This window comes from Heterocephalus glaber, unplaced genomic scaffold (assembly GCF_053883595.1).
Source record: "Heterocephalus glaber isolate CG9 unplaced genomic scaffold, H.glaber_assembly_v1.0 deba00001673, whole genome shotgun sequence".
NCBI lineage: Eukaryota > Metazoa > Chordata > Mammalia > Rodentia > Bathyergidae > Heterocephalus > Heterocephalus glaber.
Window position 1 is genome coordinate 18,445,363 of NW_028258410.1, and position 140,970 is coordinate 18,586,332.

The 140,970-nt window shown below is 54.9% G+C and overlaps 2 long non-coding RNA genes and 2 pseudogenes across 7 annotated transcripts; 1 reads left to right on the forward strand and 3 right to left on the reverse strand.

Annotated features, from left to right (window-relative positions):
- Window positions 1-16,270: 16,270 nt before the first annotated feature.
- Window positions 16,271-24,739, reverse strand: LOC101697038 (uncharacterized). Its single transcript, XR_001184280.3, has 4 exons — window positions 24,498-24,739; window positions 23,589-23,697; window positions 20,723-23,202; window positions 16,271-18,035 (listed from the first exon to the last, which is right to left on the reverse strand). It is a non-coding gene; the product is annotated as an uncharacterized LOC101697038 (long non-coding RNA).
- LOC101697302 (uncharacterized) lies at window positions 22,262-49,755 on the forward strand. 4 transcript variants are annotated; one of them, XR_002387237.2, is made up of 6 exons: window positions 22,262-22,359; window positions 29,598-29,723; window positions 31,734-38,496; window positions 38,871-38,915; window positions 39,559-39,749; window positions 40,356-49,755. It is a non-coding gene; the product is annotated as an uncharacterized LOC101697302 (long non-coding RNA). The 4 variants fall into 4 exon arrangements; XR_015446028.1 differs by having other exon boundaries at window positions 31,734-37,260; window positions 38,357-38,496; window positions 39,559-49,755; XR_015446027.1 differs by having other exon boundaries at window positions 39,559-49,755.
- A 32,591-nt stretch (window positions 49,756-82,346) lies between these two features.
- On the reverse strand, window positions 82,347-96,884 carry LOC147822184 (uncharacterized; annotated as a pseudogene). The gene is made up of 7 exons (XR_015446065.1): window positions 96,873-96,884; window positions 91,474-91,788; window positions 89,738-89,894; window positions 89,295-89,356; window positions 89,107-89,203; window positions 88,727-88,897; window positions 82,347-88,151 (listed from the first exon to the last, which is right to left on the reverse strand). The product of XR_015446065.1 is annotated as an uncharacterized LOC147822184 (transcript).
- LOC147822185 (uncharacterized) lies at window positions 88,954-112,131 on the reverse strand (annotated as a pseudogene). Its single transcript, XR_015446066.1, has 9 exons — window positions 112,057-112,131; window positions 111,738-111,890; window positions 110,960-111,209; window positions 109,878-110,071; window positions 108,851-108,920; window positions 106,518-108,785; window positions 89,904-90,038; window positions 89,295-89,382; window positions 88,954-89,203 (listed from the first exon to the last, which is right to left on the reverse strand). The product of XR_015446066.1 is annotated as an uncharacterized LOC147822185 (transcript).
- Between the last annotated feature and the right edge of the window lie 28,839 nt (window positions 112,132-140,970).

Here is a 140,970-nt window from a genome sequence, read left to right on the forward strand (position 1 = left end):
GATAAGGGGGAGACAGTGAGACACTGGAATAGAAGATGAGATGATGGCATTGTACAGTGGCCACTGAAGCACTGCTTGATTGTCCTGCTTTCTGTACTCCAGCACCTTCGTTGGGCATGATCAGTGATCAATGGTTGTCAAATGAATAAGTGATAGCTAGGGAAGAGAGTGATCTCAGGGATGATCTCAGAGGGGGAGCTAGGCAGCTCTGCTTGCTCATGTCCTGCCCATGTAGCTTGGCAGAGTTTGGCACAGTGGCCCCGCCCTCCGCAGGCCCAGGCAGGTGGGGAGGATCAAGAGGAGCCGCGCACTGCATGGAAAATGCACGGGAGGCTCCAGCTCAGGGAGACGAGCCGGGGCTGACGAAGGCAGGTGTCACTGTCTCTTCCTCCTTGCGAGCCGGCTCTGTGGACCACTCTTTCTCAGGAACTTCAGCGAATCCTCTTCCTGCCTAAGTCACCTACACATGCCTCAGGGCTGGGGCGGATACCAGGGGAGGCTGGCCAGGCGCTGGGGTGCTCTGCACGCGGGGTCAAGGGGGGCATGGCACAGGCTGCAGCTCCTGGGCCTCCTGGAAAATGGGGGCTTCATAGCCAGAGCTTCTGGATCTTTAAGAACATTAACTTATATTTTAGGGCAGTTTTATGTCCACAGGAAAACGGAGACAAGCACGATGTAGCACCGCACACTTGTAATCCCAGCTACTCAGGAGGCTGAGACAGGAGGACCTCATGTTTGAGGCAAGTCTGGAGAACCTGACAAGACTGTCTCAAAATAAAAAGATAAAAAGGGCTGGAGATGTGGCTTAATGGTAGAGTTCCTGCCAAGCACGTGCGAGGCCCTAGATTTGATCCTCAGCACTGCCAAAAATTGAGAGGAAGGTAGAGTTCCACATACTCCCTTGTCCTGCTCTAGCCTCCATTACCAGACCCCACGAAAGCGGTCCCCAGCCACACTGTGGCCTATACTGATGCACCACTCTCCCCTGAGGCCACGGTGACATCGGGGTTTGCTCTCGGTGGTGCCCGTCCTAGGGGTCTGGACAAACAGAGTGTCCTGTACCCACCAGTGCGGGGTTTTGTGGGTGACCCCATCAGCCCAGAAATCCTCTGTGCTCGGCTCCTCCTGCACCCCCGGCAAATATGGGCTTTTTACTGTCTCTGTAGTTCAGTCTTTCCTGGACCTTCTGGTTTTTTATCACTGTTTCTTGCATTGTCCTGAATGGTCTGGTTGCCTATTTTGAACATTGTTCTTGGAAATACAGCCCCCCCCACTCCGTACATGCAGATAAATTTTAATTTTACACAAACACTGGGGAGGCTGAATGAATCAGTCTGCAGGCTACATTTGACCCCAGGCGATCAGATGGTGCAGATTAAGAATGAGGTGGGAAATCTGGAAGACCTAGTCCAGCTCTGCCACTTCCTGGGTGTGTGACCTTGGACTGGTCAGGTTGCCTCTCTGAACCATCTGCCTGGTGGAGGCCTGGATCAGAGCAGCCCACTCAGGGTCAATCTCTGAGGCTGGACGTCCTGGGATGTTCAGAGTTCCCTGGGACCACAGTAGGCACAACACATCAAAACACACAAGCATTCTTCTTATAAAATTAAGAGACAGCAGAAGTATCAAAAATCCCTAGAACCTTCAGGTTCTTAGAGTAGGGAAACCTGAGCTCAGATCACTGAGATGGGATGCCTGCTTGCCCAGACAAAGGGAAGACCAATTTCTCTCCCTCCCAGACACCACCCCAACAAGGGCTCATGTCGGCCCAGGTTTGGAGCTGGGTTCAGGAGCCACGCTGCCTTGGGTTAATCCTGGTTCTGCCATGTACTCACTGTGTGACCTCAGGTTGGTGACTTAACCTCTCTGTGTGTCACAGCTTCGGGGCTGTTGTTCCTGTCATGGTCTGTGTCCCTGGCACCCTCTTGAGGCTGGGCTGTGCATGGCTACCTGGGGTCCTCTGGGGTCCTCTGGGGTCCTTATCTAGAACATGGGGTGTGGTATTTATGGGAGTTAAATGAACATGTACAATGTGCTCGAAGCAGTGCCTGGCACAAGGCAATGCCATCTGCCATGTGTCATGAGCTCTTCCTACATCTTGCACTGCTATACCGCAACCACCCCATTTTAAAGAAGAATTGGGGCTCAAAAGAGAAAACTGAGGCTCAGAACAGGTTGGTGACTCTGTCAGGGTCACACAGCTAGCAAGTGACAGGTGACAACAGCCTCAAGGGCAAACGGAACTCCACACCGAGACCAGGAACACCTAACACTGATGGGCACCAGTAGCCGCCCTGCGCCGGCTGCACTGTGGAGGTGCTGATCTCAGAGCCCGGGTGGGTCCCCCAAACTCCACTCAGAAGCCAGGAGAAGGTCAGCTCCAGCAGGCTGCAAGCATGAGCATGAGTCTAGTTCTTGGGGTTCACAAACTGGTTCCTGGTGGGGTGCTCCAGCTCTGTGACCTGAGCTTCACCCTGGGTCCCCTTTTATCCCTGGATTTCAAAGGCCCGCACACTCACGGGCTAATTAGAGAAGACACCATGGGCTCCGGAGGGCAGAGCTATCTCTAATTAACTGCCTCTGCCAGGCCACAGGGCAGCACTGGGCTCAGCCGAGAACACTGCTGATTTCAGGACGTCCACTCCCAGGATGTGGTCCAGGTGGCTGTGACTGTGACCGTGCCTCCTGGGGACCCCTCTCTCCTGCAGCTGTGCTGTTCCTGCCTACCTATGTATTTATTGGCATACAAGCAGCCGCTACACTTATAGAACAGCCTTCCCTGTGCTTGTGTTATCTTCCCAGGGCACAGAGAGGTTAAGTACGTTCTTCAAGGTCACACAACAAGGGCAGAGCTGTAGTTAATTTCTTATTTGTTCATTCATTTGTGTGTTTAGTGTCTGTCTCCCCGGTGACAACATCTGTCTTGTCCACCTCTGGGTCCCAGCACCAAGGACACGGCCTGCCTACAGTCGGCACTCAGCAAATACACACTGAATGGATTCGGATCCTGGGGAGAGAGGAATGGCAGCACCTTACCTCTCTGAGCCTTTCCCCACTCCGTGCCTTTGCTGCATGGCTCCGGCCGGCTGCCTCTCCCCTGTCCATCTTTTAGTTAGCATTTGGCTCAGGGCTCAGGGAACTACGGTGGCTGTGGTGGCATGGACCCAATTCTGGCCCATCACTTGAGTTTACAAATAAAGTTTTATTGGAACACAGCCATGTCTATTGAGGTTTCATTTGTGGCTGCTGTAGATCTTCACCTGCAGAAATAAGCATTGCAACAGGGATCTGTGAAACCTACATATGTCTGATCTGCCCTTTACAGGCGAGGTGTGCTCACCTGACCTAATTGACTTGGAATGATTGAAAAGCATCATCTTCCAGGAAGCACTCCGTGATTCTGACTGGGTTCCCATAGCCCTGAACTCCCTCAACCAAGGCTCTCTGACACTTCTTGTCTATAGGAGCCTTTTTAGACATTTCCTCCAATCACCAGCCCCATGAGTTTTCTTTTAATTGACAAATAAAATTGTATGTGTTTATGGTATACATGATAATTTGAAATACACAAACTTGTAGAATGAAGCAGTGCCAGAATCTTTTTTTTTTCTTTTGGTACCAGGGAATCGAACTGGGGAACCTTCGCTTGCACAGCAGGTACCAGAACCACTGAGCTAAATCCCAAGCCCTCTTTTTTAAAAAAATTTTTTATTTAAAAATAACTTTATTACCAAACACACACACATATAGAAATTAAAACCATTCAAAGAAGAACAATGCAAAGGGCAAAAAACCCTACAATAATATTCAAATATGGTAGAACTCAACCAAAACAAAACTGAAAAGCACTTAAACATTTTTCCATATACCTTAAAAAAAATCTCAAGTACCAACAAGGCACCAGAGGATGTGATTTGTTTCAGAAAGATCCCCAAAACCAACATTGAACAAATAGTGGTCTGGAAAAAAAACTCCAGTTAGCTAGCAGACTCCACATAAGCCAAACTTCTCCCTAATTTAAATTTGATACAGTCATATGACATGTGATGGAAACACAATCTGAGAAATACGTTATTAGGCAATTTCATCTGTGTTTATCCTTAATTACAATTTCAGTTTCTCACACTAGAGAAACTACTCGGTATTTACATGTGTGTCCTATTTATTTCACTTAAGAGGATGGCCTCAATATGCATCCATTTAGCTATAAATATCTCTAGTTTCTGGTTCTTTGTGGCTGAGTAGTACTCCATTTTTTAAAAAAGGCCCACATCTTCTTTATCCAGTCTCCAGTTGATGGGCACTTGGGCTGTTTCCAAGCTTTAGCTATTACAAACTGTGCCACTATACACATGGGTGCACATATATCACTGTGGTATGATACTTTTAATTCTTTTGAGAAGATACCCAGCAGGGGAATAGCTGGGTCGAATGGGACCTCTAAGTCTAGTTCTTTGAGGTATCTCTATACTGATTTCCACAGTGGTTGGACCAGTCTGCACTCCCACCAACAATGGAGAAGGGTTCCTTTCTCCCCACACCCCCTCCAGCATTTGTTATTGGTTGATTTCTTGATAGCAGCTATTCTTTGTGGGGTGAGGTGGAATCTCAGTGTTGTTTTCATTTGCATCTCTTGAATGACCAGTGATGTTGAACATTTTTCATATATTTATTTGCTGCTTTTACTTCTTTGTCTGAGAAATATCTGTTCATTTCAGATGCCCATTTTTGAATTGGGTCTTTGAATTTGGGGGGTCTGATTTTTTTCAGCTCTTTATATATTCTAGATAGTAGTTCTTTGTCTAAGGTACAGTTGCTGAAAATGTTTTCCCACATTGTAGGTTGTCTGTTAGCTCTGTTGCTGGTTTCTCTTGCAGTGCAGAAGCTTTTTAATAAGATGAGATCCCAGTTGTTGATTCTTTGTGCAAGTTCCCGTGCCACTAAGGTTTGGTTTATAAAGTCTTCTCCTATACCAATGTCTTCAAGAGTTCTACCCAACTTATCTTCCAGCAAATTTAGTGTTTCTCTCTTGATACTTAAATCTTTAATCCACTTTGATCTTAGTTTAGTGCATGGTGATAGGTGTGGGCCTAGTTTTAATCTTTGGCAGGGTGAAATCCAATTTTTCCAACACCATTTATTAAATAGGCTATCTTTCCTCCAATGATGGTGGTTGGCTCCTTTGCCAAAGATGAGGTGGCTGAGCATATCTGTAGTTGTTTCTGCATCTTCTAATCTATTCCACTGATCCTCGGGTCTGTTTCTTTGCCAGTACCATGCTGTTTTTAACACAGTAGCTTTGTAGTATAGTTTCAAGTTGCAGATTGTAATACACCCAGCCATATCTCTGTTGCCTAAAATTTCTTTTGCTATTCTAGGTCTCTTCTGGTTCCAAATGAATTTTTGGATTGTTTTCTCTAGTTCTATGAAATATATTGTTGGAATTTCAATTGGCATTGCACTAAACCTATATAATACTTTTGGAAGTATGCCCATTTTCACTATATTGGTTCTTCCTATCCAGGAACAAGGGATGTCTTTCCATTTTCTTATATCCTGCTCAATCTCCTTTTGCAGAGTGCTATAGTTTTCAGTGTAGAGGTCTTTTGCTTCCTTTGTTAGATTGACTCCTAGATATTTCATTTTTTTGGATGTTATTGTAAAAGGAATTGTTTCCCTAATTTCTCTCTCAGTGAGTCTATTATTTGTATATAAAAAGGCTATTGTTTTTTGAGTGTTGACCTTATATCCAGCTACTCTACTGAATCTGTCAATTAAGTCTAGAAGTCTTTTGGCAGAGTATTTTGGGTCTTCTATGTAAAGTATTATATCATCAGCAAATAATGACAGTTTAACTTCTTCCTTTCCTATTTTTATTTCTTTTATTTCTTGTGACCATGAAAAGAACTATGAAAACAGAGATTTCTTTAAAATAGTAAGGGACTATGAGAAATCAATCCAGCAGCTGCTAGATGATGCAAGAAAGAATAAGATAAGACTGATAGGAGTCCACAAAAAAACAGGAGAAAATACAATTGACATAAAAAAATTGTTCACAGAAGTAATAGTAGAAAACTCCCCAGACAGAGGTGGAGAATTGGACATACAGATAAGTGAGGCATAAGAACTCCAATTAGCCATGATCAAAAAAAATCTACACCTAGACACATGATAATCAAGATCCCAGAAACCCAACAGAAGAACAAAATCCTACGGGCAGTTAGAGAAAAGAAACAAATCACCTATAAAGGAAAGCCCATCAGAATCACGGCAGATTTTTCAACACAAACCCTCAAATCAAGGAAAGCCTGGAGTCAAGTATTTCAAGCCCTAAAAGAAAATAACTTCCAACCTAGACTGTTGTATCCTGCAAAATTATCTTTCAAAATCGATGGGGAAATTAAGATACTTTCACCACAAAGAACACCTCAGAAATTTCATGAACACCAAACCAGCACTCCAAACAATCCTAAGCAATATCCTAGAAAAAGACAATGAAGATCACAACTCCATGAGGCCCAACAGAGGGAAGCCACCAGGCAAGGTAAGAAACTAAAAGGAAAGGAAAAAAACCAAGAAATAAAAGAGCCAACAATAGTAAAACATCATGGCAGGGATGAGTCAATATCTCTCAATTATAACTATCAATGTTAATAGTCTCAATTCACCAATCAAAAGAAATAGACTGACAGAATGGATTAAGAAGCAAAATCTAACAATATGCTGTATATAAGAAACACACCTAACTCAAAAGGAAATCCATAGACTGCAAGTAAAAGGACGGAAAACAGTTCTCCACGCCACAGGAACCCAGAAGAAAGCAGGGGTAGCAATTTTATTTGCAGACAAAGTAGATTTCAAACCAAAACTAATTGAGAGACAAAGATGATCACTACATCCTTGTGAGGGGAACAGTCCAAGAGGAAGAGATGACAATCCTAAATATATATGCACCTCTTTTTTTTTTAAACAGAGTCTCACTATGTAATTCAGGCTGGCCTTAAATTCCCATTGATTCTCCTGCCTCAGCCTCCTGCAAAGCCCAGCAGAATTTTCATACCACAGATATACATCCATGGTTTATGTGTCAACTTGCTGCCCCGTTGAGAATGATGGTAATATAATACTTCCTGCACTGTGTGTGCCTGGTAAGCATTGAGCACCTACTATGTGCCAAGTCGTAGTCTAGGGACAGGGGATACATGGGGGACACAGCAGGCACAATCCCCACACCTACTGTCTATTTGGGGGCCTTGCAAGCAGGAGCCTGGCTACCTCAACTCTGAAAGCGAATTGTTTCCCAGAGGCCAGCGCGTAGTAGGAGAGTTTAGCCAGCTGTAAATATGAGTAGCCTCGGAGGTGGGAGCCATAGGGAAAAATAAAATTGGTTTGGAACAGAGACTGGGATTGTTGGTTTGAGACTGGTGTTTTGGAGATTTTCAGTGTGCCTGGTGCCAGCTATTTGGTCAACAAATACTTATTTGTGATCTGGACCTTCAGGCCAGAGTTGGTCACCATCATTCACAGGACTCTCGGATGTGAACGCCTGAGCTAGAAGTCCCAGCCATGGACCTACGTTTGGGTTGGTCTTTATGATGTGAAAAGCTTTTAAACTGATCACCAACATTTAGAATCAGAATTTTTCTGGTTTTGGTGGTCCTAGGGATTGAGGCCAGGGCTTGTGCATGCTAGGCAAGCGCTGTACTACTGAACTATACTTCCAGACACTTTTATTTTTTACCTGGAGACAGGATCTTACTACATTGACCAGGTGGGCCTCAAACTTGTGATCCTCCTGCCTCAGCCTCTGAGTAGCTGGGATTAATGGGCCACCATGCCCAATCAGAACCTGAACTCCAGTCACCCTAGAGGGAATGGGAGAACTTTGGCTGGCCTAGGCCTGCCTCTCTCAAGAACCATTCACAGCTGAGCACCAGCTGCCCTCAGAGGGGACGAGCACCAGCCAGGCTCACCCCTCCCTACTGTGTCCATGCTGCTCAGCCCCTGGTTCCCTGACACTTGACCCCCTTCACTCCTTTGCATTTTCTACCAGGCTCCTGAGAGCTTTTGAGTTTTTGCCCCCAGGATATCCTAGCAGTCAGATTCCAGTTAGAGACCCAAAGGGCACATCATCGCCATTGACAGCCCCCTTGCCCTGTTCTGTCCAGCCCCTCCCTGGTCCTAGCTTCCCTGTCAGCTGCTGTGTCCCTCCAGCCCCAGGAACTGTAGGCAGATGCCTTGTAGGAAGGCTCAGGTCCTCTCCCTCCATGCAAAGGCCCTGGGCATGTGGGGAAGACAACTGGTTTCTCCCCAGTGGACAAAGAGGACTTTAGGGCTCTGTGGCCTCAAAGTCCTCTGGTCGCTGCCTCAGCACTGAGCTTGATCTCTGTGGCCTCTGCTGGTCGCCACTCAGGGGCTCTAAGGAGGCCTTTGGGGAAGGAAGAGGGGCACCTCCCAGAGGTGCAGTGATAGACATTGATGAGATGGGCCCAGTGGGACCGACTGTGGGGCCATGCTGAGCAGCAGAGGGCTGGGCAGCCAGCTGGGTCCTTGTTCTGACTGCCAGGGGTGAGGCAGGGCTCAGGCTCTGACCCAGGAGGTGATAAGAGCCAGCTGCTCCCCAGCACTGTACACACAGCCCACTGGCACCAGTTCAGGGTGGCGCTTAGGGAGCCCTGGTAACATCAAGGGCACAGGCTGGTCACCCTTCCTCATACTTGGGACCTGCAACTCTCTGTTCACCTTGGGAGCAGTGAGTCACACCACCAAGAATGGACAATTCAGGAAACTCCTTGCTTGCTGTGTGTGTGTGTGTGTGTGTGTGTGTGTGTATGACACACACCATGTGTGCTTCTATGCAGCATCCAGCTGGGGTATTTTGGAAAATAGCATTGACAGTGTGAATGACAGGAGGGAGCTGACATCCACCCCTCTCTTCAGTTGGCATCTGTCCTCAGCTTCAGCCTGGCAGCCACAGGGGACAACAAGCTGCCAGGTTTGCCCCTCGTACCTGTGAGCCCAAAGCACATTGGGCTCAGAAATATTCAGGTGACTCATTCCCCTGCACTGTTCTGGTGCCTCTCAGGAATCCCCTGGACATGTGCATGTGCTGTTCCCTTGGTCTGGGTAACTCTTCCTGTCCCTTGGCTCAGTTAATATCCCATCTACATTATCCCCACCAAAGGGCAAGGACATTGTAGTTTTGACCCACCAGCTCCATCAGTCAGGGACATTCCCTCTGCTGACAGGGACATGAGCTCTCAGGTACTTCCGGCTTGTCCTGAGTGGTCCGGTGGGCTGCAGTGGCCAGAGAAAGCCTGGTGTGGGCCACATTTAAGTAGTTGAATGACCACTCACAAACAGAACAACCAGAGCAAAATGGGTGCCATCTCCTCTTGAAGTTTTGCAAGTTCCCAAAGTTCCTCAGTGGGTTAGCTTTGCCCCTGACTCTTGGTTTTTGGGTGGCTGGGATGGAAAGTTCTGGAAGCTTGCCCTGCCATCCCAAGAAGCTGGGGCTCCCCACATCCTAGGAATTTGGGGAGGAGAAATACAGTTTTCTCTAGGAAGCATCTGGAAGAATCAGCAATCCTTTATCAGAGGCCAGCCCCTTTCTGAAGGCTAGGCAGCCCTGCTGAGTGGGCCCTGTTCTCCTCCCGGCTGGGGAAGCAGGATTCCTGCAGATGGCTCCAGCCTGGACATTGGCCTTGCTGACTTTGGAGCACATCTTCTACCCCACTGGGTAGAGGGGGCTTCAGAGGGGAACTGCAGGCTCCCCTTGATGACTGCCGTGGCCTGAGAGTGGGTCTGTGCAGATGGAGAGGCAGACGGACGTGTGGCAGACAAATGCCAGCCGGCGGAGGAGGCTGACACATCTGCTCACTCCAGGGAAGCACACCACTGTCCCTGGGCACCCGGCACCTGGTGGCATGGTGAGTGCTTAGCAACATCACTGGCCTCCAGCATGTGTAGCATCACTTACCAGCATCACTGGCCTCCAGCACGCTTCTTCAGGACAGGACAGCCAGGCATGCCTCCCACACTGCCAACTGGAGTGCAGTGTTGCCCTGGTTAGGAGGCACCACACTAGACTCACGTAGACTGAGGGACATGTCCAGGCTGGGTTTGAGCTGGCCCGCTGAGTGCTGGCATGGGGCAGCAGGACCACGGGCCCCCACGCCTCACTCCTGTTCCCAGCCATTGCTCTCTTTGCCCCTCCCCCAGGTGGACAGATCTGGTTCTGCTGTTCCCCATCTGGACACTTGGCCAGGAATTTAGCTTCATGAACCTCAGTCTTCTCATCCAAAAAAGGGGCTTGTGATTTCTTCCTGCAGAGGCTCATTTGGAGACGTGAATAGGGATAGTTGCAATCATAACATTGATAATAATAACATAATAGCTCATGACCTCAGAATGCTAACTCTGTCCCAAGCCCCGTGTTAAGCAATTTACATGTCTTAACACATTGGGTTTCACAACAAACTAAGGCTAGGGCTGATGGGCAGGCAGCTCTGTATCACCAGTGATCAGGTCGTGGACCTGTTCCTGCCCCTCCCTGAGATGTTGCCCTGTCTCAAGGTGCAAGATGCCTCGGCCTCACATCCTTATCCAGCCAGTGTGAAAAGGAAAGGCAGAAGGCATATTTCTTCCCTCTAAGATATGATTGGTCACATAGTTTAGGGTGGCATCCCATGGACCATAACTTGATCACGTAGCAGCATCTAACTGCAAGGAAAGCTGGGAAATGTAGTTTTTAACCAGATATCCCTGTGTTCAGCTGCAAGTCCATAGTACTGTCCAGAGGAAGTAGTGGAAGATACAGAGGGACAATTAGCAGTTTTGGCCACCTCCCACTTCACAGATGGGGAAACTGAGGCACAGAATGGTCAAGTGGTTTCTGCAAGGAGAATAAGTAAATAAAACAAGGCAATGTGTGTCCAGTGCCAGGCATCTCGTAAATGCTCAAAGCCACTGGCCCTGCTCCCTGTGTGTCCTTTTAGTATCATCCATAGTGATGTATCATTTAGAGGAGAATGCCGGAATGTCTGCATCTTCAGGGCTGATGAATTTCCTTCAGTCCCTAAAACACACCCAGCTGAGAGCCACAAAATAACCCAAAAATTTTTGGGATAATTTATCAGGAAGAGCAAAGGACCCTGTGGTTCCCCAGGTTCCTCCATGCCCAGGTGGAAGATAACAAGTTCCTGGCCAGAAAGCATCTCCTGCACTTCAAGGAAACTGGTCAGGAGAGAGGAGGAGACTTTGCCAGAGCCACGAAGCCAGCTCCTGGCTGAGCCAAAACTAGAAGCCCAGATGAGCAGCCCTCACATTTCCCCTGAGGGCTCTGCAGGGCTCCAGCCCGCCTCTGTCTCCCCCTCCCCTCTCTGTAAGCTCCGGCTGTCCTTCCTCTGGGTGCTCAGAGGGGGTCCCAACCCCTCAGCCTCCAGCCTTTAATCCTGGCACAGGGCTCCTCTCTGGCTTCCAGTTGCCTATTCTCTGTCCTGCATCTGTGCCCAGCCTGTGTTAATCCCTCACCACCCTGCCAGTAGACCTGGACGGGGATGCTTCTACTTCCTGGCTACCCAGTAGCTGGACCCTGGAGTCCTTGATTGGAGGTGGGCGGTGATAGGCCAGCCCCAGGGGAGGGACTGAGACGGAGGTAGAACAGCCAAACTCCCACTCATCTTGGCGTAACTGCTTTCTCCGCCTCCTCTACCATGTGGAGCAGACAAATGACCGGTCCTGGGCAATGAGAGGTGAAAGGGTGTCTTTCCAGGGAGATGGGAAAAAGATCTTCTTCCTAGATTAAAAGAGCTCAAGGAGATTTTTTAAAACCCACACGCAATACTTTCTTTGTGAACTTCATTAATAAAGTGATCCTTGGGACTATGGCAATGTCTTGTGACTGTGAGGCAATAAGGCTAATAACAGAAAGCAAACCCACAAAGGGGAAGGTTGAAAGTGGCTGGATACAGGATGACATGGTTGAGTCCCTTCCTTGATCCCGAAGCCTCGCTCCTCCAGTTATTTTGACTGTGAGATGCTGAAATGGCTGAGCGTTAAACCCTCTCGGTGGGGGTCTGAAGCTCGTACTGGAGCATTTCCCAACAAGACCCTGTGCTCCATACCCTTCACTCTGGTCCTCAAGTTTCCCCTCCCAAATTCCAAACAGCAGGACCACCCCTGTTTCTAGGAGTGGCTGATACCCTGCCTCCCTCCCTTGGGGGATGTGACTGTCCTCGTACCCTACACAGGAGGAAGGAGATGGAAAGAAACAAACTTCTGGGGGAAACTTGGGCATGACACAACTTCAACAGGCGCAATATTGGCTTCTGATTGGAGGCTTGGACCCCTCCGTGGACTCAGAGCTTGGGGTGGTCACAGAAAACTACCAAGATCGAGTTCCATGGTGAGTGTAACTCACCAGGTTCTGTGACAAGCACTTCCCTTATGCCAACTCATTTCATCTTTACAGCAGCCCTATGAAGCAGAATGTATCATTCAATCCACTCTCCAGGAAGAGAAAGTGAGGTACAGAGCTAGTCGGTGGCTTAAGTAGGATGCGACACCAGGTACCTGACTCCAGAGTCCATGTGCTGTGCTGACACACCGTAGAGCCAATGAGCAGCAGCTTCAGTCATAAGCTCGCCTGTCATTTACTTTGAGAGGAGTTTGTGCGGTGCTAAGGTTTAAATCTAAAATGTCCTCCTAAAGTCTCATGCATGTGGAAGGCGGCTGGAGCCTGGGGGCGCTGTCATCACCAGCGGGTTCCTCCACTGATGAGCTCAGTAGCTGCAGGTGCTGCCGGAGGAGGGGCCCTGCTGGAGGTGGGTCACTGGGTACGACTGGGAGGCTGTGTTCTTGTCCCTGGCTCCCCCCGCTCTCCGTTTCTGGCTGCCATGGGTTGAGTATCCTTTCCTGCTTTCCCACCGCTGTTACTGCCTTGGGGCCAGCTGACCATGGACTAAAACCATGAACCAAAAGACTGTAAATCTCTTCCCTTTTAAGTTGCAAGTGTCAGGTATTTAGTCCCAGTGACAGAAAAGTGACTAATAGACTTAGCCCTGCAGTCCTCCAATCTTGACCTTTGACATGCTCAGCATGCTGGGTCTTTGTTACCTCTTTCTTATGAGAGTGGCCGGGGTTGGGTATCCCTTTTACTGCAGATGTGGTCTAGGGAAGAGAAGGAATGGGGTCAGCACTGTCAACTCCTTACGGGGAGCTGTCTCTCTGGTCCACTCATCCCTGCTGATTTCCAGTTGTGTCTTATTGGCTAGAGCCAGGTCACATGCTTGCCTTAGGCCAATCCTAGGCAGACTGGAATAGGTGTGTCTTGATTGGCTACCCCAATCCATGCATGCTCTGGGGCTGGGCTCCAGGTGGCACAAATCAGAGTTTAGTGGGCAAAGAAGGAGGGGACAATGAGGGGCAGGTTGCTGGTGGCATCTGTGCCCCCAGCCAATGTTTTCTGAGCAACTGCAGTGCACCAGGCTTAGTCCTAAGCTCTTCACACATTACCTCAAATCAGTACCGTTGTTGTCTGGCTGTTGTCATTACTAGGGCTACACTCTGAAACCCAGAGAGCTCAGTGACTTGCCCACCTCGCCAGGGGTGGGGACCTGGCCGCTTAGAGTCATGCTGTAGACTCCCAGGCAGGGCTGCCAGGTAAAAGACAGGACGGCCATTCAATTCGAATTCCACAGAAACAAAAACAATGTTTCAGGACACACCTAGCCCCCCAAAGTCATTAGTTGTTGATCTGAAATTCAAATCAAACCAGGCATCCTGTATTCTTGTCTGTTAAACGTGCTGATCCTCTTTGTCATCAAGCAGGAGGCGTAAGCCACAGTGTGGGCCTCAGGTACAATTTGTCTCCAAGATAAGAAGTAAGGAATATCCCTCAGCTCTGTGAAACCTGACCCCTCGGGGATTGGCCTGTGCTTTCCTCCTTTTGATAGAGAGATCGGTACGGGGAAATGTGTCATGAAAACACCTGAGTGCGCATTGTGGTGAACGGCACCTTCCGTCTGGCCCTGGGTCCAAGTAGGCAGCGGGGAGTTTGGGGACAGGAGAATTCCCTCCGCCCCACCAGTCAGCCTGTGGGGGTTGGGATTACAGACCCAGCGCAGTCAGATCTTACAGCCTCCAAGGGTGGTAGAAGTAGGAGTTTTTACATAACATCTCTTAATACGGGAATGTGGTATAAATTTAATGAAAATGCCCTGGGGGTCAGAGGAATCCCCATTGCAGGGCAGCAGCTGGGGAAGAAGCTCTGCTGCTCAGCTGTGGAAGAGGAAGCTGCACCTGGCACTAGGTGGGCTGCAGGGAGAGGCCTTGGCTTCAGGGATTGGAGCCTGCTTGGCTCCAATAAGACCTTGGTTCAAATCCCCTCTGCTGTGCGATGGTAGCTGGGTTGCATAGCCTCACTGTTTCCAAACCATTGAGCAGTGCAAGGCCTCCGTCTGACTGTAGGATTCCAGGGAATGCCGAACAGAGAAGGCACCTGGCACAGAGCAGGGTGGGAGGATGGGGCGCTGGGGGTGGGAGGTGTTGGGTGGGAGTGTTCCACAAATACCAGTTCCCTCTCCTCCCCTACGAAGAGCTCTGGCTTAGATCTTGTTGATTTGAGTATTGTTTTTCCAGCTCTATCCCTTCCCTGCTTTCTCTCCTTCCTCCCTCTTCTTCCTTTTTTCCTTGTTTTTCTTCTGTAATTAAACAGCATAAAGACTTAGGACTCGAAGTCAGGCGGCCCTGGCTCCACTCCAGCTGGCGGGGGAGACCTGGGGAAGGTTCTCATCCCAGGATGAGGAGCAGAGCTGCCCAGAGACCTGGATCTCCTGCGCCAGGGGCTTGGGATTCTGTAGCCTTGGATGGGAGAAGAGGGTGGGACAGGCGGCCTTGGCAGCAGGGCCCCGGCGGCTGCTGAGTCAGAGTGCAGTCCTGGGCTGAAGGCACGAACACCCTGCACAGAGCTGCCCACGGGGACTTGCAAGCCACGGAAGGCAGAAGCCTGGCGTCACCACCAACTATAAACAGCCGGGGAGGGGAGCTGGGTCCCTGCTTATCTCGGATCTGCTGCTGGCCCCTCCTAGGGATTTGGGGTCAAAGCTCTGAGTAAATCATCCTCCCCCTGAACCTGGGATTGCTGGTCCCTCCTCCAGGCCCTTGGCTTGCTCTCCAGGGACATCTGCGGATACCACCTCACCCTGTCCTCGGCCGTCCTCCTCCCGCCTGCTGACTCCGCATGCGCTGTTCCCTCTTCTCAGACCTCACAAGGCCAGGCTTCCTTGTCCTTCACATTTCAGCTCAAATGTCACCCCGGTGGGAAGCTCCTCAGCTCCCTGGTGGTGCTGTGTGTCCCGTCAGCCCTTTACCTGCCCTTAGTCACTCAGGGCACTGTGAGCTGTGCCATGGGTCTCTGGGTTGCTTGACTGCCTCCCTTTTCCTGACTGCAGAGACCATGTCTGCTGCTACAACCCAGCGTGGCTACTGAGCCCATGAGCAGCCTAAGTGGTCAAGGAGGCCGACCTCTTTGGCCCTTTTCCTACCACCTGGGGCCCATTCCCTCCCAGCTGCAGCCACACTGGCCTCCTTCCTGTTTCTCCTCCACTCCAGGCTTGGTCCTGCTTCTGGGCAGCACATGCCTGGAATCCATGTCCCAAGCCATCTCCTCAGTCACGCCTCAGCCATGTCACCTTCCCCATCCCACTTTGTTCCTTCACAGGATGTATCACTGTCTGAAGTCATCTTGTTTATTTATAGATATTTGACTGCCTTTTAGGTGAGTTCACGACTGTGTCAGAGAAACCACAGCTTTTCCCAGCTTCCCTTGCAGCTAGGTGCAGCCACATGCTTGAGTGCTGGCCCGTAGGTCGAAACTGGGAGTTGTGTGGTAGATCCTAGAATCCTTCCAGAAGATTTAGTTGGTGCCTGCCCTTTACATATCATCCTTTCTTTTCCATTCTGCTACCTGGAAGACAGATGGGAAGGCTGGTGCAGTGACCTCCATCTTGGGTCAGAAGCAGGAGGGTCATGCACTAGGAATGGCAGAGTGTCTTCAGGAAGGAGCCTGAGACACTGAGGGATTTGTAGAGTTGCCACTTGCCTCCTTCCCTATCTACATCTGGACTTTATTCATACAAGAGAAAAACAAACCTCTTTTTGATAATTGTTGATTTTTTAAAATTAAGTTTATTATATTTTGACTACATTTCTATACCTCAAGCATTCCAATCTGATATAAATGTCAGCTAGCGTAGAGGCTGGGTCTTTGTATTTTTTTTTTTTTTTTTGATACTGGGGATCGAACTCAGGTCCTTGCACTTGCGCAGCAGGTGGTGAAACCACTGAGCTAAATCCCTGGCCCCTAGGTCTTTGTATTTTAAGATATAGTCTATAGGACTTTATTTACTCTGGGCAGAATTTTAGTTGGAATAATCAGAAGAGCCCCAGGCCAGAAAGGGAAAGACACTTTCTTGCGGCTAGCCAGCAGGGAGGGACCAAGATCCTAACCCCTAACCCACATTTCTCAAAACTCTGCTTGAGATGCTACTCGGCCTAGTCCAGGCTCAGTCAGGACTCTGGGCAGTGAGATCTCCGCCCACTCTGCCCTCAGGCTCAGAGCATGCTGGGAACACAAGAGAAGAGCCTACTGCAGGATCTGCCTGGGCAGAATCCCAGCCGGCTGTGCAGCTGGAGGAAGACCTCACCTCTCTGGGCCTCAGTTTCCCCATGGAGCAACAGTCCCTGTCACTGGTGCTGTGGGTTCCCTAAGTCGCTATGTCTCAACTCCCTGACCCCCCTGGGGGACACAGCTCTGTCCCCACAGAGCAAAGGCTTCTGTGTCACTGCTGTGTCATCAGTGTTGGGAGGTGGCTACTTGGTGTGAACTTCCAGATCAGTTCTGGGTTCAAATCCAGGACCCACAGTGGCCACCATGTGGCCCTGAGCTAGTCACTGTCATCGTGTCTCCTCTAGTCACTGTCCTGCCTGCACATTGTCAAGGCACATGCCTGAGCAGCCATGGGTGCTGGGGGCTCACGATGACAGCGTGGATGAGGGCCTTCCTCTCCTGCAGCCAGCAACAGAAAGACACGTGGACACACTGTCCGCCCTGCCTGGAACTTGTCACTCATGTCCCCTGCCAGGGCTGTCTCTCTGGATCCTGAAATCTGAGCCTGTCAGAGCCATCCCCTGCTGCCCTCTCCAGAAGTTGAATTAAGTTCATCCCAGGAGGAAAAAATCTCCATGCCTTTGCATTCTTGTCCATTGTCCCCTTTCACCTCTGGACCAAGAGGCCCAGTACATAGTAGGTGCTCAGAAAATACTTGCTCCTTGAGTTCATGTAGCTGATTTCAAATGTCCCTCATCACATTATGGATTAATGTAATGGTGTCCCTGCTCCCACGGTGGCTTGGCTTGAACGTTTTCTGTGGCCCATGTGACATGTAAATCAGACTCATTCAGAAGGACCTGCTGTGGAGGCGATGGTCTTGCTGAAAGGACTGGGAGAGGGACTTATGGTGCAGACTGGCAAGTGCCACCCTCCTGTGCCTCTGTTGCCACATCTGTGAAATGGGCCTCACAACCCATTTTACCTCCTAACAGGCTGCTCAACCTCGGCGCATGGACAGGGGCCAGATCCTTCTCTGCAGTGGAGCATTCTGTGCATTGTGGGGTGTGGAGCTGCGTCCTTGGCCTCCACTCACTGAAAGCCAGAGCGTCTCCCAGTTGTGACAACATAGAATGTCCCCAGACAGAGCCAATGTTTCCTGGAGGACAAAATCATCCCCAGAGGAGAAACATGGCCTTGTAGGGCAATCCTGGGGGTTGAGTAGGTGTTTCGAGACACATTCCTGGGCACAGGCTGGCACTGGGCCTGCCCAGGAGATGGTGGCTGCCGTCTGGCCACTGCGAGGCTGTGCCTTGGCTGCTGCTCCTTGTTCCTGGGCCTCGGCATCTTCTCTGGCCAGATGGGGTGGGCACAGCCCTGGGGTTCCTGGGAATTGCCGTACAGTGCTCAGGACACCACAAGAGCTCTACAACCAGAATTCTGAGGTTAGGGACAGTGGGAGTGTGGGGGAGGGGCTGGGTGTCCTCACCTTTGGCAGTGGCCCCAGGGGGCCTGGACCCTGCCCGCACCCAAGGGGACCCACAAGCACAGGCGCCCCCACCCGAGAGGGAGCTGGATCGGTCCCTCGGCCCCACTGGGCCATTTAATAATTAAGCCAGAGTAGGGGTGACAAGGGCTGAAAGGCCAGCAGCGACCAGGCCTGGCCTTGCTTGGCTCTGGTGACGCGATGGCCCTGGGATCATGGCCTTCTCGAGCCTATAAACAAGGGGTTGGGCCCCAAGACAGGCAAGGGAAGGCTAGGCCAAGGTCTGTGCTGCTGGCCTCCTGCTACGGTCACGCAGGGGTGGGATGCTCCCTGCTGGAGGGGGTGCTGTGGAGTGAGAGAGGAGTGAGGAGGAAAGCTCCTGCCTCCACCAAAACTGGGGGCATCCGGGCTTCTTCCTTCCCTCTCCCACCCGCTCTGAAGTCCCCCCTGGTTTACTGGGCATTTACTACACACAGGCTCTGCAGAGCACAACAGATCCCCTCCATCATGGGAGAGGCTCCGTCCTCCCCTGCGAGCCAGGCCCTGTCACCGTGATGCCCGAAGCCCAGGTGAGGAGCCGGAAGCTCCTAAAGTTGAGTCCCCAGGCCCTGGGCTCAGGCAGAGGCTCTGAGCTCTGGCTCTTGACTCCCAGGCCCCTCTCCTGTTGTTCCTCCTCCTCCCCATCTCTGTCTCTGTCTCTCTCTGTCTCTATTTTTAACTCATTTCCATTCTCTCTCCTTGCTCTCCAGGGTGCTCTCTCCCTGGCTCTCTCAGGCCATCTTCCTATTTGCTTTTTCTGTTTCTCTTTCTGTCTCTCCACCCCCTTCCCTCCTCCCTCTCTGTTTACGTCTCCCTCCATCTGTTCCTGCATTTCCTTTTCTACCCCCTGCCCCCATCTCCCTGGACTGCCCCACCTCTGTCTCTCTGCAGCCAGCCCTGTCCCCACGCCAGCACATTATGTCCCTGGTCAGACCCTGACGTCAGGCGGGGCCTGGCAGGCGGCCATGGGACTCTGCCGGGCAGGCAGGCGGACGGAGCGCACACTTCCCAGTCCCCGTGGCAGTGTGGCCACCTGCCCAGCCTGGGCACAGTGTGAGCTGCAGGTCTCCTGCCCTTGCCTTCGCTGGCCTCCTAGGAACTGGGGCTGCAGGCTGCCTGCCTTTTGCCTCCTCTTCCGCTAACTCACGGCCACAAGAGAGAGCCCCTGCCTCTGCTTGTCCCCAAGAGTGTGTGGGACAGTGCGGAGCCCTGCCCCTGTGGCCCTGACCAAGTCAGCCAGCCTCCCTGTAAAATGCACCACCCAGGCACCTGCCTCTCAGGTCTTCAGGGTGAGCCAACCCACCAAGCCCAGTGTCACCCAGCATCAAAGGCAGCGCCGCTCAAGGAGGGGCAGCAGAGCTGGGCACGCTGGGGTGTCACAGTGACGGGAACGTGGCTGGGGATTAGCGGGCAGGGACATGTGTGCCTCTGGGGATGCCAGGCAGAAAGAAGGCCCCACCCCCAACCCAAACAGGCCCCTGCTGAGAAACCCTTCCCAAGCTCATGGTCCCAGGGCTATCTGAGCTTAGATAAGTGGTTTTTAAAAAATGTAATATTTCTTGTTTGGTTTGTTTGGGATTTTACCCCTTGAATTTCAAAGCAAGGCAGTTTCCCTGAAGGACACCTCCCTGAACTTCCTGATTTTTTTTTTGGTACCAGGGATCGAACTTGGGTCCTTGCGCTTGCGCAGCAGGTGGTGAAACCACTGAGCTAAATCCCCAGCCCCTGAACTTCCTGATTTAAAAATAGGATCAGACACATCTGGGTCAAACCAGCTGTGGGACTTTGGGCCATAGCTTTACTCCCTGAGCGTCAGTTTCCTCATCTGTCAAGTGGGCTCATAAATGAGAGCGTTCTGTGGGAAGAGAGCGAAGCCTGGTCCATAAAGCACAGGCAGGGCCTTACCTTGGAAAGTGGTCTCTGTGCAGTGGACTTTTCTTTTCCATCTTTCTTTTCTTTTTTTTTTTTTTTGGTACTGGGAATTGAACTCAGGACCTTGCATTTGTGAGGCAGGCAGCGGAACCACTGAGCTAAATCCCCAGCCCATGCAGTGGACTTTTCTTCTTGTTTGTTTTGGTCTCATTTTAAGAGATTCAATCAAAGGACAAAAAAGAAGACAAGAAAAGTCACCCAGAGAACATTCTGGTTTTCATGGAAATCCAGCTCAGCTAACATAATCATATTGAGATCCTACTGTTGCCTGCTTTTTTGTGAAAAAAAAAAAAAAAAAGAAGCCTGACTTGTATTTGTATTTACAGTACCTTTGCTTATTATTATATGTGTTATGTACATGCACATTGGGAAGGCCCAGGGCATCCCTCCTGCCCTGCATCTGCTTCCCCTTCTTGCAAGCCAAGGGTTATTCATCATTTGTTCCTCCTCTCTTTGGACACATGATTTCCAGCATCCTGTCCTGCCTCTCTTCATCTGTCATTGTTTTTCAGTCACTCAGTTATGTAGAGTGACCGAGTGAAAACTTAGAACCCACAACCAAGAGGAAGGAGAATGTAAGAATGCAGAATCAACAGGATCTCGCTCCCCGTGACCGATTTGGAGTGCATCTCGTGGCTCTCAGCACCGCTGCTCACCCTTGCAGCTCCGGGAGTCCTCCTTGGTGCTGATGGCAGCCTGTGATAGCGTCTGTGTCTGGTGCCATCTTCACCCGCCTTCCCCAGTGTGCAGCGAGTTCCCGGGGGCAGAGATGGCCACATCTGTCCCCACTCCCAGCAGCCCGCATGCACACAGTAGGTCCACACTGAATGAATGAATGAATGAATGAATGAACGGTGGGTTTTCACAGGAACTATCCGATACACCATAGTATCCTCTGGCCTATTTTTTCACTCAATGTACCGGGTACATCTGTCCACTTCTCGACACAGGCAGCAAGCCCTGGCCTCTGATTCTCATGTCTGCACGGAGGCTTCGCAGTAAACATCTTTCTGATGTTGACCAGAAGCTGCTCCTGCCCCCAACTGGGAAGCTCCTTTTCAGATGCAGATCTGTTAATAAATGCCATGTGGTCCCCTGCACAGAGCCCTCTGGCCGTTTACAATTAGCCTGACACTTCACTGGTTACACGAGCCCATTGTTTTCCGAGACAAGTCAAGATTTACTGTCTGTCCTTGACATCATGTTTTTCCAGAGTAGTTTAAAACTGAAGAACTCAGCCCTCCCTGCCCATTTCCACCAGTTAAAGGGCTGTAGATTCCCTGCAGTTGGGAAGCTCAGTGTAACCCTTATCTCCCTGGCTGTGTCACCACGGATGGCTCCAGTCCTTTCTACCCCAGGCCCTTTGCACTGGCTGCCTGGAATAGCTGCCCTTGGAGACTTGCTGCCTTGCTTCCTCACCTACTTTAGGGCCCTGCTCAAATGCCACCTCTCAACCATTTTTCCTAACGAACATCTCTGATCACTCACCCAGTTTTCATTTCTTCATAAGACATTGAGTCAGATCTTGATATGTGATGCTATTATATATAAGATTTTGGGAGCTGTCTTTATCGTCCATCTCCCCCACTGTGAGGGCAGGGACCTATTTTCTTTTCCGCAGTGGCCCAGCACCTCAGATAGGGCGGGGAGCTGCACAGGAGCCCAGGTGTTGGGTGGAATCAACATCTCCTTCACAGCCTAGAGCCTGATGCCATCATAGGCTCACCCAAGATTCATTACTGCATGGCCTGACCTGCTGGGCACTAAGGCAGGCGTGTCTCTTCCCCGGGTCAGGGAGGCACAGCCACCGCGAGTCACCACTCCATGTTGGCCCCTGGCCTTGGAGAGGCAGCAAGAAGGGACCATGGGGCCTGCGGACAGAGTCTGACCTCACCCTTGCCGAGCTGGGTGAACCTAAAGGGACACTTGAGGGAGTGTGACTGTTGTCATCATTACTGCTCCTCTCTGTCCTCTTCCCTGTGTGGAGGTGGCAGAGCAGAGTGGAAGCCTTTCTGCTTCCTTGTGGTCCCAGCTGGACCTTTGCTGGGGAGCTGGCCTCTGACCTTCTCTCCGGCTGCCTGGCACCTCTCCCACAGCCTAAGGGACTCTCCTGCCTTTCTGGCCTTGGCACCCCAAGGGAGCCACCTGGAACTCGCTTTCCCAGCCTCCCTGCAGCTTGAGTGCAGGCATGTGACCTAGGCTTGGCTAAACAGATGTCCCTGCTCCGGGCCTCCAACTGGAAGAGCACAACAGGACAGCAGAGGTGTGGAGAGGACCCAGTTTTGGAATCCAGGTATAGAGAAGCCCTAGGTATGGGGCCCAGGTATAAGACTTGCTCCCAGAGAGTGCCATGGAGGGGTCACTGGGTCAAAGGTGGACCCATCTTGCTGATCAGGTTGGCTCTCATCAGGATTAGGGTTAGGGTTAGGGAATTGTGGAAGTGACTATCTGGGGCTAGGAGAGTAGGTTTGCAAAACCAGAGACTTGGGTTCTTTTTTTCTTATTGCTCCACTTTGGCCCAAGATGGCTACTCAGATTCTGACTATCATATGTGCATTCCAGGCAGCAGGAAGGAGGATGGGAAAAAAGGTATCACTCCCCAAGGACAACAGTTGGAAGTTACTCATATCCTATTGGCCACAACTTAAGTCAGTGGACTTATCTAGCTGCAAGAGAGGCTAGGAAGTATAGTCCCTCCCCATCCCACGTGTGCACATGCCCAGCAAGAGCTTCAAATTTCTTATATTAAGAAAGAGAGAGAGAAATCTAAGAATTGAAGAGAATCAGGGTTCTCTAACACAGCAAGCAACAGTTTAAAATAATGTACAGGAAAATTTTGTAGTAACATGAAAACTATGATTTTTGTACAGTTTGGGAACAATGGGATTTGAAATTGTACACACAGCAAAATTATAACTTTTAATAAAATTTCAAAGCAGAGAAAGCTACTCAGGGCAAAACTGTTAGAAAATTAGCTTTTGCAAGTGATTCAATAAGAAATTTTATTTTTTTCTATTCTTTATTTAAAATTTTCCATCATTGAGCAAACTTAACTTCCCAAAGGAAAAAGCACTGTGAAGACAACACAGTCCCCTTGAGCTGTAGTTTGTGTCCTGTAAGCCTGTCCTTCAGTGTGCTAGATAGGGAAAGAAGAAATGAAATCATCTCTAGTCATAATTGTGAATAGAGAAAAATCTAAGGAAATGACAAAAAATGATCCAGGAAAGTAGAACTGGGAACTTATATCAGGTCCAAGTCACAGTTTTGCAAACCACAAAACTCTACCTTTCTGTATCTACACAATGGGATGCCTGGCAGCATCCACCTCTTCAGAATGAGGACTCGGGGGAGTTGGTTCACTTAAGTGGTGTCCATACATTCACCCACCCATCCACCCATCCACCCATCCATCCATCCACCCATCCACCCATATATTATCCATCCACCATCCATTCCATCCATCCATACACCCACCCATCCATCCTCTACACAAAGCAAGGGCTAAACCAGAAGTGTCTGTACCCAGGGAAGCTGTGACAAGGGCTGATAATGACTAGGCACTATGTTCAGCACACAGCAGGGATCCTTCATTCCGTCCTCTTGAAATCCCCGAGGCCAGCACTGCCATCACCTGTGTCAGAGATGAGGAGCCAGATCAGCCACGAACCCATGGCTCTCTGTACTAGCCCAAACGTTCTTGTTTGGTTCTGCAGTCCAAACCCGTGGGGAGCAGTGAAACCCCAGCTTCTGAGGGACCTCAGGGACCCAGTCAGATCAAGATTGGTTCTAGAATCAAACAAAGCTTGGCTTGAATCTCAGCACCTCTATCTCTTGACTGCATGACCTGGAATCAGTGACTTTACCTCTCAGAATTTTGTCTTCTGAAGAAGGGTAGCATTAGTTCCTGTCTCACAGGATGGCCGTGAGGATTCAGTGAAGTGCCCTGTGTCACAGACTGAGCATGGGGCCTAGTGTTTGTTCAGTAAGCACTCATTAAATGTTGTCTGTTATTTTTATTTTTTGGCACAGGGTTTGTGCACCTTTGTGTATGTTTGTACGTATGTGTGTGTTAAAGCTCCTTAACTGACTCTGATAAGCCCCACTATCCACCCACCCAGCCAACCATCATCCATCTATGCATGCAGCCCATTTACTTAACAGACACTATGAGTCCAGCTGGGCTTGAGGCTCTGAAGTCGCGGATGTAGTGAAGACACAGAGACTCTCATCTCATGGAACTGACATATTAACCCAGAGGAAAGACTAGAAAGCCATGGGTAGAAACTCCTGGAGACACAAATAGCTCATGGGATGGCATGGGATGGCATGGGATGAGGCTCCTCCTTCAGGTGATTCCTCTGTCCCTCCCCCTCTCCTTCCCATCTCCTGCCAGCCCGACCTTCTCCCCAGAGCAGGTGCCAGAAGACTCACCTCTTTAGCCATGTCTGGCATGACAGTTGAGTGCTCCAGGTAGCTAAGGCCAAGTCTTTTGTGTCTCGGTGTCCTCAGAGCCCAGGTCTGGCCCGTCAGAGGTACGGGCTGACATGTACCAATGAGCCAGATGATTACTGAATGTGCACTGCCTGCCTCGGTCCGTGTTGACTTCTGTCCCTCTCACCAGCACAGTAGAGAAGGACTTTGTCTCCTTTATCTTTGCTCTCCAGCTCTGATACTGCCAGGCATATGGGACGCACCATGAAACACATGGAATTGATAAATGGGCCTTTCTTCCCACCCATCTTACCTGTGTCTCCCAATGGACTGGAAGTCTGCGGTCCAGAACCAAGTCTTACTTGCTTCTAGTTCCTCTGATGCCAGCACAGAGTTTGGGATTAAGAAAGCTTTGTAGTTGTTTATTGGATGGATAGGAGGATGCTTGGATGGATGGAAGGATGGGTGGATGGAAGGATGGATAGATGGGAGGGTTGGAGGATGGGAGGACAGATGTATGGTTGTATGGATGGCAGGATGAGAGGAAGGGTAGATGGATGATGGATGGATGGGCAGGTGGGAGGATGGATGGATGGAGAATGTCTGTATTGATGGACCAATGGAGGAATGAAGGAAGGTTGGATACAGTGAATAAATAGGACAGATAGAAGGAAGTATGGGTGGCTGGATAGAAAAACTATCACAGGATGTGAATCTGGGAAATACTGCTTTTCATTACACACACATAGTCATCATTTTAGAAAGTTAAAATCATTTGAGAACAACAAGAAACAAGGCCAGAAAATAACTCAGATAGAGTTTTTATTAGCGAGATATTTGGGAGAAAAAAAATATGAGAAAGAAGGGCCCCAGAGCCTCTGATCCTCTCAAGCTGACGCCCCCTAGCAGAGGGACTGTGGGGTATGGAGCATCACAGCTAAGAATGGCCGGGGTGCAAAGAGAGTGATAACTAGGGTTCCCGGCAGCAGGGAAGATGGGGGGCCATTCCTGAAGGGGGCAGGTCTTGGCCTGAGCCTGAGAAAGTGTAGAGCGTGCTCAGGGAGCGCTGGCTCCCCTTCCCTCCCTGGCTGGCTGGGCTGCAGATGCAGCAGGCTGCGCTCCGGTGAAGGCCTCACCAACACCTCCCAACCCAGCAGTTCTCCTTGGGGGCAGCAGGGGGGCAGCCAGGATTCAAACCACCCCTCCTAAATCAATAACTCCCCAGCCAGAAGCAAAATGAACCTCGAGTCTTGGGGACTGTCCCTTAGGCACCAAGGTTCATCAGTGACATTGAAGTTGTTTGTGCCAATGTGTTCCGTTTTCCTGGGCAGCGCCATGCACAGAAGAAAACAGCCCAGCTGACATGACTTATGGTGGTGGTGGCCTTGGAGGTCTGTAGCTGAAGATGGGGTCAAGTCAGGGCCAGGTCCCCCAGAATCTTGCAGGCCCTGCAAGGACAGGGGTTTGACTGAAGGGCCATGTGGAGGGCGTGAACCGCACTCAGATGGATCTGAGGGAGCGGGGTAAATGTCATAGACACAGATCCTGCCTTCCTGGGTCAGAAGGGATGCAAGTACTAACTCAAAGATTCACACATTGCAATGCAAACAGTGGCAAGCAACATGAGGGAGGGCTTCTCCAAGGAAGGGACCCAGCAGCAGCCAGCCTCATCCTCCATTCAGCCAATATTTACTGAGCACCTACTAAATGTCAGGAGCTGAGCTGGGTGCAGGGTTCCAGGGTGAGCCAGGCAGTCAGCCCTGCCCCTCAGGAGCTGAGGCTCCCATGGGGGACATAAGAGCACCAGGGAATCACAGCTCTGAGGGGGAGTGTAGCCGTGGACAGAGGGGCTTCCCACGGAGGGATGAGCAGGAGCCAGGTGGAAGCGGGACGGTGCGTGGCAGGAGGACAGCAGCGGGGCTGCGGGAGAAAGGGCCCTGGCTTGAAGAAGGTCAAGACCCACTGGGAGGGGATGTGAGGTCACAGGAAGTCCCTGTCTCTCTGTTTCTGTCTCTTTGTCCCTCTCGGTGCGTCCTTGTCCTGCCTCCTCTCTCCGTGTCTCCATGTGTGTGTCTGTCAGGGCCCCATCGTCCCTCTGGTCCCCTCTGGGCCACTCTCAGCCCCTCGCTTCCTCATGGTCTGATTCGCCCTTGCCCTGGTCATTTGCTGAGAGGTCGGTAAGAGACAAGGGTACCAGGAGAAATGCCTGGCGGGTGGGCAGAAAGCAAAGTCAGGGGACACAGGGACAGCTGAGCACAGGGACAGGGGGTGACTGAATGTTCTGTTTTGGAAAGACAGCTTGGTCAGGGCCAAAGGTGGCTGACCACGAAACCTGATAACCTGGCCAGACTCTGCCCCGAGGGACCTCTGGCCAGCAGCCCACAGTTGGCGGGGGCTGGGCAGAGTTTCCCGAGGGAGGTGAGGGGAATGTCGAGGGGCCTGGGGACCAACAGGATGGGATGCAAGTGAGCGAGCTCTCAAGGGAGGCCTTTGTGGGCTTAAAACAGAAGGCCCTGTTTATCTCCGTGTGCTTTTCAAGGGTTCCACGGGTTGTAAGCACGAACTGAGGTCCCTGCTGCTCTCTCACGCTGGGCGCTGTGATTTAAGATGGTGGACACTGGAGCCAGAATGCCTGGGCCCTGTGACCTTGCACAAGATCCTTAGCCTTTTCCTCTCTGTGGGAAACGGAAGGAGAACAGCACCTCATCCCTTTGGGTGAGAGAGATCAGTATTGGTTAAGATGCGTAAAGTGCTAGAATGAGGCCTGGTGCATAGTAGGTGCTCAACAAAGTACAAATTATTGCTACTTCCGCTGTGCAATAGAAACACTGGGCCGAGCAGGCACAGGAGTTGGGTTCAGACCCTCGCCCCACCTCTTCCTGGCTCTGTGACCTCGGCCAGGCCTCGACACCTCTCTGGGCCTTAGTGAAGGTGACCTCAGGGGTCACTGGGCTCTTCCTGGCCTGGGAGGAGCCAGGGGAAAGAGTGTGTCACCCCAGTCCTGACAATGGCCTGTGGAGCCAGACTCATCAGCCCCTCTCTCCGAGGTGGTAGCTGAGGCCAGCAAGGGGAAGGTGCTGCCGGGCACAAGCGTCTCTGGCCTGGATCTGACCTGCTCTCACAGCCCCGCCACCACCCACTTCTCCCTCGGTGTCCCCAGGGCCTGCCTGGCACTGGGCTCACTCAGGGGCTCTGGCTGTGCCAGACAGAACCCTAAGCCTGCAGAGCTGGGCCCACCCAGGGGTGCCTTCCCCATTGCCTCTCCCGTCCTCCACCCGCTCCTTGTTTTGTCCCAGGTAAGAAAATGCCATGTGGCCATTGAGCCCCTGGCAAACCCCCACCACCAAGCTGGGAAGTAGGTGACCAGCCCAGTAGTATGGCAGACTAGCAGGCCAGCATGGGAGCCAGAGACAAAGGAGACTCCTGCAGGCAGTGGATGGCACAAGAGGAGAGCAGGGTGACAGTGTTTCTGGGGGGAGCAGCAGGTGGCAAGGTGTGACAGAGAGAGCCTAGAACATCCTGCTGTCCTGGTTTCCGGCCTGAGCACCCGCAAGCCTGGGCTCCCTGCAGGACAGGAGCCCTCGAGGGCAGCTCAGTGTGGCATAGCTTGGGGGCACTGCTTCCTGGCACTGCTGCAGGGATAGCACTGCAGAGTGACCACAGGACCCCTTTCCTGTCATCAGCACTGCCACTGACTTAGGGAGCTCTGAGCAGCACATCACTCCCCAAGCCTCAGTTTCCCTATGTGGGATGACAGCACCTCTGGCGACTGGTGAGCTCATGCCGTTGAAACGCCTGGCGTCCAGTGGGTGCTTGGTCAGAGCTGGCCTGGCCCCATCTGCCCCCCAGGGCACCATGTCGTGAGTATTATTTTTAACTGTGGCTCTCTGGCCCCTGGCCAGGCTCTGAAGGCCTCCACAGGAAGACCACAGCTCGAGCAAGGGCCCAGCTCCCTTGCCACCTGGAGATCAACTTCAGGGAGGCTCTGCCCGGTAACCCTGTGTACAAAACCATGTGGTACCACCGATGCTGTTTGTAAACAGTGCTGACCTTTCCTGAGCAGGCCGGGGGGAGCTGTGCCAGGTGCCCACCCCCACCCAGGAACTGCGGGGACCCCGGCCAGCTGGGGGACAGAGCCAGGTGCCGGACCCACCAGCCCCGGCCTGTCAGTTTCAACACCTCTGAGCACCTCGACACCGAGCAGCCCAGGGTATTTTTAAACCCTGGCCTTGGCCAACCTCTGGCACATTCCAGGCAGGCTTGGATTTAGTGTATGTCCCAGTGAGGGTAAACGGGAGCTTTGAGGTTCATTGAACAACAAACATTTCATCAAATTCCAGGACCGGCGCACCTACTGTGTGCCAGGCCCTGATGTAGGAGAGGTCCCCAGGGCAGCCTCCTAGTACCTGTCCTCAGAGTGCTCACACCTGACCTCGAACCCTAAGATGGCAACTGCAGCTCACACATGGCGGGGCCCGGGACCTGGGAGCCCGGGAAGCAGCCAGGGAGACTTGGGATGGCTGGGGACCGGGGTTCTCACAAGCTCAAGTCCTGTCTGCCGGGAGGCGTCTGTGGCCACGCAGGAATCGGCCCAGTGCCCAGGGAAGCTGCACATCTAGGTTTATGGGAGATTTTGTGAAAAAAAAAAAAAAAAGTCCTGACTTTTAAATATTGGCAATGAAATTTTTACAATGTTAAAAACATTCTGGGAGCCAAAGGAAGCCGCCTGGGGACTGGACTCGGCCCTCAGAGTTGAGGGCCTGACATAAGCCGCCATGCTCTGGCTGCAGGCACACGCAGAGCAGGAGTTGCAAGTGCACAGCACACCTACTGTGTGCCCCTCTGCCACTCTGGGCTGCAGGGAGGGGCGGAGCGAGGATGGAGGCCATGTCCCAGTGTCCTGTCTTGGCTGGGCCGGCTCCTCCTGGCCTCAGTCTGCAGGCTAATTGCTATGTGCAGCCTCCATTAAACATTCCATTATTTGAACTTGAAATTAAATAAATTATAATAAAAACAAAGGTAACACTGCTCCAAACTCATCACTGTAATTTACTGCTGTCTGTGCCCTCAGGGACTCACGGGTGTTGTGTCTTGTTGTAGCCTGCATCGTGCTCAGCGGAAATGGCGCACTTGGCCCTGTCCGGATATTCAGGGGAGCCACTGAGGCGGGAATGTCTCCATCACAGGCCTGGTGACTGGGATCTCTATTGGCAAGGGGCGAACCAGGTAAAAACAAACGCATTGATAAACGTTTAACCTGCCAGAGGGTGACCACTACCATGAGGGAAAATAAAGGGGGCAGCCATGAAGGAGCAGAGTGCCAAGATGGACAGGTCAGGGAAGGCTTCTCCCAGGAGGTGAGGTATGAGAGTCTCGAAGACTTGAGGAAGTGAGGGAGGGACAGATAGCTGGCAGGAGAAACTTCAGCCAAAAACATGGAGTTTCTGCATGGAGGCAGGAACTAGCTCACTGGTTCAGGAATCAGGAGACAAGTGTGGCAGGAACACAGTGGAGTGAGGAGAGATGAGGCTGGGGAAGTGGGAAAGGGTCAGATCATACAAGGTCTTACAAGGTATAGTGAGGAGGAGGATTTTTATTTTAGAAGAGGTGGGGAGTCCTGGGGATTCTGTGGAGGGGCATGAGAAGACTTCATAGGTCTTTTGAAATATTAGCTCTGACTGTGTGGGTACAGTGGAGCAATGCTGGAAGGCTGAGCACCAGGGGGGAGAAGCTGACTGTCACAGTCTGAGTAGGTGAGGACAACGGCACCTGCAGGGTGTCGGAAGCTATGAAAGTGGCAGCAAGGACATGGACTTGGGATGAGCAGTGGTCCCTTGGTATCCGTGGTGGGTTGGCGCAGGGTCCCCCTTGGATGCCAACACCCAAGGATGCGCGAGTCCCTCAGGTAAAATGATGTCGTGTTTGCAAAGAAGTTGCTCACATTGTCCCGTGCACTGCACTCCTGCCCCGGTGTGAGCACTGTGTGAGTAGCTGTCGTGGTTGTTCAGGGAATGGTGACCAGAGAAAAATCGGTGGACATTCAATGCAAACACAAATATTTAAAACCACTTCTGACCTGAGGTTGGTTGAATCCACGGATGTGGAACCCACGGGTGGCTGTCCAAGCAGCAGGACTCGCGATGGAAGGGGGTGTGGAGCGACAGAAAAGTGCCACCCACAGTGTGCCCTGAGCACCCTGGGGGGTGCCGTGCCACTTCCTGTGCAGGCAGGACCCACGGGCCCAACTGGAGCTTCAGGAAGAAATGAACTGGGGCTCTACTCCGAGGAGTGTGAGATCGCGGTGACACCTGGCGGAGGCGCTCACCAGGCCGCTGTGCAGTCGGGCACAAGGTGCATGTGGACACCACGTCCCTCCCATCACAGCAACGTGGGGGCAGTGCCGTGTGGAGGCCTCTGTGTCCACGGTGAACGCAGGTGGAGAAGGGAGGAAAGGGAGGGGTCGGCGTGGCTGGAACAGCAGGGCAAGGCCTGGGGACAGGGAAAACGTGCTGTCTCTCCCCGAGCCTCCTCCACCTCTTCTTTTGTGGGGCTAGGAATGGAACCCAGGGCCTCGTGCATGCTAAGCACACATCCTACCACTGAGACACTCACCAGCCAGGAGGACAGGCAGGGTCCAGGGACCGAGCAGAAAGCTAAGCAAGCAGAAGGCGGATCACAGAAGGCTGCTTCCGCCAGCCCGAGGAGGCTGAGGTGGACCCTCAGGGCAGTGGGTGAGTTGTCAGCAGGTGCAGGCCTCGAGGGTCACTTTAGCAAGGAAAGGCTTTGACGACTTCCAGTCTTCGGCTGCCCGGTGGACAAGCCCTTACTCGTACCCCAAAACACCCTCTGAGCCAGCCCGCAGCCTGTGCCAAGCCAGCTAGTTTCTTGGAGATTTTTTTTTTTTTGCAAATGAACCAGGAAAACAAAAGGGGAGGGAAGAGGGTCAAGGGAATATTCCGCAAGCTTTGTTTGTTTCTGGATTCCCAGCATCAGGACTGGCCTCAAGGTCACTCCAGGGATGGGAGGGTAACTGAAGTGACCACGCATGGCATGGGCTTGAGTGTTTACTGGGCCAGTACCCTGTTCTCTTGGGAGGGGAGATGGAGGGCAGCTCTCTGGCCTGGCCCTGGGATAAAAAGCTGACCTTTCCCCTTTGGGCTTTTCTACTACGGACCTGCTGTGTGGCCTTGGGTGAGCCATTTGTCTCTCTCAACCTCAATTTTCCTATCTGTACAGAGAGACAGTGATGGCACCTCAAAGAAAGACCCTCCATCATTTGGCCTTTGGAATTGCCAGGAAATGAAGAGAGATAAAACACAGCAGTAACACACCCAGGGCCTGGCACCGGCCAAACTCCCAGTAAGTGTCAGCTGTCAGTGGTCACCCGCAAAGTCATGGTTAATTATTGTGCACTTGCTGTGAGCCAGCCAGGCTTTGGGCCACATGTGTTCCTTTAGGCTCCATCCCCTCTGTGTAAGGACTATTACTGTTGTTCTTTTATTTTGCCACACTGGAGATTGAACCCAGGGCGCCCTGAGCTATGTCCCCAGCTCATTTCATAGTCCGACAGGGTCTTCTAAGTAGCCTGGGCTGGTCTTGAACTTTCGATCCTCCCACCTCAGGCTCTTGAGGAGCAGGATACACAGGTGTGCACTATCATGCCTGGCTCAAGCGAGGACTATTGTCAACTCCATTTTACAGGCAGGGAAACTGAGCCTGTAAGGGTGACCTGGCTTGGCAGAGGGAATACTGCTCAGAGGGACACAGCTGTGGTTAGAACCCACGTCTCCTTGAAACCTGCTCCTCACTGTGTCCCGCCTGCCTACAGATGAGTCTGGCTCCAGAAACTGGGACAATAGTGCTCTGCGTGGACCTCAGGTCCCTCCTGGAGCCGACAGCTCGGGCTGTAGCCTCGGCCTGGGTGTAGACAGGACACAGATGGGTTGCTCAGAAAGCCAGGGGCCCAGAGAAGCAGGGCCATCCTGTGCCAGCCCCGGCCTTCCTCTTAAATTCGGAGCCCAGCCTGGTACCCATGTCATCAATAATCGCGCCCAAAAATAGTTCACTGGGCCAGCCAGGGTGGAGAGCCGGGACGTCCTGTTCCCGTGGGCTCTGGCCAGAGTGACCGTGCACTTGGCCTTCCCAGTCTGAGGCTGCTGGAGGGGAGGGCCGAGCTCACCCCGCCCGAGGTTCATCTGTGGGAACGCGCCAGGCTCCCAGGCACCAGCACCCCAGCCTCGGGCACCAAGCAGCTTCCGGAATTCGCAGCTGGTGAGGCAGAGGGCTGCCCACGGGCTGGGCCAGTGTCCTAGCAATCTCCAGGGAGGCCAAGAGCATTGGCTCTGGAGTCTGACAGAGGCGGGGTCAAATCCCAACTCCAGCATTTCCTACCTGTGTGACTGTGGAAAAGACACGTTTCCTCTCTGCACTTTGGGATTCTCACCTGGAAAACGGGGATAAATATTTTATATTGCGGTTGTGGTATAGATGAAAGTTTACGTATACAAGGGACAGTTTGTACACTCTGCAGCTTTATTTATTATCTGCCCCTCCCCTCCCCACCTTGAAATCTGAGCTCCACCAGAGAGATCTTTGCCCATTGTTTACAGCAAGATTCCAGGACCATGTGGCAGGAGAGGGACTCAATGATCCGTGTTGAATGAATGAATTAATTAATGGAATGAAAACCTTCGGCCCCCCAGGCAAGTGCTCCAAACCTCTCAGCAACTCTTACAGCACTACCCTGTGCATTCTAGAAAGGCTTGAGCAGGAATGTGATTTTCGAATTATCCCGATGAGGAGGCAGTTCAAGTGCATCAGGAAGGACAGAATTAGACCCCAGAGGATGGCAGGGCTGTGCAGGTTCCCCCGGGGAGCACGGGAGCCAGGGCCGAGCACTGGAGCTCCTGGCTGAAGGTGGCAGGGGAGCTGCTGGCCAGCCCGACCTCCTAGGAGCCAGGGGCTCCTCCCTGGACCCTCAGCAGTCCCAGCTTGATGTGGCCACTGAGAAGTGGGGAGGACCCTGGGACTCAGGGCTGGGTTTCCCACGGAAACAGCAGTGACATGGCTCACACTCACACACCCTCCTGAGGCCAGCCCCGTCCCGCACCTGCTCTGACGCACCGAGTCCTCAGAACCTTCGGAGACGGGCGCTGTCATTTCTCCCGTCTTACAGATGAGGCACTGAAGCCCTGATCGCCAGTGTAGGTCACCCAAGGTCACAGAGACAGTGAGTGGCCGAGTCCGAGATGCCCAACTCTCCCCTCCTCCCAGTGTGGGCCACATGGAGCCACATCAGTTCTGTGAGAACTCGTCCCCTCTCACCAGGGTCCCTGGATGTCCCAGGGAAGCCCTCTGCCTGCCCTTTCACTGGGCTCCTCCTTGAGCCTCCCCTGAGCCCTGCTCTGTTGTCCCAGCTCCTTCTCCAGCTCTGACCCCTTGGCCTTCGTCTTATAAAGTCCTTGGAAGAGACTGGGCCCACCAGATAATCCAGTTCATCTTCCTGTTCCAAGGTCCTTCATTTAGTCACATCTGTAAGGCCCCTTTGCCATGCCAAGTGACATATTCACAAACTCCACGGGTTAGGGTGCTGACACATTTGGGGGCAATAACTCTCCCCATCACAGGAGCAGAGCCAGCTCCTGGCCTTCCCTGAGAGCACCGGGTTGGGGCTGGATGGAGGAGGCCAGTGTGGGGCCAGGAGAGCTGGGGGCCTCGACATTCTGGTTTTCATGTGACATCTCCGATTTTTTTAATGCTAGCAAATAATGCAAAATTAAGAGAAGGACATAAATACACACACACACTTACAGTCAGGTGAGGCCCATGGGCTGCAGGTCTGTGTTTGTCACTCACCAGGGAGCGAGGAGAGAGCTCACTGAACCTTCCCCGGGCCCAAGGAAGGGTGACAGGGAGGGGAACCCTGTGCCCACTGTGCCAGGTGGAAGACGCCCGGGCAGGGTGTGCTTAAGAAGGGAATAGCAGACTTCCACGGGTGCAGGGAGGCCGTGCGGCCTTGGATGAGTTCCTGGCCTCCCTGTACCTTTTCTCACAGAGGAGGGGGCTCCGCAGAGCTTCCGTGCTCATTATGGCACTGCCCTGGTCCTGGGGGCTCAGAGGTCCCAAAGCAAAGCAAGACCCCCACCCCAAGGGCACAGGGACAGTCCGTGGAGGTCTGGAGCTGTCTGTCCCTCTGCTGCCTGCGCCTTGTCGTGAAGGAGCTGTGGCTCGTGACTTTTGCTCACTTACTGAGCGCTGACCGAAAGCCTCTTGCTTGGTGCTGTTATGGCCGGAGGCCAGGACACAGGGCTAACACAGTTGGGAAGTGCAGAGCTGGGGGAACCGCTGGCCCAGGACTCTTCTCTCGGCCCCTCTGCCTTGGCCTTGAGCGGATCGGTAGCCAGCAAGGCGCCCGGAGTGGCTCGGAGGAAGCGTTCCCTGCCCTGTGGGACTAGGCCTGAGCTTGCTTTCCTGGCTCCTGATCTTGTGGGTTGTGTGGCCCGAGGAGAGATGTCACATGGGTTCCCCCTCGTCTTTCTGCACTCAAGGTCTGGCTTTCCTTGATGTCCCCTCACTCCTGGGTGGTTATCCAAGGCTAGTGTCCATCTTGAGCACCCACTGTGTGCCAGGCACAGCCTCATTTAACCCTTAACAACCCTGTGAGGCAGGTGCTAGGGCAGATGAGGAAACCGAGGCTGGACAGAGCTGTCTCCTGCCCGGCGTCACACAGCCAGAGCCATGTGCCACCTCTGTCCCCACTGCTGGCAAGGAGACGGTTCAGGCTCCTCCAAGAGCTTCTCACTCCTGCTGCCCAGCTGGTGCCTGGCCAAAGCCCAGAGGCCTCCGTTTTCCCAGAAGTCCCCAGTTTGGTGGCTTCTTTTGGGGATCTGGCGGCTGAGTTCCAAATGCATTCAGAGACCCTTTCCAAGACGCTCTTCCCACCTCCAAACCCAGGGAGCTGTGGAAGTGTTATCTTCCTCTGCTGTGGGCACTTATTGTTGGAAAGGTGAGAAGGAGGTCAGTGGTGGGCACTGGTGGCCAGGCTCAGAGGAGGCCTTAGGGTTCCAAATTGCAAAGGCCAAGGGAGGCCTGGCCAGGACCGGGAGCCGCCCAGTCAGATTCACCCGTCCTTATCAGCACTGTGGTGGAATCAAAGCCAGCCCTGGCTGTTTATTGGCTTTCCTACCTTTTGGACAGAGAGAGATCAAAGGTGAAATCAAGGCCACTGTTCTGCACACCTCCTCCCTTCTTCCTTTCTTTTCCTTTCCTTTTGGAAGCCTGAGCACTAAAAGGCTTAAGTTTGAGGGGGAGTGTTTTTGTCCCCAGCCAAGGTGACAGCAGAAATCGAACCTCTGACGTCCCGAGTCTCTGCCATGTCCAGTAGTTTGCTGGGCTGTAGAGTTCAGGGGGTGCAGTGAGCGCAGTGGACAGACAGACGCAGAGGCTCACAGGCAGCCGGGCAGGAGACCATAGGGAGCGGTGGGGACTGCAGCACTGGAGACCCCCAGAATCACCCTGCTGCCTTGCGAAAAATGAGGGCCCAGTGTGGCCAGGCTTTGGGGACAAGCTGGAATGCCAGATGTTTCATGTGGAATCCCTGGTGATATATACAGGCTAGGAGATGAGAGTCTGTTTTTATTCTTTGCTGATGCTGTGCTATGCTGACATCTTGAATTAAATATTCTGTTTTCCCAGTGGGTTGCAATACTGCCTTTGTCCTAATTCTTCCTTCCGGTCTCCTACTGCATACTTTTCTTTGTGAACTTGAAGATTATTTTATCTAATTTAAAAAAAAAAATCCTGTGAGCCACTACTTGAAATTGAATTAAGTTGATCTCTATAGGAAGAATTGTCATTTTAAGGATGTGAAATCCATTCTGAGAGGCTAAGAAAGGAAGATCTCAAGTTTGAACCCAACCTGGGCAACATAGCAATTTAGTAAGATCTTGTCTCAAAATTTAAAAAAAAATTTTTTTTTTTAAGTCTGGGCATATAGCTCAGTGTGAAGGCCTTGGGTTCATCCACCAGTACAACAACAACTAAATAAATAAATAAAATTAAAATTAAATGGATGTGAAATCTACCTGTCCACAGGCCAGGGATTTAGCTCAGTGGTTCCGTTGCCTGCCTTGCAAGCACAAGGTTCTGAGTTCAATCCCAGGTACAAAAAAAAAAAATCTACCTGTCCATTTTTCCTCATCTTATTTTATGCATTTTGGGACAATATTGTTGTTGTTGTTTTCTTCTGAAATCTCTCGACTTTTAAAGTGATGGCAAAATTTCAAGCTGTTAGAACTGTGTGGGCCACGTACCCCACCCATGCTGGGCTGTGTTTGCCCCAGGGCTCCCTGGTGTCCCCTGGGTACCCTCACCCCGTGGAGCGGCTGTGTGCTCTGTTACTCAGAGATAACCCGTCCCAGGCAGGGAGATCTCAGGACAGAGAGCTCCGCCCAGCCTGGCGGGGGAGCCTGGCTGTTGGTGCCTGACCCTCTGCCCACTTCCTCCACTCCCCAGATGAGCAGCCAGCCCCATCCCACAGGGCTCCACCAGCTCATTTCTGAAGAGCTCTCAAAAGGCAAAAAGAAAAAAAAAACCCAGGCCAATTGCTTTTCATGAAGCAAAGCAAAATTTTAAAGTAATGAGTCAAAGAGTAGCCACCGAGCCCCTGCATCAGGGGCCCTCAGCTCTGAGCTGCAAGCCGAGAGTCCAGAAAGTAGGGTGCCTTCAGGTGAGGCCAGCACTAGAAGAGAAGTCAGGTGACCAGGTGGGTGAGTTGGGGCCCTGGGAGGAGCCTGCAGGGTAGGGGATGTTTGCTGGGAGGGGAACAATGAGAGCAACACAGCCAGAGGACCCCTTTTTCTCTGTGACCCTGACAGCCGGAAAACCACTGTGATATTGAGGCACACAGCCTGCCAGAACTGTTCACCTAATTCTGTCTTACACTTATGTGTTTTGTTTTATTTAATTTGTATTTTATATGTTTCCATTTCCTAAGAAACATAGCCACGTAGTATTTTGTGAACCGCCTGCTCTGCCTAGACGAAGCCTCACTTTCCCCACCTGGAAAATGCAAATGGTCTCAGTAGCCACCCCTGTGACAGTGCAGACTTAGCCAGATGTGAAGACTTAACAAGAAAATGACCTGTGGAACTCCAAGGCCCAAAGATTAGCCAGTATCAGCATATTTTAATTATCATTTTTATTGTAGTTTTTAATTAGTCCCCAGGGTAGGGATTAGCATTTCCATTTTGCAGGTGAAAGTCTAAGGCACAGAGAGTCAGACCCCAGGGCTGAGCTCTAGCTGCTCAGAGATGATAGGGCATCATCCTCCAGAGCCCCACCCCAAGGAGCGGAAGCGGAGGCTGCAACCACGGGGTTCTCTTCCGGTGGTTATTTTTTTCTTCTCTGTGATGCTGTTTGGTTTTGTGCATGTCGCACTTATCTGATGTCACAGGTTTTGGGAACCCAAACCACAGACATAAATATGCTGTGTTCTTTGGAGTCCCTTGGCGAGATAAGGGAGTGTGACACTGGGGATTATGGCGTTCGTGGACCCAGGGCTTGTTTCTGAGGAACTAAGAGAGTCAGGGTTTGTGCTCAGGTCCAAAGTCCTCAGGATCTTTGGTGTGACCCAGACCACAGTGGCCTGGACCACGCTGGGGGTGCAGAGAGGTTCACACCCTCTGTAGTGCATCCCCAAAGTGCAGGGTGGGGAATCTGCCGGCAACACAGCACCCCAGCGCAGCACCCGAGGATGCCTCAGAGAGGCCAGTGGAGGAGCGGGCATGTCGGGTACCTGTGTCTTCTGCCTGATTCTCGTTAACCTGAAAATCCTGTTTGGTTTTCCTGCGCTTCTTGAGAATGTCACTCAACCCAGTGAATCCTTTCTGTGACCTAAGCATCATGAGACCTGCAATACTCAGCTTCCTGCTTCCACCTTGGCCCCTACGCAAACTGTTATCCACACCCAGTCACAAGGATCCTGTGGAAACCTGTCAGGGTACGTCTGTCCACCACTCAAAACCCTCCTGTGGGTCCCACTTCACTCAGCGGGGAAGCCAAGCACTTCCTGGGGCCTCCTCCATCTTGCATGAATGGTATCAGTCTCCCCAAAGCCCCTTTCCTTCTCAGGGTCTTTGCTGCTCTCAAACTTTATTCTAATGCCTTCCTAATGGAGAGCCTGACCTTGGTCCCAATTTGCAAAAACAATTATCCTTTTACCCTGTTTGATTTTTCTTCCTAGCTCTTTGTCACTCCCTGACATGTTGGAAATTTATTATTTTGTTTATTGCTGCTAGACCTAAATACCCACAGACTTGCTCTTTCTCGCGTGCGTGGCACATGGAATGAGTGCAATAATTTCTTCCTGTGCAGGATAAATGAAGCATCCTGGCGTCAGCTACTCAGACCAAGGCTCAGGTTTGTAGGGCAGTGAGAATCTGGAAGGATCTTGGGCTGGGGTTTATCGCACCGGTGTAGCTCGGGGGAGCTGCGCGGGGTAGGCAAGACCCAGGAGTGTCACATGGCACAGGGGCCCCTGGATGAAGGCCTCCTTCCGAGGGGGCGCTTCAGGGGGAAATCAGGGAGTATTTGTACAGGGATTGGCACCTGCTTGGCACCTAGGAAGTGCCCAGCCGGGGTCATCATCAGTATTGATGACAAGGGCACTAATGCTGAGGTAGGAAAGAGGGCAGCTAGGGCGGGGCTGGGGCCCAGGGTGTTTGGGGCTCAGTGAGGTGCCCGAGTGAGCACAGCCAGTTGGCAGCCGGAGGCAGGAGAGGTCAAGGCTCAGCTACAGACCCAGGGGCCACTGGTGCTGTGGTGGTGGGTGGACCCTCAAGACCCCAGAGACCCACACTGAGAAAGAAAATCTGGACAGACCCTTGAGGAGCCCAGAAGGAAGATGGAAGGAAGGAGCAGGAAGGGGAACCCATGGATAGGACCACAGAGGATGCAGGGGCTGGAGAGCGGCACCCTGTCTCATGCAGTCCCTCCTGCCTGGGGCAGAGATCTGTTCCACATTGTGACTCACCTCAGCCATGTCCTTTGCTCTTGCCGGTAGGATGAGATGAAGTGACAAATCATCAATCTGAGATGAAGTTGCCAGAGACCTGTGTGATTCCACATGCCTCTCGGTCCCTGCCACCATGATGGATAGATGTGCCCGGCATGGCCCACTGGCCCCAGGAGAAGGACGAGGGCATGAGGGACAGTGATGAGCCCGGCCCACTGTGGCTTCCACCTGAGCAGGAAGTAGGTCAAAGGGTCCCCAAACCACAGAGCCACACAGGGAGGCCCAGCCAGGCGCTCGGACCCCTGGCCAAGGTGGGAGTGAGGTGGCAGTGAGCTGAGAGAAGGGACAGTGAACAAACCCTGGTGTCAGAGGGGCATCAAGCCCTGCTGCCACCCTGGTCCACTCTTCTCCTGGAAGGAGGCCCCTCTTCGGTTTGAGGGGACATCAGCACCTGGATTAAAGGAAGGGACCCCTCCAAGTGCTGTCCTAGGACAGAAGACCATGCAGGATGATGGCAGAGGGGATGCAGGAAGCAAACTCGCATCTTCCATGATGTTCCTGAGCTGTTGCACTTGTGAGGCCTGCCCACCCTGCCCCCTCCTTTCTCCTGGTTTGTGGATTCCATCCTACTTGGGATGGCCAGGGCCAGCTAGAGGGACTCAGTCCTAGGCTCCCTGGTGGTCAGGAGTGGCCCTGGGATCTGGGTAGGACCAGAACAGTTACTGCACATTTCCCAAGGGGACTTCTGGGAAGCTTTTTGACAAGAGACAGACCTGGTGGGTGGCCGCTCCCCTTGACTGAAGGGGGAATGTGGGCTAAATGTGGGATGGCCACTGTGTCCGCAGGACCAGCCACGAGGACAAAAGTCGCCTATTCAGGATGGCTGAGCAAAAACGAGGAAAGACCCCTCGCTCCTGGTGGATCAGAGCCGCCCCATCAGCCCTGTGAGCCCCTGGATCCTTAGGAGCTAGGGGTGAAGGTCAAGGGCAGCCCAGCCAGCGAGCAGGCTGGATTGGTGTTCCTCAAAGCTGCAGGCGACCTGATCGAGCCGCCACACCATCTCCACGCCCGCTTCACGATGAGGCATTTTGAGTTGGGTTTGCAGCTCCTGGCTCTTGGACGTGCCCAGGGCACAGTGATGTCTGGTGCTGAGCAAGACCTAAGTTCCAGGAGCTGAGATGGGCTGGGTCTGGACACGAGTGAAAGGGCAGGTGTGCTTTCCTGCCACTCCAGAAGATGGCAGAGAGGCGGGCTGATTTCCTGTGTGTCCTCCAGCCGCAGCCAGTGGCCCCCAGCTAAGGAGTAGGGTCCATGTCTACTTTTGACATCCAGGGAGAGTCCGGAGTCTGAGTCTTGGAGTGTTTTTGTTCCCCTGGAGGAGGAAGCTAAGGTTTGTGAGGGAAGTAGTACCACCCAAGGCACAGGGCCCTGGTTGGATTTGAACCCAGATCTGCTGGGTTCTGGAACCGTTCTGGGCCCCATCTCCTCACTGCTAAATGAAGAGATTATTCAAGATCAAAGCTTTTCCAACATTTCCTTTCAAAGCAGGCAAAGGCCTCTTTTACAGCTGAACTTTCACTTGGTGCCCAACCTATAAACCAAGATGAAAGAGACAGTTCAGAGACGAGGGTCAGCGGCCCCAGGTTCCTCCCTGGAATCCTGGGGCTGGTGGGCCTTTGGGGAAAACCCAGCCCAGACAGTGTCAAGGCCCTTGGGAAAGTGTCTGCATCTTAGTGGGGAGTCAGAAACATCGCTGAGACGGTGTGTGGAAGACAGCCGGCCCAGGGCAAGAGGGACAGAAAGCCAAAGTGAAGCGGCAAAGCAGGGGCCCAAAACTCTTCTCCTCTGCCAGCCTCCACCCTGCCCTGCATCCCCAAGCAGCCCAATGGCCTGGCCTGTGTCTCCCCCAGAGATGGCCCGGCTGTCCCCCAGCAAGGAGCACCCTCCCTCCTTAAATCTCTCTCTCTCTCTCTCTCTCTCTCTCTGTCTGTCGTCTCTCTCCCTTTCACACACTCACACACACACACAGAGTGTAGCACTCTATAATCGCGGCTTTGTTTCTTGTTTTCCTCAGTTAACATTGCATCTTGGCAGTTGTTCCAAATCAGTACACAGAGATGCTGGCTTTACTTCGGTGGGCGCACCGTATTGAAATAGTACTTAATTTAGAAGGCGACAGAGGCCTCCGTTCTTGGCTCCCGGACCGTTTCCAGCATTGCAGGGTCAGAGAGTGCAGATGGCTGCCCTTAGGTCCTGCATCTTGCTGTCCATTTATCACTTGAGATTCCCCTTCCTCGCTCCCTCCCGCCTCGCTCCTCCCTCTTCTCTCCCTCCTCTTTCTTTCTGTCTTTTTCGCTTATTTGCATTTTCAGATTTTATTCCATGAACATGTTCCATTTGGGTGATAATTAGAAGGATGTGTTTACAGCCCCAACATCCAGACTTGAGCCAAGTTAGATAAACAGCCCCACGCATACACACACGTAAGCAGAATTCGGAGAGAAAAGCTGCAGCCTCTGTGGCCAAGGTCTATTTGGCAGGGAGGCTGCATTTCTGAGACTCGAATGCCAAGACCCCGCCCCTGCCTGTGCCAACATGTCCTGGAGCACAGGGTCCGGGGTCTCAGCATGGCTGTGTCATGAACACCTGCACCACCCGGGCTGGACCAGGCTCTGCTCAGAACAGTGCCCACACCACCTGGGGTGTGTTTATCCCCACTTCCCAGAAGAAGAAAAGAGACCCTGAGGAGGAAGCCCTTGCCTGTCTCCTGTATGTCAACAGAGGGACCTTACCCCTCCAGCCCAGGACCAGTCCTGAGCCCTCCCTGCCTCCCTTGCAAATATCATTTTGCCCACAAGTGCCAAGGGCTCCCTCTGCACTGTACATCCCTGGCCCTCACCAAATCCTCACTCCTGCCTATGAAGCCCCTATGACCTGCCTTCCCATCTCTGGTACCCCAGGGCCTTTGCACTTGCTGTGCCCAACACTTGGATTGTTTTCCTTCCTAGCAGGCCCAGGACTAGGCTGAGGCAAGTGTGGTGCTCGGGATGAGATGTGTGGGAGGCCCCACTCCCCAGTGTCCAGCTGCCCTTGCCTTGGCCAGGCCCGAGAGCAGGTGCCCACCTCATAGACTGGCTGCCTCATGTGCCCAGCCCTGATTCCTGGGTCAAGCTCTTCCCAGAGCCCCTCTTCCCAAGGAGGTCTTGCTGACTGTCTTAGCTGATGGAGTCCTGGCCACATTGTCTTATTTTCTACACTGCCTTATTACAAAATTGTGTCCCCCCCAGCTCTGCCCAGCACATTATGGGCAGTCTGAGGGCCTGGACTGCATCTGCCTCCTTCTCGGCGCCCCCCCCCCCAGCACCTGGGCCAGGGGCTGGCGCCTCTCTGCGGGGCAAAAGAATGAAGGAGCCGTTCGGTGGCAGAAGCCGGATACAAACTCAGTTTTGCCTGACCCTGAAGCCGAGGGATGGGACCAGGGCCAGGGAGTCCACTGGGGCCCCTGCCACAGCCCACCCCACCCGGAGCCCTGCACCCCAGGGATGGCTTCTTGAGGAAACCTCTGGGCAGGGAGGGGTCAGCCACACTCCCGGGGCTGCTGGGAGCCCCAGGCCTTCCGAGGGGCCAGCTGTGCCTCCCCCCATTCTGGTTTTTATTTTTAGCGTGGAGTTTTTGGGCACAGCACACTCCCCTTAGGAACAGCCAGGAGGACAAGGGAGGTGGTTTTGAAATCTGGTGGGAAAGTAGGTCAGCCGGCAGCTGGCCGTGCGCCAGACGATAAGGCCTCGGTGGAAGTTTAATAACGTGAGCGCCGTATCCATGACATAATTCATAACTGAGAGGAAACAGCAATTAAGGAGCAATTGTGCAACTCGGGACAAGCCTCCTTCACAGCTCATAAAAGCGGGAGGAGGAAGAGGCGACGCTGTTACTCGGGGCCACTGAGGGCGGGCAGGCGGCCCGCGGGGGTTTGGAAGAAGTGCGTCTCTTCCCTGGGGAGTTGTGCCCCTGTCTCCACCCCAGGATGCAGGGGATCAGAGGATGCTGGAGGCAGAGCAGGCACCCACTGTGCGCCTGGTTGGGTGCAGGCCTGGGCATTTGGCTGTGGCTGGGATATGGCTGCAGCTGCATTATTTTGGTGCTGCCTTGTCAAAGCAGAAGGCCACTTTGATTATCAAGTGAAGAGTACAGAAAACATCCCTGAGCCTTCTTACATTTTGCCTCTTCCCGCCCTCCAGTTTGCTGTTTCTCCTTTATTCTTTTGTCTCTTGTTTGGTCTTTCCACAAGCACCGTTTGCTTTTATAATCAGTTACAAAACAACAACTATTATATCCTCAATGGCCCATTTTCTCTTCCTTGAGCAAGCCAGGCATGCACTCACTCCAGGACCTTTGTACTCACTGAGCCCTCTGCCTGGAGTGCTCTTCCCTGGATAGCCACATGGCTCACCCCTTGCTCCTTTAGGTCATCATTCAAGCCTCAGTTTTCCCTTAAAGTCTTGGCTGACCAACTGTTTGGAAAACAGCAAACACACCTGATGTTCTCAATCCACCTCTTCTGCTTTATTTTTATTTATAGCATAATCACCCATCCAACTTCCCTCATGCTCTCATTTTGCACTGGTTCTGGGCTGCAGCCCCAGTACTGGGACTGTGTCTGGTGCATAGTGGTGCTCAGTTAATACTGGTGAATGAATGAATGTTTGCTATTATTATCAACCGACTGGAAAGCTGACCTCTTGCTGGTGTGGTTCGGGACTGCCTGAGGGTGCCTCCCAGCCAAGGGCCTTGGATGCCGTCAGGGGAGCAGAATTAGGGGAACTGGGGCTGGCTGGGCTGGACCAGGTATTTGCACCCAGCACCAGTTGGCTCAGTCAGCACTCAGTGTAGACCTCGTGGCCGCCACCACGCCGTGCCACTGCCTTCCAGATTGCTCTGGGCCATGACAGCCGAGCTGGGAGGCCCCTGACCTCTGCCACGTGAAGCAAAGCCTGTGTGCAAAGGGACTCCTTGCAGAAGTGTTCACAGGAGCAGGCACGTGCACACTCACATGGGCACACACCCGCCCTCCCCACACACACTCACACCCACCTTGACATCTAGACGTGGGGCACACATTCACACAGTTCAGAGAACGTGCCCTTCTGTGCACACATAGACGCTGCTCACCCTCACACAGTCACACACTCCTGCACACTCAGATACATGCTCACATGCCTTCTCCACATTGCACACGCACATGCCAGGCATGCAGCTGCCCCGTGCACACCCCAGCCTCATCTCCAGCACATACCCCCGCTGCCACCTGCAGGGCACAGCCCAGGGACGGGTCCTTGGCTGCACTGAAGCATGGGGACAGATGGCCTCGGTGGTGCCAGCCCTGACCCCGTGCACCCCGGCCTCCCTGCTCTGCTCTGCTCGGTCCAGACAGCCCTGAAAGCAGTGGCTTCGTGATGCCCATGTCAGCCCTGACGGCGCTGCCTCAGGGCATGTCTGGCCGGCTGTCTTTCCTGGGCACCCGCCCACTTCCTCCCCATCTGTGGGCGGGCAGCCCTGCTGACATCAGGCGGTTTCAGGCCTGCCTGGCACTCAGAAGGAAGGAAGGAGGCAATCTGTCCCTACCATGGGGAGCCAACCGGAGGAGCCTGGGACATGCCTGGTGGCTCCCTGACCCAGGTCCCCTGCAGCTGGCTCTACTGGGACTCGGCTGCCTGTCCCTTCTCCTGGGGCATGCTGGCCTGGGCTGGGAAGCCATTCAGGAGGGATGGGACTCTGGGAAGGAGCCCTGAGGTGGCTGACACCTTCCCGGCTTCCCTGAGGATGACAGCTCAGGGTCCACGGAACAGGAGTCTGTGGCAAGCCTGCTTCTAAATGTCCCATGGATTCGTTCAATCAGCACCACACTCCTTGTGTTATCCTCTTTGTTTTACAAGTGGGGAAACTGAGGCACAGAGTGGTCAGGGCTGGTCCTAGGAGGAACTTGCTGGCCACAGAATATGCGGGACAATAACAAATATTTTTGAGCACCCAAGGAAGATACAAAGTATTTCTAAGAGCACGGTCCCCCTGGCCTCGGCAGGGCACCCCCACCCAGCCCACCCAGCCCAGCAACTGTTGAGCCCCCTGCTGTCACCACAGGCTGGGTTTGGCTCTGGGACCATGCTTTTGAGTCTCCCATGAGGCCTGCAGGACTCGAGCATGGTCACCGTTGCTCCTGTCACTGCCACTGTCCTTTGCAGGCACCGCTCACACACCACTGTCCCTGCCTTGGGGCCGGAGGAAGCAGGCTCGGGGAGGCGTGCCAGAGCTCAGACACACAGCGCCAGGTGAGACAGGGTCTTGAGAAGGGGTAAGGACCCTGAGGCCTGGCCCATGGCCCTGCCCTTGGGAGGCCAAGGTGAGCGACAACAGCTAGCACAGCAGCTTGCATGTATCGGGTGCCTCCTAAGTTCCTGGCCCGGTTCTAAGCACTCTGAATGAATCAACCCATCCAATCCTCCCAAAAGCCTGTGTCCTCTCATGTCAGTGCTGGGGAAATTGAGGCACATGGAGGCTGAGTCACATCTCCAGAGTCACACAGCTGGCGAGGGACAAAGCCAAATTTGACGCAGGAAGCCCAGCATGACTGCACTCTCTCCAAACTGGACGTTGCTGTGCCAGCAGCCCCTTCTGTTCGGCTCTTGTTCCCAGCAGGGCAGGCTCCAGGCTCGCCTGGTTGCAGGCACTGGGGCTCTGTGTCGCCCCCAGCCTGGCCAGGGCAGGAGCCAAGGGCCTGGTGTGGGCGCCGGGGCGGGAGGCCCAGGGCAGGGCTCTAGACTCAGCTTCCAGGTCCTGGCTGTGCTGCTTCCATGCCATGCGATTCAGATCAATCACATGACCACCCTGAACACCATGCCGATGATGGCGACTGCAGGAGGACTGGCTGAGCGGACTTGGAGTTGCCAACACCCGCTTCTTTCTGCACTTCGCTACAGGCCTGGACCTCCCAGGAACGCTGGGACCAGCCTCGTAGCAACTGCAGAGCAGATGCGTTTAACCCACTCCGAAGACAGAGGAGCAGGGTCTCCAGATGCCAGCTCTGCAGAAGAGCTTCCGGCTGTGCAGCCACATACCTAGGGACAGCTCAGGCGCTGGGAGGGACAGGGACTCCTCATCCTGCTCTAGGTCCCACTCTCCTTCGGGCCCTTCCCCTTGAAAACGGTGCCTCTGTCTTCCCCGGGTTCGGGATGAAGCTTCAGCACGCTTGCTGACTCTCTCTTCCTCCAGCCCTGAGTCCCTGAGTCCCTTCCATCGCCTCCACCACTCTCACAGCTGCACCCGCCTACGACACCGCCACATTGGCTAGGATGGCCACTGTGGCCTTTGCACTGTCACCCCCTTCTGCCATCACCTTGTTACCTGAAGGCAGTCAGTCAGATCACGTCCCTCCTCTGCTCAGCTCCCTCCAGAGGCTCCCACATCATGAGTAAAAGACAAAGTCCTGATAGTGTCCACTGGTCCTGCCCGCCCCCCGACTGGTCACTGCCTCTAAGTCCACAGCGGACATACTGCGGCCTCAGGGCCTTTGTACATGCCACTCTCTGCCCAGAGATGACTGCATCTCTTACCTCTCTGGAGGGTCTTTGGCCACTTGAGGCTGTGTCCAGCAACCTCCTTCGAATTAACAAGCCCCTCTTCATCAGCACTCCTGCCCTCCACCTTCTCTATATGTCACCCCAATCCATTAACGCCCAGGACTTTTAAATGAATGAACATCACTTGTGTCACTAGTTTTGAGCTGCTGCTCCTAATACCCTACCTCAGGGCTGTCCAGGTGTCCCCGGGGCTGTACGCAGCACCTTGCCTGGTCAGGTGCTGGCATAGTACATGTTTGTCCAGTGTGTGGTCAAGGATCAGGAAGGGCCAGGTGACTCCCCAGCTCCCCAGGTTAGGACATGGAGAGCCAGGCTTTGAACCCAGGGCTGCATCCTCAACCCCCATGTGCTGGTTCCAGGCCAGCTGCCCTCCATGACAGCTGCTGCTGTCACTGGGTTCAGGGCCATGTTACTGTTCTTTGCCTCTCTTCACAGGAGACAGTGGGGGGCAAAAGGAAGGAGAGGTGGGCCTTGAACTCCAGGAGAAATGACTCATCACCCGTGGTGACAGGGGACATTCCCCCTCTTCCCCAGGGGGACTTTGGCCAGAGATAAAGGCAGCTGGCTTTGGTTCTGGGAAGTCAAGGACACACAGGTGGGAGAGGGGGCCAGGCTCCTTCCTGCCCTGGGGTGCACATGTCTGGGCTCCAAGGCTGTGAAGGGGCCGGACAGGTGACCCCAGACTGCCTTCCAGTGAGACATCCAGGCATCGAGCCCTACACTGCAAAATGGAGCCTCCCCTAAGGGCCAGCACTCCTGCCTGCCTGCAGCCGGGCAGGGGGCTGGTCCTTTTTCCCTCGGTCAGTCAGCAAACATGACTCAGAAAGGAACATCGAGGAACCCCGAAGACTCCAGTTGGACAAGGCTGTGTGTGATCTAATTTATATTTTGCTTTTTAAGAAGATGGTCAGGTGTGGTGGTACAGACTCGTCATCCCAGCACTCTGGGAGGCTGAGGCAGGAGGGTTGCAAGTACAAGCTCAGCCTGGGCAATTTAGTGACTTAGCAAGACCCTGTTTCAAGATAAAAGGGGCTGGGGATGTGCCTTGGTGTGAAAGCCCTGGGTTCTATCCTAGGGCTGGAAAAAAAATGGTCCAGCTCTGTCAATGACACGGTGGTGCTGCACAAGTGTGGGCTTCGTCTCGGGAACAGCACTGACCTGCAAGTAAAGTGTAGCAGAGCCTCCCGAAGTCTGTGTGAGGGGAGCCCCCTGTCCTGTGGCAAGTCCAGCGTTGGACCTGCTCAAGGGTGTCACCAGAGACCAGCTTCCTGGTGCCCCACTTTGCCATGTGACTTTCAAACTCGTGGCTCAAGGGGGCTTCGTCTGGGCCTGGTGTTGGCACAAAGCCAGGCAGCAGGGCAGGCGAAGTGTGTGCCAGCCGAGTCCCTTGCCCCTTTGACCAAGATGCAGTGACTCCCTCCGAGCCATGCAGCAGCCCCATTCCAGCCCTGGTGTCATGCAGGAGGCCTAGAGGTGAGTGCTTTGTCGGGGAACATTGCAGCCATCTACAGAGGGGTTCCGTGGGGAGGAACAGAGCAGCAGTGGGGGCAGGAGGGAGGATGCTGAAGCACTGGTGTCATCTGCCCTGGATTTGTCCCAGGTCACATGAACAGGCACAGGCTGCCAGCCGGCCCTGGTACATCTGACCTCTTGGCCCCACCCGGGAACACGTGTGAGCCATGGAACTTGTCTGGATGAGATGCGCTGGGCGGTGTCCAAGGCACCAGCCACCAGGGTTTCTGTGCCTAACCTGTGTCCGCGTGCATCTCCGCAGCACAGGGCCGCCGGGGAGACGGTCACATGCGTTTGAAAAGTTGGGAAATGTCCCCAGATCCCCTCCCTCGGGCCCGCTCCCCACCCCCAGCCCATACTGTTACCTAAACGTCCTCCCTCCATCATGTTATTTTGGTAGTAATTTGCATTTTTCTCATTATGTTGACCTGGGGTCTCTTATCACTATGTGTTGGCTGTTTATATTTTCAGATCTGTTATTTGCCATTGTTTTCTACTGAGTTATATTCTTCTTTTTCTTATTACTAGCCTCTTTCTACTTGAGATACAAATAAATTTTAAATTGACATAGATTGAGGTACAATTTACATACAACAAGCTAAGGCCGTGACATTTGGGGTCAGATAGGTCTCCTCTGTGGCACTCAGCAGCGTCCCTCCCTCTGCTCACTGGCTGGCAGGAGCGGGCCCTCCCAGGTCACAAGCTCCATCTGGGAGGCGCAGGCCTTGAGGCTCTGGTTCACAGCGGGCTGTGTGATGAGCTGAGACAGCTCTGTCCTCCCGAGAGCCAGCCTAACTAGTGTTTGATGTGTATTATCTCACTTAATCCTCTCAACAGTCCTCTGCAGGGGACATTGCCATTTCACAAGTGGAGAAACAGGGGTGGGACCGTTAGATGACTGGAGTCAAGGCTGTTCTGATTTGGGAGGGCAACTGGGCTAAAGCCACAATCTCTTTTTAAAAGTCTTCCCATTAACACATTCTAGTAGGAAACCATAACCCCGTTCTCCAGTTTTTTCCCTGGAAAACTGTTATTATGGTTGGTGGGAAATTTAGGGTGGGCTGTGTTGCTTTGCACACAGTTAATGGCTTTGATTATATGTTGCTGACTTCTTTATTCTGAGAAAGCCAGCCATTGGCTGTGCAGTGTAATCAAGTCATTGCTTATGTAAACAACTGTCTGGCACCGAGTCAGCTCCGTCCCATGGAGGGAAGGTGAAAATGAAACTGCTCCAGCCCCGGAAAGCAATCTGCTCTGCAGCAGGAAAAGGTCGAGGGTTAATAACCCTGCACAGGGCAAGGGTGCTGGGGCTCAGCAGTATCAGGAGGCAGAAACAAAGGTTGCTAAATGGGTTTGTTTCAAAAGCTGCTTCCTGATGTAATTCATGAACTGCTCACCAGAACATCAGGCACATCCTTCGAAAGCACAAGAGGAGGGAAGGAAGGTGGGAAGGAAGGAGGGAAAAGAGGGAGGGAGGGAGGAAAGAAGGAAGGAAAGGAGGGAAGAAGGGAGGGAGGGAAAAGGGGAAAGAAGAAAAACTTCTTAGTCATTTGTGGAAATCTTAGAGCTGATATCCTCAATATACAAAGAGTTTTTACAAAACAATAGGAAAAGGTAAAATCATCCATTCACAGAGGAAGGCCTGCAGAAGGCCAGTGAACCTGTGCCTCAGGTTCCACTCTGCCAGTCAGGCAGGAAATGCAAGTGACAGCTGCGGTGACGTCACTTCCTACCTACCACCTTGGCTGTTGAGGGGTGTTGGAGACAGGGACCTCTGCTGTGCCCCAGCAGGAGTCTGCCTTCACCCTCACAGTGGCAGGGCAGAGGGCACCATTATGTTCAACAGCTGAGAGTTTTAAAGCAACCTGGAAATGTAACTTTGGGGCATTTATGCCAATATCTCACAGGCCAGATATTCGCTATGCGCACGGGAATCCATTGCGGAATCATTTATAGAAGTAAAAAGTTAGAAGAAATGTCCAAAATGCCAGACTACAGAGGTTTTGTTAAGTAAACCCATATAATGAAACCTAGTGTTAAAATGCACTAATTAAATACGAAATACAAAACATGGTATTAAACTGTATTAAAAATGATTAAAAATAGCAAGAGATGACCGTGACTGTGACCTAGTGCAGAGAGTGCACTAGAAACGTGAGCAGTGGTGGGCGCATGCGCATCCAGAGGGCCTTCCTTCCAGAAGCACCAAGGGCATTATTTCTAGGTGGGAGGAGCTTGAGGCGCTGACCTTTCTACTCATCCAGGTTTCTCAACCCTCCCTGGCCCTGCTGTGTTTGGGGTCAGACGCTTTTCTATTGTGGGGATTGTTCTGGGCACGTGTCGGGTAGTCAGCAGCATCCCGCCTCTGCCCACCAGATACCAGGAGAACCCACCCCCACTCACAACAACCAAAAATGTCTCCAGTCATCACCACAGGTCTCTTGGGGACAAAACCACCCTCGCTTGAGAACCACTGTTTTCAATGCTTCCTTGCATTACTTAGTTTTACAACAAGCATGTATTGTTGTCATAATCAGAAAAACAAACACTTAAAAATTTTAGTATATGCATTCATGGCCCTGAGAACTGGCATGAACTTGGTCAGCAGAATCTAAGCAGAGAGTAGAGATTGGTCACCTTCTTGCCTTTGATAAAAGGTTCTGATGCAGTGTGTGGACATTCTAAGAGATTTTCCTCATGGGAACAGAACGTGGCCAGAATCGCTCTGCTTGTTTTAACACTGTGAAGAAAACCAGCCAGAGGCAAAAAGTTCAATACCTAGAAGCCCTCAGAGTTGGGTAAATAGAAGAGAGGGAAGGTGTGAGAGCTTCGATCAAGCCATGCCTGAAGCTCACCCTTCTGCTAGATTTCTATTTATGAGAGCCAATAAATCCTGTTTATACTTTTAAGTCATTCTAAACCCAGTTTCTACCCAGCCTGTGGGTCGCCCTTGCCATCACCATTTTAAATATGGGGAAATTGAGGCATGGAGAAGCTAAGTGACCCGCCCAAGGACACACAGGCAGGAAGTAGCAGAGATAGAACTCCAGCCTGGGACATGTATCGTACCCTGGTCCACTGGTCCTGGGAGTCGGCGGCAGCTTCCTGTGGGATGAGGCATTTCTTTTCTGTGAGGACACAGCCATTCTCAAAGTGTGCCCAAGGATCCCTAAGGGTTCCCCAGACCCTTTCAAGGCTTGGCACCAGATTCGCCATTTTGCTGCTGTCCCCCTGGGATGTAGCATGTGGAAAGCGTGCTGGTGGCTGTGCAGGTCCCACACCTTGACCACACCAGGAGGAAGGGCCATTGGCCAGAGCCGCAGCACTGAGGGGGACATTTGCCAGCAGGACACCAAGCTCCCCTGGCCCGACCCAGCTGTGTGGCCCTGTGACACCACCCGCTGCCACTGCCGCCTCCCAAATGCCCCACAGCGATGGCTGCAGAAGCAGGTGCGGGCCTGGCTGCCTGTGTGAGGCCTGTCCCTGCCCAGAGGGGACACTGAACAACGTTACCAAGGCCACTCTGCTCACTACCCTCTTCAGCTTTGCAGTATTATTTGGCTCTTCTATAAATATTATTGTATAGCATTACGTATGATTATGTCAGATATTATATAAATAAATACATTCTGTCGACTGTATTTTATTTATTATAATAACACGTAATGGATTTATGATGAAATGTATGTGAATTTCTTAGTTTAATGTGCAGTATGAACACTTAATGGCATGAACTGTCCCCTCCCTCCCAGCCCACCTGTCTACCTCCTTCCTCCATGGGGGTGGGGCAGCAAGTCCTGGGTCCCAGAGGCTTCGGGGACTCACAAAGAGCAGAACTGGGACAGGGTGGGGTAGGGTGGCTGGGTATCACCCCCTTCAAAGAGGCCCAGAAGCCTGGCCAGGAGTAGCTTCTCCTAGAGTCTTGCAAAGCAGCCCCAGCCACACCCAGGAGCAGCCAGGACACAGCACCCACAGGTGGTGATGGCCGTCCAGGGGCAGCTAGTCTGCCTCAAGCAATACCTGGGGAGCAGGTGACAGGAAGTACAATGTCTCTCGTCCTCATTCCTGACACTCCCTCAGCCTCACACAAGCCAGGCGCCCAGGGCCTTTCTAGGAGCAATGGGGGAGGGTCTGGAGGGGACCTAACCATTGATGATGTCCCATCAAAGGCACGAATGGGCTGGGACTTCCTGGCCAGGTCTCTTTCTCTGGGCCTCAGAGAGACGGAGCCACTTGCCCCAGGCTGCACAGCAGGAAGGTGCAGAGCTGGGATTCGCACACAGCCCTGCCCCAGCTCCAACGCTCTTGACCATCACACTGTTCTGCTGAGAGAGGCTGTTCTTTCTCAAGGCCTGGGTAGCCCCAGCCAGAGTTGGGGGGCTCAGAATCCAAGGCTGAGCCTGGGTGTCAGACCCCTGGGAGAGGAGCTTCAGAGCCCAAGGCCCCTCTGTTGGGCAGAGGCTTCGGTCAGCATGGGGGGAACAGGACTTGCCTGGATCTTGCCGGGTGGAGGGCAGCAAGCTGGCGGGCGGCGTCTCCCGGTCTGACCTCTCATGCTCTTGGTGAGGCACAGAACCAGGCTCAGAGAGGCCAGGAAATGGCCAGAGGTCACTCAGGGTGTCCTGGGAGCATCAAGGAGGAAGGAGAGGTCCTGGGTAGGCACAGAGCTGGCCCCATGGAGGGCTCTAGGGGCACCTGGGCCACCTCAGCCCCACATCCAAGCCATCAGCATTGTCAGTGCCATGCCTTAAATGCCCCTCCAATCTAGCCCCCCACCCTCACCACCCCCATACCCTGCCCAGCACCTTTCTGCCCTCCTGTTACCCACCTTACCCACAGTCTCCTTCCCACACACAGCCTGAGGCATTCTGATAAAAGCTATCACAGTGTCCTCCCTCTGCCTACAACCCTCCATGGCTCCCAACTTGGGAAAAGCAGTGAACTCCTCCTGTGGCCCAGACCTGGCTGGCAGCCCTGTCTCGCTGCCTACTGTCCAGCACCTGCCCCTCTGACCTGTGCCAGACTTACAGTTTCTGTCTGGCCTCCAGGCCTTTTTACCCAATCTTTTCTCTCTCCTTAGAACCCTGGAACTCTGTTCCCTTAGTTTTTTCTTTTTCTTCTTAAAAAAAAAAAATCGAGGTGAAATCTGCATCATATAAAATTAAGCATTTTGAAGTGAACAGTTCAGTGGCATTTGGGACAGCCACTCCCTTGGGTGACCAGCATTCTGGCAGTTTTTACTGATCCTCCTTGCAACTTTCAGGCATCTAGATATCACCTTCTAGTTGTCACCTCCCCTGGGAAGCCCACCTGGACCCTTCTGCTCCCATACTTTGGGTTAAATATCTTTTGGAGTGGCCAATTCCCTTGTGCTTCTCCCTGTGTTTGTGTCACCTACCAGAGTACAGCAGGAGGCAGGAGCCATGTCTGGTTCTTTGCAGTATCTCTGGCAATGGCAGTGTGTAACTTGGGGTGTGTCTGTTGAATGACTGACCAACCATGGGGATGAATGGGGACAGAGGCAGAGAAGGGGTAAGAGACTGTGAAATGCGGACTGGGCTCCTTCTCTGTACCAGGCCCTGTGCTTGGTGCCAAGGACAGCAGTGACCAGAGTGAACACAGAACCTGCTCTTGAGGAGCTGATGTCCCTGAAGATGCATTGTCAGGTCTCCCACAACAGGGCACAAAGCATGATGGGAGCCCATGATGGGAAGACTCCTGGCCACCCCAGGGCCAGCACAGCTCCTCATAGGGACATCAATGGGACTAGAAGACAGAGGGGCAGCAAGGTGGGGCCGAGGGCTGGTAGGGAGCTCTCCTTGGGGGCACCTGACATTGTGAACACCCTGCTGTGTCCAGATGGCACCCCCGAAGAGAAACACAGCTGGAGGCAGGGCCTCAGGACCACCGAAGGCAGTGTCATGGCTGGGGAAGAGGGCTGAGCTCAGCCTCAGGGCTTTGGACAAGAGAGATGGTCCAGCCGAAGAGAGGAACATGGCAGGGAGGGCCTGGATGGGACTCAGGAAGCTCCCCTGGCTGGCAGGACTGTGCTCTCGGGAGCTGGGGTAGGGCATACAGAGACAGGCTGAACTCTAGCTCAGCAGACAAGGAGTTCGAGAGGGTCTCTGGCAGGAGGTGGCATTTGAGCCAAGAATGAGGTTGCTGTGTGATCTGGAGTTGAAATCCAGGCACAAGTGCAAAGGTCCTGAAGCAGGAACAGACAGAGCAGGTCCTGGGAACCCTTGAGAGCCAGCAGGGCGGGAGAGTAGAGACTGTGGGAAATACCACCCAGGGCTTCGGCAGCCACCAGGACTTGGGGGCTGTTCCAAGGGCAGTGGGGATCCCTGTGGGTTTCACCAGGGAGGAAATCACTGCCTCGGGTCCCAGTGGATCTCTCTGACCACGTGTGGCACGGCAGGAGCAGAGGTCGCTGAGTGAAGGGGGCTGCAGCCAGGCATTTCAGAGGCGTGGCCCTGCCCTCGCTGGTTGGATGGGCCCAGGGGACAGGGCGCCGGAGAGCTGCTGGGGGCTTCTCAGCGGCCTTGCTTCCCCATCCCGGCTCGGAGGCTGAAGGCCAAGGCACTGCAGCCTGCACCGCCCACCTCTTCTTGGCTCTGCACCTGCTGGAGGCAGCCAGGATGGGCACTGCTGGATTTTCCCGGAGCCGCACGCCAGCGCTGCCCCGGTAGGCACAGACCTCTCCGCAAATGTGAGCCTGGGCCCCACAGATGGCTCTCGGCAGTGGCAGTGGGGGGCTGTGGTCTGGAGCTGGTGCGAATCCTGCCTCGGGCTGCTGTGTGTCCATGGAGTGGGTAGCAGGGCCGCCTCCCACGGCAGCGGCGGTCTTCCGTGGAAAACATCTGGAGCCGAGTTAGCGTGCAGCAGTCACTGGTGAACAGGATCGCGCTTGCGCTGCAGACAGACATCCAGGTCTGCGCCCTGCTCCGCCAGAACAGCCACCCGGGACGTCCCGGAGCCAGGGGCGGCTCTCAAGGCCAGCTGCGGGGGCTGGGGGGTGGAGGTCCCCGCTTTAACGGACTGAGGCACTCCGCGGTTTGGGGGTGCTGGGGTGGAAAGGGGGACTTGCAAAGCCACTCGATGGGACAGTCGTTCGGCTCCCCCAAGTTCCCCCGAGGACAGCACCCTGGCCCTGAGCTCGACTCGAGCTGGCGAAGGCCACTCTGTGTCACAGACCCTCACCCCAGCCCCGCTGCAGAGGCTGGGACAGGCGGCGGCAGCACTGTCAGCCCTCGAGGACAGTCACAGGGCCCGGCACCTCCAGCAGAAAGGGGCTCAGGTGGTGGCAGATAGACAGCATCTGTTGCATAATTAAGTGAGGGCGAAAAACACTGGAATTAAACAAGGGAGCAGGACAGCACCTGCGAGGCTCAGGAAGGGAGGCTGGCCCTTGGGAGGACGGGCCTGGCGAGGGCGGGAAGCCCTCCGCACAGCCCGGCTTCCCCTCTGCCAGCCACGTGGCCTTGCACTTGTCTCTTCCTCCTTGAGTCTTGTTTCCTGTACAACAGCCACAGCAGGCTCCGTGTAGTTCTTCCTCTCCCAGCACAGGGCCTTTGCACTTGCTGCTCTCCCTGCCTGGAAAGTGCTTCCTGGGCCCAAATCTCCCCATACAGTCCCTTGCGTGCTTTGGTCACTACCCAGATGTCTCTTCTTCCCTGTCCTTGTCCTGTCACCGGTTCTGGCTTCTCCACAGCTCTCACTACCCGAAATTATCTTCTTCACTCACAAGAGACCCACCTGTTGCCTGTTGTGGCACTGGAAGTTCAGCTCCCAGGAGAAAGGGAGTTTGTCCTGTCCGTGGCAGTGTTCCCAAATCCCCCTGGGGACCCCACACACAATAGGTCCTCAATGAGCATTTACTCAATAAAGTCTCGGTGGTGCTTTGTCTCTTTCTGTCTCAGTTTATTTATCTCTGTTCCGCAGCGGTGAGGCCATTGTACAGGTAGAAAAACTGAGGCAGGTGAAAGGGACGCACCTTGCAGGGACAGCCTGGGTGTTAAGGCGCTTACTACATGAGCAGCCGGGAGTGATCCCCTGGCCCGAAGCACTGGCTCTGCAGCAGGCAGCCTGGGTTCGAATCCCAGCTCCATCTCTCCCTGGCTAGGGGAACCTGCGCTTCCTGGCAACAAATTTCCAGCCTCAGCGTTCCGTGCTGCAGAAACGGGCAGTTGTGCTCATCTCCAGGGTCACATGGGTTAGTCCCTCGCAGGGGTCAAGTCCCACGTGTCTGCTAAGGATTGGACACAGTGTGCCGTGGTAAATTAGAAGGCGACGGTAATTGCCCTCAGTTCACAAATGGGAAACGATGAAGGGAATTAGACAGTGGACCTGAGGATCAAGCCCAAGGCTGTCCAGAGTCAGAGGCCCCCTTGGTGCCATGAAGGTGACCCAGGCCTTGGGTCTGCCATGCCTCAGACCCCTCCCTGGGGAGAGGCAGGGTGTGCAGACACCAGCCCGGCCCCACAGGGCTACTGCGCCTGACCTTTCTGTTTAATGTGTGTACTGTGGCTGTCAGGAACCATCCCCACCACTGTCAGGCCGCGGAGGCTCAGGGGAGCTGCTCCTGCCTGAAACAAGGAAGCTCAGGGGAACCTGAGACAGATGTGGGCACGCAGTCCCATCTGCTCCCCTGAGAGCCTGTCCTGGGACTCCTACTGGAGCAGTAGACAAGGCACCCCCTTCCTCCGGTTGCTGCACTGAAAGGGTGGGCATCGTGGTCTCAGCAGTGGTGGCAGCTGCTGTTGTCATAAGACAAGAGCTGCTGCTTCCAGAGCATTGTGGGTGCTAGGTGCTGGTTTCTGCCTCTTGCATGTCAATTAACTCAATCTTCCAGAAGGACATGAAAAACTTGATTACCATCTAAGCACCTGGATCCTGCTGTGCCTGAAGCAAGATCATGCCTGGAAATTTTTTTTTTCTTTTCTAACATGTGACCCAATAAATTCTCTTTTTCTTAAACTGGTTTGAGTCAGGTTTTTATCTCTTGCAACTGAGAGAGAGCCCTGACTAATCCACCTGCCTTCCGGACATTGTCTAAGCTTCTATCTCTCTATCATTACTATAGTTGGGTGACATACCCATTAAATGTTTTGTGCTGTCACTGACTCATTGCAATCCTTGGTCCATTCTTCCCATACGGAGGCCTCGGGCCTGCCCTGTTCTCCAGTGCCCCCGGTGTGACAGTGAACGAGGGGTGTGCCAGGCAGGTGCCTGTGGGTTTGCAGAGCCCCAGAGCGGATGAGAGCAACAGCTGTAACAGGCAGCAAAGCACCCAGCTGCAGCTCTGCACATGCCGTGACCTCACACACCAAGCAAGGCAGGGGCTGGGTCTGTCCCCATTTGAAAGGCAAGGGGAATGGGGTTCAGAGAGATGCGCGGCTCCCCAGCAGACCCTGGAGCCCAGAGTGGTACCCTCCAGGCCAACGCCCCCGACCCCAGCATGAGACCCGGGGTCCCCTCGGGTTATAATACTTGTTCCACACATAGACACATGTGAGGTTTGTAGATGTGCGACGCTGCATGGTCCTAGCAAGTGTATGCAGGGGCTCTACGAGCGTGGAGCCTGTGTGCACATGGGATGTGTGTGCAATGTGGGTTTCTAACCTATATGTGTGTAAATCTGTGTGTGCAGGATGCAGACTCTGTGTGTGTGCCTGCCGTGTGTGTAGGGTCTTCCTGCATGCAGAACATACATGCAAATGTGCAGAGAGCGCATGTGCCTAACCTGTGTGGAAGTCCTTGGTGTTGTGGCTCTGTTTTCCCACCTGGGCCGCTGTCACCTGCCCTCTGGCCCCTGTAGGTGGCTGGTCCCGGCTTCCTGGTTCTGTCCCCTCTCCCCGAGGCCACAGGTGTCTGTTAGAAGCTGGGCTGGCTCTGGGCCTGTAGCTTCCAGCTCAGATAAAGCCGAAGTCCGCACAGTAGCCCATGAGATCCTGCGGGCAGCCTCCTCCTCGGGGCCTCCTCATCCTCCTTCCCTCCTTCCCTCCTCCCCCGGCTTCCATGCCCAGTCCTCATCACTCGGGCCAGGCACACTATACCTCAGGGCCTTTGCATGTGCAGCCTCTGCTCTCCATGTAGCTCCTCTGCCCCAGGAATCTACTCAGATCTCAGCTAAAACTTCGCCTGCCCAGAGAGCCCTTCCAGACCACCCTGTGTAAACCTGTTTGCCTCAGCTTCCTACTCCACTCTGACGTCCCCAAGATCCTCCCTTGTGACATTTGACAGTGGAGGCCTGGCCCGCCCACAGCCGCAACTCCAGGAGCACAGTGTCACTGCCCAGCACCACATGGTGCCAGCACATAGTAGGTGCTCAGGCAACAGCTGACATGTGCAGGGCCCTCCCGGCCAGAACTCAGGCTGACCTTGGGCCACCAGTCTCTGCTCAGCCCCCCAGGGTCACTGCCTGACACTGCCTGCGCAGGGCCCTGCCTGGCTCTGAGGGCCCTGTCTTCTCTCCAGGTCCCCTTACAGGCCTTTTATTGCTCAGGTCCCGTGAGGCAGAGTGACTGGGGACAGGCCAGCTGCCCCTCTTCATGGCCATACCTCTGTCTCGGCGTGACCAGGGCCCTGGGCACCACCCCAGCCCCTCACCCACACAGGATTCTGGAACCTTCCTGGCAGTGGACACTGCTGTGACCAGGGCAGCTCATCCGCTCATTTCCTTCTCCTTTGTGGCTGGAAGTTACCAACAGAGCCCTTCTGTGCTCATCATTTATTTTTAAAAGACCCAGAGGGGAAGTATCTGGTGATGCCCTCTGCCCCACCCTCTTCCTGGAGGTTTTGTTGCTGCAGACCCCGGGGGGAGGGATACTGCCTCCAGGAACCTACAGTGTCCACCGGAGTGGTGTCCCCAGAGCAGAGGGCATGTCCTCAGCAGGGAGCAGCACAGGGGCCTGAGGTTGACTGACCAGGGCCTCTGGAAGGGGCCAGAGCTTGACCGGACATAAGTCACATACCATAAGCCACCTGTTCAAGTGTTCGGCTCTGTGGGTTTTAGTTTGGTGTCGAAGGCATGCACCACATGCCCTGGTGATGTGAAATCACTGTCCTCAGCCACATGAGCGGCCAGTTTCACCCCACTCCCGGCCCTGCTCCACCTGCCAGCTCTGTGGCTTTGTCGCTTCTGTCCTGATGCAGAAATAGAGCCATGCTGGACACGTCCTTTGCATCTACCCTGTGCACTCTGCACGATGTCTTCAGGGTCTGTCCGCACCGTGGCAGCTTCGCGCTTCACTCCTGTGTGTGGATGACTGATGCCCCGCTGTGTGGACAGACAGGGACAGACTGGGAGAGATAGAAAGAGACCGGGAGAGACGGGGACAGCCTGGGACAGACCGAGACAGACCACATTTCACCTATGTTGCCACTAGCTGAGGGACATCTGGGTTGTGTCCCTGTTCGGCCAGCCTGGACAGTGCTGCCATTAGCACCCAAGTATGAGACTTTGCGCGGGCACAGGCTTTCAGTTCTCTGGGGTGTAGACCTGGGGCCGGGATGGAGGTAACAGTGCCTTGGGTCTGGCCCTTTGGGAACAGCCAGACTGTTCTGCACATCCACAGGCGGGGTGTTAGGGTTCCCATGGCTCTGTCCCCACTCTCACTGGTCAGTGCCCCTGTTGTGATCTCAGCAATCCAGGAGGTAGGGGACAGGGCGGGGATGTAGCTCTGTGGTGCCGCCTGCCTGGCAAGCACAAGGTCCTGATTTCGATCTCCGGGACCAAAAAACAAAAACAAAAAGCAGAAGGTGGAGGATAGGAAGGCCAGTGCTTCTCCTTAATTAAAAATTGGAGTTTATATTGCGGTCAGGACCTCCAGCGTGATGGGGGCCATTCCCTGGGGCAGGCAAGTCCCGGCTGCTGTGCTGTCACACAGGCCCCATTCAGGGCCTCCCTTCTCAAAGGGACCTCGAGGTCTGCAGCTCTGCTGAAGTCTGTGAAGACAGGAATCTGTCATTCGGCCTCTCCGGAAGCAACGTCTATTAGAGGACAAGGAGTTGAACCATGAATCCCTTTTCATGCCCAGGTGTCATCTCCTTGTCTCCTCCCTGTGACCCTGGGACAGGTTCATTATCCCTGGGTCCAGATGAGGAAACGGAGGAGAGAGAGGACAGGCCCTGCTCTGAGTCACACACTGCCAAGGGCTAGGGCTGGGCTCAGGGCCGGGATTTGGGGTCAGCGGTCACTCGGGGGGCCCTGAGGTCACATGGTCCATCGAGGCCCTTTCCGGCTTTGTCCCCTGTCCACCCTCTGAGGTGGGGCCCAGGTGAAGAAGGTCTTTCTTCACAAATTGTGTGTGATCCAAAAAGCCCAGAATGGCCATGATCTCTCTACCCCAGAGCCTTACGTGGTTCTGATAATTATTGGGACGAGGTGGTCTCCATTTCTAACATTCAAATCCTTGATTGATTGGTTGATTGATTGATCGAATGATTGATTATTGGTTGGTATTGATTGACTGCTTCCACTAAACCATGAGTCCTGGGGGTGGGGTTTCCTGTTTGTTCACTTCTACTTTGCTTGTAAAAAGCGCCTACCAGGGTGTGTCTACAGCAGGAATATTTGCTGATGAAGAAACGACCTGGAGATTCATTTAAAATACTTCTAACTTCTTTGTAACTTTTTTCCTACAAAGGCTCTTGGCTGAATGTCTAAACATGACAGCATTTCTACCCCCAGTTGCTGAGGTTCACAATGGGGCTCCTTCTCCTACTAGTGAGTTCCTCATCCCATCTGGGCCTTGATGTCCTCGTGTGGCAGGTGGCAACTGCGTGGGACCTTCCTGAAAGTTACCACCTTTGCAGCATGTGCGATGCAGTTGGAGTTGGCAGCTGTCATCGTGGTTATCATTTGTTTCCTTCTGAGAAGCAGGGCAGGGTTTTTGGGGACAACAGTGACTGAGATGCTATCTCAGGGTGACTCAGGACTACAGCGCATCACAGAGAGGTCACAAAAGGATCACGGTGTCCCCTGAGAGACAAGTCACCTGCTGGCCAATGAACGTGAGGGGAAGTGGGTGGATGGCGGTTAGTGCAGGCTGGAAAATGTCCACAAGTGTGCTGCTCAGCTGGGGCTGATTCTGCCCCGCAGGGGACCCTGGGTGAAGCCTGGAGACCTGAGGCTGTCACAGCTTGGGGCAAGGAGTGCTCCAGACCAGCGGATCAACAAGGGCGGCTCTGAATCAAGAGATATCCGGCCCCAAACCCCAGGGGCCCAGAGGTGGAGAAACTCAGGAAGGAGGCCCCTGCTTTGGGAGTGCACAGGGAGTCTCTGGTCCCCCATCCGTGGTGCCTGGAGGACAGAGGCTGGGCAGCAGCCTATGAGGAGCCCTGCGAGCAGCAGCCGCGCTGTGTCCTTAGGTGGCTCTCTTCCCACTGTTGCTCCAGGAGTCTTGACACCTGGAGCCGAGGGAGCCAGTGTGCATGGGTGTGGTGGAGGGAGCGCTGCCCCTCGGCACTGGACACTCAGCCTTCCTCTGGGGCATCTCATACAGGCATGGCAGGGCGAATGAGGGACAAGCGGTGTATGTAGCTCCAGGGTTTGTAGGGATTCTCGTAGCTATTAAACAGTAGAGACCCAGGCCAAGGCAGGTTTTCAGAAGAGAGAATGACAGAGTAAATGGCCGGCTTATCTTATGGAAAAGCTTAGAACTAGGGCTGCTTTGAGCCTGGCACGGGAACTAGAAGAGATCAGGCAGCTCTGTGCCCTCTGTCGGAAGGAGTGACATATAAAAAGGTGTATGTGTACGGGAGAGATGCACCCGAGAGAGCAAGACAAAGGCAGAGACGCAGGGCCTTCGTACTCCCTGGCCGTGGGAAAGGCAGTGAGGGCAGGCGCAGCCTTTGGAAGGGATGGGACATGTCTGAGGGACCAAAGGCCAGGAAGCTGCAGGGGACAGCTGAGGCAGAGCTCGCAAGGCCGGGCCAACCCAGCCAAGGAGTTTGGACTTTCTTGGCATGGCACTGGGGACCTATGCATTTAGCGCACAGCAGAGGCAAGCTCTAGAGTTGCGCTTTCTGAAGATGAGCTCCGTTGTGGAAGTTGTGGAAGAGGACAGGGCTGGCACAGGAGAGGCTAGGAGGACTGTGAGGCAGCTGTCAGCATTGTCCCGAGAAGAGACCTGGTGTCAGAGCCCGGGAGACAGTGGGAGACAGTGGCTTGCAGCTTTCCTTCCAGAACAGCCCACCGTGGGGCGCCCAGACCTGGGCAGCAGCCGCCCGGCCCACCCCAGGCCTCCATCCTTGCGGCCGAGGGCCCAGCTGCCTCCCAGGCCCTCGGGAGCTTTGTGCCCTCTGTCTCACCAGGGCCCCCACCCGCATCCCCTCAGGACCTGTCTGCCCCAACCTCAGAACATACCCAAACCCCACGACTCACGTCCAGGGTCCCATCTCGCCCTGCTCTCCCCAGTGGTGCGTTCTCAGAGCGCTGAGGCCCCTTCACAAGGCAAAGTCCCTTTTGGGACAGGAACTGAAAGGCAGGTCCCTGCCCGGGTCTCTGGAGCACTTAGAGAAAGAGGCTCGAAGCTCCTCGGCCCAAGACCTGGACACTCTGACCCTGGACCTCTTGACCTCACCTCCTGTCTGCCCTCCTCACTGGGTCACTCAGTCCATTGCTGTTATGCAAAACAGGCCAAGCAGAGCCCCGCTGGAGGCCTTTCGCTGGGCACATAGTAGGCACTCAATAAATGTGTGTGGAGAGAGCAGAGGGGAGAAACCTGAGCTCTGGTGGCAGAGAGAGAGGCTGGGGGCCCCAGGGTGACCCCTGGGCTCCTGTTGTGCTGAGCAGACCCCCCTCGCCCAGTTGGTGCTTTCGGGAGGACCCAGGCCAGCTGCCTCTGCCTCCCCAAGCTGCCTGGGTGCCCGCATGTGACGCAGCCAGGGCCAGGCTGGGGGACCCAGGAGGAAGGGAGGGGGCAGAGCAGGCCGCATCCAGGCTCTGCTCAGGAAACAGTGACTCCGGGCACAGGGGAGCCCCCAACCAGAACTAGGCTCAGGGGCTGACGTGACGGCCCTGTGAGGTCACCACAGCGCCCAGGTGGTCTCCGTGGCCCAGCCCGTCCCTCGCTTTTTCCTGGGAAGATCAGTGCTCCGGGAGCTGCCTCCTCCCGCAGACGAGCTGCCTCCACTGACCCCGGGTGACCTGCGGGATGTTCTGCCACGGATGCCGAGAGGACCTGCCCCACCCAGAGGGTCCGTCTGCCATCCCTGCTGCGGGGTGCAGGCCCCAGTATGGAGGAATATCCAGAGAGAGCAGAGACGCCTGTGGGTCAGCCACAGTCCGGCAGGAAAACCGAGTCACTGGTCCCTCACGGGGGCCCCAGCTCCTGCCCAAGCCACAGAGGCTGAGCCTGGGAGGTGTCCAGTCAGAGGGCTGACCAGACCAGGAAGGGAGGCAGAATTGCAGAAATTCGGACCCCATTCCCTCTGGGAGCCCAGGTGTCCATGCTTTCAATGCTCAGCTCTCCCCTGGTCACATGCGTCCCCTGATATTCACACACACGAGGACACATGGCACACTCCACCTGCAGGACCCTGTCCTCAACAACACAGCTCTCCAAGGTCCCGCCTTCATGGTGTGTTAGATGCGGGGGCTGCTGTCGTGTGGCCTGTTGGTGCCGCAGCACTGGGAAACATGCGATCTTACTCCCACTTGGCAGATGAGGAAACGGGCACAGAGAGGCTAAGCAGCTTGCCCAGGGCTACACAACTGTTCAGCAGCAGAGGCAGGATTTGAACCCAAGCCCTCAGCCTCTAGAGTCCTGGCTCCTGTCAGGACTCCAAGTTCCCTGAGTTTAGCACAGAACCTCAGGACAAGAAGGGACTTGGGGAGGGGCAGGCAGCCAAGGCAGAGGAGGAGAGCCAGCCCTCACCCTGGCTCTGTCCCGCCTCCCCGCCTCAGAGGCTTCCCTCCCGCCTGCCTCAGGTCCTCCCCTGCATGGGCAGTGGAGGCTGCGGCCCTGTGAGGGGCTCCCTGCCACCCCTCTGTGGCTCTGCCCCGGGCATCTGACTGTGGCAGCTTCTGGCTCGCCCTCCAGTCTGTCCTGCACCTGTACCCGGGGGCCCAGCCACAAACCACTGCCAGCCGTGTCACACCCATGCGGGAGGACTCAGCCGGGAGGACTCCACCTGCCCCCCAAGGACAAGATGCCCCCCAGATAGACAGAGGGCGGTGAGAGGCCGCCAGACACACCCGGGGCCTTTCGGGAGATGCCAAGCCTGGGCCCTGCTCGACTGCAGCCACAGGTGTGTGCGTGCGTGGGCACACCAGCAGGGAGCCGACCTGGGCTGAGACACACGTGCAAGCACACATGCACACACACACCCTGGGGAGCCAGAGCGCCCGGGCCGAGCCAGTGCATGTCGGGGCACAGGCCCTGCTACAGCAGCCTTGGCAAAAGCTATCGTGGGGAACAGTGCTACCTGCTCTCCCTGGGTGCCACCCAAGGGTCCATTGTCAGCTGATGCTGCACGGGGCACCTCTTGACAGGCTCTGCTGGCAGGCATGCCACTCGTGGGGGTGGAAGCTGGCAGCCCTGTCTGCCCACCCAGGGACCCCGCTCCTGTGAGCCTCCTGCCTAGTCCTGCAGACCCCAGAGGCCTAACTCCCTGGCCACCTTCCCTCCCCAACTCCTTGGGACTGCAAGGGGCAGCCAGGGTTCACAGGGAACGGTGTTGTGGTTCAGAAGTGTGGAGTTCAGATGTAAACGCTCCCGCTGTGTGGGTTTGGGCAAGTGACTTTCCCTCTCTGAGCCTTGGTGTCCTTGTCCATAGTGTGGATCATGACAGCAACTGCCTGCCAGGCTTTGGACTGGGGTGGTTCCTGTCCCTTCTTCCAGAGGTGCTTTTTCTGTGAGACCCCCCACAGTGTCTCGAGGAGGACTAATGACTGCTCCCTACTGAGAACCCCTAGGCTGAGCACAGGGACTTATATCCTCTGGGTTCCTGCTGTCTGTCCCCCTGCATACAGTAGGCACCAATATGTGACTTGTTGAGTGAATGTTGAATAGATGAGTCTCACTAACATGTCCTGCTCCTCTTTCCTGGAATTCTTTTTCACCCTTCTTTGTCTTGCAAACTCCTAGTCATACTTCAGGACCCTGGCAGGCAACTTATATGAAGAAAGTGACCCAAGCAGGGACTGGGTAAGCAGGACAGTGACTGCTGTGAGATGCTTTCCACCAGGGACCCCCTACAGTGGGCCAGATCTTCCTGTTTGCCAAGAGAAGCCAGAAAAATGGATCTTACAAAGAACAGCCTGGTATTTGAAATACTGGTCACTGATTCTGTTTTTAAAAATACTTCAAGGGCTGCAGCAAACACATCTCCACACTACACTCAGCCTGGGGCAGCTCCTCCAGGTCTGCTCTGGGGTCTCACGGGTGCGGTCACCAGTGTCTCACCTGTGCCTGCACCTCGCTTTGCAGTCTGTTCCAAGGCAGCTCTGATGGGGGTGACGGGCAGAGTAGCACCCCTGGCGCAGGGCAGAGGCACAGGAAAGAGGTCCATCCCGGGCCTGGAGATCAGGGGTCTCATCCTGGGACAGAGGAGGCTTGGGGAGGAGTCAGGGCTCTCTAGGCCTCCTGGGCCTCCCTGAGAAGTAAAATCAGGAAAACTGAGGCAGGCAGGGCTGGGCCACCCAGAGACCCGGCTTGACTTCTCTGAAAGTCCGTCTTCTGCAGGACCTGGCTGGGTGTCCTGGTCTCAGAGTCTGCCCACCTCCAGCACCTGCTCGAGCATCTGCCCTTTCTGGGACAGAACTTTCCAGAAGCAAAGCATCGAGAAAGCCTCTCTCCAGAGACCAGGCCTTTCCTGTTCTGGGGAGGCCACAGGGCCGTGGGCAGAGACCTGGGTCCACAGCCCTCAAAGCCACAGCCCTTCTCTCAGGCTGAGGTTCCACCAGCTGTGTCTCAGCCAGATCACAGGTCACCGGCACCCCCACCCCAGAGGCCGGGAGCCCACAGACTGGTGCAAAGCTGAGGCCCACAAGGGCTCTCAGCCTATGTCTGCAACTGTCACAAGCAGCCTTCCAGCAGGGTGTGGGGGCACACGACTGTCATCCCAGCACTCTGGGAGGCTGTGGCAGGAGGATCTCAAGTTTGCATCTGCCCTTAGCAACTTAATAAGATTTTGTCTCAACATAAAACAAACAGGGCCGGGGATTTAGCTCAGTGGTTTTATCGCCTGCTGCGCAGGCACAAGGACCCAAGTTTGATCCCCGGTACCAAAAATAAAAAAATAAAAAATAAAACATAAACATAAAAACCAGATTGGGGATGTAGCTCAGTGTGGAGGCCCTGGGTTCAATCCCCTGGGTATCCCACCCCCAAAAAATGCAGAGTTCCATGGAAGGAGATCAGCAGGCACAGGGCACATGGTTGGTACCAGTCAGGGAGGGAGGGACAATTCATTCTGTGCAAAAGTCCTCTGCTCCCTCCCTGCAGAAGTATTGACACCCTTCCTGTCCCACACTTATTCATTCAACAAACCTTGGACTTGTGCCAAGGTCTGAAGACTTAATGAAGAAGAGGGCAGGAGGGCGCTCTGCCCCCCTGGAGCTCACAGTCTGGAGGGCAGGGCCCCCCAAGTTATATTACCCCTTGTAGGGTCAAGGGCAGTAGAAAGACATTAACTCGGGGTAAAGAGATAAGGGGCCCTGGGGAGCAAGGGAGAGAGATCAGAGCACGCCCCAGGGCTTCTGGAGGAAGGGCAATGTGGGCAGTGCAAAGGCCCTGGGGCATGTTAGAGGAACAGAGGCCCCATGTGGCTGGAGGAGAGGGACCGAGGCAGACTGGGAGGTGGTGAGGTGGAAGGGAAGCTCGGTACAGATCGTGGAGGGTCTGGCAGGCCATGGAGGGAGCTTTGGCTTTTCTACCAAGTGAGCTGGGAGCCATGGGAAGGTTTTGAGCAAAGAAAGGTCATGACTTGCCTTTCATCATTACCCCCATCTGAAAGGCGAAGGAGTGAGGCTCCGAGAGGTGAAGTCACGTTCCCAAGTGCATGCAGGCAGCATAGGACAGAGGTGGGACTTGAGGTTCCTGAGTTTCCCAAAGCCAGAACATCCCCATTGACCGCCTCTGGTCTGGCATGAGTCAGGAGGCCAGACTGGGGGTGCGGGCTGCTCTTTGGGGTCCCCTGGCCCTGCCTGACGCCCATCCCTTCCCGCAGCCTTCCCAGCTCCGCCATCCTGGGGCTGCCCAGCCCGGGGTGGGGCACCCCCTTCCACTTGCACGGTGGATTTTTGGCAATGGAATACATCAAGCCATTCAAAGGACTCCGTGCTAGCAGAGGGGTGACAGCAGGGTGGCCGGCGTACGGCCCTGGCCTGTGAAGTCAGGCTCGATGCAGCACGATCACTTTCTTTTTCTTGTAAAAGGAAGAGAAGTTGTCAGGCAGCCGGTTTCGCTCTGAACAAGTCCGCTGTCCTTCCAGTAACAGCCGGGGAAGGCGCCACCCTTGGGGGCTGGGGGCTGCGGTGGCTGCCGCCCGGCCCCTTGCCTTACCTCCCTTGGCTGTGGTATTTGGTTTTCCCTCCACACCAATTGAAACTGTCCAGGGCGGAGGCAGGCAGCATGGAGGTCGCTGTGGTTGGCACAGGAAGGTATTTTAGGCGCCTGCCCACAAGGGTGGTGAACTTCTGGTGTTAAAAGCAGAATTGCTTTTCAGTAAATGCTGTTACTCAAAAGGAAGTTGTCTCTACCACGGCCACCTCGCGCCTCTCCCAACCTCCACTGTCTGCCAGGCAGGGTGGGCAAGGGGTCACTTTCAGTGGACCCTGGGCAGCTGACCCTGAAGTCCAAATCCCCACAGCCACCCAGGCAGCACCCCTCGAGCAGCAGCGCTGACCTGGGTTTAAAAGGCCCAAGACCAGCTAGGCAGAGTAAGCTGCAGGAGGCCAGGGCTGTCCATCCTCTGGCTAATCAATGTGTTGTCCACCTCCGGCAAGGTTGCCACTCACGCTGACAGGGACCTTGGGTCTCAATCAGGCAAACCAGGACCCGGTTCTCAGCTACTGCAACTACTCCTGTGACCTCGGTCGAGTCCGTGTACCTCTCTGGGCCTTGGTTTTCTTTCTTTTCTTTTTTTTTTTTGGTACCGGGGATCAAACTCGGGACCTTGTGCTTGCAAGGCAGGCGGCGGAACCACTGAGCTAAATCCCTGGTCTGACTGGCTCACTTTTGTCCTGGGGAGGGACAGTTAAGATGCCTGTCGCTCAAGATGTTTGAGGAGTTGGGGGAGGGGGCACACAGGCCTCCCAGGCCCACAGCAAGGGGCATGAACACTTGCTCCAGTCCTGCTCTGCATCGCCTAGAGGGGAGGCAAACAGCCCCGCCCACCGCACCAGGGTGCTCTTCCACAGAGTGCACCAAGTCCAGAGGGCAGGTGACACCCAGCCAGCCAGCCTCGGAGGAGGGGACCGCCACTCTGTAGACCCTGCACCTGGAGCAAAGAGCCCAACCCACACCCCGCTCTGGGCCCTGAACCCCTCCTGAGGCCAGGAGAGGAAGTCCTGAGGTCCAGGCCTCCACTTGCCACAGGCTTTTCTGCAGCACCGCAAAATCATGACTGCATTCACTGAGCAGTGACCTTGGGCAAGCATGGTCTCCCAGTGTTTCATGGATGGTTTCACTGTGTCTCCATGGCAACCCACAAACAGATCTTCACAGGTGGGGAAACTGAGGCTAGGCTGGGAGGGAATGGGCAAGCTCATCTGCATACCCACTGCCGTTTCTATGCTACATATGATGTCTGGTTCCCACAGTGCCTTCACTCCTCAGTATATTGTGTCATTATGAAATTTGACAGTTCTTCTGAGGCTATTGTAAATTCACAGACAGTTGAAGTAAACAGAGACCCAGGTACCCTGTCCCAGCTTCCCTCAAAGATGACACCCGGTGACATTGCAGTGCAACATCTCGGCCAGGGTACTGACACTGACATCGCCGAGATGCAGAACATTGCCAGCCTTCAAAGAGCCCTCACGTCCCTCTGTCACAGGCAAACCCATTTCCCACCCCGACCCTGCCCTGACCCAGGGCAACCACTAATCTCTTCTCCATTTCTATAATTGTGTGGTTTCAAGAATGTTCTATAAATGGAATCACATGGTATGTAACCTTTGGGTTGGGCTTTCTCACTCAGCACAATTCCCTGAGGCGTCACTTAAATTGTTGTGTGTGTCAATATTGTGTTCCTTTTCATTGCCGAGCAGCATCCCCTGGATGTACCCCATTTCTTTAATTATTCACCCTATAAGGGCATCTGAGTTATTTCCAGTTTTTTCCCTTTTTTGAAGTAAGCTTCTCTGAACATTTGTGCACAGGCTTTGGGAGCTGATGGTTGTTGTTTGTCGTTGTTTGTGGCACTGGGGATTGAACCCAGAGCCTTTGCACTAAGCTACATCCCCAGCCCTTTTTTATTTTTAGATAGAGTCTCACTCAGTCATTAAGTTGACGGGGCTGGGTTTGAACTTGCAATCCTCCTGCCGCAGCCTCCCAAAGTGCTGGGATTACAGGCATGCACCACCACTCCTAGCTCGTGCCCAGGTTTTACTGTGAAAATAACTGTTTCTAGGCCCAGGAGTGCAAATGCTACATCCCATCGTAGTTGTAAGCCATTCTCGTTCCAGAACACCCTACCCTTGTATATTCCCTTTAGGAACGCACGGGGGATGTCTCTCCAGTTCTCACCAGGTTTTGGTGCTCCCATCATGTTTTTATTTTAGTCATTCTGATAGGGGAGATAAAAGCTCACCATGGCTTTAGTTTGCATTTCCCAGTGGCTGAGGATATGGGGCAGGTTCATTTGCATCTGTGTCCTCTTCAGTGAAATGTGTTTTCTTGTCATTTGCTCATTTTCTGTCGGAAGTTTTTTTTAACTGCTGAATTGTTTTATTGTTTTTGTTTTGCTTTCTTTTTGGTACTGGAGATCGAATTCAGGACCTTGCACTTGCAAGGCAGGTACGGTGCCACTGAGCTAAATCCCTGGCCCTAAACTGCTGAGTTTTAAGCATTCCTGGAACATTGTAGATACTTCTTTGTCAGATATGTGTTTCCAAATATCTTCCCCAGTTTGTAGCTTGCCTTTTCATATTCTTAACAGGGCCTTTCATAGAGTAAACATTTTTTATTTTGAAGGGTCCAAGTCATCAATTTTTGCCTCTGATGGATCATACTTTTAGTGTACAAGCCTAATAATTCCTTGCCTGGCCTTAGATCCTGAAGTCAATTTTTCTCCTGTTTTTTTTTTAAGCTAATTATTTTATAGTCCTGTGTGAACAATTCCTTTTGAGTGACTTTCTTACATAGGGATGTTCAATGGCTCCAGCACTATGAATTGAGTTGCTTTGGCATCTTTGCCAAAAGTCAGGTGGGCATATCTGTTGGGGTCTGTTTCTGGGTTCTCTGTTATAGTCCACTGATCTGTATCTATCCCTCTGCCAATATCAGACTATCTTCATTCCTGTAGCTGTATAGCAAATCTTAATATTGCATCGAATGACTCCTCCTCCTTACAGAAAATTGTATATTTAAATTCATTGATAAATAAGGTGACAAACTATTCCTCAAAGTTATTCATTTAAAAAGAGAATACTGGGGGCCGGGGATTTAGCTCAGTGGTTTTGCAGCCTGGTGCACAAGCGCAAGGACCAGAGTTCAATCCCTGGTACCAAAAAAATAAAAAAATAAAAAATAAAAAAATAAAAAGAGAATACTGAGGCTAAGATGGTCAAGGATCCACCAAAGATTCATGTTCTTCCTCTGAAGTAAAGTGTAGGTTTACTGTAGGTAAGTAGTTGCCCAGTTGGTACTACATTTCCCAACTGCCTTTGCATCTGGGTGGAACCATGTGACCAGCTCTGGCCAATCGAATTGTAAGGGCAGTGATGTGTTTATCATTCTAGGACATGGTGCCTCCTCCTCCTCCTCCATCTCACATCTCTTGGCTGCTGGATGGATGTTAATCCCCAAGGTAACCTTGGAATTACATAGTATAAGTGCCACTAGTCAGGATGCATGAATAGTTATGTGAAGCAGAACTCCTCCCTGTTGACCATCCCCACAACCAGAAATGTCTCCATCTACAAATGAAATGTTATTAATATTTTTAAATTTTAAAAATTCAAATAAAAATGCAATTAATAAAATGCCCATGCATGTACATCTTAAAACATTTTTGTACCTGTGACATATTCATGCTTTGGGAAATAAATATTCTAAATCATATGATATCTGTTAAAGCACATTTATCCTTCTGCAACTAGAAAACCAGAGGCCTAGAGTGTGAACAGAGTTTGCCAAGGTCACACAGCAAATCCAGGGCTGAGCCCAGGAAATTCCACTAGTTAAATATAACTGATTGTCTTGAACCTTTGATTCCTTCTCTGAAGGACAGACAAGTTAAAGCATGTGTCATCCCAGACTCCAAGTGGACAATTACAAAAACAAATCATAATTAATAATTTCTTATGAGGCAGGTCAGAGAGTTTCCAGGCAAGGCGGCACCAGTTTGGGGAGAAGTAATTTTAAGACTTCCCACCTTTCATGGGGTTTGGGGAACAATTTAAAATAAGCTTTAATAAACATAACTCATGAAGCCGTGACCTTTGGAATGAAGCTCTTACCTCTGAAACCCACTCAGCCTTTATGATGTGGGATTGGTCTGTGTGTTGAGGTTTGAGGGGAAAAAAAGACCACAGGGGACTTATGGGAAATAACCATAACCATCCTGCAGCTGCGGAACTGACTGGGTCAAAGGGCATCAGCAGAGCTGCTTTGGAGAAGACAGGAGGGAAGGTGGCCCCGAACTCTGGGTCAGACTTGCACACCAGAGCGCCGGGCAGAGGCTGGTCCTCCCTCTGAAGAGCCATGAGTCCTCGACCTCACCACACCAGACCTCAGTTTCCCCACCTGCTCCATAAGGCTGTGTGCATGATGTGTGTGAAGCTCTTAGCACAGTGCCTGGCACACTGTAGGTCCTCAGCTCATATTTGTGACATCACTACAGGATAAATTAGCCTCTGGGGAGAAAGAACTGAGATTGTCAGACTCCTGAGCCCCGAGGGTCTCAGGCCGGGCATCCCGTTCCTTCCACACTGCTCCTGGGCCCCAGCCCAGGGGTTCTCCCACCAAGGCCCCAGGGTGGCCCTGGGCTGAGGCTTCCTAAAGGTCCCAGCTATGGGGGCTTGAGAACCCCAGGGCCCAGCACAGCCTCTCACAGATCTGTGTGCGCTGAGAGCGAGTTGAAAGACGACAAAGTCTGCTTGCTCCTTTCCCATGCGGCACTGTGCTTGCTCTAAGTGCTCACCTTGCGGCTGTGGTGGGCCAGTTTCACCGCTTTTCTTTCCTAATGAGTACATTGTCCACGCTTCTCCAACCCTGAGGTACCTGTTCTGGCCTCTTAAATCCAGGGCACCACCCACTCTCGCCCTGCCTTGCTGGGCATGACGTTATCTGAGACTAACCCTTAACACAGCAGCTCCAGCCACTGAATGTGGATTTCTAGGGATCTCTAGAGCTTCAGCCCCTGAAGTTTTTTTAAATGCTCTCCTCCTGGGTGTTGTGCCGCACACCTGTGATCCCAGAACTCTGGGAGGCTGAGGCAGGAGAATCACAGTCCAAGCCCAGCATGACCAACTTAGTGACTTAGTGAGGCCCTGTCTCAAAATTTTAAAAACAGATATTTTTAGAAAACGGGGTGGGGAGGTAGCTCAGTGCAAAGGGTCTGGGTTCAATCCCCAGTACCACACCCACATACACACACACACACACACACACACACACACACACACATCACTCTCTAGATGTCTCTGAGAAGAACTAAGGAGGACTGAGAGCCAGTGGCTAAATGTCCATAACAGAAATGCCAGGAAACTTCAGGGGAAAGAAGAGATCTCAATGAGCCAGAATGCCTTACCAATTCCTTTGCCCATCCATACCCAGAATATAATACAGACAAAATGAGCAGAATTAGTTCAGAGAGTCTGCTAGAGTGGAAGTTGGACTTTATGACACCAACCTGTCTGCTCTTTGAGTTCACTCCCCAGCAGGATGGGAAGTGATTAAAATGGCACTTGTCATCCTGGAGACTGATGAAAATATTAGAAGTTCTTGTGAGGAGTGGGGCAGCACGAAGTGCTGGGCTGACTTAGGAGGGTCAGAAGAGGGTTCCCTGCAGAGGTGACCTACACTGGGTTCACAAGAGCACATAGGAATCTGCTTGAAAAAGGTGAGGAACTAGCAAACATCTGTAGCAGCTGCTGCCAGTGCCCTTAGATGTGATCACTCTTGTCCACTAAAGATGCCCAGAGAGCTTTGGTCTGTCTCTGGGTGCAGACCTACCCAGAAGTTCCTAAAAGCTAGAATAACTTCTTCCCAAGTCTCAAAGAGTTCCCCAATAGGACTGAGGTCCAGTTGGCCCCAGCCATGACTGGTTTGATACATGAATTTATTTGCTTCCTCCCCTATCTTGGATGCTTCCTGAAATCGCCTCTCAAATATGCTCCTTGCACTTGGGTCCTCAGCTGGCTCTGTTTCCAAGGAGATGGCACATGCAAAGGTATTGGGGCAGGAAACCAGGCAGCACATGCAGGAAAGTTACCAGTGGCCCTGGGAGTCCAAGGAGCTGGACACACAGGCCAGGAATAGCCACTCCAAGGGCTGGATTTCCTCTCCCTTGCTCGGACTCTATGGGGGGAATCAACTTCAGAGCAGGCTGGAGATGAGCCGATTATCCCAACACCTAAGGGTGTTTTGGTGCAGTTTGCCGACACCAAAATCTCTAGTCATTGCTTTAATTATCCACCTGGCCTTTGAGTTTATTTGAACAAGATCCAATTCTGACCTGGACAAAGGCAGGAGACTGGCAAATGGCCACCGCCTTTTATTAGCAGAAACAGCCCAGCTGGGTAATGGCTGCCCGTCCACTTCATCTTTGACCCAAGAAGAGGTGGCCAGCCCTGCAGCCTTGGCGCTGGGGCATCCATCTGCCCATCTCCCGCAGAGCACGGCCTTGGGTGGCTCATGACATCTGGAAGGCGGCAGGGCTCAGAGTGGGAGCTAGCTCTGCAGGACGCCACGGCTCTCTGGGCGTCTGTAGGCAATGAGGGAGCCTGCCTGTGTCTAATGGACCTAGGGTTCCTGGAGAGCCGAGAGGTGCGAGAGCTAAATCTGAGCCCCCCAGCCTCACTTCACAGAGGAGAGACAGGACCGAGAGTGGGAAAGAGGCTTGCCTGGGTTTGCTCAGCATAAAGTGCCAGTAGATCCGGGGCTGAGGAGGACAGGGAGACAGACGGGCATGGGACATTTCTTCCTGCCTCCCCCCCCCAGGTGAGGCTGGGGTCCTCCTCGGTCTCCCCGAGCCACCCCGAGGACCCTTCTCTCATCCCTCACCTGTGGGTGACCCTGGAGGACAAGAGGAACTGTGGTCTCAAGTGTCTGTGAAGAGCCCAGAGCCAGCATCACCTTGTGCCTCCCACTTTTTGCTTCACAAACACAGTCTGCTCTAGGAGATTGGAGCTCCACTGGGGAGGGATCACCCTTGTTCCCGGCCACAGTGTCTCCCATCCTACTCCCATCACAGCCCCCGGGGGGCCACGGGAGCCCCCAGGGCCCAGCTTGACAGGTGAAGCCTCAAAGCAAAGTTGCTGGCAGCTACTCACCCAGCTGCAATGGAGCTGGCAGGGAGAGGGAAAGGCCTTTGCTTCTCATCCTCGGGGAGGAGGAACAGGGACTCTGCCTGGTGCAGGGAAGCCCGCAGAGGCCTCTGCTCAGGCTTGGCGGATGGGGTGAGTCAGGACAGACAAAATGGGGCCCACAGCCCATCCGCTGGCCTGCCCAGCCACCACCCACCCACCCATCCATTCCACGAGCACATACTGAACATCTGTGTGTGTGCGTGTGTAAACAGGGATCAGAGTTGTAAGCAACATAAACACCTCATGCCACCCTGGCCAGGTAATGTAATGGTGCCATCATTTGGGCAAACACTGGACCAGACACTGTGTGAAGGTATTCTGTGGCATGATTAATATCTCATCTCCAGTGAGTTGACTTTAAGTGAAAGTAATTACTCTCCATAATGTAGATGGGCCTCATCCAATCAGTTGAACGCCTACAGTGTAAAAACTGAAGTTTCCTGTAGAAGAAGGAATTCTGCCTCTAGTGTAGACTGTAGCATAGAAACCTTGCCTGAGTTTCCAGCCTACCCTATACCTCAGGTTTGCCAGCTCTATAATTGCATAAGCCAGTTCCTTTAAAAATTAAATTTAAAATACACACACACATACACATCCTGTCGGTTTGTTTTTCTGGGGAATCCTTGCTGATAGAGCAGTTTAACATAAAGCAATCATTAAAATCACTTCAAGCCAGTAAACAAACGGCAGACTTGAGGGCTGGGGATTTAGCTCAGTGGATCTGGTGCCTGCCTCGCAAGCGCAAGGTCCCAAGTTCAATCCCCAGTACCAAAAAAAAAAGCAGACTTGAGAGGCATTTCATAGAAGAGGGTGCCCCCAGGACCAGCTACCAGGGACAGGCACTTAACATCCTTCATCATCCAGGAATGCAAATTAAGCCGAAAAGAGAGAACCCTGACACCTGCCAGAATAGCCAACGTGAAAACATGGAAAATACCCAGAGTTGGTAAAGATGCGGAGCATCCAAAGAGAGCTCTCACTGGTGGCCAGGAAGGGTACAGATGGCACAAACACTCTGGGAGCTCGGTGATTTCTAGTAAAGGGAAGCGTGAACCTGCCCCATGAACCAGCTGCAATGCAGACAGATGTTCACCAGAAGACACTGTGCGAATGTGCACAGCACCCTTCACAAACAGCCCCTCGCTCAGAAGGACCTGGGGCCCATTGCAGAATGAACAGGTGAACCCAGCTCATGGACCACAATCCAGCCTGAAGATGGCGAGTCGGTGATTTGCAGCTATGCGCCAGCAGGAGTGACTCTCTATGACATCAGCACAAGGGAAAGGGGCCAGACTCTCACTCGCACATTCCGTCTGAATCCACCCAGGGAAGTACTAGAAATAGACTGGACCCTCCCGGTAGCCCTCAGGAAGGGCATGACCGCAAGGCACCGGAGGGAAGCTTCCAGGGGATTGGAACATTCTGTTCCCTGATGTGGCTCCTGTCACCCGGGGGTGCTCCCTCGTGAGGCTCCCTCGAGGTGTCGCCCAGGACCTGTGCACCTTTCTAGACTTGAGTGAAAAGTTCCAAATACAGTCGGGCACTGGAGAGCCCAAGAGGCCTGGAGAGCCAGGTTTAGAGTCCGCAGGAACAGGGGGTCAGTAGGCCGGCCCTGCTCCCACTAGGCCAGCCCTGCTTCTGCATCTGGTAGCTGGCACCTTAGCAGGCTCAATGGCAGTGACATGGGAAGGGGGTCAGAGGATGGGTAGTCTCGGGCCACTGCAGGGTGTCTAACCCTTCCCCAGCTGGTGGATATTAAGGTTGCTTCCAAGACTATCTTGGGCCAAATTCCTTGCGCCTGTGTATGGCTGTTTCTCTAAGGGAAACAACAGATAATGGAATTGCTGAGTTGTAGAAAATGTGCGCTTTCAGTTTTCCCGAGCACTGTAAATTTGTCTTCCTGAAGGTCTGTTCCAGTCTCCCCTGCAACAGTTTGGTAGTATCCATGCCCATTTCCTCGCTGCTCCCTTTACACTTTATATCATCAGTCTCGTTCGAATCCACCTGAGGAGTGGAAATGTTATCTCATTGTTGTTTCAATTCGTTCACCAGGCTGAACATCTTGCATGTTTATTTGCCCTCTGTATTTCGTTTTCTGTAAATCCCCTGTGCGTTGTTCTAGCAGGTTTATATCTTACTGTTCTACAGGAACTCCTTATACACTGTGGAGAGGAGTCCCTCAGCTACGTTTATGTGGGCGATATTTTACCCGGGTTGCCATTTGTCTCTCAACCTGGGCATGGCCCTGGCTGCTGCCCGAGCCTCTCACCTTCCCCGCAGCTGGGAAGCAGATGCTGCGGGGAAGAGGGTGGGGACGATGGGGGAAAAGGGATCTTTCTGGCCTCCCTTCTTTGGTTCCCACAAGGCTTGAGTACATTTTGAAATACCCCTGCCATGTCATCCTCTCATTTCCTTGTTCCTGTCACTATGAGAAGACATTAACAGAGCCCCAGGCACAGAACTTCTCAGCTTTCACTTTACAATATTTTTTTTCAGGCCCAAAATTTACAGAATTTGATGCCAGGAAGAGGAATTTCTTAAGCCCTTAACACCCTCGGTGCCGCTGGTGGGCATGAAGGGATCAGGTTAATTCAAGGTATTTGCCAATTTCTTCAGAAATTGCCAATAATGAGCAAATAGGTAAATAGCATGTAGGGCATGTGACAAGCCAATGGCCCAGAGGTGAAATGACCTGGTGAGTCAGCCTTGAAAATTACTTTGTCATCATTAAAGAGCAGAGAACATGGTTTGGTAGATATGTGTGTGCTGCATAAAATCATCCATCAACAAACTACACCCCTTAAGCCAAGTGTGGCCCCCCATCCATTTTTGTAAATAAAGTTTTATTGGCACACAGCATCAGGAATCACTTACTAGTCTGTGGCTGTTTTTCTCTTTAAAACATTTACTACACAAAAAGTTTTCCAATCCCTGAACTAAGTAATAAAAAGGATGATAATCAAGTTGTAAGTTTACAGTCTTTTTAGAGATATAGAATAGAGAGATGAGAAGATGATTTTTTAAAATGTTTGGCCAACCACGTAAGTAGTTATAAGTTAAACACATAAAAGCTGCATTCTGCTGGTTAATGTGATCAAGAGTGGGACTTTGTGTCGAGACATTATAATTTTAAAAAATTTTTGTCTGCTGCTGCTGAGCTGGAAATCCTAGTGTGCCTCTCACTCTCAGTTTTCTTACTTGTGAAATGGGGCTGCTGATGGTGCTGAACTTACTGGACCTGGGTAAAGAAGGCTCGTAGTGCCTGGCACGTACAGGGCCACATGATTGTTTGCTCTTGTTACCGTCATTACTGCACGGGCAGGTTTCCACCAGTGTCGTGGCTGTGCTACTTCCCAGGCATGTGATCTTGAGCCACAACTTCCTGTCCCTGGGGTTCAGTCCCCCCTGCCCGTAGTGGGGATCTTAGCGTCTGGCACACAAGAGGCACCCAGCACACGTCTCTGTCACTGCCATTGTCCCCGCCATCCTGACTTCTCTTCTGACGGGAACTCCCAGCACTGCCTGATACTCAGTCCCCTCCCCTGCAAGGCCCCTGTGCGTGACAAGGGCTACTTCCACCCAGCGGCTGTTTATTTAACTGTCTTCTTAAGTAACTCCCCAGCCATCAAAGGGCTATTTACAAACCCCACAATTAGCCTTCTCAGAACAACAAATAAACAGAAACTTAATTAGGCGTGTTCCTCCTGGCTCAAGGCACAGCAATCCCAGGGCGCCACACGGCAGCCATCAGGGCAGCAGATACTGGCTGGCTGGACAGACTGATGGGCGCAAGGATGGACAGATGGATGTGTGGGTGGGTGGATGGAAGGGAGGGGTGGGGATGCATTGGAGGATGGAAGGAAGGGTGGGTGGATGGCTGGACAGATGACATTTGAATGCACGAGTGGAAGAATGGATGACACGACAGGAGGCAGGGCGAGTGAGACAAGGGATGAGTGGGCAGAAGCTGGGGTGGCTGGAGGGCGTGCGTGGAGGGAGTAGACAGGACAGTGGGAGGGTGACGGGCTAGAGGACGGATGCGAGATGAGTAGTTAGGTAGGTGAGCGAATGAATGGACAAAAGGGTCTGGGCTGGTGAATGGCCAAGGCGGGAGGAGGATGTGAACTGAAGCTCAGGGCTCTTCCTGGCATCTGGGCTCCCTGCTCCTCCCTGAGATGCTAGGTAACCATCCAGCAGAAGGGACTCTGGCCTTGTGGTGTCAGTACGAACCTGGGTTTGAATCCAACCCCTGCCACATTCCAGCTCGATGGCCTGGATCACATCCTCTGACTCTCTGAGTCCTCCTCCTGTATAAAAAGGGTGTCAGCCAGGCTCTGGCTCACAGGGTGCTGGGAGGGCTAACAGCTAAGTGTCCAGCCACAGTGTGGCTCTGTGTCAACACCCCACCACCACCGCAGCCACTGCCTGGGCCCAGGACCAGCACCACTGGCCATGAGATAGTAGACTTCACCCAGACCCCTGATTCTGAGAGTTCTGAGTGCTGCCTCCATGCAGGGAACTGGCTAGGCCCTCCCCAGAGGTTTGTCCCTGAGAGAGGGGCTGGCTCTGCCCAGAGAGCCCCATATCCAGCCACGGGGCAGGGTGCTGCCACAGTCCCTGAACCCCATCCTCAGAGGCCTCTGTGAGTCCTCAGCTCTGGAGCTGAGCGTGACAGCTGGTATTCCAACCATGCAGGTCCAAATCTCTGCTCCCTCTGACCAGCCTTGGCCTTGGGCTAATTCCCTGGAACAAGGCCTTGGGGTCCAAAGTCCTGTCATAAGGGGACCCCTGCAGGGACTGAAGGAGATAATACAGCCAGGTGCCAGTGCTGTCCTTGGCTAGCTGCTCCCTTCTATGACTGTATGAGAGCTGTTGTTATTGTCATTCCTGTTCCTGTCGCCTCTCCCACCCTGACCCCCGGCAGGAGATGGAACAGAGGCTTCCAGAGGGAAAAGAAGCCAGAGCCTAGGCCAAGTGGCCTGGGAGCAGAGGGCTTCATTCCACTGGCCAGAGCGAGGTGGTCTTGGTGGCAGGGCCAGACACTTGAAGCCTTGGGGCTGCTTCCCACCAAGGGGCTGGGCAGGGTGGGGCAGGGCAGCTCCCACGGCCGGAGAAAGGATCTGAGTCAGCAAGTCAGGTAAGTGGCTTCGGAGGACATGGGCCTTTCCACCTGCAGCCTGGATGCCTCCCACTGCAGGGGTGGGCAGAGGCCTCTGTGCCAGGTACAGCCCCAGCACCGCCTGCCCCCATGGTAGCAGACCCCAGCCCTAAATCCAGAGGAGGCCTGGAAGTGTCTCTCCTTCCTGAGTCTTGAAGCTGGGCCATGACCCTGGTGAGGGTCTTGCCTATAGGAGGAAAAGAGCATAGAAATTTAGCAGAATCTGGCAGGCCAGGGAAAGCTCCCCTGAGCAGTCCATATTTAAACAGAGGCCCAAAGGAGGGGAGGAAGGAGGCCATGGGTGGTACTGAGGGATGACTTCTAAGGAGAGAGAACAGCAAGTGCAAAGGCCCTGGGGGTGGAGGCCCGATTGTACGAGCAACAGCAAGAAGTCTGGCGAGTAGGAGAGAGGGAGAATGGGAGACAGGAGGACAAAGAGGATTAGGGCAGATTGTGCTGGGTCTTGTGGCCATGGGGAAGATTTTGGCTTCTACTCTGAGCAAGGCGGGAGCCACGGAAGGCTTCTGAGCAGAGGAGGAGTGGAATCTGACTCACATTCTCGGGATCCCTCTGGCTGCACATCGGGGCGGGCGGGGTGGGGGGCACAGCTTGGGGGTGGGGTTACAAGATGGAAGCCCAGAGACCAGGAAGGAGGTGCCTGCCATAGCCCCATGAGCCATGGGGGTGGGGGCTGGGGGTGGAAAGAAGAGGGGAGCTCTAGGAGCTCCTCTGGATGCCAGGCAGCTCACCCTTCCTGGGGGCCTACTGTGTGCAACCCCTGCATGGAGACCATGGAGGCCGGGCCACAGCCTAGGACAGGAGCAAAATGTATCAGCTCCGCCCGGATCAGTGCCAGGCCAGAAGTGCGGCCCAAGGGAGCCTGCTTCCCTGCAGGCCCTGCGCCACACCTTCTTAGCTGGTTCCTCAAACAGGAGGCAAGAGCTGTGCCCACCCCATTGTACAGAGGAGGAAACTGAGGCTCCTTAGGGAGTTAAGCAATGCAGGCCAAGTGGGGAAACGCCTCCCCGCTGGCTCGAGGTGCGGGCTGAGGACCCGCTCCTCCAGGAGGGCTCCATGGAGGGCAAGGCAGGCTGGGCTCCTGGGCTGTGCTGATGTTCCAGGGAGCAGAGGGCGCCGGCCTGGAGTGGCCCCAGCCGCTCAGCCAGTGCCTCCCGAGCTCCCTGAGCAGCCATCTTTGTCATCTTTAAAGCCACTCGTGCTTGTTCTTAAGCAAGCTGACTTTTTGATGTTTGGTTTTTAAACACTTACTGAGGTGAAATTCACATGGCGTCCAATAATCGTGTCAAAGGGAGCAAGTCAGCGGCCTTTTAGTACTTCCTGGGTAACTGCCACCTGAAACTAGTTGCAAAACATCTTCGTGACCCCAAAAGGAGACTGCACCCACTGAGCAGTCCCCCCGACCCCAGTGCCCAGCCCTTGGTCACCACCAAGCTCCATCCTGTCCGTCTGTGGACGCATCCCCTCTGCAGACTCCTCCGGACCCTCTGGATCTGGCTTCTCTCACTTAGCATGACATTTTGAAGGTTCCTCCCCATGGTAGCATGGGTTAACACATTCATTTTGTGTTTGTTTGAGATAGGGTGTCACTATGTAGTCCAGGCTGACCTCAAATGCAGGGTGATCCTCCCACCTCAGCCTTCTGAGGGCTGGGATTACAGGCCTGTGCCACCACACCTGACTGATCCGTTGATTTATAAAGGAATTTGTATTACTGCCAGAAAAACATATATTCATTTCTTTTTTAAAAAATTAATTTTATTGGTACATTTTCAGTATATAATTTTTTTACATTTATCACTTGGTGTTTGTACCTGTACATGATATATCTTGGTTCTTATTTTTTTTCCCAATTACCTGTGCACCCTTCACCCGCTCCGCCCTTACCTATTTACATAGATTTCATTTCCATTTTTTTTTTTTTGCTTTTCTCATAGTTTTTCCTTTCCCTCTTTTCATTTCCCCTTCCCCTCCCTTCACTTCTTCGTCTTTAGACATTTTTTCCTATTTCAAATTATCAATCATTCATTTTAATCACTTTAACCCTTGTTTACACTATCAGTTTCTCACACTAGTGAAACTATTCGGTATTTACACATGTGTGTCCTATTTATTTCACTTAAGAGTATGGCCTCGATATGCATCATATATTCATTTCTATAATGGAAAGTAGCCTTAAAAACAATGGTCACAGAAGAATTGTATGAAATTCGAGCTGGGTTCTGTTGTGTGCTGAAGGCCCTGAGCTTGAGGCCTGCCCTGCCTCACCACGGGAGAGGGACAGGAGAGGGTCAGAGCCCAGGCGGCCCCCATGGGAGACATTCCTTGGGGTTAAGCAGAAGAGCCCAAGGAGGCCTGAAGGGGGATGGAGGTGACGTTGTCTAACTCACACCAGAGGCGTGCGATCTTCCAGGGCAGACACAGGCTGAGCATGGCCCAGGAGAGTTTATCTCCCAGGGCGTGGCAGGTGGATTTAGGGGGAGTTGCAAACAGTGAGACAGTTGGAATTTTCACCCCACTCCCATGTGATGGAGCAAACCCCTGCTGAGTGATGTCCACCCCGCCCCCGCACGCCCAGACCCCTTCCCATTTGTAGCATCCATGGGAACCATGACACCCAGGATGCTTTCTGGACTCGGATTCGCTGATGTACGTTTCCCTCTCCACACCAATGCGACTGTTTTATTTCCTGTACCTTTGTTACATATTTTAGCACCTGGATAAACCAATCCTCTCTCTTCGGTCTTTTTCAGCATTGCCCTGGCCATTTTCCTGCATTTGCACTTCAGTGTGACTTGGTAACATCACCTTTGAGCAGACAGGCCAGAGATGTCAAGGGCGGACACCAGGTCACGCAGGGCTCTGGCCGCAGGGCCATCCCAGGACCGGGAGCCAGGCAGCGGCAGGGGGTACAGGCCCTGCAGGCTGAGGGCGAGGGGCGCAGGACTGTTCGCTTGTTGAAGGCTTTGGACCTCCTTACCTAGCACCATTTGCCGCCTTCACCTTCCACCTGTACACCGTAACCTCTGCTTTCTTTAAATCAACTCACTTTTCAAATATTCACATGAACCTAGTTTTACCCGAAAGTTCAATATCGGCAGCACTTGTGGGGCCCTGCCGCAGCCCCTCATTCCGGTGAACACAGCTGTGACTCCGCTGCCTGCTCTGCCCTTCTTCACCTGAGTGCTCCGCACACCTGTGCCGGCCAGAAGTGCGGCACCCTTGGGTCAGGGGCGTCGTGCCGGTGACGGCAGCTGGCGTGTGCGGTGCTGGGCTCCCTGGGCTGCGGGGCCCCCACTGGCTTGCAGCAGGACTGAGCCCTGGTACCACACAGAGGTTACTTCTCAGGACCGGCTGATCTCACTTCCCCACCTCTGCTGTGTGCTCTGGGGTCACCTCCCAGGCCGCTTGCCTTCTGACGAGTCCCCTCGGGCTATGCTTCTGGAGGTCCCATTGCTCATGAAAGAGTCACACGAGTGACACCAAGCAAGCTAGATACTGTTCCCAGGTACTGTCTGTTCTGTGTTTCTTCCAAAGACGGGGCCGGCGGGAGGAAGGTATGAGGACAACCAAACCTCAAGACACCTCCCCCGTCCACTCGGGGGGAACCAAGAGAGAGCCTGCAGCCAAGGGCTGCTCAGGGTCCTGGGAACAACTTCCAGCAGGGCAGCTGGCAAGATACAGGCCTGGCGGGACCCCTGGGCAGCACTCAGCACCAGACTGGGCACGGGAGCCAGAGCAGGAAACGGACAACATGTGATCCTGGGCAGGACAAGCCCTGGGGCCACCAGCCTGACCGTGGGCGGATGGACTTGACCTTGTCCTCCGTGCATGCAAGAAAGGAGAGCTCGTGTGCCCATCTATCCATCCCTTCACTCAATAAATGTTGACTGAGTACTGGGTACTGTGCTGGGTACTGTGCCAGGCAGTGGGGGACCTAGAGAGGGAGAGAGCAAAGTCCCTCATGGAGGCGACATTAGCTGGGGACACAGACAAAAATAAGTGAACACACACAGGAGCTGCAAAATGAAGGCGCTCCGTGCTGCGGAGGAAATCAACAAAATGCTGAGACAAAAGGCAGATGAAGGGGGGGAGTTTGGACAGGAGGGCTGGGGAGGGAGCTGAGTGGAGGAAAGAGCCAGTCCTGAAGAGCTGGGGAAGAAAGCTCTGGAAGGAGGGAAGAGCAAGTGCAAAGGCCAGGGGTGGGAACGGGGTTGGGGGTACCGGAGCAGCAGGTGTGAGGGAGAGAAGTGGAAGAGCCAGGCACAGGTGGGGAAGCCGGAGCGAAGAGGCGCCTGGAGTTTGTGAGGAGAAAGAGCCACTCGGGGAAGGCGGCCATGAGGACTGGGTAGGAGCAGCAAAGGGGCCTACGGGAGAGCTTTGTTCTTCGTGTCTTTGTCAGTGGGGGCAGAGGCCAAGGGGGATGGATCTTGGGTTGCATGGGGTCAGCCCAGCCGGCAACCAGAAGGGGCCTTGGGCCTTCATTGAGGTGGGCCTTGCCAATTTCAACCAATCAGACTGGTACGCTCACCTTCAGCATTGTCTAATGACTTCCACTCATCAAGAGCCTGTGCACCAGGCTCTCTGCCACACCTACTAGAGGCTGCCAGACACAGCCCCTCCCCAGGAAGATAGCACAGAGATAGAAAAGAGGGTGTGACAAGTATACCAGGGAATTCTGGACAGGGAAAAAGTCATTTGAATTGGCTTCTGAAGTATGAAGAGGAGCTCAATGGAGAGAAATTGCAACCAAAATGGCAGAACATGTCTTGCCTGTTGCAATGTCCCTGGTGCCTAGCACACTGGCTGGTCCGTTCTTTGACAGAACAAATTGGAGCTCTCCGCATCGTGGCTATTCTAGTAACTCCCTTCATGATTTTTGTGCTGCCTGCTTCCTGCTTCTACTATTACTTACCCAATATTTTTCTTCAAATTGTCTTACTTTTTACTTAAATCAATTTATTTTAAAAGGAAACACTTGGTGTTATCACTAGAACTAAAAAAACAAAGAACACATGCCACCAATCACTGTGAACCAGAAAAAATAATTACAATGAAAACAAAACCATGTTATTAAAGCCTACCTGTTACAAGAATAAAATGATAAGCCACAGACTGGGAGAAAATATTCGCAAATCACATTTTTTACAAAGGGCTGACTAATATCCAGAATATATAAAGAACTGTCCAAATCTATTAATAATAATCCATTTTTGATTTTTTGTTTGTTTGGTTTGCGGTTCTAAAGATTGAAACCAGGGCTTTCACAGTGAGTTACACTCCCAGCCTTTTTAAAAAATTTTTTATTGTAAAAAAAAAAAAAAATTTTTATTGTGAGACATTGTCTCCTTAAATCACTAAATGGCCTAAGCTGGGCTTGAACTTAGAATCTTTCTGCCTCAGCTTCCAAATGTGTTGGGATCACAAGTACGTGCCACCACACCAGCTGAAGCCAGTTTCTTTAACAGGAAGAAGATTGAACAGCCACCACATTAAAATAATAACAATAATCATCATCATCATCATCATCACATAAAAAGATGATCAATATCATTAGTCCTTAGGAAAGTATAAATGAAAACCACAGTGAGATACCACTATCTACCTATGTGATTTGTTTCTTGAGCCAGGGTCTCCCTATGTAGCCCAGTCTGGACTTGAACTCCCAATTCTTCAGCCTCAGCCTTCCCAGTGCTGGGATTACAAGTGTGCACCACCACACCCAGCTTTGCACACCTATTTGAATGGATGAAATTAAAAAGAAAAAAAGCAAAAGCCTAGGAACGCCAGTGTCAGGGAGGAAATTTATACACACTGCCTAAGGGGTTGAAAGCATTATAGAGGCAGCTAGGAGAAACAGTTCTGCAGTGAAACAGTTTACAAATGTTTCTGATGCCTTCATTCATAATTGCAAAAAAAACCAAAACAAAACTGAAAACACCCCAAATATCCTTTAGCCAGGAACTGGATACACACCCTGTGGCCCATCCATACAATGGAGTACTATGTGGCAATGAAAAAAGAACCATCTAGTGACACACACAGCTGTGTGCACCCCTCTCAAAAGCCTCACATGGAGGAGAAACCAGGCTTGACACCCTGGGATTCCCACAGGTGTCACTCTGGAAAAGCACATTTATAGCAACAGAAAACAGATCAGAGAGAAAGACTGAAAGCGTGCAACCCATGGGTGTGAGGGGGTTCCGGAGGCGGGGCCCAGAGATTGGGGGCTGGGGGAGGCGGCTCTGTCCTTTGCCTGTGGATTCCAGCTCTGCACTCCTCCTGCAGATCCGTGCGGGGTGCTGGAAATCAGCCGGGCACACCCAAGGGGACCAAGCCTGGGTCTGCTCTTTACACAGCGGGGTTTAGCAGTGTTCCGAAGGCTGTAGATTTGCCGCAGGAATGACTCCTGCTGCAGGACCCAGTCTGATCTCACGGTGTTGGGGGACCCTGAAGTGATTCTGTGTGGTACTCATGGTGCCCAGGACCGAATCAGGAGCACATCTAGGGGTCCAGGATGGCACGCTGAGGCCTTGGCCAGGGTGGGGGTTAGGACAGGCTCAGCTCCAGATGCAGAGGAGCCTCACTGAGCTGCAGCTGTCGGGGAGTGGTGGAGTCAGTGCCCTTCTCCCCAGTGTCCTCTGTCACCCTGCACAAGTCTGGGACACAGCCTGCCGCCCAGTCACCCTTCCAAGCCTTCACGCTGTGGTTCCATGTCCTTTCTCCCACCTCGGCCACCTGACAAACTCTTAAATTCTTCCTCTTCTCCCTGCTTCATAACGCCTCCCTGGAAATGGTTGCTTTGTGTTCCCTGTCAGCCTAGTTCCTCTCCCTGCAAACTCTCCCCTTTCCCTCCCCTATGTATCAGTCAGAAACTTCTGTGTGCAAGTGACAGAAAACCAGCCAAACTCTTTCCCACCAAAAACAGGAAATATAGTGGCTTATGAAACTAGGGAGGCCAAGAATGTGTGATCTCAGGTATGGCTGGATCCAGGAGTTCAGACCGTCTCCAGCTCTGAGCTGGTCTCTCAGGTAGCTTTTCCCTTGCTCACTGTCAATCTGATGAGAAATTGCATCTCCTTCTCAAACACATCCCAGCACCAAAGTCCCAGGGTAGAATCTCATTGGGCAAGCTTAGTCACATGACCATCCCTGGACCAGTCACTACAGCAGAACAAGTGCACCCTATGAGACAGGAGGCCTGGGGCATCCCCCCAAACCTCAAGGACTGGAATGTGGAAGAGGAGGTTCGCCAGTAGGAAATGGAGGGGTCCACAATGTCCCCTTACACCAGCAAACTAGCTGACCTCACATGTCATGTGACCACAGGCCAACCCCTTCCCCCTCTGGGCCTCATGCTCCTCCTCTGCAAAATGGGCTGGAGGCTGTTTAAATTCCAGCATTCCAGAATTCTGGGACGGCTTCCAAAGCTGGAGGCTGGTCCTAAATCCCAGGAACCTTCCGGTACTTCTGGGGACGGAAGTGAAGAATCAGCCAGAGCCTTTCCCAGCCCCTGGCCTGGGAACATGCTTAGAAGATGACAATTGGGTCCCTTTGGCCGAAATTCCACTCCTGTGGGGGCCTTGCCAAGGAAAACAAGCCCAAGGACCGGGCACTAAAGGTGAGTGTACTCGATGCCTCTTAAGATGACAAATTATTTACACAGGTGTTGAACCCACCCCCTTGCACCCTGCTTTCTTTTCTTCTTCTCCCTCCCCTTTCCAGATTCTTTCCCCCAAGGGTGCTGACAGATGTGTGGGCGTGGGGATGGCTCTGGAGACCTGCCTAGAGCAAGCCCACAGACCCGAGGAGAAGGAGGGCAGGGCAGCAAGGACAGGGCGTCTGCACTGGAGGCCTCTGGAGTCCCCGCCTACCCACTGCCTGGGGACACTGTGAGCCTCACGTCCTCAGATTTCAAACTACCTGAGTCCTTCAAGTAACCCATGTCCAGTACCTGCTTTGTCCTCAAGGGGGAAGGAGGGACAAGAGAGGTGGAAAACAGCTCCCAGCTGACTTGGAGCTAGCAAAGAAGGAAGCAGGGGAAGCCGTTGTTTCTTAAGCACCTACTGTATACTGGACACTGTGCTGAGCTCTGGAACACACTATGAATCAGACAGATGAAGTCTCTGCCTGTGGAGCTAAGAACGGCACAAAGAAGAAAAAGAGTGAGATGCCTCCATCCCTTCATTAGGAAGAGGAAAGCAGAGTGAGGGGTGGTGGGGTGCTCTCTAGGCTGAGGGGGTGATGTTTAAGCCCAGAAAGATGAGAAGGTACCAGCCCTGGGGAGACAGGAAGGCAGGACATTCCAGGCAGATGGCACTGCACGTACAGAGGCCCGAGATATGAAGGGGCTTGGTGAGTTCAAGGAACAGTAAGGAGCCCAGTGATGCTAAGCGAGGAGAGGGAGAGGAGGCAGGTCATAGGCAGGTGCTGTGCTTTATGCTGGGGACAAAATCACAAGGTGGGCATAGCGGCCTCACATTATCAAGGAGGAAACTGAGGCCCAGAGGAGGGCAGGGACTTGTCCCAGGACTCTAGCCCTTCCATTGGCTTGGAATCCTGCCCCGTGCCTCTGGGAAGCAGGAGGTGGGGAGCGGGGCCCCAGGGCCTTCCAAGATCTGACCCGAGCTCCGACTAGGGTGAAGGGCACCAGCCAGCCGCTGCTTCCTGTGGGAAGAAAGCAGAGGTTAGTTAGCTGCTGAGTCACAGGGAACAACAGGCTCCCAGGCCACAGTGGGCTCTGCCTCAGTTTACCTACCTTAAAATGGATTTAATGATATGTCTCCCTCGAGTGTAGACTTCAGAGGGTGCTGTGAGGGTTAATTACTGCCTGGCAGCTGCAGACCCTGATGAAAGGTACCGGAAGTGGGTGCCATTAACCAGGCAGGTAATTACCCCTTCGGGCCAGGGGGCAGGGGTCCCAGCTGGAGATACCTCTGCGTCCGGTTCAACCTTAGGCCAGTCCTTCCCCAGACTGAGAGTGGAGGTGGGGTCTAACATGGCTTGAATATCTCTCTTTGACCCCCAAACCGGCCTCAAGACCCCCAGCACTATGTGAGAGCTGGCAAGGTGTGAGTATGCAGAAACCACACAGGCCCAGGTTCAAATCCCCATTCTGAGCCAAGCATGGCAGTGCACATCTGCAATCCCAGCTTCTTAGGACGCTGAGACAGGAGGATCACAAGTTCAAGGCCAGCTTGGGCAATTTATCCAAACCCTGTCTCAAATTAAATTACAAATCCTGGCTCTGCCACTCCTTGCTGATGGGCCTGGGCAGCATGCCCCACCCTCCGGCCTCCACTGCTTCGCTGTAGGATGGGGCTCAGGACCTGGCCTGTCCCAGACGCTGTGGCTGGTTCTCACTCACCTGTGCTGTAGACACTGGTCTGGCCGCCTCATCTCGCGGACTGCGCCCCTGTGAAGCCATGAGTGACACAGCCACCCTCACTGTCAGCTGTCCTGGCCTCCACAGCCTGAAGGAAAATGGTGAAGAGGGCTTTTTCTATAGAAAAAAATAAATGATTTTTAGGTCATCCTTGGGGGCCACTGCTTAAGCCAAGGGCTCCAACTGCCCTTGGGAGCCACCATGGCCTGTGGCCCGGACCTGCAGCTCCTGAGCCTTGACTCCCACTGCTCCCCACACACTTGTGCACGTGCACATACATGCACCCCTGACCTCTCAGTCCAGCTGGGAACACAAGGCCTGCTCCCCAGAGGTCTCCTCCAGGGCTGAGGGTGGACCTTGAGCCCAGAGCCCCCTCCCCTTCCAGTCCCTCCAGTAGGCGGCACGTGCCCATCTGATAGACCAGGGGCGCACACATGGAAGTCCATAGCTGTGAGAGGCAGGGAGACCTTACCCAGACGCCCTGGGCTTCCCCATCCCACCTCACCCACAGCCCTCTGGGTCCCCCCACCTTGGGGAGTGAGTCAGAGCCCAGAGTCCCTGCTGCAGCCTGGGCACAAGGCCCCTGGCCCTCCGGGGCCCTGGGGAACAAGGTGTCCTCTGTGAGCCGCAGCTCCCAGGCCTGGGCTCGCATGTGGGAAGAGACAGCCTTCCCCAGGTGGCCTCAGCACAGCTGTGAGGCCACATCCAGCCCCTCCCTTGAAGGCTCTCTGCAGGAAGCTCCTCCACTCAGAGCCCCATCCTGACTCAGGTGCCCAGGGGCCTCCCCTGTTTGTCCAGGAGTCCTGGGAGTGGCACCCGGCTCCCTCAATCACCCCAGCCCCACAAGGTGTGTCCTGCAGATCCCTGACCACCCAGGAAAATGACCTTAAATTCCCAATTCCCTCAAATAGAATGCAAGCTCCATGCAAAATGTTTTGTTCACTGCTGTGTCTCCGGGACCCAGTAGCACGGCTGGAACACAGTGGTGCTCGATAAATGTTTGCTGATGTAATGAAGTCGTTTTTCAAAGATAAGAGTCATCCTCATCACAGGGCCGGGTGTCCCAGGAGAGACAGCATTGGAGGCCTGGCCGATCTCTCCAGGGTCCTCAGAGTGACATCAGACCGATGTCACGCACCAGCCACTCCCTGTGCTGAGCTCCGCTCAGGCCTTTGCTTTGTTCTTGCCGTGACTCCAGGAGCTCAGCCCCAGGACTACCCCACTTTCCAGACCAGGACACCAAGGCTTAGAGTTACAGTTAGGCACTCTTCCAGGTCACCAGCATTTGATGGCAGCCATGACTGACACGGGACCACCTCCATCCCTGACCTGCACCCAGCACACCAGAGCCTCAGGGCTTCTAGAAACCAGCCTCCCTCAAACTCCTGGCACAGCCCAGAGAGGCCGTGCATCCTGCCCCGCGCCTCCCAGCCGGTCAGCAGCCCAGAGGGACAATCCCTGGCTGCCCCTGGGCCCATCGAGGGAGGGCGGGCTTGGCAGGCATCCTGTGTGGGGACGCCAGGCAGCCGGGAGTTTCTCTCCCTGGACTTACTGTACGTGATTCAGCGCCAGCCCCAGTTGTGAAATCTGGGAATCTTGTGGGCAAGGCCAGGCCCGAGGGATGGCTGTCTGGGAAAGAGAGGCCGGGAAGGGGTTAAGGGGGCATGAGGGGAGGGGCTTGGGGAGGAATTGGGCCAGGCCAGCCGCTGGGAGGGCACCACTAGCCGTGGGCTGGCGGCCGCCTGTGGCCGGGCTCTGACATCACAGCCGCCCGGCCCGCCCAGCCCCCACTTCCTTGTCCCCCGGGCAGCGTCCCAGCCCTGCCCGCTGTCCTCTCCCGGGAAGCAGAAACGGCAGCACCGGTTTCCTAGCTGGGAGGGAAGGAGGTGGACAGGGAGGGGAGATACAAACATTACTTTGCATACAGGAGGCATTTAATAAATAGTAGCCGTGATGGGTTTGAGCCAAAACATAATCCCTGGGCGAGCCAGGCAGACAGGGAGCTGTTGCAGTTAGAGAAGAGTCCAAGCTCTGAAGAGGGAAGGGAAGTTACCCCAGACGCTGTCACAACCTCCCAAGAACGCTCATGTTGCTCATCCTCCACTCTTCATTAGAAGGACACATGCTCCAGCCTGGCGTGGTGGCACACGCCTGTCATCCCAGCCCTCGGGAGGTTGAGGCAGGAGGATTGCTGCAAGTTTGAAGCCCGTCTGGGCTCCACAGTGAGTTCAAGGCCAGTCTGGGCTACAGAGCAAAACCCTATCTCAAAAAACAAAACAATAGACAGGCGCTCTGGTTGCAGCGACTGTCCGGAGGCCTGGCATTTTCTCCCTCATCTCATTAATTTACTGTGTTAGATTAAACCTAAAGGGCGTTTGTTTGACTAGAAGAATCACAAAGATTTCTTTGGACTGTTCATAGATCACTGATGAGTGGTTGGTTTTGAATGAAGTAAATTCTGCATCTGAAATCTTGAAAACAAAATCACAGAGCTGGTGTCCTGCTCCGGGCTGTTGACATGCATCAGACACGTGTCATCCTGACAGCCACTTTCCCAAGATGGTGTATGATTGGCCCATCTCACAGAGGAGGAAACCCAGGCCCAGGCTGGGAAGGGACACCCGGGGCCACAAGGCAGGCCACTAACGGTGATGATAACAGCTGGCCTCACGAACCGCTGATTCCCTCACACCCCGGAGGCAGCACTGCTACTCTCCCCTTTCACAGCCAATGAAACAGGCCCAGAGAGGTCAAGTAACTTGTCCTGATCGTGCAGCTGGGGAATGGCAGAGTCTGATTTGAACCAGGCTGTCTGGTCTTTGCTCAGAGCCAGATGGAGAGATGCAGTGGGTACTCAGGTAACGCCAGGGTGACCAAATGGCAGTGCCCAGCTGAGGACGTCCTTTTCCCAAGATATCACTGGCATCTGCTCAGGGCTGCTCCATGCTGGCCTGGCATATGTGGGCAAAGCTGTGCAGCCACAGCCCCCAGATGCATGGCCCCCAAATGCACAAGGCACTGCATGGAGGTCCTCATCTGCTGACTTTGCAAAGCCCAGAGGTGGCATGTGACCTACCCAAGGTCACACAGCAGGCCTGTGGAGGCCCCTGGACCTGTCATCAGGTAGAGATGGGGGCGGGGGTGCCGGGGGTCTCCTTCTCGCCCTCACTTTTCCAACTCTAGCTCAGCTCAGGGCCTGAGGGTAATAACTGGGGCCCTGAACGGCGTGCTAAGGAACTTGGGATTGTCTGGTGGTGACAGAGAGCCATGAAGGCTTTACAGCAAGGGAGGAACAAGATCACCAAAAGCCAACTGTCACAGCCGCCTCCCCTGCAGGCTCGGTGCTCCTGCTATGGCATCTCCTGGCCTAGGGGTACTCAGCCAGAGGGGTCCCAAGAAAACCTAGTCAGGCCACATCCCTCTTCTGCTCAGAACCCTCCATGGCTCCCACATCCTACAAAACAAAAGCCAAAATCCTTGTAACAGCACGCAAGTTCCGGGCACCGTCATCTCCACAACCCTGCCTCCCTCTCCCTCACTCACTCTGGCCCCACCACACCGGCATTTCCAGATGCACCCCAGACAAGCCTTTTGCACATCTGCTGCAGGGTCTTTGCACTTGCCGTTCATTCCAGGACCATCCCTCACCTCCTGCAGATCATGGCTCAGATGTCACCTGCTCACTAAGGCTGGCCCCCACCAGCCTGTTTCAACCCCCTCTCCCTTTTCTGCCTTCTTTCTCTGCATAGCACCAACACATGTAATATACAACTTACTTATCTTGTTTATTGACAGCTTGCTCTATGAAAGTGTGAACTCCATGGGGCAGAGACCTCTGACCATCTAACACCTACTGTGTCCCCAGCTCTGACTCACAGGAAGTGTTCAATAAATATCTGTTCAGTAAGTGGATTTCTTTTTTCTCAGAAAATTTGGTGAAGGCTTGTCTGGAACCGGGCTTGTCATGACTTTTCCTCTGGGATCCAAATAGAGAAGTGACTTGCCCGGGGTCACCAGCACCCAAACAAGAGGTCAGTCTGGCCCCAGAGTCTGTGATTTTTGCCTCTGCTCCAGGCTGACCTGCTGGGGTTTAGGCATCACATCAGCCACCTACCAGGGATCTGCACAGAAGGCTGCCCCTGGGGTCTCTCCATAAGCCAGAGCTCAGAGAGGCAAGGAAACCGGCCCTGGTCACACAGCCTCTCCTGGTGAGAACTCATGTCTTCCCACCTCTGTTTTTCGGGTTGTTCTGCCCATACTCCTCTGCCCCTGAACTTCCCCCACCCCTCAGCCAATACCAGTGCAGTCGGGACACTGGGCCTGCTGCTTTCGGCCTTGCTGTTCCCCACGTCCGGCCGGCCCCACCCCCACCAGCCGGGCCACACCTCAGCCTGGCCCCTTGTGCCTTGGGGTGAGCCTGGGGTGTGGCCGGGCCCAGGTGACTCGTCCTGAGCAGATGTGCATCTGGCGCTCACTGTGCTGGACCTTAGGACAGAGAGGCTGCTGGTGTCCCAGAGACACAAGGGGGGACTGTCTCAGGGCTGCAGCCAGGCCAAGGCAGGTCACGGGGAGAGGCTGGCTCAGGGGAAAGGGGTGTGGGCAGGGAGCTGCAGAGGGCAGCTGCAGGGACAAGAGGGGGAGGCGGGGACCGGAACCCTCGCCTCATGGAAAGGGCTCCTGCGAGGGTGGCCTTTCAGGAACAGGGCCCTTGGCCACCTGTTACCCCAGGGAGCCATGAACACGGGCACCGCTCTCGCTGGGCACCTTCACGTTTAAGTGTTTACTCCATTCATTCATAGTGCTCAGGTGCAGCCAAGCAAAGACCCCAGGGGCCGGCAGTGGCCACTCACTTAGCCAGCGGGGAGCAAAGCCACCCCGTCCTGAGTCGGGGCTGAAGGCTGGGACGGTGGCCAGTGCTCTGAGGGACAGTGGGGAGGTGGCCGCTATCTGGTCCCCTCCTCCACCCCATGGGATGAGCCTCCCGCATGCGGCTCCAGCTGGACAGAGGAGAGAAGGGTCCTGGAGGGGGACTGCGGCCTCAGGTCCCACGAGGGACACAGCTGTGGAGGTGCTGCCTGGAGACCCTGCGTCCTCGCTCCAGCTCCTGGGCCAGGTGAGCCCTGCCAGGTAGTCCCCAGGGCCTGTGGGGTGCTCTGTGCTGAGCCCCTGCTTCACAGCGTCCCCTGGGATGCATTTTCAGATGAGAAACCACAGTCTGGGGCGGGTGCCTGACCAGAGCCTGCAGAGTCCACCAAGGAATGTTGGTTTAACTCTCAGCTATCCTGCTTTGCGCACCGACCCCTCCTCCCAGCTCCAAGGCCTCCTGCAGGCCAGGGCCAGGCAACTGGTCTCAGCAGCAGACAAGTTCCCTTGCAGGGTTTGCTGAGTGAATATTTCTCGTGCTCCCTGCGATCCCTTCTCTGAGATGGCCCCCACCCGGTTGGCTGTCTCAGCCTCTGGCCACGGGTCCATGTGCTTCCCACAGGAACTCAGCTCCTTCCCCCAGACCACTCCTTTGCCTCGATTTCCCCTCTCATGGCAGATCCGTCACTGCCCACAAGCCACAGCCAAAAGCCAGTACACTGTCCTCCCTGCCTCCCCTCCAGACCTCCACCCCCCTCGGTCACCAAGGCCTGGGAGTCTCACCAGGTCCCGCTGCCTCTGGCGCCCCACCTTCCCCTGGGTGACCCCAGGGGTCCCTGCTTTGGCACAGCCACCTAGTGACACTGACTATTTCTTGCAGCTGTTAGGATCTTCCCCTCGCCTTCCCAGGGAAGTTCAAAACCCACAGCCACCTCACACCTCCCCTCTCCAGGGCAGGATGCTCTTTCTCACCTCTGAGCCTCTGCAGACTGCTACTTCTGCCCAGTGCTGCCTGTTACCCTATCTGTGTCCCTCAGGACTCCACCTGGGGACCATGGGTTTCCTAAACCCTCCTGAGCCCCTACATCTGCTCTAGGCACACCCTGAGGTCCTAAGCCCCTCCCCAGCCATTACATATTAGAAACGAGACTAAAAATGAAATCTGTCTCACTCCAAGTGCTGCACACTTAGTGCTGAAAGGCAGCTTTCTTTTCACAGAGTCTTCTCCCCAGCAGGCACAGGAGCTGCGGAAACGCTGTGAGTGCACTCTCGGGAAGCCCTGGTGCCCCTTCAGCCACCTTCACCCACTGGGCCTGGGCTCCTCCCCAAGGTTGGGGCTCCAGGACTGAAAAGAAACTCATCACACTGACAAGGACTCCTCATCTAGATCTGTAGCTGGCTCCTAGGCTCAATGACCACTGCTCCCATAAAACTGGTGACAACATTTTGTGTCTATGCGCAGTTTCTTAAGAAATGATTTACTGCTTTCACCAAACTTCCAAAATCCAAAATCTGGATAAACTGCTGCATCAAGAAGGGGTACAGAGATCCACCTGCCATGATGACCTCAATTCAGGAGATGCATTCACTCGTACATCCATCCCCTCATCTACTATACACTCATCTATCCATCTTCTCACTCACCTACCTACCCATCCACTCACCCATCTATCCATCCACCCATCCATCCTCTCATCTCTTCACTCCTGATATCAGCAGTTCATCCATTAATTTACCCCTCTATGTGACTATTCATCTAGCTATATGTTAATTCATCCATCATTTCCTTTATTAATTGACTTAGTTGGTTATATGCTTATATACTCACCATCAATAATTCACAGTGCTGAACCATGTGGAAATCATCCACACCACCCATTCACAATTCATCATCTATCATTCATTTGCTTATTCAACCATCCATCTCCCATCTAGCTATCTACCCATTTATCCACTATTTTATTCACCCATTCATTAATTCAACTGTTCATTTCATTCACTGATTCATCTATGCTTTCATTCCTCTCTCTTCTTTTCACCCATCCACGGAGAGTTCCCATCCGCCCATGTACCCCATCATTAACTCACCCGTTTGACCATCCGGCAAACCGTCGCTGATCCTTCCGTGCCAAATCCTCCCCCACCCATTCTGGTCCCTATACCAGAACCACAGGTGAATCACACTGGCCCCACCCTGGAGAAGCTCACAGGCAAGTGATGGGAACAGGTAGTTACAACCCAGTGTGGAAAACATGACAAGGTCAAAGGGAGTTGCGGGCAGTACCTTCCCAGAAAGAGGCTCGGGTGCAGCTGGCAACTTAGAGAAGGCTCCCTGGGGGAGGCGGCGCCCAAACCGGACTCACAGGGACAGGGAGAGTGTGCATCCCAGAGGATGACTCACAGACCCCATCCCCGGCTGGGGTGTTACAGGTGTTAAAGGCCGAGGAGGCCTGCAGCAAACATAAAGGTCATTAAATTCGTAGTTCCCAGGCTCCTCGGAATGGGGAACTTTCTCTCCACATCTCCCCTATTAACGTCCCTAAGAATCTCTGTCCCTGTCCTTCCGATGCCCACTCGAGGAATACTGGTCTGGCCCAAACTCCTTATCTCCACGAACAAGAAAACAAAGTCCCCCAAAATGGTCTCTGCTCTCCCCTAACTTTTCCGTTGTAAAGTAAGATGGGATACACCACTTATGTCCGGGACCGAGTTCTTTGTCCCCAGAATGGAGCACTCCGCATGGCACACAGTAGGCACTCAATAAAAATCAAAAGGGCCAGGGATTTAGCTCAGTGGTTCCATTGCCTGCCTTGCAAGCACAAGGTTCCAAGTTCAATCCCCGGTACCCAAAAAATACATAAATAAATAAAAATCAAAAGACTTATTGTTACTCGAGTCCCTCCAAAGGACTCCTGCCTCTAAGCCCTCCCTACTCCCCAGTGCCCCTGTGTGACCTCAGCCAGTGCACAGCTCCCAGCCTCAGTTTTTCAGCCTGGAAATGGGCCACGATCACATCAGCAAAGCCGGGCGCAGGAGGCAGCATGCGCTTAGGGTGCAGGCTGTGTCTCGAATGCAGCTCCTTAGTCCCCACTGGGTGGGACCCCAGCCTGGGATGGGGACCTGGAGGCCTCTGGGTGTGCTGAGCCTTGGAGGCCAAGGCTGGTATCTGAGTAATTGTGGGCCCTTCTGCCCAGCTTGGTGGGGCATGAACTGGAAATTCCCTATAATATTCACTAATTAAACGATTCCTCCCTCCTCCTCCTCCTCCTGCTCCTCCTCCTCCTCCTCCTCCTCCTCCTCCTCCTTGGCTGGGCTGCTGCCGCTGCCTCCCCCTCTCCCTTACTCAGCTCCAGCACCTCCAGAAACTGCTCAAAGGAGTTGGACTGGTTTGGGGAGGGCTGGGCAGCCACTTCTCCTCCAGCCGCCCACCTGCCCCCCGCCAGAGCGGGGCACCGAGCAGCTGGGAACAGGGCCAGCCCGGGGCCCAGGCCAGACAAAGGCACCCTGAGCACCGCCTAGGCGGATCTGGACCCAAGTCCCTCAGAGACGGCCATAGGCCACCCGGTCCTCCCCGCCGGCCGCCTCTGAGCCAGTCTCTGACCCTCCCCCTGCTCCTCCCCACACTGCCTCCTTCCAGGCAGGCAGTCGGCATTTATTAGGCACTTCCTGTACGCCCGCCTCGAGCTGGGTGCCGGCCAGAGAGATGCGTAAGACAGCGCCCCTGCTCCTCAGGGCTCATGAGGGGAGGGGATGCATAAAAGGCCGGGACGGCTCGGACACGATGACTCTCAGACTCATGATGCGGAGGTAAAGAAGGCCAAGCAAGCATACACTGGACGATTCCACTCAGACTCCATTCTGGAGATGAAATCCTCCGGCTGCCTAGAGACGGGAGTGGGAGGGGTGGGATCGGAAGGACCCAGCACACCTTTGGGCCGCCCTGTGTTTGTGATCTTGGTGGTGCCAGGTCTCTCCCGAGGGCACATGAGTGAGGGTGCAGGTCACTGCCTCTGTCATCCCTGGGCTTCGGGAGAGAAAGAGCTGTGAGCAGCGCAGTGCAGTGCGGGGAGGCAGGGAGAAGGGCCGGGAGGGAGGGAGGGAGTCAGGAGGGCTGCCAGGAGGAGGCGGCTGCTGAGCAAGGTTTGGAAGATGAAAACGAGTTGCACCGGGAAAGAAGAGAGTGATGCTAAAGGCCACATGGCCTGAGATTGAATCCTGACTCCTCTGCATTCACACACTGTGTGGCTCTGGATAAGGGACTCTCCCTCTCTGAAACTCAGTTTCCTCATCGGTAAAATGGGTCCCATCATAGTGTTTGCCCGCAGAGCTGGCGGGAGATGTGACCCATGAAAAACGTGAGCCAGACCTGCCATCCAATGGTCACAGCTCTGCACACGCCTGAGGCAGGAGGACCACGGGGAGGGGTCTCAGGTCACAGCGGAGGGTGGAGGGCAGCACTGGGTGGCTGGGGCCTCAGGGCAGGCCTGCAGCAGCCTCCCAAGGACTGGGGAGCCCAGGAAGGCTGGCACCAGGGGCTTCATGATCAAGGCTGTCTTTTTAACAAACCCACTCTGTTTATTATTTCTTTCTTAAAAATTACTGCTGGGGAAAGTGAGGTCTGAACCGAGGATTGGACAGAGGTCCTGTGAAATCACAGGGCTAGAAGGGAGCGGTTTCTCACTCACACAAACCCCTCTGCACCTCCTCCTGTAAGCTCATGAGGGCTGTTATCAGAATTTCCTTGTACACCTCCAGCGATGGGGAACTCACTCTCTGGCTGTTGGGCAGTTCTTCCTGTCCAACGCCAGGAAGAGCGGCCTCCCAGCCGGACCCTCCTCTGCTCTCTGGCCAGCCCAGAAACTACACTCTAGCCTGGCCAGAGTCACGCTGGGAAAAGCCAGCTTTGGACAAAGGAGGAAGTGGAAGAGGTCCGAACACTGACTTTGGGCACTGCCATCAGCTCCCTGCCATGAGGCCAGGGACTCACTATTCTCTCTGTGGGCATCATGGAGGGGCAGGGTGACTGTTCCACTCTCCCAGCTCCGGGCAGCTGGCTGGGCCCCTCGGGGTGCCTGGGGCTGGAGCAGGCCAGGTGTGGGGTGCAGCAGCACCGCCCTCCACTTCCACCTGGGGGCCAAGGTCGACCCCGGGGCAGGCGGGCCAGGCCCTGTCTGGGGATAAAGGCAGGCGCCCCAGGGTGCAGCCGGCTTAATAACAGGCTCCAAGATCCAGGGGGTTTGAACTCAGGCAAATGGGTTTAAACACAAATTGAGCAGCCCACGTTCCCGTCTGCACCTCTGACAGCCAATTGTTCCCACAGCGCATGGCCTGGCCCTGGCGCTCCCGGACCCCTCTGCCCTGGCAGAGCCCCGTCTGTGTCACAGTCCTCAGGACTAGCTCCACAGTGCTGACCTGAGTCACGCAGCCAGGCCCTGCCCTGGCCTCCCATTCCCACTCTCCACTCCCTCCTCCACCAGGGCCTCAGTCTCAAACTTCCCAAGCTGGGCCCTGCCTCAGGGCCTTTACACCTGCCTTTCTTCCTTCCCAGAACTCTTTCTCCAGATCTGGGTCTGGTGGGTCACCCTCCAGCCTCTATACCAGGGCCACGCTCTCAGTAGGGCCCTCCTGATCCCACCTTATTTCTGTCTTTGTCTCTCTCTCTCCCCTGCCTTATTTTTCTTTATCAAAACTTCACTGGGATATTGGGATGTCTTGGTTCCCTAATTTGCTGTTTATCTCTCTCAGGATTAGGAACTCTATATATTTTTACATTTTATGCTTAACTGACAGCACTGTGCACATTTACGGAGTGCGTGTGCTATTTCAATATGCACAGGCAATGAGCAAGGAGAAGATCAGGGTCATCGGCATACCATCGCCTCAAACATTTATCATTTTTTGTGCGGGGAACACACAAAACCCTCCCGTAGCTATTTTGAACTACGCAATTCAGCGTTGTTCACGGAGTTCTGGCTGTGGGGCTCCACGACAATGTCACCTGGCCTGTGCACAGCCCAGACTCGCCCTCAGGGTGGATGAAACCACCCAATGAATGCTCACAGGCCAGGCCAGGCCAGCAGCACGCAGCGCATCGTCTGCAGGGACCGCTCTCCTTCCCACCACCCGTCCCGCACACCTGTGCACCCCCCAGCGCCCTTCCGCCCCTGCCCCGCCCCTGGCTTCCCTCCCTTCACTGGGTGCCAGCTGGCCGAGTGCCCGTCTGTCTCCCCCCACCCGCCGCCCTGGGCACAGGCTCACAAAGGATGAGGAAGGGCCTGGGGTGGGCTGGCCGGGTGCCATGGGAACGCGGCCCCTGGGGCCCTCACTCCCCTCATGGCACTGCCAGACACCTGTGTAATGAGTGTCATTACTGGGGACCTGCTGGGCAGGCCCCGGCTCGCCCTAGCCACCCAGGCTGCAGAGCATGCGGGGATGGGGTGCAGGGATGGGGGCAGGGGGTCCAGGGACAACCCCAAAGCTCAGGAGACCCAACTTCCTGTCTTCTACGCAGGCTCCAAACCTCAGGCCCCTCTCGCCTCCAGAGCTGGCTGGGCAGGAGACAGAGGAGAAGCACTTCCTGAGCACCTACTGGGCTCCCACTTGGTGCGAAGAGCAGCGACTGCACTTCTCACTGCAGTCGCTGACCCCACCCACACTCACTCACTGTGCATCTCCCTCCATCACCGAGTGCCTCCTGTGTGCTGAGCTCTGTGCTAAGCATATTCCATCTAGGAACAGATCTGTCCTCGGGACGACGACCCCAAGGGAACTAATTAGCCCATTTCACAGACAAGGCTTAGAAAGGTACAGCAACTCACCCGGAGTCGCACAGCCAAAGGAGGAGCCAGAAGCCGGCCCAGGCCTCTGGCTCCCCACTGCCTCCTTGTCAGCCTCGCCAAGGCCTGACATTTGTCCCTGCTATGTCCCCAGCATTCGGTCCAGGGCCCAGCACATAGTAGGAGCTCAAAGCACACAGAACGAATGACTGTGTGGATGAATGAAAACGCAAAGGCTCCCGCTTAGCTGGGGCGGGGTCTTTCCAGGGCTGTTCCCAGGTGAGGGCAGCCACCTCCCCTCACTGAGGCAGCTGGGCTAAGTCACAGCGAGGATGTCCCAGAGCCGGGACAGGAGCAGGGCAGGAGCGCGCGCACCTCTGCCCCTCTGCCCTTCTGCCCACATCCCTGCCCCCTCTCCTGCCCTGGACTGTGGGTCCCTCGAGCTGGCCTGGCCCAGCCTGGGCTGCCAGGCTTCCCCGCGCCCCTAACCCAGCTCGCAGTTCTGGGCCCCACTCTGCCGATCCTCAGCTGTCTCCTGCTTCCTTACTCTCGGGGGTGTCGGCTTGAACTGGGACTCAGCATGTCTTTCTCATCCCCACGCTGCCACCAACCTTCTCATGAGCTCAGCCTGAGCCTCAGCTCCTCCATGGACTGGGTACAAAATCTGAATGCAATAGTGGGTGAAGCTCTTCTGTTGCCCAAGTCAGATCACGTGGGTTCCCTCCCTGCTCACGACCCTCAGGTGCTGCCGACCTGGACCAGAGCCCTCAGGCTGCCCCAGCATCAGCTCGTCTCTTTCCTGCCCTCCGTCACTGGCCTCTTTGCTTTTCCCAGAATCCCCCAAAGCCTGTTCCCACCCCGGGGCCTTTGCACCTGCTGTCTAAAGTAGGAACTGGACGTCTCTTCTCCCAGGGGCCAATTCCTCTCCTCCTTGGGTCCATGCTCCACATTACACCTTCAGAGAAGCCCTCCCTCACCTGCCCAGCTCCCACACCCTCTGCTTGTCCCTGTTGCCCTTGTCCTTGGTGGAATCACCACATCTATCTGTGTATTTGCTTGCCCACAACCGTCTCCTCCAGCAGAATGAGGGCAGAGACCTTGGTTGCCATTTCCCTGGGTCTGGTATACAGCAGGTGCTCAAGCAATGGTTGTGGGATGAAGACTGCTGCCCAGTCCCAGCTGCCAGACCACAGCTCCTGCCAACTCAGTGCCCCTCAGAGCCCTGGAGCCTGTCTGGTTCCCAGCCTCATAAAACCCCCACCCAAACCTTGCCCTGAGGCAGCAGCAGGTGCGGGGCTCTGGGCGGGAGTAGGGCCTGCACTGACCCCAGTGTGGCTCAGGAGAGCTGGGCCTGAGAAGGCACCATCAGGGAGTCACCAATCTTGGAGCCCATCAGGGTCCAGGTACGGGGCAGACAGGTGAGAAAACTGAGGCACAGTGCAGCGGCCACAGGCCCAGGCTCTGCAGCCTAGGAGGGCAGAATCAGGATTTGAACCCCTGACACCCTGGTGCCAGCGACAGCTGTGAGCAAAGGTGTGGTGCTGAGTGCTGTCCAGAGCTGACCAGTTCCTTGGGTGGGCAGCACAGCCTCTGTGCCTCAGTTTGTCCTGCCAAGAAGCAGCCTGAGCAGGATGCCACCCTTGCCGTGAGAGGGGAACCACATGGGGTCCGTGCCCTGCTTGGGCTCCCTCTGCCTCGTGCTTGCATCCACCCTCAGGAGGACGTGTTCCCCCCTCTGGGCCTCAGTTTCCCACCCCACCGCATCCCCCACCAAATTGGTGCAGACTGAGATGTGCTCTTGCCCAGAGCAGAGCTCAGGGGACACACAGTGAGCCCGCAGGGCCTCATGACACCCTGTGTCGTCGCAGAGGGCAGCCCGATCACCCTAAGGTCACGGGGCAGAGGTCCAAGGTCCTGGGTAGTCCTGGCAGGTTGGGGAGGTGCTGGGGCGGGCGGCAGAGGGCGGGGACAAGAGCTGTGGGAGGCCAGGGTGACTCACCAGCTGGCCGGGCTGGGGGCCGGGCTGAGCCCCCCACGCGCCCCTCTGGGCCCGGCCTTGTGCCCAAAAGTGCTGTGTCATGCTCTGTCATGTGGCTCCGGGTCATTAATACGGGAGTTCTGGGAAGCGCAGGCTGAGTTCCCGGAAGGGGTCAGCCAGTTCAGTAAACAGATTGGCTGGTTCGTCATCACAGCTGAGCCAGGCAGGCGGGCTCGCTGCTCGGGAGGCAGGAGGGGGACTGGCATCCACAGGGACAGAGGAGCTGCCCCTAGCCCCATTTGGGGCTGGCATCTCCCAGGGCAGCATGGCCCAGTCTTGGTCGACAGAAAGGGAAACCAAGGCTCAGAGAGGGCAAGGTGTTTGCGAGAGGTCACACAGCAGTTCCAGGGTTCAAATCTCCAATTCTGGTCTCCTCGTCCAGTGCACTGACTGAGGGCAGGAAGCCTTGAATCATTCCCATCCCACCCCGTTCATGACTTAGACCCTAGGGCCAGTTTTCTCTGACTGGAAGGCAGTTTGGAAGGAGGCAGGATCGGAAGGATACTGTCCGTCCCCAAAGGTGAGTCTTAGCCTGTAGCATTTCTTGAGCACCTACTATGTGCAGGGCACTGCCCTAAGTGCCTTTCGTGAATTTACACATGTGATGTGTGGCCACCTTCACACAGATAGTTTCGGCTGTCATTTTTAAGGCACCTACTAAAAGCCAGGCACTGAGCCAGATGAGCAATGTGCCACTCGTGAGCCTCCCTCGGACCCTGTAGGGTGGGCAGGTCATCACCGTCAGCAGAGGAGACAGCTGGAGCAGGGAATGCAAATCTGACTTCATCCCTTCCCACCATAGGACCCCAAAGTGACTCCACCTCTATGAGCCTCAGTTTCCCCATCTGATAAATGGGGGTTCTGATGTATCACAGGCAGCCAGCATAGGTGGGTATACAGGCCATTATTATATAGCAGAGATTCGAGTGTGGGCTCTGAGTTCGAGTTCCACTGTGTGGCTTGCTGGTTGTGTGGCTTCGGACATGTTGCTTAACCTCTCTGTCCTCTGAAACACGGCCCACGAGTTAGCACCTCCTCATGCAGCGGGCAAGGTCAAGGAGCTGGCAGAGCAGGGCTGGGTGTTGTGTGGGCCCTGGATACAGTGATTGTTCCTGGGTCTCACCAGGACGGAGCCACGGGGACGACCAGCACTGAGTCCTGTCTTGGTCACAAATTTTGGCGGCTGTGAGGTGGAAAATCCACACCAGGGGGATTTGTTTTTGTATTTTCTTGTCTCTAAATACTTCACAAAACCTAGTAGGTTAAAATTAATACATCTTCAATGCACCCACTCCATGCTCACAGTCCGGCATGGCATTTCTCAGTATTTAAAAAAACTTTTGTGTTGGTGGAAAACAACCTGCCGGCGAGAATGTTTCTTGCTGGGCAAACGTCCCCTGGTGCACCCCGGGCTTGCCAAGAGCCCCAAGTTGGCAATAAAATAAATGAGCTGCGTGCTGCCAAACAGTCTCGGGAGCAAAATTACTGATATTTTTAAGTGCTTTTGTGATCTTTCCAGCCCAGGTCTGACCTCCTCCTCCACCCATGGCCATCAGCACCTCACCTGAGCATCCTGTCCCAGTCCCTCTGCTTGTGCCTCCCTGGACAGTCCCTGGTGCTCCCAGCTCCTCAGTGAGCACACTGTCTAGAACCTTCACCTTGCAGCAGAACCGGCCTGGAGCTGCTCTGGCACATACAGGCCCTCGAGCCACAGCTGACCTGTGTATTTGTGCATTTGCCGCAACGCTGAAAGATCACTAGGTTTCACACCAGGCGGCACTTAGGATGGGAGACTGAGGTAGGAGGATCGCAGGTTTGAGGCCAGCCTGGGCAACCTGGAGACCCAGTATGGCCCTGCCTCAGAAACAAAATTTGAAGAAAAAAAAAAAAAAGGCTTGGGGATGTAGCTCAGTGCAAAGGCCCTGGGTTCAATCCCTAGTACCAAAAAACAAAAGTCAGCTTCAGATAACAATCCAGATTTGCAGCCTCTCCTGGAGAACTGGCCATCTGACCCTACGCGTGGTTACTCCCAAAACAGCTGAGTGCCTGCCCTGCCCTGCCCAGCCCGGCTCATGCCTCCGACTGCAGGCCTGCTCCATCCGGGATGCTGCTTTCAGCCTCAGAATTTCTTCCCGAAACAGCATCTTAGCCTGACCTCCTCACCCAGCCAGAGTGAGGGGCGCTGCCCACCCCCAGGAGACCCCCACCCGAAGTACGGCTTCTAGACATTTAAATTCTCTGAAGCTTGGTTTCAGAGCTCTGCCCCAGACCCACCGCACCTGCACCTGGACCGGGAGCCCCCAAGGTGCCCCAAGCCCTCCCCTCATCTCAGTGAGCTAAGACAGTGCTATCCCGCACCCCCCTCCAGGGCCTCCCGCCCCCAGCCCAACACATCCTGACCACCTCTCCTCACTGAGGTCCAAAGCCCACCACTGCTCCCACCTCCCTGCCACCCTGTCCTGCCTGCTGCCGTCCCTGCCCCAACACAGAATCCTCAGCCCCTGTAGTGACTTCCCAGCCCAAGGGCTCCAGTGAGACCCGGGGCTCTAGGTGCGGGCAACACCACCTTTGGCACTGTCTGCAGTATTTGGTTGGACAGGGGTGGGGTGCTGCTGGCATCTAGAAGGTGGAAGCCAGCACCCCACACTGCAGGGGACAGCCCACAGCAGAGCCATTGGGCCCAAAGTCACCAGTGCCGAGGCTGAGAGCCTGCAGTGGACGCTGTCCGACACATTTCCCTGGGTGCACACTGGCAAAGGTCCCCCTCCCCAGAGGAAGTCACCCTCCTCCTGCTGCCCCCGCCGGGCTGTGGAGACCCAGCTGGCTTGTCTGACCTCATCTGCCTCAACTGTCTCCCTGGCTCCCTCAGCCAAACAAACCTCTCTCTTTATCTGTCCCCAGCCGTGGAGCTTTCCCTACCTCAGGGCCCATGCTCCCACTGCTCCCAGCACCTGGAACAGTCTGGGCCGAGCATTTTGCTTCCCTCCGGCTCAGGGCTCCACAGAGCCCCCAGGAGCCTGGCCCACTCTGGCCCGTGTCTGACACCCTTGACAGTGTCTTCGCTGGTTTTTCCCTCATTGTCTCTCCCATTAGGACATCAGTGCCACTGAAGCCTGACCAGGAGAGAAAGACCAGGAAGGCAAGAGAGCCGGCGAGGCTGGGTTGGACCAGGAAGCAGCAAAGGCTGAGGTCAGGACTGTGGCGACCTTGGCTCTCCGTGGGCTCCAGTCTCAGCACTGTGGCCCTGGAGTCGGCCCCTCCGCCCCTGGAGGACAGCACCTCATTCGTCCCCATGTCCTCACAGAGGGAGGGGAGCCTCTGAGGCCCTGAGAGTGGGGCTGTGGGGCGGCGCTGGGAGCCTCAGGCTGCAGCTCAGAAAATAAATAAAGGTGGACAACTTGCCCCAGGAAAAAGCCACATAAAGTGAATTATTCAATGAGGACTGGGTGCAAAACCAGGATAAAGACTGGCCTTAGGGACTTGACTGGGACTCCGTCTTGAGAAGTAGGGACAAAAATGGTGAAAATAAACTGATTTTCTCTTTGACCTGACATGATTATCGCATAATCGCTGTGGTGCACACAAACTCTTAGAATGGACACAGTGAAGCAAGTGTGGATATATTTAAATATATTCAAACGGAATTGCGTGACAGCACAATGCAACATCCTTTAAGTTGTGTTTGACCTCCCTGGCATAATTATGGAGAGAGTCATTTCAGCAAATGATTCAGTCAGCAGTGTGACCACTGCCGGACACTGGTCTCTGCCCCTAGAGCTGGCCCACTGCAGCCTCAGGAAAAGTAGCCCAGCTGCGGCCCCACCCAGGACAGACTCCAGAGCAATCCCCTCCCGACACTTCCAACTTCTGATTCATAAATCTGGCATGGAGACCTGTGATTGGTGGGCGCTGGTCACATGGCCCCACTCAGGCTTCCAGGAGCAGCCCTGAGTCCTGGCTGGGGTCCTGCCACAGCACTGACCACTCAAGGCCACGTGGGTCCTGAGCCCATTCCAAGGCCAGAGAGGGCTCAGCTCCACATCTTCGGTTTTTAAAAGGCTGAAGAGTTATCCTGTCCCATTTTAGAAACAAATAACAAAGCAGACAAAATATTTGTTATGATTTTTAACCATGAAGAGGCTAATTTGCCTATACTAAAATTGATTGCATATAAACAAGACAATCACTCCATGAAAGACAACGTGGATACAAAAGCCAAGCAGGTACCTACCAGACACAGGTACTAGAAATACAAGGGACAAAGCTGGTGCCAACCCCCATGCTCAGAGTCCAGTGGGAGAAATGACTAAAATATTGATCGCCTAACACGGTAACCAGGCGGCTACAGGAAGACAGGAGAAGCTGGTGCCCGGGAACACCAAGCACCACCGAGGTGGAGGGGAAGAGAGTTCCAGGCAGAGGAAAGGCTTGGGCCCCGGTGTGGGAGGAACTCAACAGCTGAAGTGTGGACAAGGCCGGCTCTTCTAGAACCTTCTAAACCAGAAGGGGCCAAAGGGGCCACACCAAGCCACGGATTTGGGTTTTGTTTATTTGTGTTTAATTTAATTTCTTGGCCAACATTTATAAATCAGGACTTTTTGCATACGACCTGATTCTGGCTTCTCTAAAGAAGTGGGAAGATCTGGGCCGCGTGCGGGCTAAGAAGCGACCATCCCCAGAGATAGGCTTGTTCTCTCCGGCTACCCAAGTCCCCTCCAGCCACCTCGCCCGCCACGTCGCCTCCTGGCTCGAGGTGTCTGAGCTCTTGAGGACGCTGGGGAACAGGCCCAGGCGCTCCCAGTTCTCCAGCAGCAAGGACAGCGGGGACTCGGCCCTGGCCTCTCCCCCAGGAAGGCCACCTTGTCTCCAGGAGCCAAGGACCCTGGCCCCATCCCTGAGGAGCGGGAGGCCAGGTCAGGGAAGGCCCCGTCCTGTTTAGGTTTTGCGGTCTTGTGAGTAACCGAGTGGAAAAAAACAAGCTCGAAAAGATAACAATTACAATGAAATTAAATCAAATCAGGCCCGTGACTCATTTATGGAGCCGTAAAAACAGAAAACAAAAACAAGCTGGTTTTGGAGAAGTGAGGCCAGGAAGAGGAGAGAGAGACGTCACGAAGGGAAAAACGAGAGCAGCGGGCGGTCTCCAGGGATGGCGGAGCGTCATGGCAGGGAGGCGGCCAGGCGGCCCTGCAGAGGCCAGGAACCCAGGTCCCAGAGCCACAGGGCTGGGCCCCGGGCAGGGCCAGGGACACCAGGGGCCAGCAGCGCTGGAGTGCTTGTCCTCCCTAACATCCCCACAGCCGAGAGCATCAGCAGGCCATTCTACAGATAAGGAAACTGAGGCTTAAAGGGACCAAGGGACAGGCCTCAGGTCACACAGCCAGCAAGTGGGCGACTGAGATTCAAACCTGGCTCCAAAGCCCATATTAAGGTTCGATCCAAGCCCTAGCCCTTTTCCAAAAGCAATGGGCTCAGAGTCCTGAACTCTGCTCCAAACTTTCTAGGAGCCCCAAAGGCCAGAAATCAGATATGGCTGCCCCTCTGGGTCCCACAGCCCCCGTCTGTGTGGAAACCAGGTCACATCAGGCAACATCTGAGGAAGGCCACGGGTGCTCTGTGGGCCGGGCTCAAGGGAGCTGCCAAGCAAGCACTGCTCTAAACCAGAAGCCTCTGCCCAAGATGGAAGAGGAGCCCGAGGCCAGGCCCAGGAGAGCCGGTCTGCAGGCCCGGGATGGAAAGAGGTCATCCTGACCCCAGGGCGAGGCTGTGCAGGAGCTGGGAGCTGGGCCAGGGCTGGCAGCAGAGAAGGCAAGGGCACCAGCTGGTGAGGGTTGGATTTGAGGGGGCCGGGGTAAAGGGGCACTAGAAAGCGGCAACCAAAAATAACACCAGTGCCGGGTGAGACGGTGCATGCCCCTAATCCCACCACTCAGGAGGCAGAGGCAGGAGGATCACAAGTTTGAGCCCAGCCTGGGCAACTTTGTGACTTATGAGACCCTGTCTCAAAATGTTAAAAAAGAATGAAAAGGGGTCTGAGGATGTAGCTAGGTGCAAGGCCCTAGATTCAATTCCCAGCACCAAATAAAATAAAATAAATAACACTAATACACTGGTTGGGTTCAAGTACTTACTAAGTGCAGAACCTGGAGCTAAGCACTTCTTGTTCATTCATTCATCCATTCACTCACCCTATGGCTCTTGTCTGGTGTTTTGTTTTGTTTTGTTTTTTGCAGTACCGGGGATCGAACTCAGGGCCTTGCACTTTCAAGGCAGGCATGGCACCACTGAGCTAAATCTCAGGCCCTTCACTGTATGGCTCTTTATGGAGCATCTCCTTGTGCCAGGTGCTTTGTTGCAGGCAGGTGACACAGTCATGACAAAGAGAGACAAAACTGGAGCTTCTGTCCTGGAAGGGTCAACAGGTAAATAGGGAAAATCATGGTGTATCAGGCAGTGGCAAGAGCTATAGAGACCAGTTCAGCAAGGAGGGGTATGGCGACCAGGGCCTCCCTGGCCATGACGTTGAGCAGAGGCCCAGAGGAGGTACAGGAGCAAGCTGGCCTTAGCAAAGTGCTCTGGGCAGAGGGAATGGCACATGCAAAGGCCCTGGGGTGGGAAGCACCTGGCCATTCTGAGCGAGAGCCAGAGGGCTAGTGTTGCAGGGATAGAGCATATCCTCCCAACAACCAGGAAGCCGAGAACTATTATTATTTCCTCTTTCTGAAGAAGAAATTGAGGCTCAGAGGGGGAAATGACTTGTCCAGAGTCACACAGCCCAGAAATGGCAGCACAGGGAGCAGAACACAAGTCAGGCTGAGTAGGGCCGCGTTCCTGCTGACTGAGGCCCCGTGGTGTGACCAGGCTGCATGGTCAAAGGGTGGCTCCCAGAGTGTGTCACCACCTCGCTCACAGCAGTGGGTGGTATGATTGTGCAACCCAGTGCCCTGCAGGGAGCCAGGCCCAGCAGAGGCTAGGCTGGGACCCAACCCGACCCTGGCCCACCCAGGCTGAGCCCTGCCCTCACCCAGCCTCCAGGCCTGGAGGTCACCAAGGGAACCAGCACTGGGGACCTTGCTCAGTCAGGTGGGATGGCTGCGAGGAGTCTGGGCTGACCCCTGTCCCCAGACCACTAAGCCAGGACATGGGAGCAGTTTTGCAGCCTTAGTTTGCCCACCTGCCAAATAATGGGTCCGCCTAGGTCCAGTGAGAAGCATGGCTTCCTGGGGTCACACGTGCTGCCCACACTCCTGGAAGCCTTTACCTCTGCCATCTTCTCCATCTAGGAAGGAAAAATAGAAGGCCAGTGGCATCGTGAGAGATGATGGACAGGGACAGAGGGAAAGGCCCAAGTCAGAGGAGGCTGTAAGGGCTGACATGGAGCAGAGACCTGAGAAGGTGAGGGAGGCCCTGGGTGATGCACAGTAGATGAGGGTCAGGCAAAGGGCACAGCACACACAAAGGCCCTGAGGTGGGAAGACCCAGCCTATGGAGGGCTAGCAAGGAGCAGTCAAGGCTGGAAGTCAGAGAGTGGGAGGAATCGTGGTCATCAGAGAGGTGGAGGTTTTGCTGGGGGGTGGACCCCAAGGGGCCTATGGCCAAGGAGGACTTGGACTTTTACTGAAAGGCCTGGGCACCCTGAGAAGGGTATGAGCAGCAGGGTCAGGACTGGACTTGGGCTCTGAGGGTAGTATCTCTCTGTGGAGAACAGGTTTCAAGGCGGCAGAGGGAGGAGGTGGCTGCCACCGTCTAGACAGTCATGCTGAGATGCTGGAGGGAGGCATCGCCATGGCCAAGGCGCGGGATGCTGGGGTCAGCGGGAAGGTGCAGCTGGGGAGCCATCAGGCATGGGAGCGACTAGAACAGACTCAGGGCGACTCCTAGCCTGGGGAGGCCTGGGGGGCTGGGCGGGAAGATGTGGGGCTTAGGAGTCTCTGAGTAGGAGACTCCTCTCGGTGGCCCCTGTGGTGCAGACCCAAGTCCGGGGTTGGGGCGAGGGGTGCATTTAGAAGTCCCTGGAGTTCAGAGGCGGTGGGAGCCAGCCCAGCACCAGGAGAGCCTTGGGGGAGCCCCAGGGCATCGGGGGCCCTGGAGTGAGCCCGAGAGCATGCGTGGCCCTCGGGCTGTCCCTTCCCACCACACCCTGAGGGCAGTGGCCACTGCTCCACTCCCTGGTGCAGGCCACTGGGGGCCAATCCGGGAATCAGGCGCAGGCACAGAGGAGAAGGTGGAGCTCGAGGCACCTCCTCCAGGCAGCAGGGTGGCAGGGCGTAGTCTCTTGGGGGTTGGGGGCCACTGGGAGAGGGCTGAGAGGGAACTGGAGCCCAACGCCGACAGGGGAAGGCTGCAGAGGGACAGAGATGGACAGACTGGGCAGAGGGAGCCGGAAGCAGGAACTGAGAGTCGGATCCCAAAGGGGCTCAGCCACCTCCCGTTGGCTCTGGGGCCGGCGCCTCCTCACCTGGACCGCCGGTCTCAGAAGCGCCACCCCATCCCTCAGTCCCGGGTTAGAATCCAGCTCGGGAGCTGACGCCATGTGACATTACAGGGGAACTCCTCAGTCTCCCCGTCTGTGACCCAAAGGACAGCTTCCAGGGATGAGGCGGAGCCTGGCCCCTCCCTGGGCCACCGAGGAGTCGCTATTCCCTATCTGTTCTTTTCACAGACGCTTAGTGACCACCTACTGTGTGCCAGACACTGAGCCAGGGATACAGCGCAGACAGGGAAGACAAAAGTCCCTGCCCTGGGGCAGCTGGGTTCTGGGGGGGGGAAGACAGGTGGATAGACCCACGGAGAGTAAACAGGCGGAATGGGGAAGGACCAGAGAGGTGAGCCACCTGCCCAAGGTCACACAGCGGGAGGGGCAGGGGTGGGACACACAGGAAGGGGGACACAAGCCAGGGGAGGGTGAGCCCCTGCTGTTCCGGGAGACCCTGGCAGGGCTCTGGAAGGGGACATCAGGCAGGGAGCAGGCTGTGCCATGGCCTCAGCAGCCAGCAGGTTAAGGTCCCTGGGCTCCAAATAGGGTGACAGCCACACCCAGGCGCAGGGCTAGCCCACGCCGCCTGCTGGGAACACTCAGTCCTCAGAGCAGGGAGGCTCAAAATAGCAATCTCGGGACCTGGGTGGGAGCCTGGAATGCAGAGGAGGCATCAGCCTCCAGGAGGCCCTGGCCCGGGCCTGGCGAGGCTCAGTGCCCCAGGTCTGCTTGTGACAGCCAACACCTCGGCTCCAGCATCTGACCAGCTTGGGCTCCTCTCTCAGTTTCATCTCAGACTGGATGTGTGGCCAGTCACATAAGTGTCCTTATCTGCCATCAACTCAGAGTTAGTCATTCAGTCATTCGACAAACGTTTTTTGGGTACTCTGTGCCAGACACTGGGGACACATCAGAGAACCACAGACAAAAACCCCTGAGGATGAATCAGAGAACAGAACAAAAACCATAGCACATCCAGAGATGAGCACCCAGGGGGAAATCAAGCAGGCAAGGGAACATTGTGCACCTGGCTGGGGATGGGGGAGAAGTAAAAACTTCAAAGGGGGCTCCGTAGGGAGAGAGCACCTGGAGGAAGAATGTTCCAGGCAGCGGGAACACCAGTGCAAAGGCCCTGGGGCAGCACAAGCATGAGCTGCTTCAGGAACAAAGAAGCCAGAGTGGTGGGAAGGGTGTGTGGGGAAGTCATGGGGAGAACACAGATGGAGTCAGAAGGGAGCCCTGGGGAGCCAGGGGAGGACTTGACTGCTTTTTCTCAGCGCAGTGGGATCTCTGGGAAGGGCTCGCTGGGGGAACGGAGCAGGCTGACCTACAGTTTTAAGGAGTCCCTTTGGCTGTCTGTGGAGGGGAATTTTGCAGCAGGCGGGGGCTTCAGCACCAACAGGATGAGCGGTGTGGCGGCAGGGGCCCAAGGAAAGGCTGGGAGCCAGGGTCTGAGGCAGGGGTCGCTGCCAGCACCCGTAGAGGCAGAGGTGGGAGGCGAGGCCGCTCGGCGTGGGCAGAGGCGCCCTCCAACCTCGTGCCCCAAGGAGCTGGCAGGAAGTGGCGGTCAGCGACCCAGCCTGGAAGGCTGAGCCGTCTGTCAGGCCTGAGCCTGTGGCCCCACCCCGCCCCATGCAGGTTCCCCCACCGTGGGCAGGGACGGCGCCTGGAATGTCAGCCTCCAGGCCCAGCTGGACGGCGCCCTTGGCCCCGGCGAGGCGGGTGCAGCCTGGCCACTGCCCTGCCCACACGCGGCCCGCTGAGCAGGGTAAGTGGCCGTTACAGCCCCGGGCCAGAAGCAAGGACCCCCGCCTGCCCACCGGCTGTGTGTGCGAATGCCTCCTGCAGCCGAGGACCACCCAGCCCACCCGATCTCCCGGCCATGGCAGCCACCATGCCCTACTCACCTCCAGCCCCGCCGCACGGGGGGCACAGGCTGGGCAAAGGCAGCTGCCGCTCCAGAGCTGAAGCGAGTCAGCAGCAAGAGCACTGGACTGCGAGTCCAGGGCCCTGAGTCCCCTCATCTGCAAAAAATGTTCATTCCTTCCTCATTCGTGAGTGTTTCCTGGGCGCCTACTCCAGGCAGGGCCTGTGCTGGGGGCTGGGTGTGCAACAGTGAACAAAGCAGACAAAACCCCCACCTGGTGATGGTGACATTCCAGGGGAAGGAGGCAGACAAGAAACAGGATGGGGCTGGGGACTTAGCTCATGGCCTGGGGATTTAGCTCAGCGGTTCGGTCGCCTGCCTTGCAAGCTCAAGGCCCCAAGATCGATCCCCAGTACCAAAAAAAAAAAGAGGATAAACAAGCAGGGTGATTTCTAGAGTGAGTGATAAGTCCTAGGAAGAAAGTAAAACAGCATGAGGTAAGATGAGTGCAGGGCTGGCCAGGGAACAAACAAGGAGTGTGACAAGGAGAGCCGCCAGGAGAGCCAGGGGAAGGGCACGTGCAAAGGCCCTGGGGCCCCAGCACAGTTGGTGCATTGTGGCACAGGGGTGAGGTCACTGTGGCTCCAGATGAGTGGAGAAGGGAGACACTGGTGGAGCCAGAGAGATCCAGGCAGACTGAGACCAGGGTGCAGATCCTGGGAGCCTCAGATTCCACTGTGGAAACTTATTTCTGCTCTGAGAAAAGTGGGAGTCATGGAGGGCTCAGACCGGAGGAGGGACGGGATCCCTCTGACTTAGCAGGGCAGAGGTAGGAGGATCCGTGAGGAAGACTGAGAGTTCCAGCGGGGGTGGATGGTGCAGGTGTGGAGTGCCCCCCAGAACGCCGGCGGAGCTCCCTGGTAGCTCAGGCTTCGGGGTCAGAGGGGAGACGGGGTGTGGGGTCTGGGCTGGCTGTGGGGCAGGGAGCGCTCTGTCGGGCTGCAGGGCCTCACACAAGGCAAAAGAGGGGCGCCAGATCCCCGCCCCGCCTTGAGCCCAGAGTTAGCGCAAGGCTCCCTGGGGCCAGCAGCATCTGCCCTCTGCCCTGGTACCCCGCACCCCACACGCCCCGCCTTGGGCTCGGCAGGAACCCTGGGTGGGGCTGGGGACCCGGGCACACTGTCTTCCCGCCCCTCCCAGCCAGTTCCTCTTGGCCTCTGTCCCTGCTTCGCCCTCCACCCCACCCTATCACCCCTCCCAGGGGCTCCTCGGCACCCCAAAGCCTTCCGTGCTGGCCCCCACACCCCTTGTCCCTTGTGGGCCCCACTGTTGCCGCTTGCTCCCCGCCCTCTCTGCTCACTTGTTTCCCTGTTGTAAACCCCCTTTCCATAGGCGGAGGAACCCCAATTCCAAGAGATGAGGGGAGTCCCAAGGTCACGTGCAAGGTCAGCGGCAGTGCCAGATTCAAAGCCCCCTGGAACCTGGACTGAGGCAGGAGTGCCTAGGAGCGATCCCGACACACCAGCAGGGGAGAGGAGCTGAGCCAAGCAAGGGGTGAGCAGGTCGCCCTGGGAGGGCAGCCAGAGCTCTGTCCCCAGTCAGGAGAGCAAGGCCCCGCAGACAGGTTCCAGCCAGTGGCCCCCAGGGCAACCCCCCATGGGCACCCACAGTCCCTGGCCTTCTGTCCCTCTCTGCTCTACACTGCCTGCCCCAGCACTTTCTTGGACCGTCTGACCCAGAAATAAGAGCCTAGAAGCCAGGGCTAGAACAGATGGGGAAACTGAGGCCCCAGGGGCACCACATGCCCTGACTGCCCAGCAGAGGCAGCTAGATGCACCTCCCTCCCACGCCTCCTGATCCCAGAGCAGCCCTTGCCAGGGGGACAAACAGTGACCTTCAATGGGACATAGCTGAACTGCATGCTCTTGAGCAGGTCCTTCCACCCCTCAGAGCTTCAGTCTCCTCATTAGAAGGCTGGCATGGTAGCACACACCTGTGATCCTAACACTCAGGAAGCTGAGGCAGGAGGATCTCCAGCTGGAGGCCAACATAGGCAATTTAGTGAGCACTGTGGTAACATGAGAGAGTTCCCTGCAATAAACGGCAGGCACTATTATCATGTGGTCTCCGTGACCACCCACACCCATGCCTGTTCTGTTGGGACAAGATAGTGGTTAGAGAGCCTCTCCCATGTCCCAGGTCCCCCAGGTTCTTGCTCAAGGCCTCCTGCACTTTGGGGAAACAGAGGAGGAGGAAGGGGCAGGGGCCCGGCAGGCCTGTGAGCGGTAACTGCGGGCAGTGACCTGTCCACTCCTCCGCCTGCCCATTCCGCAAGGGGACGCCTCGTCTTGCACAATACAGGAAGGGGGTGGCCTGGACCCCATGTCCACCCGGCTGCAGACAGGATGGGCAAGGGAGGCCCAGCCAGGCTTCCTGTGTGCTGGGCAAAAGGAGAAGTGGGGTCCGAGGTCACAGGGACAGCCGCTAAGCACCTCCCCTCCCGGCTCAACTGCGCCCCTGCCCCGGGCTCAGGCACCCCAGTACAAGTCAGCCCTGCCATCCACCAGCTGGGTGACATTGGGCAGCACAGCTCAGGCCTCTGAGCCCTGCCGTTGTTGGGGAGCAGGAAAGCCCCCCTAAGCTCCCAGCCCCTTGAGGACACTGTCATAATCTTCATTTCACAGAGAGGGAAGCAAAGGCATGGGGTGTTCTCATACTGCACCTACTATACCTGAGGACGGGGCATTCTGGGAGGGGACAGGGCTCAGACCTACTGGGTGCTGGAGACAAAACAAGGAGCCCTGCACCCTGCCCTCCCTCCTGGCCTGCAGCAGGCATTACTAATCGATGCAGGTGCCCCTTCCCAAGAGCCCAGATGCAGCCCCAAGCCCTGCTCCGCACCAGATCCAGCCACGTGCCCAGGGCCTTGGTAGGGGAAGAAGAGGCACCTGCCAAGTCCATCCAGCAACAACTAGGTCAGAGGACATTCCCCAGGAGAGCAGCTAGCCCCTGGCGGGCTCACTGGCTCCTTGTCTATGACCAGGGTCTCTCTTCCAACATAATCTACCGAGGCCAGGACACCTACAGACAAACCTGGCCTGAGGAAGGAAGCTCCAGATGGGCCCTGGGCCATGGGTTGCAAAGTGTCTCATGGACAGCTGAGGGCAGGAGCGGGGAGCGCTGGCACAGGGCCACAGTGGATGCAGGGTGGGGGCAGCAGAGGAATAGGAGATGGGCTGCCTGGGGAGGAGAGACCAGCAGTGCCAGGGAAAGTCCAGCGACCCAGAGCCCCTGGAAGGGCGGGGTGAAAGGAAAAATGAAAGTGAATTTGGAGCCTTGGCCCCCTGCCAGCCCCGGCCCCCCCCCGTGTCACTGCCTCACCCTGGGCCAAGCCTGGGTATCTGTGGTCCTCTCCAGCATGGTCGCCCCCTTCTTTCTCCCTGGTTCCTTACACAGCCTGAGTGTGACCCTCCTGCGCTAAAGCTCCACGAGTCCCCAGGCCACTGAGGATTTAGATCCAGGGGCCTGGCCCTGCTCATCTGCACCACCACCGCCTGCGCTGGCCCTGCCGTCTCTCCCATCACTCAGGCCTCCAGGGGCCCGGCTTCTGTCTGTCCCTCTAATGTGGCCTCGAGTTCCCCTCCAGGCCCTTCCCTGGCCATTCCCCCCATGTTTTCCCTTGGTGACTCCATCAGAGACTCCACACCTGCCACCTCCTCCCAGACCCCTCACCTGCCAGGCCCAGCGACCCTCAGGGCGCTCTGTGGAGCAGAGCCCTGTCTGAAGTGGCTTCTTCCTGTCATCCATCGGACACTGGACCCAGGCCGGCCTCAGGCACCAGAATCTGCAGACGCCCAGATGTCACTGAATCTGCACAGAATCTGCGTCACCCTCCTGTGCACTCTAATCAGTGATAGCGAACCTTTTAGTGCTTTCAGTAACAAACGGCCGGCTGCGGCACGCATGCCATAGGTTTGTCGTCACTGCTCTAAACCATCTCTAGGTGAAGACCATACTGGACACATGGAGATGCTGCGGACATAGCTGTCACACTGGATTATATACAGAATGATGAGAAGAAAAAAGGCTGTATGTGACCAGTATGGGTGCAAGGTTTTAAAAATATACTCCTTCCGAATTTGGTTGGACCCATGGATCCGGAACTTGAAGACTCAGAAGGCACACCATGATTTTTACTTGTTTGGTTGTCAACCTCAACACAATGTCAGCTTTACCCTGGTCACTGCTGCGTCCCCCCCACCTGGCACACAGTAGGTGTTCAGTAGGTATTTGTTGAAAAAAATTGAAAGGAAGCAACTTAAGTCACCTAGAAAGCTCTCCCTGGGAACTTCACGTCCCCATTTGCTGTCCCTCCCGGGAAAAATACGTTCTTTTTCACATGCCAACCCCCGACCAGTGCCCGGCCGTGTGGAGAACTCTGATTTCAGTGGAAAAGGTGATCGACTGGTGACGTCTACCCCAGCCCAGGCACAGTGGCAGGGCAGCTTCTTCATTGCTATCTCTGCAGCACCCAGGAGCCTGGCAGGTGCTTAATAACTTGTTAAATGTCCATGTGTGAGTTCAAATTGTCTACTCCTTTCAGAAGAAAAGCATCTTTAGCTTAACTATTCAACCACCCATGGCAGCCGGTTAGCCCCTCTGGGAAGACCCACTGTGTGCTAACCCTGCAAACACTCGGGGAGAGGTTCTGGTCCTCTGCTTGGAAAGGAGGAAGTCAGGGTCCTGGTGTGGCTCAGTGGAAGTCACCAGCCGGGCTCAGCTGGCCCCAAAGTCCTCCAGGTGCCCGCCTCACAGCCCGGGGCCAGGGTGCAGTGTCCCCTGCCCCTGCCCCCCGCCCTCGTCCGGGCATCCCCAGCCCTCTCCCTGGGTACAGGGGATGAGGACAGGCGGCCTCTGCTTCCCCTTTGGGGCATGTCACAGGGCTGTGGTTAAACGGAAGCCCATCCCCGGTGCAGACCCAGGGCCCCACCCTCCCTGTCCCAGCCCAGACTCTTCCTAGCTGACCCGGGCCATCGGCTCCCGCTTCCTCTCTTCTCCCAGTGGGAGGGAGCAGGGCACCAGGGGAAGATGGCAGAAACTCAGTTTCCTCGTCTCACACGTAGGCTGTAGGCTCGACCCTGGCCCCTTAGGGGTTGGTCTGCAGCCGAGGCTCAGTGAGATAATTCACAAAGAAGGCTAAGCCAGGGTGTGAAAAGCAGCCAACACTCAAAAAGCTGAGGTGACAATTGTTAGAGCCAGGCCAGGAAGGCAGAGGTGGGCAGAGGTGCTCACCCCCCACCAAGATGCCCACAACTCACCCCTCAGCATGAGGACCAGGTCGGTTACCCACCCTGGGAGTCAGTGCAGCCTTTCCTCCACTCCTCACTTGCCCTCACCTCAAAGCCCCAGGCTCTCCTCTTCTGCCCCATTCCACCCCAGGGGCCTTGCACATGCTGAGCCCTTGTCTGGAACATCAGTCCCTCCCTTTCTCGGCCACCTGGTCTCTGCTCATCCTCCGTTCTCAGCCCAGCTTCTTCAAGGAAGCCTTCCACACCTTCTTGTTCACACCAACCTCCTAGCCCTCAGGAGAGACCACAAAGCCCTGGTCTCATCACAGGCACAAACCCAGACTTCCAAGGATGGTCTGGTTACCGTCTGTCACCTCTGTGGGCTGGGAGCTTCCTGTGGGCAGGGACACTGTCCCCTCCTCAGGTCCAGCTCTTCACTCACGTTGCTGGGCGGATGAATGATGAATGCAGAATAAATGGGCAAGGAAGTCGGGCACCCAGACACCCCTCCACCCTGCTCAGGGCTCTGCCCGCCCCACTGCTGCCCCTCACGGCCCCCCACACACTCAGAGCCTGACTTCCCCAGGGCAGGTGGAAGGCACGGACTCCAGTCGGGGGCTCTCAGCCGGGTTCCCTTGGGCCTGGCTCTCGGAGGATGGGCGGGGGGTGACCCCGGGAAGAGGGCAGGGCCCCCCGCATCAACCAGCACAGTCCTACCTGCTCTGTCACACCTAGGTTTAGGGAGTCAAGACTCAGGCACTCTGACAGGAACCCAAGTCCACATCAGCAAAAATAAAAATACAGCCCTGGTATGGGGAGGGGAGCCTGAGCCTGGGGTCCCTGGGGCCTGGGCCTCAGCAGTGAGTCAGGCTGAAATGCAAGCCTGCTTTGGCAGCAGCCCAGGAGCCCACCTGAGGCAGCTGGGGTCTGCTCCGTGCTGGGGTCCACATGGGCGGGAGGAATTTATGGAGCCACCGTGGCTTGGAGGGGAGGCCCACATCCTTCCTGTGGAATCCCCAAGGGGAACTCGGCCACATGACTGCCACCTTACAGGAGCGTGAGCCTGGCGCTCCCGCGCTGCAGCACCCCCCAGGGTTTTCTGTCCAAGCAACAGATCCAGATAAAACAATGCACAAACGCTGGAGGAGATTTTCCTGAAGGGAACTCCTATAACAGACTGAATTTCCTAAATTCACCCCTCCACATGGCCCTTTCAGGTGCCTGAAGCTGCTGTCACCGGCAGGCAGTGCATTGCCCTGCCTCTGCATTGCGTGGTCTCAGAGGGTCCCCCTGTGGCCTAGGGCACCCCAGCATCCTCCATGCAGCCCCACCCCGGTCGCCCACAGGCAGGAGTCACCTGGAACCCAGACAGCATCCTCCCAGATGCACCCAAAGGAGGAGCCAGTGTTGCCCACCTGTTCTGAGCAAGACAGAGCTGGCTGCTGGGGAAGTGGGGCACTCGGCTGAACCCCAAACTGGTAAATACGCAGTCATCTTGTCACTCTGTGGTGGCAGGGGCAACTCCAGGCCCTGGAGACACCGAGCTCCGTGGGCGTGAAGTCCCCTTCTATAAACTACTGCTGTGTCAGGTTCCAGCCTCCGTGGGCGCCGTCCCCTAAGAAAACCTTACAGAGGTCTGCCATCTGCAGTGACTGCTGTGTAGACGGTTAGGGAACCGGTGGAGGATGAAAGGCTGTACACAGAGGCAGCCTCACTCCGGAAACTTTGCTCCCCGCAGTGGGTCGGATCCGAGGATGCAGAACCCGTGGGTACCGAGGGCTGACCGAGCAGGAGGCAAGTGCTCGGCAGAAAAGTAAACGGGGTGCGGGACAGTGATAGGGCTACTCTCAGGGGTGGCCTGGGGCACCAAAGCCTGGTCTGAGCCAGGAGTTGGGCAGGCGGGGGCAGTCGGGAGAAAGTGCTCTCAGCAAAGGCAGCAACAGGGGAGAGGTAAGGGGCACGGGCTTGGCATATTTGGGGCCGCAGCCTTCCCACTCCCCTCCACCCTCCACGCCCAGCCAGGGGCCCGCTGAGTCCACACAGCTCCCCAGCTCAAAGGCTACTCAGCTCCTGCGTCCCCTGGGGGAAGACAAAGGGTGAGGCGGGGGGCGCCGGCCGAGGGCCAGGAGGGTGCAGACCAGTGATGCCAGGGGACTCCCTGGAAGAGCAGAGCCAGTGGGACCAGAGGCACAGCCTGACACGCGTGGGAGCCCTTACCGCAGCACAGGGACCCATGGCTGTGCTCACTGGACACGAACCCAGATGAGAGCAGGAGAGGGGCCACTGCAGAGGCCTAGGGAGGATGGAGTGAGCCTGGGCAGCTTAGGGGCCAGCTATCAGTGAGACTCCCACTGGTGGCAGACCCACCATGCCCATTGTCTTCCAAGGCCACATTTCTTTGGGACAGTCAGAGAGGCTGGACCCCAACTAGTCTAAGTCAGCCATAGGAATTCCTTTCTGGGCATGTGATTCCATCCTTCCCATCTACCAGGGGAAGGATGTCTGTCTGCTTGAACATCCAAGAAATGTTGTCCTTCCTCATAAAAATGTGAGATCCTGGAGGAACAAAATCCCTTTTTCTATCCCCCACTTCCCTTCCTGGTTAGAATATGATATGGGAGATGATATCCGGTGCCACAGCAGCTATGAGGGGCCCACGAGGAGAAAAGCAGTGAAGACGTGCCAACCTAGGGCCGAGGAACAGCCCCAGATCAGACTTCCTGCTATTAGGTGTAGTTAAATGTTTTTCCTGCTCCAGTGGTAGAAGATGGCCCAACTGAGACAAGAGGAAAGTAGGAATGAAGCTGAAATGGGCAAAAGTGGAGAAGCGGAGGGACAAGAAGGGGTCAAAAGCATCCAGGCCCCAGGGCTGCATGCACAGCTGGCTCCAAAGCAGGAGTTGCTGACCTGCAAACAGCAGGTGCTCAGTGCACAAGCGCTGCTGCTACTGAGCACCGGTGTGCACCAAGCACGTGTCCAAGCCCTGGGCATCCCCCACGCCATGTCACCCCCAGCCGCTCCCACCTCCCCACTTCCGGTGACCCCGAGTCCCACCTGTCCCTCCAGCCTCTGGGGACAGGGAGCTCACTCCAAGACCCGCTTTCTGCAGCTCCTTGTCCCTGTGTGCCAAGTGCCTGGGCCCCTCTGGCCTCACTTCCCAAGAGGTGAAGGGCACTAACTGCGCCCTGCGCTGTGCGTGGGGACCAGGAAAGCCCTTGGCCAGAGGGGGCCTTCGCCAGTGCCAGATGAGAGCGACGCGGCCGTTGGCCATCACAGCTGTCCTTCACGCGGGGCTGGCCCTGCCCTGCTGGAGCCCTGTGTCCACCCAGGTGCAGCAGCTGAGGTGCCCAGAGCTCCCAGGCCGGAGCTGGGGGAAGCAGAGAACACAGGCTGCCCCAGGCCGCCGGCACCGCACCCCGGCGCCCCACCCGGGCCACTGCCATCTCTGAGGCCCCATTGTTCCTGCCTGGCTCAGCTCCAGGCCTGTCCCTGCCCGGGCTCCTTTCCCTCCATCCCACAAGCCCAGGCCAACAGCAGCGCCAACCCCGGCTCCGCCTCTTCCCAGTCCTGCTGCCTGGGCGCTTTCCCTCTGCCACCTGGAGGTCCTCACGGGCTAAACGGGGTGACAAGACCCTGTGAGTTTGGGGATGGCAGGGTCCCCAGCATGTAGTCAAGCTCAGGGAGACCTCGTCCCACATCCTCTGTCCCCTCTGGGCCTAGAAGACCCGGCCAGGAGCAGCAGATGCAGAGCTGGGCTGGGACGAAGCACTGGACGGGAGTCTCAGGCCCCAATCTGCTGTGTGACCTCGGGTAGGCTGTGGGTGTCTCTGAGCCCAGAATGAAGGGAAGGAGCAGCTGGGTCCTCCCCCTCACCAGGAAGCAAAGGAGAGGGGTGGAGTCAAGTTTTCTTTTCATTTTTTTTATTTTCAGCACAAAGGGCTTGAATGAAAACCAACGCACACAGAGGATCCTATTGTGAAGGCGCTTAAGACTCCCAGGCAGGCGGAAGAGCAGCGTCCGGGTGTTGGGCTGGGTAAACAGAGGCTGCAGTGCCGGCCAGAGAAACTGACAGGCAGGGGGCAGCTGGGGGTGGGGAGGTCAACCTAGCTTGGGCCTCTGGGTGCAGGCGGGCAGCTCACTTGGCCCCTCTGAGCCCCAGTCCTACCTGCAAAACTGGTGCAGGGCAGCCTCGGGACGGGGCTCTCCCTCCCACAGCTCGGGTGTGGCCCTGGCCCTGCCACTCACCGGCTGTGTGACTCGGGCTCAGCCATAACCCCTCTCTGTGCCTTGGTTTCCCCTTCAGGAAGTTGGAAACCAACGGCAGCTGGAGCCTAGTACACAGGAGAGAGCAGAGGCGATTCCTGTCCTCAGTTTGCTTCTTACTGGACAGTGCCCGCCGCCCGCAGGCCTCTGCTCTGCCCACAGCTTCTGTCACCCGGAGAAACTGGCCCAGCATGCCTCCTGTGAGGCCTTCCCTCCGGCCTCGGCCCTGGCGTGGCCCCTACTCACTCTGCAGGGAGCCCAGCTCACCTCGCTGGGTCCTCACCGCTCCACAGGGCCTGCACAGCTTCCTGGAGAAGAAGCTGGGCTGGGTGGGCCAGGACCCCGCTTGCCTCCCCCACTCTGGAAGGGAGGATGGCTTGGTGGGTGCAGCTTCTCCAGGCCTCCGATTGCCATCTGTGAAATGGGCACTATGCAGTCCTCTTGCTCTGGGCCGGAGTGGGGGGTGGGGGCACCTGTCAGGCTGCCTGTCATTGTCACTTCTATTGTCAGTGCTGTCTTGGGGCCGCACCCAGCAGCCCCCCATGCCTCCTGTAGTGAAACCATCCTGCCAAGGCCTCACCAGGGGCTCTGAGGGCTCATTTAATTATACTACAGCCCCAGGAAGCCCCTGTGTGGCTGCAGCAGCCAAGGTAACCTGACTCCCTGCCCGCCTGGGCCCGGGTCCTCTGGCCCTGCACAGATTGCTCTGTTTGTCCAACCCCAAACCAGGGCTGGCAGGAGCTCAATGCTGCACATTGTCCCCAGCTAGCCGCCCCCACCCCAGCCTTCCTCCAGCTGGGGATCCCGCCCCAGGAGGCGTCCAGGGGAAATCGGAAACCGTCCTCCTGCCTGTCGACATCAAACCTTCCCAACCTCCCTGATTGGAAAGACACACTGCCCATTTTCCAGGTGGAAAGGCTGAGGCTAGGAGAGTCAGATCATCGTCTGAGTTCATGCAGCTGGAAGTGTGGGGCTCAGGTGAGGCTAGATCAGGGCTCTTCTCCAGGAGGGGGCCTGGGAGCCCTTAGCCCTCAGCCAGCTCTGGGCTAGGACTCAGACCACGTGGCTGTGAAGCCCTTTACAGGTAGTGAGTGCTCAGTCCATGGGAGCTTAAAACCCAAACCTTGAAGGCACAGGTCGCACGCAGCTGAGACAGGGGCCGAGACAGGCCGTGCCCACACCGCCCCATCCCAGAGGCCAGGACGGAAACCAGAGCAGCAGCAGGAGCTGTGTGGCAGCTCATCCCCTCTGCAGGGGGCTGCGAATTGGTTCCACCACTTAGAAAACAGCTGGACACAAGCAAGGCGCTGCTGGGTCCCCTCCTGCTCCCTCCAGATTCCTCCCCACCCTGTGTCCATGCAGAGGCCACCACCTGCTCCTGAGGGATCCTGGGATGGGTAGGTGGGAGGAGAGGGGACGAGGGAAAGTGTCCCCTTTCCAGCCCCTTTCCTGGAATGGTCCTTCCTCAGGTCTCGGCTGCTGCCTGGTGGCCTCCCTGCCTCCCATGCCGCACACATTGGCTCTGCACTGTGTCCCGATGGCTTCCGGACCCCTCTGCACACGGCCCTTTCCTTACACTCTCCCACTGCCCCTGACTGACTGCTGCAATCTGAATAAACAGAGTAAAATGTTGACATGGACAGGCAGTGGGGACAGGGACGCATTACACCTTCTCCAGTGAGGGTCTGTGTGGTTAAAACTTTTCCTGTAGAAAGAACAAGACAGCAAAGACAGAAAGTTCAGCAGGCAGGGAGGGCACACTGCTGTCTCAGGAGGCCCTGGGGTCCAGCCCAGCCTTGGGCCACAGGCACCTGCTCTTCTGCCCCTGGCTTCCCTCGGCCATCTGGGCCCCTTCTCTCCTTTCCCCGTGGCTTAGCACCTCCCCTCAGAAAATGGGAAGCACGGGGCTGGGTGAGAGTGAGGTCATTGCAGGGGTGGGGGTACCGGGACCACCACACCCCCTGCACCAGAAAGGAGCCGGGTCCTGCCTGCAGGTCTAAGCCTGAGACACTGCAACACAGAGGAAATTTGGCCCCAGCAAGACCTCGTACGTGGGGTGAGGATGGGGGGACATCTTTGGTGAACACCAGTCCTGGGAATTCCCTTCTCTGTCCCAAACCTCAGCTTCTCCATCTGACCAGAGCCCTGTCCAGCGCCTCCTGCAGAGAAAAGTTGGGGCTTGATTTTGTCCTCTGTTTGTTTGCTTGTTCGACATCTACACACGCTCACTCTGTGACTCGTCACATGCTCCCCGCAGCACTGTGCATGCGTGTTTGGTCCTGCTCGGGGCTTGCCACCGTTCTCCCCGGCTGACAGCTGCAAACGACTCCTTACATCATTACCTGTGAGCAGGCAAATCCTGTACAACTGTGTCCGCCAGCACAGAGGACCTCTTTATCAGTATTTCCTTTACAAAATCCGGATCATATCATATGCACCCTTTTCTGTGTCTTGTGTTTCCCCTTCGACAACCCCCAACAAAACCCGCGCTGGGGCCCAAATGGCGGGGATGATGTTGTGCACCACAGCTGAAAGGAGAACCGACCCGGGGGCCCCCCAGGAGAAGCCATGTTTGTGCACAGGAATGCAGCCATGCTGCCATGCTACATGCGGAAATCCTCCAAACTGTGATGCTAATTCAGAGACCCAGACACACAAGGTCGTGTGGTGACAACGTGTGTGTTTGAGATGTCCACTACAATTAACCCACAGAGGCAGAAGCAGATCCGGGTTGCCAGGGCCAGGGGAAGTGGGGTGAAGGGTGATGGTTGGGGACTGGGTTTTCTCTGGGGCGAGGACAGTGTTTGGAACTAGGTAGAGATGGTTGTATAACACTGTGAATGAACTAATGCCACTGAGTTGTTCGGGGTTTTTTTGTTTTGGTTTGGTTTGGGGGTTTTTTTGAGACAGGGTCTTGCTGTGTAGCCCAGGCTGGCCTTGAACTTGGGGCAATCCTCCTGCCTCAGCCTCCTGAGTGCTGGGATTATAGGTATGTTCCACCACGCCCAGCTTTGAGTTGTTCACTTATAATGGTTAATTCCTTAAAGGTTAATGTAAAGCATTACTTTTATGTTACATGAATTTATCCCAATTTAAAAGCATGAAACATACAAATATATATATATATATTCCTCCTCCTTCTTAAAACCAAGCTAGAATACTAAATACTATATACACCATAATTTTCTTTAAATTTTTTCCAATTAAAAATAAATGCTAGAGGAAAAATACTTCTATAAACAGGTACTTTAAAACAAGACAACAAAAAAGAACCATTAGTGGGCAGAGAACTGCGAACTCCTCTCTCTCTTTTTTTCTTCTTCTTTTTTTGTGTTTTTGCATTTGATTTTTGGTTGTTGTGTTTTGTTTTCATTTTCCTATTTGTGGTCTAGGGATTGTCACTTATATTGTCATTGCTGTCTTGGGGCCACGTCCAGCAGCCCCTCTCTGCTTCCTGTAATGAGGCCTTTTCACTGAGCTATATTCCCAGACCTTCCTTTATTTTTTATTTTGAAACAAGGTCTCACTAAGTCACTAGGTTTACTCAGGCTGTGCTCAAACTTGGAATTGCCCTGCCTCAGCCTCCCAGAGTGCTGAGGTAACAGGTATGTGCCACTAAACCCTTTTTTTAGCTGCTGTGTAATATTCCATGCTGTGGCTAGAGCAGAATGGAGTCATCCGTTTCCCTAAAATGAGGTCATGAGTTTTCATCCGGGCTCTTTCCACTGCCCCCGCCCCCACACACAAAGACACAAAGAACTTTGCGAACAAGATTTTGTTCAGCCCTTATCCAAACCAAATGTTTTCCCCCATTTTTCAGATGAGAAAATGAAGGTTCACGGAGGAGGGAGCCAAGAAACGCCTGAGCCAGAGCCAGGCCTGGGCTCACTGCTTGCTGAGCACGCAGGAGTAAACAAGGCCCACACAGGCCTGACCTCCCCGTGAGGGCAGCAGCTGAGAAACAAGATGAATCATAGGCTGTGTGGTGTGTTCCCAGTGTTGAGGATGCAGGGAGAGATGGAGGAGGCCAGGAGGGAGCGCTGGCGGGGAGTTCACCACTCAGGGCAGCCAGGGAGGCCCTGCTGGAAAGACCAAAGGCCTGAGGAGAGGAGGGAGAGCCTGCGGCTTCATCCCTGGGGGAACAGCATTCGGAGCAGAGGGAACAGCAAGTGCAAAGACCTAGGGGCAGGGAGCTCTGAGAAGCCGGGTGGTGCTGGGCCATGAAGGCAAAGAGGCAGCTGGACTTTTTCCTGAGAGAAAGAGGGAGCCATGGCAGGGCTGAGGCGAGGCAGGCTGGAGTCAGATGTGCTGTGAGACAGAGTGGGCCGGGAGCCCCGGGAGGGGCTGGAAAAGGAAAGAACCATCAGAAGCTGGGTGGCTGGGTTGGGGCAGGAAGAGGACTTGCCCGCCTCCTCGCCATGTGGACATCCCCAGTTCAGTCTGCCTTGGAGGAAGCCTGAGAAAGGCCAGCAGGGGAAGCGGACTCTGCTGACTCACAGGTCTGCGCCCACCAACTTCCCTCCCAGAGCCCTGAACTCCGACGACAGGGCAGGGAGCCCCTCGGGGCGAGGGAAGACAGAGAGAGCAATCACAAGGGTGGCCAGGGATGGAAAGTGGTTAACAGGGTGACCTGCGGCGTGGCAGGGCATCAGGGAGGGACGCTTAAGTTGGCTAAAGATGGGAGGAAGAGAGTCGCAGGTAGAGGGAACAGCACCTGCGCAGGCCCTGGGAGCAGCAGATGAAGCTCACGTTCATTAAAGGAGTCCTGGTGGACAGGACCCACTGTGTGCCGAGCCCAGGCAGAAACACTGTCCCCAGCCAGGGGACACGCCGGCCCTGCACTAGGTGAGCTGCTGCCAAGGACGGCTTCTGCCACCACGCAGGATTTGTCGGTGAGGTCCCCTGCTCACCACCACCACCCTAAACTTCTCCATGCTCGCCGCAAGCAACAAAATAATAAGCACATCTGAGGTAAAAATAAAGGAAATGCCCAGGCCAGGGCAGATCTGCAGTGGAGCGCTTGCCTAGCAGGCGAGAGACTCTGGGCTTCATCCCCAAGGCGGGAAACTGTTCTTCTCTTTGGAGAGGTGAAGAAGTCAGGCACTGAGAGCAGAGAAACCATCAGCCTTGGGAAGAGAGCAGAGACAGGTGGGGACAGAGACAGACGCAGGAGAGACCACAAGGGACAGAAACAAGACAGAGGGAGAAACAGAAGAAAGGACAGGCAAGGAGGAGACAAGGGTGGGACAGAGACTTCACCACAGAGGGAAAGGGAACCGGAGGCGGGAAAGGGACCTGTGCAGAGCCGGCTGCAGCAGGGTGGGCTCAGCGCCGCCAGTCTCAGGCCCCAGGTCTGACTGTAAATGCCAATGCTCACTCTCTCCCCAAGCATGAACTGAGTGCCTACTGCATACTGCGCACCAGCACCGTTCCAGGGCCCTGACTCACTGGTGACCCCAGACCTGGCCCCTGCCCCAGGGTTGACCCTTGAGGGACACGGCCAGCCAAGCAAATAGGAACCCCCACAGGAGGGTGAGCAGGGCACGCTACTGGGGCCCCCAGGCCCGTAAAGGAGGCAGCAAGCCAGCATGAGCGGCACAGAGAGGCCAGGGCCCAGCCAGAGCGCTTGGGCAGCCCAGAGCTAGGGGAAGGGCCACCAAGGGGGCCTCTGAGCAAGGGGGACCCCTGGGAGGCCCCTGAGAGGGGAAGGGACAAGGTGGATCCCTGGCTGCTGGTGCGGAGCGGCAGGCAGAAGCAGCCGGGGAGGAGGTGAAGCAGCGGGCCAGGCAGCAGCTAGGAGGGGGGCAGTGGGGAAGGGGCTGGCAGCTCTGCAAGGGGCAGGGGACTTCCGGCCGAGGCGCGGCTGCCCAGACTCCTGCCCCCTCACAGAGGTCCACACGCCCCTCTTCTGACGGCGACCCTGGCTGCTGGCCCACACCCCGAGGACGCCCACGTTCTCAGGGACCTGGAGCCAGACTCCCCGAGCTGGCTGTTCTTCCCTGAAAGGCAGGCAGATGGAAAAGAAGAGGGGAGAAGGGGAGGGAGAAGGGCGCCCTCGCCCCACACTCACATTCCCCGAAGTCCTGAACACAACGCCTGCCTGGAGGAAGCAAAAGGCCACCGCCTCTTTAGGAAACATCGGACGCAAGCGAGCCGATCCGCCAGAACTGAGCAAGAGCGGCAGAGATGGAGATAAGCGATCACCTGCCTCTCCTGGGTGCCAACACCGGGACAAGGGCTTGCAGCTATTATTTCTATTTTTATGAATTGTCATTGTGTGGCTTACAAAACTAAGAGACTCATTTTTAAAAAAATAATTAGAGAAGAGGAGGGGGAGGAGAGGACTTCTAGCTTTACGGAAATACATAACTCACTGGTCTCTGGTCATGCAGGCTGGCTCGCTGTCCCCAAGCACTCCAGGCCTGCCTGCCCCAGGGCCTTTGCCCTTCCTTGGTGTTTCCCATTCATGGATGTTCTTGCCCCCGAGAGTCATTCCCATAGCTCCCTCCTGCCTACTCTCCAGGGGCCTCCCGACCCAGCAGCAGCCCCTCCGTCAGCCACACCCACGGCCTTCTCCCCGCCCTTAGTGCTGCCTGACATTGTAGGAGTTCACTGTCTCCCCGCCACCAGTGGAATCAGCCCGGTAGCTGTAGGAATCCTGCCTGTTGTGTCCCCTGCTGGACGCTCCTGCCACACGGTGTGTGCTTCCAAGTGAGTGAATAAATGCACATTGGATTGAAATGTGCCTCCTCAGGAATGGAGTCCTCCGCAGGCAGCGCTGGCTCTCACATGCCCTGCATACAGTAGGTGTTTGTGGCATGAAGAGAGGGACAGGTGGACAGAGGGACAGAGATGTGGGGAGGGTCAGGGCCATTAGGAAAATGACAGATACAACAGCAGAGAAACAAGAGAAGGAAACAGCACTGGCCTGGGCTCCCGAGCTCCTGTCCTTTCCTAATGTCCACCTCAAATCTGAGCTCCTTTAATCCTCCCAGTGGCCCCATGAAGATGGTTTTATTTTAAGCCCATTTTCCAGATGAGGAAACTGAGGCTCCTCCTCGGGTCCCCTGGTCAGGAGGGGGTGAGGCAGGCCCTGCCTGCCAAGCACCCACCGTGTGCAGCAGGTGCCACGCTGAGCAGACGGGAGGGGATCCGGGCCCAGAGCCGTCAGCCTTCCAACACTCGTGAGAGAAGCTAGTGTCCACGTTTTTATGTGAAATCTCTTGCTAGTCACTGTTGGCAAGCAGATGAAAATTTTAGGAAACAGAGAACAAATGGAGCACACCTGAAACCCTCAGCCTAAGTTTGGGATTGGAGGAGCGAGACATCATGGGGGAAGCAGACTTCCGGGAGGAGGCGGGGGAGGCTGGGGAGGCTGGGCCTCGCTCCTGCTGCGGGGGAGGCTTTGGGTGAGGAGCCCCGAGAAAGGCCTTGGCTTGGGTCACCCTCGGGCCACTCTAGGGGCTTCTGGCAGCCCAGTCCAGAGAAGAGGCCCAGCAGGTGGGAGGAGATTCCCACCAGCAGGCCTGGGGCAGGCGCTGCAGACACCCGCCCTCCCCCCAGCTTCTGCTCCTTCTCCCCAGGGCCTGGGGGAGCTGAGCTGCCTGGGACACTTTCCCTCAAGCCCCTGTGTCACTGCGAACTTCCCACCCACCAACTGGAGGGAGGTGCTGAGGAGGCCCGAGACGCCTGCTGAGCGCCTTCCTGAGCTGGTTGCTGGAGACAGCTCAGCCTCAAGCAGAACTCAGCTGAAAATCAAACCCTAAAAGCACTAGTTTCAAGGGGAATCACAACACTTGAGCTGAATGGCCTTGAAATACAATATTCTACCAGCCAGTCAAGCGGACAGCCCCTATTTTCTCCTTGGCTGTGTGTGAATTCTATTTTCTGGGACGCAGCAGCGCTGGGTCTGAGTCTTCTCTCACTACTTCCTGGTGAGGACTCGGAGCAGGGGTAGGGCAGAGAGTGACGGTGTGGAGGGCTGTCCCAGGGCCTAAACGGTCACTGGGCGGCAAGCTCTTAGAAAGAAGGCGGCACAGCATGAGCCTAGAGAAATGGCCATGATAATTAGGGTTATCAACTAAGTGACACACTCCATTTCAAGTCACAGTGCAAGGCACAGGGGACCCTGGAGACACCAGCATGACCGCGTGTTTACTTAAACATAGATTAAGACTGGAACCAGGCGAGGTGACACACGCCTGTAGTTCCAGCACTTGGGAGGCTGAAGCAGGAGGATCTCGAGAGTTCAAGGCCAGCCTAGTCTGCATAGTGAGTTCAGGCTCAGCCTGAACTACAAAGGAAGACCCTGCCTCAAAAAAAAAAAATAGATAAGACAGTAGAGTGCAGAAATACTGCTAGCTAAGTGATGACATGGAAGCCAACAGGTACATACATTTCTTTGCTTTGTTAGCTGAAAAGGCCTAAGAGAAATGTCAGCCCAGTAGCAATGTGCACACTTGGCCCTCGGATTTGGTGTCTAATACCGTCTCCCATGAAAGGACCCAGATCCCTAGGACAGCTGCTGGTTCCAGCACAGCAGCCAGAAATCCATAGCATCAACCTTCAGCCTCTCACTGTGCTGGAAAGTAAGGCGGGACTCAAAGCCAACCATAGCGATAGGGTCTGTCCGAGAGGCCAAGCCAACTGGGAGAAGCCTACAGCCAGAGCAGGGATGACCTGAACAGCAAAATTTTACAAATAGCGCAGGGACTGGAAGTGGAGCTCAGGGGTAGAGCGCTTGCCCAGGATGCACGAGGCCCTGGGTTCCAGCCCCAGCACTGCAAAATCAAAACAAAATGAAATAATATCAGACTGTAACCTAAAGTATAAAAAACACTGTCAGTCCTTGCTGATATAGATAAAGGGATGGATGGATGGATGTGTGGGTGGGCGGGTGGGTGGGCGGGCGGACGGGGAAGAACAGAAGGATTCTAAACAGTTCGTGGAGACTTCCCAGTCTCAGCAGAGGACGGGAAGGATCAACCCCAAGGTGAGGTGCCGACAGCCCCCAGTGACGCCTTTTGCAGCATCTGCAGAGGACAGAAAGGGGACTTCACAGAGGAGCCAGGTGACAAACTGCACCTTGGCGAAGCGCCCAAGGTCCTCATCCACAGCCACGCAGCAGCTGACGGCGCATCCCCTGCATATACCACGACCATTGCTGCACTTCACTGCGGGGCCACTCCTCCCAGACCCAGGGCCCAGCCTCCTGGTCCCTCAAAGCACCACACAGAGTGTGGCTCCTGACGGACTCCTCGGGACTGCCAAGGTCATCGAGAACAAGGGGAGTTGGAGAGACTGTCCGGGACAAGAGGAGCCTGCAGGGTCAGGACTCGTAATTATAGGGTGCATCCTGGATGGGACCCTGGAGCGGAGAAACAGGTTAAAACTAAGGACATCTGAATAAACAATGGCTTTGGTTAATGCATCAGCATTGGTTCAGTAATTGTCACAAAAATAGCTGATTAATGTAAAGTATTAACTAGACGGAAAGTAGATATAAGGTTTCAGCTTTTCAATTTTTCTGTAAATCTAAAATTGATTTGTTTTCTTTCGCTAGTGGGGATTGAACCCAGAGGCTTCACACTGAGCTACACCCCCAGCCCTTTTTTATCTTATTTTGAGACAGGTTCTCACTCAGTTGCCTAGGCTGGGTTCAACCGTGATTCCCAGAGTCCTGGGATTACACGTGTGCACTATCACACACCACATCTGACTTCTAAAACTGATGTAAAACATAAAGTCTGTTCTTCCAGCCCAGGTTCTGTCCTGCACATGCTCGTAGCTTATGGAACAGCTTTCTGGAAACCGGCTAGCACTGCTCCAACACGAGGGTTTCCGCAGCTCCGCTGCTGTTCCGAGACCCCAACCTCAGGCCTACAGGCCACGGTGGGGTCCCCTCACTGCTGACAGTGGGGCCCTTCCAGAAGCCCCTTCTGTGGGAGGACTGAGTCTGGAGCCCCAGGACCCGGCCTCCTGCCCTGGGGGCCTGTGGTTAAACCTGCTCATGGAAGCATGTCGCTCCCCTCCACCCCAGCGGCCGTCACTGTGGGCCCACATGCTCAGCAACCATGACTAAATCTCACTTCTGGCTCCTTCCTTCCTCCATGTTTTCACACTCCATTGGTGGTCAGAGGCCCCCAGAACAGGGGCCGGGGGTGCTCACCCCGCCACAGCGGTGAGAACCTAGAGGCAGTGAGGAGCGGACCACAGATCTCAGGGCCCCAAAGACAGCACACTTGGTCTGGGAGGAAGGAGGAGGCACGTGGCAAGACACCCATTTCTCAGAAAGTCTGGGTGAGGAGTCAGGGGGCCTGGATTCAAGTCCTGCGTCTGCCTGACTCACAGTGTCACCTTTGGCCACTCACTTCCCCTCGTCTGGACCTCAGGTTCCTCATCTGGAGTCAGGGGTGAGACCAGCTGATCTCTCCAGAGTTCCCCAACTGACACTGTGCTGTTGAAATCAGGGACTACGGCTGCATTTGCAACTAACAAACACACATTTGCAAGTAACAACACCGAGCTGACCCCTAACAGCTGGAGAAGCGATCCCCTCTCCGCCTTCCATGAGAAGCAAGCTGCTGGGACTCAAAGGCAGGTGCTACTGCCCGGGTTCCTGCTCCAAAGTGCCCGGTTCCACGCTGGACGTGAATCACAATGAGTTTGCACTCTGTATGGTAGTCACTCCTAACTTTGGTCTTTGTTTATAATAATTATCCTTGGAATGAAACCCTAATCCTCGCCCAGCCTCCGAAGTCCCGCAGCATCCACTCCCTGCCTCCATCCCAACCTCTCCCTCTCATGTCTTCCTGCCAAAGGCCACCTGCTCTCCTTTGCACCTGCTGTTTCTGCCACAGGGCCTTGGCCTCTGCTGACCCCTCCACCTTCGATGCTTCTGTGATCAGTAACACACCAGACCACCCGCTCCACAAAGGATGGGGTCTTGTCACTTTTTCTGTGATGTGATCTCAAACTCTGCCCAGGGCCTGACACACAGCAGGGTCTCAACAGAGGCTGGTTAAATGAAGGAGTGAATGAATGGATGATGCTGGAATCAGAAATCCTATCCGTGGTCCCTGTCTGCATTTACTGAGCACCTACTATGTGCCAGGCTGCCCTGCTGCTCCATCCCTGGTGTTGCAGTCTCTGTTCCACACATGAGAAGACCAGGGCTCCGGGGCTCCCAGCCTCAAAGGGCAGAGCTGGCCCTAACCCAGGCTGGGACTCCAGTGCGTGTGCTCCTCCCACGCCATAAGGCTCCCCAGTGAGACCCAGGATGGGGGCAAGCCCTACCCCTGGGCACCTCCCTGTCCCACCGCCTGGTGGAGCCCCTGGGGCTGGCACAGGAGTGGAGCCTGCTGGCAGCCTGCCCCCGTGCCTTTGTGCTCCAGAACTGGTGTGGGGGGCAGAGTCTGGACAGGTGCTGTGTGGGGGACACAGACCCCTTGTCCCAGGTAAGCACGCTAAATTCAGCTCAGACTCAGTTTCCCCATCTGCTCAGTGGTCCAGAGGACAGGGGGTGGGAGCTGGCAGGGTCTTCCGGGAGTCCGGGGGCTCAGGTGCACGTTTCCCTCCCCTGGGTGGTGCTAACCCCGCTCTAGCCCCCACTCCCACCCCAAGCCTCCTTCAGGCCTCCCAGGCTGCCCTGGCCTACACTGCAGCACAGACCTGACACCAGTGCCCAGTGCCTATGCAAGAGGCTGCTGATGGGCAGGAACACAGTCAGGGAAACCCAAACCTCAGAGGCACCCTGGAGCGGAGTGTGGATCCCTCCTTGAACACTTGCCAGCTGTGTGTCCTTGGGAAAGTTTCTTAACCTCTCTGGCCTCTCTCACGTTCCCAGAGGATAACTGTGCTTCCCTCTCCCAGTCAGGGAGAACTCAGCATATGGCCTGGCACACAAGCAGCACAGCTGATTCAAATGAACACTTCCCCTGTCCAAGGTTTGCTCTGGGAATGGGGAGGAGAGAGAAAACAGGGGAAGGACAGATGCCCTGGGGCTGGGGAAGCCCCCATGCCCCATCCACCTCCAGAGGAGCTGCTGCCCCGCCAGGCTGGGCCAAGGGTTGGAGCCTAGCACAGAGCTGCAGGGGGAGGGCGCTCGGGCAGAGGGCACAGGCTGGCAATGATAGGCACGTGGCTCTGCCCTCCACTTAGCTCAAGCTTGGGCCTCTGTTTATTGTTCGCCTCCCCTGCCAAGCTCCCCCGGGGCAGGGGCGAGGCCCTCACTGTTCCCTGCTCTGTCCCCAGAGTCGAGCACAATACCTGGCTTAATAACACCAGTGCAACCTTGGAACACAGTACCCTGCCCTCCTGTGCCTCAGTTTCCCCATCTGTGAAATGAACACCATAACAGCACCCACACTGCTGAGTCCTTTCGAGGATTCAATGAGTTACAACTGGTAAAAGCCCTAAAAATGTTCTAAGAATCAGATGAACTAGCATTCGTAAAGCCCCAGAATAGTTTCCTATCTTGTGAACATGTAAATAAAAAAATACAATGAAAGAATAGAGAGTTATGGGTAAACATATTCAGAAGGACGTAGTACAGATCACCAAGTTGCATAAGTTTAAATGCTGGTGTTTGAGGCCCATATTTCATGTCCTCTTTTACTTTTCCCCAACATTTTATTCTGGTAAATTTTAAACTCATAGTAAATCAACAGAATAATATAATGAACACCTTGACCCAATGGTTACCTTTTTACCCCGTGCGCTTTCTCTCTAGCTAGAACAAGAAGGATGAGTTGTTTTACTTTTACTTTCCTGTCTTTTCTTTCCCTGATCCCGGTAGGAGCCAGTTGAAGATACCAAGAAAATTTACTTCTAAATTTCTCAGCTGTTGAGATTCTTTTTTAAAACCTCTGACTCAACAGAGGTATGAATTCTCTAGACCAATTGCAACTGGTTCTGTGATCTTATAAATCTGTAATTCTACAGATGTACTAATCCCCAAATCCTTGAGCCTGAGAACATTCGGTCCTAGAGACCATCTCATGCGATGGTCCCCCAAGTCGGCAGCTGCCTCACTTCTGCCTTTGGGTGACCTGGGGTTCCTGGCACTCTGCCCCGGCTCAGTAATCTGCACAGCCTGGGGTCTGCGGCTCCCTCATGGCCTGGGCATCGAGATTCCCCTGTGGGCGCCTCTGACTCCTGATTCCCAGAAGCCGGAGTCCGGGACTGGGAAAGGGAAAAACCCAGCCAGTCCAACCGATGCCAAGCCCCAAAGGTGTCAAGTGGCACTGAGGCCTGGGGCACGAGGCTCAGGGTGACACCCTCCAGCCAGTCTGGGATGCTCGTGCCCACCTCAGTCCAGCTGGCAAGGGGCGGATGGGCGGCCCCCACCCCCGCCTGCCGTGGAGCAATCGGCTGAGTCACCTCCACCTCCTGACTCGCCCGCCTGCCACACTGAGGCCTGTAATTATGGCTGCCTCCTCCTCCCAGGCCGGCCTTATCACCCATGGGGCAGGCGAGGAGGGTGCTTGGAGTCCCCACAGACGCACTGCTCCTGGCTCCCTGGCACGCGATGCAGGCGTGGCCGGGCCACAGGTGGCGGCTAGTCCGGACCCTGGGGTAGGCTTGGGCCCCCGGCACCCCCACTCTGTATCCCCAAGGCCCTGCCTGGGGACCCACCGTTCAGGCCACAGTCTGGAATGAGTATACGGATCAGGCACAGCACTGAGACAGGATGGAGGGAGACCCGTCCCCCCAGCGGCTCCAGTGGGGAGGCAGAGGGGCCGGTGATGGCAAACTCTTCACCTGCTTACCTCTTCCCTTCGCCAGCTGCCTCTGGCCCAAGGAAGGAGTTCTGGTGCCCATTCTACAGATGGGGAAACTGAGGCTCAGAGATGCTCCAGAGCAACCCCCATCCTCCAGGTCTGGCCATAGGGTGCACTGCCGGGGGAGAGCAGGGCTCCCTCTGCCAAGGTGGGACACCAGGGCCAGACAGCATGGCCAGGGGGGCAGGGCAGCCCAGACACACTCAGGCCTAACTGCTCTGTGCCTCGTTTTCCCCAGCTGTCAGCTGGAGATGGGCAGTACCAACCGCAACTTGTCATGTGGATGAAGCCCAGCAGCCAGTGAGACCCTTCCCAGAGGCACCAAGAGGGCTCTTGGCAGATTCTCTTTCCTGGGGTGGAGGGTGACTCTGTCCCCCACCTCCTACACCCACATAGCTGCTCCCCACCTCAGGCAAGGTCCTAGGATCAGCAGCCCAGCCCCACACTGAGCGATGAAGGCGGGCATAGCTCAGGGCCTGCAGGGGGCCGGGAGCTTCCCAATTATTAATAATTTCCTCCTCCCTCGTCCCTCCCCCAGACCTGCTCAACCAGTCCTCACCACCGTGGCAGGCTGACACTCAAACCCACTATTACTCTCTGCTTCGTCTGCATGCGGGTGGGGAGGAACGGGCCCTGCATGGCCCACTTTGATTCCTAGGTCAGGGCACAGCGGTCAGGCTCCCAGGCAAAGGACTCATTGCTCTTTTCCGAGAGAGAAAGGAAGAGGGGGAGAGAGAGAGACAGACAGACAGACAGACAGAACTTGGGGTCTGGATTCATGTCCTAGCTCTGCCCTTTTACTTTCTTTATGGCCCTGAATAAGTCACTTTGCCTCTCTAGACCTCTGCCAAATGGAGCAATACATTGCCACATGGAAGATTGAGGAGGATCAAAAAGCCCCAGGTGCAGGCCCAGCGAGGGTGCACGGGGACCCCGAGGGGAGGGCGAAGGCGCCAGCCAGAGCCACTCTGAGGAGGAACCTGGAGGCCTTGAGGGGCAGGGCCACTGGTGCAGTCCCATCTCTGACCTCGTCCACTGCCCTCTTGCTGTCCCTGGCTCCACCCTGCAAGTCAGGGAGCCCGAGGCACCTAGCGCACCTGCCAGAGCCTGTGAGGCCTGAGGGTGCCCAGGAACAGAGGGCGCTCAGGCCAGCACCAGCCCTGGGCCTGGGCCCGGAAGGTGAAAGGCCGCAGTCTCACATCCTGGACCTCCTTGTGCCCCCCCCCTGTGGGACACCTGAATATTCCACGGCCCGGGTCCGTGCTGCAACCCTGGTAGCTGTGTGATGTGTGTGAGTGGCTGTGCCTTTCTGCCCCTTGGTTTACCTATCTGTACAATGGGACAGCATGAAAGTGACTTTAAAAATAATTTTTGGGGGCCGGAAATTTAGCTCAGTGGTTTCGCCGCCTGCTATGCGTGCTCAAGGACCCGAGTTCTATCTCCCATACAAAAATAATAATAATAATAATAATTTTTGGGCCAGGGATTTAGCTCAGTGGTTTCAATGCCTGCTGCACAAGCACAAGGACCTGAGTTCGATCCCCGGTACCAAGTAATAATAATAATAATAATAATAATTTTGGGGGGCCGGGGATTTAGCTCAGTGGTTCCGCCGCCTGCCTTGCAGGCGCAAGGACCTGAGTTCGAGCCCCAGTACCACAAAATAATAATAATAATAATAATCTTAATCATAATTTTTTTTTCCTGGAGATAGTCGCGCTATATAGTTCAGGCTGGCCTTGAACTCACTATATAGCACAGGCTGGCCTCATACTCCTGCTTCACCTTCCTGAGTGCTAGGATTTCAGGCATGAGCCCCCACACCCAGCTGAGTGTCTGGAATTTAAACATTGCCTGGGGTTTAGACACAACAGGCTGCACGGTGCCTGATTCACAGGAGGTGTACAGTAAATGGATGCTGGTCCCCATTTCTGTATCCACCAAACGGTTTTACACTGCATGCTGTTTGCTCTGTCTGACAGGCCCCACTCTGTACTTCATCTCATATGAACTCGTATGCATCCCTTAAGGCCTTACTCAAATAGTCTTTGCTTTGAGAAGCCATTCCTGACCCCTACTTACACACACACAGAAAGTCGCCTCTTCTGGGCTCCCTGACACCACATATGGTGGTCTCCTCCCGGAGCCTGGCCACGCTACAGTTAAGTGAGCTGAGGCCCGGGGGCTCACTACCAGATTTCCAGGTCTTCTTCCCTTTCTTTCTTCTTTTATAATTTTAACCAAAAACAGACCACAAAAATCCCCACATATGTGGAAAGAACTTAGAGTCTCCAGCCAAATTTTGAAAATGTTCTCAGGCTGCCACCAGAGCTGAAGGACAGTGCAGATCCCAAAATACAGACTTCAGAGCTGAGAATCCATTTAGTCAAATGAGTGATAAATTAGTTGGGGGGTGCAAGGTCAGGAGGACTGGCCGGCCTGGAACAGCCTTGAGGTAAGTTGTCAAGTGAAAGACAGAGCAGGAGGGTATGAAGCAAACGGCCAGCATTCTCAGGATGGGAGAGGAGGGCGGGAGGAGAGAGCAAGCCTGGAACGATATGCGTATCTGCTTGTGTGTCCATCCAGGAGCTCAGCCACACCATGACTGCCTGTGGGGCTGGGGCTTGGAGGGGGCCAGGCCAAGGTGAGGACCTGCTGTTTGCTCTGGACCCTTGGCTGCTTTCGGATTTCTTAGCGTTCACTCACTGAGCAAAAGGCTTAGAATGCTGGAAGTCACATATCCCAGCACCATACCCATGCCCCATGCAAGAACACTCCGCAGCACCCACCCAACAGGCTCTCCTGCCTCGAATGCTCCCAGTGACGGAGAGCTCAGTACTTTAGCACACAGTTAGTTCCCCCGAGGCAGTGTGGAAGGCTGTGTTTGGGCTCAGCGAGGAGACACAGAAGTGTGCTTAGGGCACGCACACGGGTGCTCCCAGAAGCAGCAGAGATTCAAGCTGCTGTCTCGGGACCTCCTCTGAGGACCTGCCTGTCCCAGGGGCCAGGCAGAAGGTGGGCAGAGCAGCAAGGTGTGCTCTGCTGTGACTCAGGTCCCATGGGTGCCCGGGCCACAACCAGATTCCCAGGACACAGGGCTGTGGCTCAGGGCCATGCAGAGAGGCCAACCCTGGTGGCAGCTGGCGGGCTACCAGCACACCCGCACCCTTCCCAGCCTTGAACCCCGGCAGGGCCTCTATTGCAGGCACAAGCGCTCTCTGCTGTCCCCTGGGCAGGGGCACAGTGGGAGATGGAGGCCCTGTGCCAGGCAGTCCGGGTTCAGACCCTGCCTCTGCCATTCACTGAGTTTGAGCCTCAGTTTCTCCCTGTGTGAGGCAGCAGCTGCACTGCCCCACCTCCCTCATAGGGCGCTTCCGGAGATGCTCGGACTCATCTGGGCAGACCACCCACATGAGCCCCTGGCTCAGGGGCCCCTCAGCACTGTCACCATTACGGTCACAGGTGCCCAGCCAGATGTGAGGCCCCCACCTCGGTGCGTCAGGGGGTCCTGGGGGCCTCTGGTCATCTGCAGGGCCGGTCAGAGGCCTGGGAAGATCACCCTGCAGCTCACAGAGAGTCCAGGTCCCTGCTAGCCACCAGCTGCCCAAGGGCAGTGGTCTTTCTGATCCTCAATGTGTCCCCAGTGCCTGGTCTCCGTGCCAAGCCTCGTGGCCAGCACCACCCACCAGGTGGGCTT